Source organism: Acartia tonsa, chromosome 7 (genome assembly GCF_053477335.1).
Source record: "Acartia tonsa isolate MP-2025a chromosome 7, ASM5347733v1, whole genome shotgun sequence".
Lineage (NCBI taxonomy): Eukaryota > Metazoa > Arthropoda > Copepoda > Calanoida > Acartiidae > Acartia > Acartia tonsa.
This window is the reverse complement of record NC_137266.1, coordinates 50,733,387-50,877,565: the sequence shown is the minus strand read 5'-3', so window position 1 is coordinate 50,877,565 and position 144,179 is coordinate 50,733,387. Positions and strand designations below refer to the sequence as shown.

General features: G+C 33.8%; 1 protein-coding gene across 1 annotated transcript; it reads left to right on the top strand.

Moving 5' to 3' along the window:
• Positions 1 to 40,180: 40,180 nt before the first annotated feature.
• LOC145323943 (lachesin-like) lies at positions 40,181 to 133,387 on the top strand. Its single transcript, XM_080166555.1, has 16 exons — positions 40,181 to 40,314; positions 43,157 to 43,202; positions 51,098 to 51,194; positions 57,909 to 57,979; positions 61,703 to 61,784; positions 62,736 to 62,813; positions 66,633 to 66,681; positions 84,739 to 84,824; positions 85,293 to 85,334; positions 87,625 to 87,683; positions 90,725 to 90,816; positions 91,240 to 91,322; positions 93,386 to 93,462; positions 100,080 to 100,119; positions 103,702 to 103,774; positions 133,245 to 133,387. The coding sequence occupies exons 1-16, from the start codon at positions 40,275 to 40,277 to the stop codon at positions 133,253 to 133,255; spliced, it is 1,026 nt and encodes a 341-aa protein (XP_080022681.1). The 5' UTR covers positions 40,181 to 40,274; the 3' UTR covers positions 133,256 to 133,387.
• The last annotated feature ends 10,792 nt before the right edge of the window (positions 133,388 to 144,179 follow it).

Sequence of the window (144,179 nt, the reverse complement as noted above, 5' to 3'; positions counted from 1 at the left end):
TCTAATAACTCGGACCCTAAGGCGGCCTCAGGCCGCTTTGTCACTTGTACATTTATAACAGAGTTAAACAATTCAGACATGCACCACTAACTATTCCAATTAAAGGCAAACTTAGAAACTTACAAACAAAGACCTCTCTCAGTTTGAATGTCTGTTTCCATATTAAGCAGGGATCTAAAGGGATAAGACAATGGCCAATAAATTTATTTACATACCAAATGATGATAAACAAAATTACCCCTTCTGTAGATGAAATTAGTTGATTAAACGATTGGACACTCCAATTTTAATTATTTGGAATAACTTGTTAACCAAAGTTATAAGACAATATGGATCATACATGGATGTACATCTTCAATGATGATACACAACATAACCCCTTTTATTGGTAGAACTTCAATACAAAAACAAATTAATCTTATTTATTTGGTTTGACTAGGGAATCAAAGGTATAAGACAATATGGACGATACATTGATTTACATACCTAATGGCGATAGACAAATAAATATTGGACTTTTCTAGTTGATTTCAATTTCAATACCCAATTTTATTTAGATAACTTTTTTACAAAATTTTGGGTACTAGTTTAATTTATAATCATTGCCCCTTCCCTCCACGATTATAAAACTTGTAAATTAGTCATTTTAGACATCTTGTCTTACTTAATAATACAAGTTAATCTATTTAACTTTACTTTAAACTATAAATGTTCAGGGAGGAAGGGTACATTTGGCTAGTCCCCAAAGATTTATAAAAAAAACTTTTCTTTTTGGTCAATTCATATGGTTGAGTGTCCAAACGTTTCAACCACTAATTGTTATCTAAAATAAGAAACTTTTGTATCACCATTGAGGATGTAAATAAATTTATCTGCCATTGTCTTATCCCTTTAGATCCCTGATAAATTTTATAACAAGTTATTAAATTTTGACTTATCCTGTGAGATATTAACATAACATAACAAGGATGACAACATCTATCAGTAGCAGTGACGGACGGACATGTTTTCATAATCCTATTTCCTAGCATGACTAAACAATGGGCCAAATAAATTGTTTACTCATTGTTATAGGGAAGGGGTCTAAAGGGATAAGACAAAGGCCGATAAATGGATGAAAAAATTACCCCCTCCGTAGATTAAAATTAGTGGTTGAAAGGTTTGAACGCTTGACTTAACGCGCCGACCAATCAAAATTCAATTAAGTCCCCAAAGTCAACGGATAAGAAAAGGTAATCATAAACTTTGGGGACTAGTGTAATAAACAGTCCATTGTTCCCCCTCTCTCTAGGTGTAGGGTATCTTTACAAAAAAAAATCTGCAGTCTACCATAAATACCAGCTGAAAAAATCACATATAACCCATAGGACTTACTGACGGACAAAGTTAATTATAGAGCTTCACTACTAAAAATACAAAATATATCCTTTAAAAAAGAAGATTATTAGTAACATTAAGGTTTTCACTGAAGCCCTAGTAATAGGAAAATTAAATAATATAGCAAATAATCTATTCTAAGAATTACAATTTATTGCGAAACAAGGACAATTATATTGTGGCAGGTGGCATACGAACAAGCCTTTCATAGAGTATGCTATGCTTGGCTTATCAAATCACAACCCAGCGCTAATCCTAGTTTATCACCATTCCACCCGGCCCCCCTTCTGGGCCTTGCCTACACCTCACAAGCAGCGGTCAAATTGGACACCTCTGATAGTGGGAGGGGCGCAGCCCCTCTCAACCCCAAGCCCCCAGTCACCTGCCTTGCTGGGAGATGTCTACCTTCCCCTTGCTGAAGCCTACCCCGCAATTATTCACTGGAATGGGGCTCCGCCCCCATCTCCCCGCACCCCTTTCTACCTAACCTATTTTATCATCTATTTGTGTATATAAAGTAGTAATCCTATTGTAAATGTATTCAGTTTAAAATATATCTCTTTAGTAGTAACTACTGTTAGTTATTCATTGATAGAATCTTTAAGGCTAGGGGCTCGTTTGAATCGAACTCGCGATTGTAGGGTTGAAACGCTTCACCCTACCACAATTTGGTGTCAGCGTGTTTCAATCGAGCCCTGCTAAAACTAGCCAATTCTATCTCTGATTGGACCCTTTTGCAAGTAAGGGGACAGTCAGCCGCCAACTAAGAAGCCAACTGACCCGAGAGACGGCCTTTTTAGGTCAATTTTCCATCATTTTGAACGCATTACGTAGGCATCTGGCCTACTGCAGGCAGATTTGGCCTGCTAGAAGCGCCAGTTAACAGTGTTTTCCGCACCGCTTGGGAGCTGCACTAGGTGCGCAACCACGGTGATCGGATAACTTAGCCCAGACGGCTACAGAACCGAGTCTAATTTGGCATGTGTAGCTGGGACAAGCCCCAGGACACCCAGGCCAAACCTACGAGACGGACAGCTGCGTAGCTGGTCTCCCAGAGAAGGCAATGTGTGGCTGCGAAGCTCCAGCACACAAGTAAGGCCTACCATCTGTGACGGATAGCAGAATTTGAACCCAAGGCGCTGCAGGACAGGTCATTCCCTGCCGCCACCTCTCTGGATTCGAACCCATGGCGCTGCAGGACGGGACATTCCCTGCCGCCACCCCTCCGGATTCGAACCCACGGCGCTGCAGGACGGGATATTCCCTGCCGCCACCACCCTGGATTCAAACCCGCGGCGCTGCAGGACGGGACATTCCCTGCCGCCACCACTCCAGATATGATCCAACGGCCCTAGCAGGACGAGTATTCCCTGCCGCCGCTGCTTCTAGAGCCAACCGTGTTGCTGGAACCAGCCCAGGACACAACCTACCGGCGCTTGCAGGACAAGCATTCCCTGCTGCCACCGCTTCCAGAATCAACTTCTAGAGCTCTGAGTGATAAATATATATAAGTGCTCCCAACTGTCAACCAAGTGATAAAGTATTAATTGTTGACATTGTGATTTAAAAAGCTCAAGTGATTTGAAGCTCAAGTGTAAACCACTCCCAGAGGTTTGCACTCACTATGGTAGGCGAGAGCACCATAGCTGCGGCCCGACCGCCGCCGAAGTTCCGCCCAACACCGGCGGAACAGGAGGCCCCCTTGTCCAATGGCCAGGACCTCCACTTCCCCTGCCATATCAGGGTGAGGTTCCCCACTCACGACCCTGCCCAGCACGTACAGGTTGATGCCATGGTTGATTCTGGCAACCGTGTACCAGGGTCTGCCGTTATTTCCAAATCCTGACCGCTAATGAGGAAGGGCAGCCCCTCCAGGTAATTGGTAAATTACATATATATGGCAGTTAGTCATACTCTCATACTTCACCTATACCACGTGACCGTGGTAAGGAATCTCTCGCATCCACTGAACTTAGTGGGGTACTTCTTGCGTGAATTTGGAACTAGGCTTTGTTTTGACATGCAAACCCCCTGTCTGTAAGTGCGTGGGGAGTTCATCCCCCTCCGCGGTGTCCCTGTGGAACGGGAGACCGCCGAAAGAGAGTTAAGCTACGAGGGGCCGCTGCCAGGCCCCCTGCCGGAGCAGCCGCGCGTAGTCGAGAGAGGGACACACTGGGTGGATACCGCTCTGAACGCCCGCAAGGGGACCAACCTGCTAGCCATGGGAGTGCCCCCAGTGCCCCTGGTGTCCCTGGAGAGCCTGCCAACGACGTTCCCCGAGATTTCCAGCCCTCCAGAGGCCATCTTCTCTGCCAATACGTTTGTCAACGGCCAGCCGTGTCCACCCGGCCCCATTTACCTGGGGCCCCAAGCGGCCAAGCCAGACAAGTTGCGGTCAGCTAAGTCCAAGACCAGGCCCGTCAAGTTGCGGCCGGATGCACTCAGAGCCGCGCTCGGTCTGCGGGATCCAGCCACCCCCGGGATCGAACCCGTCGCGTTGCGGTCAGCTAAGTCCGGGACCAGGCCCGTCAAGTCGTGGCCTGATGCACTCGGAGCCGCACCCGACCCACGTAATTCAGCCACTCCCGGCGCCGAGCCCGTCAAGTCGCGGCCGGACGCCCCCGGAGCCAAGGCTGGCCCCGCGCCAGCAACTACTGAATGCCGTCACTCCAGCCAATGGCCAACCACCCCAGCTTCGGACGGCCAAGCGGGTAGCCTTGCCTGGGCGCAGCATCATGGCTGTACCCGTTGAACTGGTGGGGCACCGCACTAAAGACGCCATTCAGCTGTCTGCCCTAGAACAGAGGTTCGGGGAGTACCTTGTCATCCCAGAAGGCCTGTACGCGCATCCGCCTGGCTCCGCCAACATGTTCCGAGTACTGGTGGTCAATGAGGGGGAGATGCCTCTCCTGCTGGACGCGGCCTCCCCGTGGCAGGGGAGCTGGTGAAGCCCGACATCCTGGAGGTCTCCGATGAACCTCCCCCTCGCCTACACTCCATTCAAGAACCTTCTGAACCCCCAGATATGCAGCAGTTGTGGGCAGACCTTGAGCTGGAGGAGAACAAGTTCCTACGCAAGGACCCCCTGCTCAAGAAGGAGGTTTGGACTATGATATCAAAGTACAGAGACGTATTCTCGAACTCTACCCCAGGCTGCACCGATGTAGTAGAGCTGCAACTCCGATTGAAGCCTGGAACCCAGCCGATCCGCCAGAAATTTCGCGATCTTAACCCCCGGCAGGAAGCTGAATTGGAAAGCCAGTTGGATACCTGGCTGAAGGAAGGAGTGATAGAGCCCTCTGACTCGGCCTGGAGCAGCCCCCTGGTGCCCATCAAGAAGAAAGACGGGAGCACCCGTTGGGCTGTCAACTACCGGGCCCTCAACAAGTGCCTAGAGTTAGACAGCTACCCCCTGCCCAAGATCCAACAACTGGTAGAGCGAGCCTGGGGACACCGCGTCTACAGTGCCTTAGACGCGGTGGCTGCGTATTATACCATCCGAGTGTCCGAGGATAGCCGGCCCTGTACGGCCTTCACCACACCTAGAGGCTTGTACCAGTGGAAAAGGATGCCCTTTGGCCTAGCCACCGCCCCTTCCGTCTACTCCAGGTTCATCGCCGGGGTCCTCAACCCACTGGGCACGGCCAACCTCCAGTCCTACCTGGACGATGTCCTGTCCTTCCACAACGATACCTGGGCCCACCTGGCTAGACTCCGAGAGGTCTTGGAAGCCCACCGTCGGGGAGGAATCTGCCTCAAGCCCTCCAAGACCAAGCTGTTCCGAGCCAAGGTCGATTATCTGGGCCACACCCTCAGCCGCAAAGGCATAGCCATGCAGGAGGACTATAGCGACCGCATCCTAGACTGGCCAGCCCCCAGCACCCCCAAGGACCTGCTGGCGCTCCTGGGGTTCTTTGGGTACTACCGGCTGTTCATCCTGGAGTACGCCGACCTCACCTACGAGATGAATCAGCAGAAGACGGCCAAGGCCTTGACATGGACGGCTGAGATGGATGCCCAGCTGGTACAGCTCAAGGACAAGTTTCGCCAAGCCCCGATCCGAGCGCCACCCAGGTTTGACCTACCAGCCGTGTTCCAGCTCACCACTGACTACAGCAGCCGGGCCATCTCCGCCATCTTCAGCCAGTGTCAGGACGGCAAGGAGAGGCTCATTGCCGCCGTGGGGCGCAAGACTACTGACCCCGAGACCCGGTATCCATCATGGAAGGGAGAGATGGCCGCCATCATGTATGGGATCCGGAAATTCCACGGGATCCTGTCCTAATGTAGCTTCCAGATCAACACCGATTCCTCTGCCTTGCTGCAAATGAAGTCACTCAACGCATCCACAGGGATGGTAGCCCGCTGGCAGGAGGAACTGGCAGCCCTGGACTTCACCGTCTGCCATCGTCCCGGCGCCCAGAACACCAATGCCGACGCCCTCAGCCGCCAGGAGGATGACAACATGCCTGCCCCGTCCGCCGAGGAATTAGCCGAGCAGGCTGAGTATCTCCACCACCTCTGCCAGCTAGGGAAGCCCGCGCCGAGCAGACCCTCAGCAGTACGCCTGGATCCGGAACGAGTCCTGGAAGCCCAGACCCAAGATCCTCTCCTGCTCCGTGTCCGCCAGTGAGTGGCTGACGGGAAGCCCCCAACCAAGGCTGAGCTCCGGGGCAAGTCTGGAGATGAACAACAGTACGCCAGCCGGTTTTCAGCACTCGGACTCAACGAGCACGGCTGCCTTACCATCACTGCCAAGACCCTGACAGGGGAGAGGACTCGTTACCTGCTGCCCCCGGCCCTCCATCAGGACTCGTACTTCCTGGCCAATGGAGCCCCCATGGCTGGACACCATGGGATGGAAGCCACTGTAGCTCGCGTCGCCATGCACTTCTGGTGGCCTACCGTGCACCGCGACATCCGCCTGATGGTCCAGACCTGCCCTGAGTGTGTACAGAAGATCACCAAGGAGTGGTTGAAAGCCAGGATACACGTGCCCTCCCGGCAGGGGTATCCACAGCAAGTCCTGTTCATTGACCTTGTGGGGCCCCTACCTGAGACGCCAGCCGGGAACCGCTACATCCTCACCTGTCAAGATGGATTCAGCTGGTTTGTCAGCCTCTACGCCATCCCCAACAAGCGCACGATCACTGTGGCCGAGGCCTTACTGCACCGCCACATCGCCACGTTCGGATGCCCCCTGAAGATCCACTCCAACAATGGGATGGAGTTCACCAGCCAGGTATTCAAGGAACTGGCTGCCCAGCTCGAGATTGGCCTGACACATCTGCCGCCCTACAACCCGCAGTCCAACCGGGTTGAGAGGTTCCACCGGACGCTCAACACAGGCATGCGGCTGTTCCTAGACAGAGACGACAACAACTGGGAGCCGCACTTGCCTGCCATTGCCTTAGCCTACAATACGAAGACCTGCAAAACCACAGGCGTGACCCCCTTCCTGGCCTACTTTGGGAGAGAGGCCAAGCTTCCAGTGGACCTTGTGCTCCGGCTGCCTGACACTGAGTATGCCTCGGTCCCAGCCAATGTCCAGGCCATCCTGCAGCGATACCACGCAGTGTTTGACGCAATCCAGCAGCGGGAAGACGGGACCATCCGACGGAGCGCGGCGGCCTACAAGGGAACGGCCAAGTACGAGGTTGGAGACCTGGTCTGGTATCTGGCCCTCTGCCTGGTGCTGGGGAAAGCAGCCAAGATTACCAAGAGGTGGACCGGCCCCTGGAAGATAGTGCGCAAGGCGACGGACGTCCACTACGTCATCAGCCCAGCCTCTCCAACAGCCAAGATCTCGGAAATTACCGCGCATATTGGTCGGCTGCGCAAATACACTGGAGATGTCACCGCCCAGCAGATCCCAACTGACATTCAGGACGATTTGGACGGCAACGAAGACGCCACCGAGCTGCTGGTCGGAGCCGCAGATGTGCCATCCAGTGGACCAGGTCATCTCCCAGTGTACCAGCCAGCTGCCACGGCCACAGAAGCATCACTGCCCAGCCACCAGGATCGTGACCCTGTGGAAGAGAACCTACAGAACCAGCCCAGCGAGCAACGGCCAGCGCCGCCGGTCCCAGAACCACCCACTGATGCAGTATGGAATCCAGACGCAGACATGGAGCCCCTACCTGCCAGCAGCGAGCCCCCAGGACAAGAAGTTGCCACCGAGATGGAAGTAGCGGCCCCCGAGGACAAAGCGGAAGCGATGTGCCCCCTCCAGATGACAGCTATCCCCATCCGGGTAGGAGCCAAGAGGCCGAGCAACCTGGACAAGACAGGCGCCCCCATGGAGTTCTACGCGCCTACTACCATCGTTGTCCCTCCTCTAGGAGCCTCTAGAGTGAGCCTGGGTCTCCGTGTCCAGCTGCCAGCCGAGACAGAGATAGTTCTCCAGACAAGGCCTAACTTCCAGCGCCGAGGCCTGACCGTCGCCAACCCTCAGCTGGGAGCCAACTGCGAGTTGACCATGCTGATCTCCAACCACAGTCAGACCGAGCAACGAGTTTCCCGAGGGGCCTGTGTGGCCCGAGCTGTCCTACACCGCGCTGTGCCCCAGGGAGAGTCTGCCGCCCCCCATGGTTCAAGGCCTGATGTCCCGGTGGTCCCGCAGCCCTTGAAGGGGAGGTTGTGGTAGGTGGCATACGAACAAGCCTTTCGTAGAGTATGCTATGCTTCGGCTTATCAAATCACAACCCAGCGCTAATCCTAGTTTATCACCATTCCACCCGGCCCCCCTTCTGGGCCTTGCCTACACCTCACAAGCAGCGGTCAAATTGGACACCTCTGATTGTGGGAGGGGCGCGGCCCCTCTCAACCCCAAGCCCCCAGTCACCTGCCTTGCCGGGAGATATCTACCTTCCCCTTGCTGAAGCCTACCCCGCAACTATTCACCAGAATGGGGCTCCGCCCCCATCTCCCCGCACCCCTTTCTACCTAACCTATTTTATCATCTATTTGTGTATATAAAGTAGTAATCCTATTGTAAATGTATTCAGTTTAAAATATATCTCTTTAGTAGTAACTACTGTTAGTTATTCATTGATAGAATCTTTAAGGCTAGGGGCTCGTTTGAATCGAACTTGCGATTGTAGGGTTGAAACGCTTCACCCTACCACAATATGTTAGTGAGTAGCAAAAAAGTAACAAATGTTACAAAAAAATGAAATAATTTGCAGTATGATGAAACAATTAATATCCGCTGGATTAGAATCGGTTCTTAGCCACACTAAAACATAATGTATAGTAAATAAACAATTTACTACGAATACCAAAAGAAAATTATAAAAATAAAACCAGTTTTGATAATCCCAAGGGGCCGAAGGCTGTCTATAATGCGATAAGTAACAATAAATCAGGGATCGGCAGCCGCGCGTTAGATGCGTGAAAGCCTCAGTGAAATCGGCATTTCATCACTATAAAATTCAGCTGGATGTATAAAACTGCTCTTTAGCAGACAATCCTTCTTTTAGAAATTTCTTTTTCTGCTCACAAGCAGGTTTTAAACTGAGGCTTATTCGCGGCTGAGGCGCGACTGCCAAACGCTGCAATAATTAACAATTATATGCCATTATTTTATATTTACAAAAAAAGAAAAATATACAGCCTGCTTTAAATAGGTGCACGCTTAACCCTTAACAGTCGGGCCCCTTGCCGCACCTTAATCAGTCGGGGGGGGGGGGGGGGGGGGCGTTTTTGTGCATGTCCCCTGTTTGGTATTGAATTTCCGACCTATAGTAATTCAAAGTATATTTTCGCTTCCTTCCCCCTTTTATTTAAGAACCTTTGCTTTTAGGTCCTTTTTTACTTAACAATTTCAAACGGCTGTAATTTTTTTATTTTTGAAGCTAGAAGAAAATTTTTTTGCAAAAAATGTTTATCTTTATGTAAATTTTATGTTAGAAATATCAAAACATAAATTTTAGCGGCCGCAGCTGTACTTGGCAGTCGGCAGTCGGCGGTCGGCGGTAAACGGCGGCGGATCTTTATGAAATTTTAATACGTTATGTAGACATGTAAGAAAAGCTTATGTTTAAAATTTGAAGTATCTAAGTCAAAAATTGCGGCCACATGAGCCTTTTAAAGATTTCTGGACCTGCAGGATCATACCTGGATCCTGAAATTGACTTGAACACCTGTATTTCGTATGAGGATATTCTACTAAAGGATATTTTAGTATTTTGATAGGATAAAATGCTTTGTTTAAGTCAAAAAAATATCTTCTCTCTTTACCTGGATGACCCTGCCAGGTTTGCTGGCATCCTGTGCCCGCCAGGATGGAGATATTCAAAAATTTTGGCTCTTTATCTTTCACACACAGAAAATGAGATAGAAAAAACCGGAGGGGGGGCGTTCAACGCTCCCCTCCACCCCCCCCCCCCCCGACCGTTAAGGGCTAAAATCAGTAGGTAAAATCTAAAATAAAAGAGCTTTGCTTTCAAAAACTCGTTTATAAGAAACTATAGCGATTCAAAGGGTTATTGTTATTTACTGTGCTTTAAAAGATTACTCGTTGCTTCTCCTCCCTGTCTTTGTGGATGGGCGGGAGAGGGCAGAAAAACCACCAAAGACCTATGTAAAGATTCCCCCAAAAAAACTATTATTTAGCTTCAGACAAAAATTTGTACTACTTTACATTATAAGATAGCTTTTTCCTTCTTCATTGAATCTAAATAATCATTGTATATATATCCTGTATATTTTACTTTTTTGTTGTTAAACTGTTTTTAACCTATTTTTAAAACATATATCAAAAATATACTATGACACCAGTAGAATTAAACTGCAGAGCCTAAATTTGAATTAAGTCCCCAACAAACTTTTTTGAGGGGATTTAAAAATTAATTTTACTGTTGCTGTGGTCTTTTTTGATCAGAGCAAAAGGTCTTTTTTTATTTGGGTAAAATTCGTAGCTTTTAGAGTGTTTTGCTTCATATATATAGTATTCTGGTATAGAGTAAAATTAGGCCTTTTGATTTCATCTAAATTAATTCATTAAAAACTTAATTCTTTACAATATATCAATGAATTAACTTTATCGTGCTTGTTTTCCATCACTTATTTAAAACACAAAAAATTGGCTGTAAAGGGTTAAATAGTGAAAGATGACAACAAACGTTTACGCAATACAACAATTTTTTTTTGTCACATATACAAATATGATAAAATATAAGATTATTCAAACTTATTTTTTTAAATATTTTTAAAAAGCATGTATCTTTTATGTGTATAGTTTTCATTCTTTTCATTTTAATTAAATAAAAATTATTTAACTACATTGGAAATAAGTCACTTTGTGAACACACTTTTTTTGAATTGTAAAAAACTGAAATGAAACAAGACTTTTAATTGGTTCAGACTTCAGAATAATATGTTTTATTTTAATGTTAAATTTCTTCTATATAAATTATTGTTTTAGAAAAAAAATTATTTCCATCGAACAGAGTAGAGTTTTTATTATTGTATTGATATAATCTGAATCACATCAAATTGTTCTGTAAGAAACAATTTAACCCCAAACTAAAAAATGCTTTTGCTTCCATCAAAATGATCACAGCAACATATAAAATTAATTTTTAAATCCCCCAAAAAAAGTTTATTGGGGACTTAATTCAAATTTGGGCTCTGCAATCTGATTCTACTGGTATCATAGTATATTTTTGATATATGATAAAAAAATAGGTTAAAAACAGTTTAAAAAATGATAATGAAAAAGGATTAGAATTTCATAATGAAAATATTAGATTTTGAAATATGCAATTTCTATTTTTAGATAAGGAACATTATAAATTTAGGGTATGTTCGTCTGTCAGTAACGGATAATTATGGTCGTTTATCAAGTAAGTATCATTTACATTTCTACTTGAAGATTTCTATAGAAATTGGGTATAATATGAAAACCAAGCTACATTATAATCATTACCAATAAGCCCCTACCGTATCGTGTCTCCATTAGATTAGTGGATTGATGATTCCTAGGACAATTAGAAATAATATTTTAATCATAGCATCTCTTTAATTACATCTCAAAATTTAAGTACGTCCTTTTACAAATGTTCCATTACTTTTATGGATGTTGTCATCCTTGTCTGATTAAAGTATTTTGTTTTTCTCCCCCTATAGCTGTATAGTATGTTATTGGTTGAAATAATGATTTTCATCGAATTTTAATTTTTTGCTTGGTTTACTCTAATCTTCCCGGCCCTGTGTCTGAGAGGAAAATTTATGGGATATTTACTTTTTAAAACTATAGATTATGAAAAATATTATATAAGTAACTCCCAGAGAGAAAGAGAGGGGACAATGAGCCTGTTTGTGAACTAGTCCCCAAAGTTATATAATAACTTTTTCTTATTCGTTGGCTTAACAACTTCAGGGACTTTGAAGTTGAGTGCTCAAAAGTTTCAACCAATAAATTTGTATAATTTTGTGTACATCAATTTGTTGGAACTTTGTCTTATCCCTTTAGATCCCTAAATAACTCCACAGAATACTAAGTAACAGAAATGAGAATGATTTGATTAATTTTGACCCATAGATAAGATTTAAACATGCGCCTAGCAAAGTACTATAGAGATTTACATAAGTAAAAAATTTTAAAAAAAGCCAAACTAGCAAAAATACACTTTAATAATATGACAAAAAGCAAAAAAAAGTAAAGTTTAATTTTCTGTAATAAATACATTTTTAGATACGTTTTCTTTATAGAAGTTATAGCATAATAAATCTGTCAAAAGTAAGAAGTAAAGATTGCATAAACTTATTTTGTAAGTTCTCTTAAAAGTTAATAACACACTTTATATATTACCTACACAGTTTTATTAAAATGGAAGCTTAGATAAATAAATCTTTGATTAGCTAAAACTTGGTTTATTGTACGTAAGACCTTTACATTCAATTTTGATTTTAAAAAGTAAAGTTGGTCTGTCTTGGAAGGGTCAATTTACTATCCCCCTTTATATAATACTTATATTTGCGACAACTTTTGTTTCATACAATCTTTCAATTTTTAACATTTACAAAACGGCTTCAAGATCCATGTCAGATCTATATAGGAAATAAATGTCTATAAATGAGCTTAAGTTTTCCAGTACAATTGTTTAAAACTCGTAGTTATATATACTTCCCTACACCTATGCGAAGCTTTTCTGTAAAGGATAAACATATACGTTCAGTATGGGATCCTCCGTTATTCATAGAGAGACAGATAAACATCATATTACTTTTAAATAGGGTACATTTTGTTTGCTTCAAGTAAAAATTTACGGTATATGTAGAAAAAACTCATGGATCTAAAGGGATAAGACTATGGCCGATAAATTGATGTATATTCCCTATGATGATACACAAAATTACTCCTTCTGTAAATTACATTTAGTAGTTAAAACGTTTGGGCACTCAACTTAATGAACTAACCTATCCAAATTAAATTAAAGTCCCCAAAGTTATTGTGCCAACAAATAAGAAAACGCTATGATAAGACTTTCGGGACTAGTGTAATAAACAGCTCAATGCAAAAACTGCATCTTACTGATACCTGTGCATTACTCTTGATTTCCAATGTAGCTGTCAGGCAGACAATCACACATCCTGTTACTTTGGTTCCACTGAAAATAAACTGTGTTTGTAAAAAAACTGCATCTTACTGTTACCTGTCCATTACTCTTAGTTTACAATGTAGCTGTCAGAACCAGACAGTTTCCTACAAATTAAAACACAGGGTCACTCAATTTTTTGTAACTGGACAAAGTGTCTAAAAAATCAGCCATGTGACGTTATAAAAATTAGGGAGATGAGCGGGGAAGTGGGAAGAAAACCACTAAAAAAAGATGGATAATCCCTAATATTTATTATATAACATGGTCGATTTTTGAGACACTTTGACCAGTTACAATTTTTTCATACACACTTATCTTAGTGAAAAGGGGTGGATAAAGGCGATTATTATCTTAGCCAGCTACGAGTTGTACTCATTAGAACTTACGTAACAATCTGTTGTAAGATCCAAGTAATAATAAATCCATTGCGATGATATTATAGTTTCACAATTTGCTATGTATAAATTTTATTGTAATTTGATTGGTTGGTTCATTAAGTTCAATGTCAAAGTAGAACGATGTCTGTCTGTCCGTCTGTCTGTCTGTCTGTCCCTTAAGATCTCGGTAACCACTGAACCGATCGGATTCTACTCTTCAGGGTATATACCTATTGGTCCTGTGGTGGTTTTAAGCTATTTTCTTGGGGGGTGGGACACCCCCAACCCCCCAAAAACAAAAAAATCCCCCCCATTTTTTTTCGCTTAAGATTTCCTTGGTCCTTTAACGAATTTTGCCTTAATTTCTTTTATCACCTCTTGGGGCAAAGCCCCTAGAGGTTAGGGGCGAAGCCGCTAGTAGTAATATACAGAAGGAATAATTTTTAGAGTTATCATATGGGATATACATCAATTTATCGGCTCTTGTCTTATCCCTTTAGATAACTGATAATGTAGCCCAAAGTTTTAATGAACTATCGTATTGTAATAAACCATAAATGATTTTTAGTTTAAATGATAAAAAATAAGTTTAACAAGGATGACAACATCCATAAAATCAAAGCTCTTAAATGAAAGGACAAACGAACATTAACACTTGTAGAGTGTCAGAACTGAATAATTAGAATATAAATGTATAAAAGTTGAACGAAACAAAATTGTAAGTAAATCTGGTGAAAAACTGCTCAAATACAGGACATACTTACATTTTTAAGACTTGACTATAGAGATGCTTTGCTTCTAACAATGTACTTTTTTTCCCTAGGAATTAGTATTCTAAAAATCAGACCAATCGAAAAATATAATCACATAAAAATTTCTTGTTTAAAAAGTTAAAAAGTAACATGTTTAGAATGGACGTATGGACTTTCTGATAACGATTATAGAATTGCTTCGCTTTCTAACTCGTACCTAACTTCTATATTAATCATCATGCAAAGTTTGAAATCGATAGGACCATTCTAACATGTCTAAATTAACGAAAAAAGCAATCGGTTACAGACGAACGGAAGGACCCTAACTATAGAAAAGCTTCGCTTTTGTAAATGTGGCAATTTTTGTGATGCACTTTGTATAGAAACACAAGGTTCAAGAGTATGTAGGGATAAGAACATTACAATAGGTTTTTGTTAAAAAGTTACATAAGACAATTGGCGATAACTTGTTATACACCCAAAATTACTAAAACACTTATTTCATTGGAGTTATTGGTTGAAAACCTTTGACACTGAAGGTTTGTACAGAATTTTTAGAAGCCACAAAATTTTTAAGCCAACGAAGGAGAGCTCATGTTTGTAAAAGAAATAATGTGAAGGGTCGAATTCAATCCCCCCTATCCTCTACCTCTAGCGCCAATAGAGGCCTCTAGGGGGCGTAGCCGCTAGTTAGTATATATTTTGACTCTTTGAGTACATTCTATGGCAAAATATGATGGGCCTATCAATAAAAACACAACACATTTATATAATAGCTACTGCTGTTTTTCTATTCTTTACAAATATTAGACAAAATATTTCTAAACATAATTAAAATACTATTAAAACTAGCGTCTTACCCCCGAGAGGCCTCTAGGGGCACGTACAATGTCTTTATTTAAATCTATGGTAAAATCAGCTGTTTTGCGTTTTCTCTTGGGAGGCCAATTGTATCTTCCCTTAAAATAGCTATAAACCTTACCAGGTCCTATGAGAAGCTGCAATATATAGAAGAACCAAACGGGTTCGACGGTTAGCGAGATCCTTCAGTACAGACAAACAGACAGACAGCGATCCTGATACTTTTATATAAGGATTGAGGCTTGAATTTTTTTGTTGGTAGGTTCCAGGCTATTTTATTCAAGGAAAATTGTATTGAAAACTTTGATTATAAAAGGAAGGATTTGGCTAAGATTTAACCACTAGTAGCTCGTTATTAAACAAGGATGACAACATTCATTAAAGCGAAGCTCAAAACTGGTATTACACTTATGAATAGTAAGCAGAACATTTAAGTCTAGACAAAATTTCATGTTTGTTGCGAAATTGCATAAATACAGGATACAGTAAAATGACAAATTTTTTATTTACATTATTCATTTTTAGAATTGATTACAGAGGAATCATTATTTCAAGAATGGATAATCATATCTTACAAAAAGTTTGACTTGGTAATGATGATAGAGTTGCTACGCTTCCTAATGGAGAGGACAATTTTAATTGTTATGGACGGACGGATCGACCCTAATTATAGAAAAGCTTCGCTTTAAAAGTGTATGAATTTATCTCCTTTTTTGTTTGTTTTATAACTCTCTAAATGTAACTCTTTTCCCTACTACACTCACAACATCCTACTCTCTCTCTGAACTTCAAAGACTGAAAAATAGCTCAATCAGCAAGGTCTATTGGGAACGGAGTTTCTGCCTTCCAACCCAACTTTTGGATTAGACTTGCATTGTTATTTATAATTAATAGTCCTGCCAGTATGGCTTAAAATTACTTTTCGCTGGATTAAGGTCTTTTATTGCCTTATATGCCAGGGTAGGAGGGGACATTGTGCTGTTTATTACACCAGTGCCCAAAGTTTTATAAATACGTTTGCTTATTCGTTGGTTTAATAACTTTGGGGACTTTTTTAGATTTTTATTGATTGGTTCATTTTCATTAAGTTGAATGTCCCAAGGTTTCAACCACTAATTACAGTCTACAGATAGGGTAATTTTGTGTACATCAATTTATTGGCAATTATCTTATCCAATACAATTGATGGACATTAGAGTGAAACAATAGAGGGTGAAGGTGTTAAATAACTGTATATCCCCACCCCATGAACCCTCTGTCGACTTTCAAATGGGTCTTTGAATAGTAACCAATAGCATCGTAAATATTAACACAGTTACTGTAAATAGCAGACGAAAAATGTCTTTAACAGAGGGATCAAGGTAGTTGTCTGGGTTATACATCTATACTTATTACATTTACTTGACGGACATAGTAGCTATTCTAAATTGTAGTTTTAATGTAAGAACACCGGACTATAGGGAACCTGTATAAACTTTCACAGAAGCATTTGTAAAACAATAGGAATAGTGTTAGGATCAGGGATCTAAAGGGATAAGACAATGGCCGATAATTTAATGTACATTCTCAATGATGATGAAATTATCCCTTTTGTAGATTACAATTAGTGGTGGAAGCGTTTAGGCATTCAACTAAATAATCCAACCAATCGAATTCAAAAAGTTTCATAAGCCAAACAATAAGAATACGTAATAATAAGACTTTGGGGACTAGTGCAATAAACAGCCCAATGTCTTCTAATGGATACCTGTTTGAATAAATAGATACTAGATATTTAGATAGATAGACGGATAGATATTTAGACATTTAGGAATAGTATATGGATACATGTTTGAATATATAGATAATTAAACAGCTAGATTGTTGAATAGTTAGATACAATTAATGGTTGAATCGTTTGGACACTCAACTTAATGAAACAACCAATGAAAATTCAATAAAAGTCCCTAAAGTAGGTAAGCCAACAAATAATAAAACATTATTATTGTACGTTGGGTACTATTGTAATTAAAAGCCAAATGCCCTCTTCTTTCCTTAGAGAGAGTGAGATTGAATATACAATACAGAGAGTGGGGGAAGGAGATAGATAAGAGAGAGAGAGAGAGAGAGAGACAGAGAAAGAAAGTGTTTAAGAGAGAGAGAGAGAGAAAGAGAGAGAAAGAGAGAGAGAGAGAGAGAGAGACAGAGACAGAGAAATAAAGTGTTTAAGAGAGAGAGAGAGAGAAAGAGAGAGAAAGAGAGAGAGAGAGAGAGAGAGAGAGAGAGATAGAGAGAGAGAGAGAGAGAGAGAGAGAGAGAGAGAGAGAGAGAGAGAGAGAGAGAGAGAGAGAGAGGGAGAGAGAGACAGAGAAATAGAGTATTTAAGAGAGAGAAAGAGACAGAGAGAGAGAGTGAGAGAGATAAGGAGACGGGGAAACCGAGAGAGAGAAATGATTTCATGTAGTAAGTAAATCTCTCGGAAGAAAATTAGTCGGAGAATATCCATGGAGCCGGCAGGGCCTACTCAGTAACCAAAATATTAAACTCAAAAAGTGACTTTTGTGTTTATGAAAAAAAAATATGATTTCAAATATTATAATTTATTTATTTAAAAAGCAGATATTTATTTATTGAATTAAAAATATTTATACTATTTCTTTAACAGGCTTTTTATCCTGTATGGTTTCGAAACAACTAATATCCGCTGGATTATAAACAGTTCTCAGCTATGCTAAAAAAATAATGTTTAACATCGTATTACAGTGCTAGGCAATTTTCTGCGACCTGTAAAAAATATTAATAGCCGGTAGGGACTACACAGTACCAAGCTGTTTTTTTTTATTTCTTGAACTCAAAAAGTGACTGTTTGTATTTTACTAAAAAACCCAGACCTTTAAATTTATTATTTTTATTATGACAAATATTTTGAATGTATGAAGATATGTATAAACTACTTCTATTAGAATAATCTTCAAAAATTGTATTTTTAAACCGTCTCGTAAAACATCATCATTTTAGATTATTAAGTAAACTATTTTCAAAAGGAAAATTTTGATTTTTAGGTAAGCTGCTTTTCAGTTGTTTCAAGGAAGAGTAGCCACCCCCCTCCCCCCCCCCCCCCTCCCCCCAATGACTTCTCAGTACCAAGCTGTTGCTTAATTTAAAAAGTTATTTTATGTGCTTAATAACTTCATTATATCACTAAAACAACATTTATTGATTTAAAAATGTTTAATTTATTTCTAACGGCAGACTTTTTAAATTGCAATTTTAATGAAAATTCGTGATTTTATATATAATAGTTGATAAACTATATGTTCTACGTCCATTAACCCTTAACGGTCGGGGGGGGGGGGGCGTTGAACGCCCCCCCCTCCGGTTTTTTCTATCTCATTTTCTGTGTGTGAAAGATGAAGAGCCCAAACTGCTTGACTTTTTAAGTATGGGTATTACACATAACTGAGAGTTGGAATTTTTTGAATATCTCCATCCTGGCGGGCACAGGATGCCAGCAAACCTGGCAGAGTCATCCAGGTAAAGAGCAAAAATATTTTTTTTGACTAAAACAAAGCATTTTATCATACCAAAATACTAAAAAATCTTCTAGTAGTACATCCTTATATAAAATACAGGTGTTCAAGTCACTTTCAGGTTCCAGGTATGATCCTGCAGGTCCTGATTTTCCAGGTCTCCAGAAATCTTTAAAAGGCTCCTGTGGCCGCAATTTCTGACGTAGAGACTTCAAATTTTAAACTTAAGCTTTTCTTACATGTCTACATAACGTATTAAAATTTCATGAAGATCCGCCGCCGTTTTCCCGCCGACCGCCGACTGCGGCGGCTGGCAGCTGCCAAGTACAGCTGCGGCCGCTGAAATTTATATTTGATATTTCTAATGTAAAATTTACATAAAGATAAACATTTTCTGGAAAAAAATTTTACTTCTAGCTTCAAAAATAAGAAAATTACAGCCGTTTGAAATTTTTAAGTAAAAAAGGACCTAAAAACAAAGGTTGTTAAATAAAAGGGTGAAGGAAGCGAAAATTGACTTAGACTTATAAAAGGTCGGAAATTCATTATCAAACAGGGGACTTGCACAAAAAAAATTAGCCCTCTAGCTCTAATAGGAACTGAGATAATAAGGGGGGGCGTTGAACGCCCCCCCCCCCCCGACTGATTAAGGTGCGGCAAGGGGCCCGACTGTAAAGGGTTAAAAAAAGCTTCTAAATGTTAGAACTTGTTCAATGTATTATATATTTAAGGGCAAGTCTGTCAATTAGTTTGTCTGTAACAGATTGCTCTTTTCGTTAATTTAGGCATATTAGAATTTTTCTATCGATTTCAAACTTGGCATGGTGAGGTAATTAAAAAAATTAAATACTACTGGTGCTGCTAAGAAAATAGTTTAAGACCACCACAGGACCAATAGGCATATATCCTGAAGAGTATAATCCAATCGGTTCAGTGGTTACCGAGGTTTTAAGCTTCAGACAGACATAATTCTATTTTGTATTATAGATGTATGATTTAACCTATTTTATATGATGTTTGATATATTGATATCTAGGACAAAAAAGTATAATGTTGTATGCAAAGCATCTATAAAACTGTCTTGAAAGACAACAGATTAAAATCATCCGTAATTTTTTTAAATTGACTTTTTAGTGAAGCTGCGTTTGTTTCTAGGATGAGTTATTTCCTATTAATACCACAGATTTATAAACTTTAATATAATTTCTTTTTAAAGTTAATTTTTAAAGATTTAAATTTAAAAAAAGTTTAATAGTGAAGCTGCCAGTTCGGAGAGATATTCTCAAATGAAAACAAGGATGACAGCATCCATAAGTAGATGATAAAAAATATCTCTAGGGAAAATGATTTACTTTTTAATTGTAAGGGGTAAGATTTTCTATCTTCCTCAAAATAAATCCCGACCCCAAATAATTTTTTGAGTACAAAATGTTAACAATGTAAATTCTCCCAAAAGGACTGTAGAGGAATATTAATTTGATTTATCAGAATATTTGTTCAAATCCCAGAGTTTAACTTGAACTTGACAGGGAGGGAGGGGACATTGGGCTGTTTATTACATTAGTCTCCAATGTTTTATTATAATGTGTTGTATTCGTCGGCTTAGCAACTTAAGTTACTACATTAAATTTTGATTGGTTGGTCATTCAGTTGAGTGTCCAAACGTTTCAACTTCTTATTGTAATCTACAGAAATGGTTTTTTTTGTATATAATCATTGGATTGTGCTTTAATTTATCGGCCATTGTCTCATCCCTTTAGATCACTGTGAACTTGCACTGCTGTGTTGTAGAGCAAATAACAGTTTTAGAAAATCTTTGATGTTCTAAAAATCCTTGTAAAATCTTCCTTGAAGCAAAGAAAAGTAAAGGTTTTGTAAATTTAAAAAGTTTTTTTTTTAAATTAAGAGATTAATCAATTTTTACTTTTTATACACTAGAAAAATGTCTGTTTTTCTTAATAAAATCAATTATGTTATAATTTTTAAACAGAAATTCTTCAGATTTTTTCTACAGAATACATCTCCATGTCTTACAACACAGGGATCTAAAGGGATAAGACAATGGCCAATAAATTTATATACATCCCATATGATGATACACAACATTACCCCTTTTGTAGATTAAGATTAGTGGTTAAAACGTTTGAACACTCGACTTGATGAATCAAACAATAAAAATTCACAAAATTTCCAAAAGTTGTTAAGCCAAAAAATAAGGAAATGCTATCATAAACTTTGAGGACTAGTGTAATAAACAGCCCATTATCCCCTCTCTTTCTGGTTGTAACATATAACATCTTAAAATTAATCTCATATAATTATTCGTTTCTAATGCTAGGAACAGGATGTTTACCTGGAAAGCTTCACAATAGTCCTAAAAAGGTTTTAAGCTATTTTTTTTTGTGGGGAGTAAGATACGTTTTAAAATCCACCCCTTATTTTTCTTCAAATGTCTAAAGTCTAAAATTGAATAGTGGTTGTTATATCAAATACTAAAAAATACAAGTTTTTTTTTTCTTACAATATATTAACACTAGCGGCTTCGCCCCTAGCCTCTAGGGGCTTTGCCCCAAGAGATGTTAAAAAAAGTGTATGGTGAAATTTGTAAGGACCAAGGAAATCTTGTACAAAGGAAATATTCCACAAAGGAAATCTTCTACAACGGATCTTCCACAAAGGAAATCTTCTACAAAGGACCAAGGATATTTCTTACAAAAAAAAAAAAAAAAAAAAAAAATGGGGGGGATTTTTTTTGTTTTTTGGGGGTTGGGGGTGTCCCACCCTCCAAGAATATAGCTTAAAACCACCACAGGACCAATAGGTATATACCCTGAAGAGTAGAATCCGATCGGTTCAGTGGTTACCGAGATCTTAAGGGACAGACGGACAGACAGACGGACAGACGGACAGACATCAAGCTACTTTGTATTATAGATAGATGTATTGTACCTAAATGTTTTGTTTGGAAAGTAAAAAGAACTTTTATATAATCAATCATTTTTGTATTTATGCATATAAATATAATCTTTACCTTAAAAGATGCAAAGTATAAAAGAAAAATTAATTACAAATATTACCTGGTATTTTTTTGTATTTTTTCCTATTTAATTATTTGTAGTATTCTTTTTTTATGGTTTTTCCTATTACCTTTTTGTGTTAAAAAGGAAGAGGTATATATTTTTAAAAGCGAAGCTTTTCTATAATTAGGGTCGGTCCGTCCGTCCGTACGTCGGTCCGTCCGTCCGTACGTCCGTCCGAGATAGATAGCTTTTATTCGTTAATTTAGGCATGTTAGAATTGTCCTATCGATTCCAAACTTTGCATGATGATTCCTGTAGTAGTTGGGTACGATTTAGAAAGCGTAGCAACTCTATAATCATTATCAGAATGTCCGTACGTCCATTTTAAACATGTTGATTTTTCAACTTTTTTAACAACAAATTTTCAAGTGTTCTAATTATCCGTTTGATCTGATTTTTGGTATATTGATTCCTGGGATAACAAAGAACAATATTATAAGCGAAGCAACTCTATAATCAAGTCAAAAAATGTAAGTATGTCCATAAACATTATCCTGCTTCAAGCAGTTTTTCAACAAATTTATTATTCAGTTCAGATACTATACAAGTGTTTATGTCCGTTTGTCCTACCGTTTCAGTGCTTCGCTTTTATGGATGTTGTCATCCTTGTTTATTAAAGCTTTGAGAGAGATGAAACTCAAAACAACTAAAATAACTTTGACTGGTGAAATAGACATTTTACTCTAAGTTGCATGCAGACCTAACTTAAAATTTTAGAAAACTGCCCAATGTTAACTATATTCATGACAAAGAAGCATTAATACTAAACCTAAGGCGTTTTGATTTTGCTAGGTTTGTGCTAGGGTTCGAACCCTCGACACAACTATGCTATATTTATGTGAGACACTCTGTATTGGTTGATTAAAAACTTTTCTATAAATTGTATGATGAATGAGACAATGAAACTTTCAGTTGGGTTCATGGTTATATAAAAAGGGTAAATCACAATTGATTCTTAGTCTAGACAGGCCTTTAATTATGCTGTGACTTTCAATTAATGATTGTTTATGGAAATCACTTTTACCAGAATAAAAAACCTTTCGCCCAGATTTGGTGCAAAATTGTTTGCGAATTTCTTGTGCAAAAATTACATCACACTCACTCACACATGCCAAAGACAGGTAAAGATATTCAGGGATCTAAAGGGATAAGCCAAAAATTACATCACACTCAGACACACACACACACACCCCAAAGACAAGTATGGATATTATAGGTTGATATTTAAAAAAAAATTAGACACATTTTAGAATAATAAGTCAAACCTTTAAAGGTTAATAATTAATTTATAATTTAAGTTTTTGTTGAATCTTGCTTATTCATTATGCTAAGTTATCCTTTTAAAACAAATACATTATTTCTGGGTGTGAAAATAGCTCACTAGCTGCTAAACTGATACGGTTTTCCTTTACAGTAAAGTTTCTAATATTTTCTTTATCTTCTTTGGGGGGTCGACTTACAGTTAAAAATTATGGCTTCCAGGCTAAGAAAAGTCCGGACTACTGTGAGAATTTTTAGTATTTCAATCATAGTTATCATCATAAATATGAAGCTGGAGCCGCCGGAACAGAGCCACCCATAAAAGGCTGCTCCATAACTCTTGTAATCAAGCTTCAACTGAAAATTGTCTGTATATTGATTTGAAGATTGCTTATCACATTCTATGAAACCATACGCCACCTGATGAAAACAGATCAGGGATGTTGTTGGATAAATTGTTCCGAAAAATTAATTTTTCCTTGGTCAATAATAACAAATATAAAATAAAAAAGAGGCAATACAATAACATTTTCTTATTCGTTAGCTCAACACCTTTGGGGATATCGGTAAATTTTTATTGGTTGGTTCACTAAATTTTCATCTAAATAAGGAGTAATTTTTTGTATGATAACTAGGGATGTAAATCAATTTCAATTTATTGGTCATTATCTTATTCCATTAGATCCTTGACAAAATTAATAACAAGTATTTATCATAATTTGTATTCGTTAATACCAATTTCTACATCCCTGTAATGGAAGCAATTATTCCCTGCCGCTAGCTTGATTGATTCTGGATTTACCTGGATTAAGGGACACGTTAACATGTCTTTAATAATCTTCCCGAGGATTTGTCAATAAAAAATGTTTTGTTTATATGAAGTCAGGGATCTAAAGGGATAAGACAATGGCCGATAATGTTGATACATAAAATTACCCCTTCTGAAGATTACAATTAGTGGTTGAAACCTTTGAAAACTCAAATAAAAGAACCAACAAATCTAAACTCAATAAAAGTCCCCAAAGTTGTTAAGCGAACGAATAAGAAAACATTATAATAAAACTTTGGACACTAGTGTAATAAATAGCCCAATGTCCCCTTTCTTTGGTTAACGGGTCTTTAAAACGAACAAAGATGACAACATCCTGAAAAGCGAAGCTCTAAAATCAGTAAGGACAAATTAATAACTTATGTAGAGTGTTAGAACTTAATAAGCTATTAATAATTTAATACTTTACCTTGTCCTAAGAATCATTGAAAGCAGATGAATACGATAATCATATCATACAAACATAATGTTGACAAAATGTAAAAAAAAATAGTTTAAATGGACGCACGGACTTTCTGGTACACTATTATCTCACATTTTTATCTTTTGTGAATTAGAACCTATTTTGTTGTAAACTATATAAATATCTACAGGGAGGTAAGGGACATTGGGCTTCTTATTTCACAATTCCCCAAAGTTTTTAATTAATGTTTTCTTATTAATAGGCTTAGCAACTTTGTGATATATACTTTTGTGAATTTTGATTGGTTGGTTCCTTAAGTTGAGTGTCCACTTATTGTATTCTCATAATTAATGATTTTATGTGTCATCATTGGGGATGTACATCAATTTATCTGCCATTGTCTTATCCCTTCAGATCCCTGGCAAGAGCCCCTTTTGTTGTATACTTTATGAACATCTATCTAAAATGATAAAAATATTGTTAAGATGAAAAGTTTTTGTATGAGAGAGAATAGATGGGAAGTTTGTATTAAAAAAATGTTTTATCTAATGAAATGCAAAGTTTTAAGTGGAGTGCATGTTCATATACATTATCACACAACAATCAGGGCGGGAGGGGAAATTGGGCTGTATAATACACTAGTCCCCAAAGTTTTATGATAACGTTTTCTTATTTGTTGACTTAATAACTTTGGGGACTTTAATTGAATTTTGATTGGTTTGTTCTAAAAGTCGAATGTTCATACGTTTCAACCACTATTTGTAATCTAGGGTAATTTTGTATTTAATAATTGGGGATGTACATCAATTTATCGGCAATTGTCTTATCCCTTTAGATCCTTGCACAACACTACAAAACATTTTTATTAACTGATGCTTTTAAAAAGCAAAGCTTTACTAAAATTAGGGTTTCGTCCGTCCGTCCTTAGCGTTTTCCTCTTTTCGTTTATTAAGACATTTTAGTATTGTCTTATCGATTGCAAATTTTGCATGATGATTCCTATAATCGTTACCAGAATGTCCGTATGTCCATTTAAAACATGATTATTTTTATCAAATGAAATGCAAAGTTTTAAGTGGAGTGCATGTTCATTGTTTTATATACATTATCACACAAAACTCAGGGATCTAAAGGGATAAGACAATGGCCGATTAATGGATTACATCCTTAATGATGCTACACAAAATTACCCCTTTCTGTAGATTAAAATTATTGGTAGAAACATTTGACCACTCAACTTAATGAACCAACCAATCAAAATTCGCTAAAGTCCTCAATGATAAGAAAACGCTGCTATAAAACTTTGGGTACTAATGTCCAATGTCCCATTCCTCCCAGCAACACTACAAAACATTTTTATAAACTGGTGCTTTTTTTGCAGCATAGCTACTTTTTTACTTACCACTGTCTGTTAAACTCTAAGCTTCTCTAGAACTTTTTGCTATGTAAAATGATTATTTTTTATAATACTGTAATATGGTATTTTTATAATACTGTAATATGGAATTTGTTATAATACTGTAATATGAAATTTGTTATAATACTGTAATATAGAATTTGTTATAATACTGTAATATGGAATTTGTTATAATACTGTAATATAGAATTTGTTATAATACTGTAATATGGAATTTGTTATAATACTGTAATATGGAATTTGTTATAATACTGTAATATAGAATTTGTTATAATACTGTAATATGGAATTTGTTATAATACTGTAATGTGGAATTTGTTATAATACTGTAATATGGTATTTGTTATAATACTGTAATATGGAATTTGTTATAACACTGTAATATGGAATTTGTTATAATACTGTAATATAGAATTTGTTATAATACTGTAATATGGAATTTGTTATAATACTGTAATATAGAATTTGTTATAATACTGTAATATGGAATTTGTTATAATACTGTAATATGGAATTTGTTATAATACTGTAATATAGAATTTGTTATAATACTGTAATATGGAATTTGTTATAATACTGTAATATGGAATTTGTTATAATACTGTAATATGGAATTTGTTATAATACTGTAATATGGAATTTGTTATAATACTGTAATATTGAATTTGTTATAATACTGTAATATGGAATTTGTTATAATACTGTAATATGGAATTTGTTATAATACTGTAATATGGAATTTGTTATAATACTGTAATATGGAATTTGTTATAATACTGTAATATAGAATTTGTTATAATACTGTAATATAGAATTTGTTATAATACTGTAATATGGAATTTGTTATAATACTGTAATATGGAATTTGTTTGATTACATGGTTTGGATACAATACCTATCAAAAGCTGATCTTTAATTTTACCAAAAATAATATATCTTTAATGTTTAGCCGTTATTTGCCGCCGAAGGCGTGATTTTTGGCGATTTTTGCCGTTTCCGAGGTTTTAATGGACATTTAGGAGGGGAAAGAGTTGTCCAATCAAGTTGATGATGAAGTACATTTTTGTAGGCAATTGCATTGGCTAAATTTCATGTGAAGTAAAATTTTTGTACCTCCAACCGGTTTTGCTCCAGCTAAATCGATTTACAGATACCCCTTAAAAACCGGAAAAAACCGGTTTTTCATAAAATTCACGGCCGGTTTTGGCCGGATCCGGCTCAAATTTTGCATGGAGTCATCCTTTGATATTCCCAACAGTTGATACTTGACTCAGCAAGATCCCAGAAAAGTGTGGTATATCTAGGGGTATTATAAGATAGCATAAAACCGACTCAACACTTTTTAAAAATTTATGAATCTTCACTAAATTATAAAACTTAATTGGTTCAGTTGTTTGCGAAATCTTAATGGACCAAAAACAACACTGTAAAGGATTGTCTATATTATTATTTTAACATGTACTTTTAATTTTCTTGAGAATGGGAGATGAGAAAAGAAGGGTTAAATCCTTTTCATATTTTCTTCTTGGAAATAACCGATGAAACATATTGTATACATATAAAGTTTATATCAAGTGTTGCCTTGAAAGGTGAATATGCAGACCAACAAAATAAATTTTAACATTAATTTAGGGATCTAAAGGGATAAGACATTGGCCGATACCTCCCCAATAATTATACACCAAATTACCACATATGTAGATTACAGTTAGCGGTTGAAACGTTTGGACATTCAACTAAATGAACCACCCATTAAAAATTTATCAAAGTCCCAAAAGTTGTTAATCCAACATTATAAAACTTTAGAGACCAGTGTAATAAACAGCCCATTGTCCCCTCTCTATCTGCATTGATTAGTGAAACATTCATGAGTAATTTAATTCTAAAGCTAGCCCTAGTATTTATATGATATTAAAAACTTAAAATATTCTATTATATTTATGTTACAATGTATGAATGCTTTCTTGCATCAGGCCCAAGAAATAATTTGCAATTTAGATAAGAAATAATGCCAAGAGTTTACACAATGTCGCCAAATTTAAATATAAAAGAGTGTCATTTTTTTCATTAAAGTTTGGTTTTGGGTTGCAGTCAAATGCGCTTTTTATTCTTAATCATCGACTATCTTATTAATATACATTTGGTTATAATTAAGAACACTTTGACTTAATAAGAGCATTTGACTACATCCCAACAACCATCTTTACTAAGCTATAAAAATTAAAAAGAATTTTAATGAATATAATAGATTTGAAATCTGCATAACATATTTAGGATTTTTTAAAAAAATTAGTTTTTTATATAATTCATTATTTAAAAGCGCAAATCCAATTTAAGTTAATAAATTTTGACCAATAGGTGGATTGGAAACTACCTGCTACTAAGTTGGAAACATTAACATTGGTTGAATGATGTACGTCACTTAAGCTTCTCCAATCAGGGCGCAGATAGTTTTCAATCCACCAATCACAGATGTCAAAATTATTTAACTTAATTTGTATTTGCGCTTATAGATAAAGAATTATACAAAAAACGAATTTTATAAAAATTCCTTAAAATTTTATTTAGATTTCAAATCTATTATATTCATTAAAATTCTTCCCAATTTGCATAGCTTAATCTTTACGGAATAGCATGAAAAAAATGTTCATATAATATTCCAAAATATACTCTGCCTTTTAATTGCTATCAAAAGTTATGCAAATAGTTTACTCATGTCGCTAAATTAAAGTGAGAAATAAAGCAAAGAGTTTACACTATATCTATAATACAAAGTAGAATGATGTCTGTCCGTCCCTTAAGATCTCGGTAACCACTAAACCGATTGGATTCTATTCTTCAGGGAATATACCTATTGGTCCTGTGGTGGTTTTAGGCTATTTTCTAAAAATAAAAAAGATCCCCCCCTCAATTTTTTTTTTCTTTTTTTAAAATTAATTAAAATTAGTGGTGGAGTGGGGGCTTCTCATCAGGTACTTAATTTTTTTTAAAATTATTTAAAATTTGTGGGGGCATCTCCAGAGGTAATTATTTTTTTTTCTTTAAATACCTCTTGGGGCATAGCCCCTACATTCTGGGGTCGTAGCCGTTAGTTGCTAAATAAAGACAAGAATTTTTGCAAAGAGTTCTCACTATAGTGTCAATATGAAAGTGAGAAGAGTTTACACTATGTTGGAAAATTAAGCTAAGAAATTTGCAAAGAGTTTACACTATGTTGATAAATCATATGAGATATAGGACATTATTAGGAAACAAAAGCCTACTTTTTGACAAAAAAATTTAACCAATTTTATAATTAAGAGAGGAATGGATAAGGATCGTTATTTTAGTCAGCAACAAGTTATAATTAGAGTACATGATAATCTGGTGTAAGATCTGATAAGATCTTTAAGTCCATTTATGCAGTGTTACTTTAATATCCAGCATAAATTTTTTTATAGCTAATTTAAACTAATTTTATTTTGTAATTTGTATGAACACTAAATTTAGAAGATTGAGTACATACTCTGTTTTAATGTACACCATATAGAAACAATAAAAAGAATATCAAGTCTTGAAATGCTCATTTACTCAGAGAGAGAGGGGACAACGGGCTGCTTATTACACTAGTCTCCAAAGTTTTAATGACAATTTCTTATTTGTTGGCTTTAAAACTTGAGGGACTTTAGTGAATTTTTTTTTGGTTGATTCATTAAGTTGAGTGTCCAAACATTTCTACCAATAATAATAATCTACAGAAGGGGTAATTTTGTGCATCAGCATTGGATATGTACATGGCAGTACATGTACAGTTTTTTGGCCAATGTATTATCCCTTTAGATTACTGATATCAAATCCTGGAAATTTAAGTTCAAAGATTTTTTTTCATTGTAAAAATTAAATTTTTAAAAGAATTTTTTTAAAAATCTTCTAACAAAAAAAAATTATCATAATCCAAGATGGCGTCAATAAATGTAAAATAATATTTTCAAAACAAAAAATTAAAACTTGAATATCTTTTTTCACAGATTGAATTTTTAAAATCGGTCTGACAGTTTTTCCAAAGTCAGTAAGATCTATCAGATGGAAAAGGTTTGAAACCGATAGAACATTTCTTTTTACTAAAACATATTTTTTCTCATGTTTTTTCCCATGCTCAGGAAAAAAAATTATACCGGGGAAAAAAATGATACCAGGGAAAAAAATGACTACCTCGGGGAGAAAAAAAGAATTTTTACATCCACTATTTAAGGGGTCGTTTATGTGAGAATGGGGTATTCCTGTCCAGTTTTTTGTTTAGGAATGAATATGATGATGTGAATAAATGATGACCTATCGGTCCATCATTTATTCCCTCGGGTAAGAAATATTCATTCCTAAACAAAAAACTGGACAGGAATATCATTCTCATTTAAACAAAAAACTCATTTTTTATGCTAAAATGTGGTTTAATTTTGGTTTTTAAATTTCATTTGTTTCCCTGGTATAATTTTTCTTTCTTTTAGTAATTAACTAGAGTTGGCTCGATATAACTATCTCGCTATTGGCTAGGTTTATTCAATGATTTATTTACTTTTTATGGATTTACAATATAAAATACGCTCTATATTTCTATAAAATCTTTTCATGGCATTCTTTTACTAAAAACCCACCTTGTATTGGGATAGTTTAATAACCAATTCAAAATTAATCTAATAACCTTTACAGACTGACATTTTAATTCATACATTTTATTTCACAAATTCACTCTCTTTAGATTTTTTTTGAAAAAGACGACATTGAATATGTTTTTGAAAACATGTTGTGTTCATCACAACATGTTGTAACATACACAGGGGTGGGTTTTTATAAAAAGAATGATGCGTTATTTTTTTTTATCTTTCCTTTGTCATGAAATCTATGTACTTTTCTCTGTCTCTCTTTCTCTCCCCCCTCTCTGTCTCTTTCTCTCTCTCTCTCTGTCAACAATATTTTCTGAAACAATATTTTTCAATTTTATATACTTTAGCATGTAAACTAAGGCTGTAAAATTGTAATCTTTATCCAATGCTGATGTGGCTCATTTGGTTAAGGCGTCAGGTTTGAGATGTTAAGTTTCAAGATGAGTGGTTCAAGACTCACCACTGAAACATTATTTTTTCAATCTTATATACTTTGGCATGTAAATTAAGGCTGTAAAACTATAATCTTTATCCAATGCTTATATGGCTCTTTTGGATAAGGCGTCAGGTTTGAGATGTCAAGTTTCAAGGTGGGTGGTTCAAGACTCACCACTGAAACATTATTTTTCTTTCAATTTTATATACTTTGGCATGTAAACTAAGGCTGTAAAACATTAGTTATTGTCTCAAGTGATTTAGCTCTTTTGGTTAAGACGTCAGGTTTGAGATGTCAAGTTTCAAGGTGGGTGGTTCAAGACTCACCACTGAAACATTATTTTTTTTAAATCTTATTTATTTTGGTACATAAACAAAGGCTGTAAAACAATAGTGATTGTCTCTTGCTAAATCAGCTCTTTTGATTAAGGTGTCAGATTGAAGATGTCAAGTTTCAAGGTGGGTTGTTCAAGACTCACCACTGAAACATTATTTTTTTAAAAAATCTTATATACTTTGGCATGTAAATTAAGGCTGTAAAACTATAATAGTTGTCTCATACTGATTGAGCTGTTTTGGTTAAGGCGTCAGGTTTGAGATGTCAAGTTTTAAGGTGAGTGGTTCAAGACTCACCACTGAAACATTATTTTTCTTTCAATTTTATATACTTTGGCATGTACACTAAGGCTGTAAAACATCAGTCATTGTCCCAAGTGATTTAGCTCTTTTGGTTAAGACATCAGTTTTGAGATGTCAAGTTTCAAGGTGGGTGGTTCAAGACTCACCACTGAAACATTATTTTTTTTAAATCTTATTTATTTTGGTACATATCCTAAGGCTGTAAAACAATAGTGATTGTCTCTTGCTGAATCAGCTCTTTTGATTAAGGTGTCAGATTGAAGATGTCAAGTTTCAAGGTGGGTTGTTCAAGACTCACCACTAAAACATTATTTTTTTAAAAATCTTATATACTTTGGCATGTAAATTAAGGCTGTAAAATTATAATAATTGTCTCATACTGATTTAGCTCTTTTGGTTAAGGCGTCAGGTTTGAGATGTCAAGTTTCAAGGTGGGTGGTTCAAGACTCACCACTGAAACATTATTTTTTTCAATCTTATTTACTTTGGCATGTAAACAAAGGCTGTAAAACAATAATAATCATCTCATGATAATTTAGCTCTTTTGGTAAAGGTGTCAGGTTTGAGATGTCAAGTTTCAAGGTGGATGGTTCCAGACTCACCACTGAAACATTATTTTTCTTTCAATCTTATATACTTTGGAATGTTTACTAAGGCTGTAAAACTATAATATATGTCTCATGCTGATTTAGCTCTTTTGGTTAAGACGTCAGTTTTGAGATGTCAAGTTTCAAGGTGGGTGGTTCAAGACTCACCACTGAAACATTATTAAATTTCAATCTTAATTACTTTGGCATGTAAATTAAGGCTGTAAAACTATAAAAATTGTCTCATACTGATTTAGCTCTTTTGGTTAAGGTGTCAGGTTTGAGATGTCAAATTTCAAGTTGGGTGGTTCAAGGCTCACCACTGAAACATTATTTTTTTCAATCTTATTTACTTTGGCATGTAAACTAAGGCTGTAAAACAATAATAATTTTCTCATGATAATATAGCTCTTTTGGTAAAGGCGTCAGGTTTGAGATGTCAAGTTTTAAGGTGGATGGTTCCAGACTCACCACTGAAACATTATTTTTCTTTCAATCTTACATACTTTGGAATGTTTATTAAGGCTGTAAAACTATAATAATTGTCTCATGCTGATTTAGCTCTTTTGGTTAAGACATCAGGTTTGAGATGTCAAGTTTCAAGGTGGGTGGTTCAAGACTCACCACTGAAACATTATTTTTTTCAATCTTTTTTACTTTGGCATGTAAACTAAGGCTGTAAAATAATAATAATAATCTCATGCTAAATTAGCTCTTTTGGTTAAGGCGTCAGGTTTGAGATGTAAAGTTTCAAGGTGGGTGGTTCAAGACTCACCACTGAAACAATATTTTTTTAATCTTATATACTTTGGCATGTAATAGCTTTTTGATATTTTAAGTGACTGTTAGTATAAGGTAAATGTTTAAAAATATTTTTTTACTTTTACCAAATATTAATTATTATCTCAGAGAGTGAAAATGATAATTAGTGTTAAGGGTAGATTTGAACCATCTGACCTAAACTGGAACCTCATCTCTACCCCTGAGCTACAATGACAGACATGAAAGAGAATAAAATTTTAAATTATACTATAAGAATTATGTTTTTGTCTATCTTGTCTTTTTTCACCACTGATAATTGGTCTCCGTCATAGCTCATTTATAGAATGTCGGTTACCTTATCCGTATGATGCGGGTTCGAGGCTCTCCGAGAGGGGCGGGGTTTTTGTAGTTGTTAAAAATTGGAAGAATTTATAAAACAAAAGTTGTCACAAATATAGGTATTAAATAAAAATTATAAAATCTTCCAAAAAAAATTAAAAATCTTCTAAAATCATACCATTTACTACAATTTGGATATAGAATGACTAGAATATAGCCCCAAATAATCGCGTAATATAATAATACGATGATAATATAATCTAAAGTGAAGACAAATTCCCCTGTCATAATATCTATGTATATATATCCATTTTTACCTTGTTTTTTTTCTATATTTAATAGGCTTCAAATACAGTTTCAAAGCATGCTAAGAATAAAGCAAACCTAACCTTTTTAAAACCATCTTATAGGTATATAAGATTATAATCATTAACCCTTAACGGTCGGGGGGGGGGGGGGCGTTGAACGCCCCCCCATCCGGTTTTTTCTATCTCATTTTCTGTGTGTGAAAGATAAAGAGCCCAAACTGCTTGACTTTTTAAGTATGGGTGTGACACATAACTGAGAGTTGGAATTTTTTGAATATCTCCATCCTGGCGGGCACAGAATGCCAGGAAACCTGGCAGGGTCATCCAGGTAAAGAGCAAAAATATTTTTTTTGACTAAAACAAAGCATTTTATCATACCAAAATACTAAAAAATCCTCTAGTAGTACATCCTAATATAAAATACAGGTGTTCAAGTCACTTTCAGGTTCCAGGTATGATCCTGCAGGTCCTGATCCTCCAGGTCTCCAGAAATCTTTAAAAGGCTCCTGTGGCCGCAATTTTTGACTTAGAGACTTCAAATTTTAAACTTAAGCTGTTCTTACATGTCTACATAACGTATAAAAATTTCATGAAGATCCGCCGCCGTTTTCCCGCCGACCGCCGACTGCGGCAGCTGGCAGCTGCCAAGTACAGCTGCGGCCGCTGAAATTTATATTTTGATATTTCTAATGTAAAATTTACATAAAGATAAACATTTTCTAAAAAAAAATTTTCTTCTAGCTTCAAAAATAAGAAAATTACAGCCGTTTGAAATTTTTAAGTAAAAAAAGACCTAAAAACAAAGGTTGTTAAATAAAAGGGTGAAGGAAGCGAAAATTGACTTAGACTTATAAAAGGTCGGAAATTCATTATCAAACAGGGGACTTGCACAAAAAAATTTAGCCCTCTAGCTCTAATAGGAACTGAGATAATAAGGGGGGGCGTTGAACGCCCCCCCCTCCCGACCGATTAAGGTGCGGCAAGGGGTCCGACTGTAAAGGGTTAAAATAGATAGAAAGCACTATTTTTTATATTTGAGTTTAGCAAAAGGCATGGATCTATATAGATAAGATATGGGATGATAAATTAATGTACATCTCCAATAATTAAACACAAAATAACCCTTTTTGTAGATTTAAATTAGTGGTTGAAACTTTAGGAGAATTGAACTTATCTAACCAACCCTTCAAAATTTAGTAAAAGTCCCAAAAGTTAGTTAGCCAACGAATAAAAAATGAATTTGTAAAACTTTTGGGGGACTAGTGTAATAAACAGCCCATTGTCCCCTCTCTCTCTTAGTAAAGGGACTTCTACAATTGGACTCAATCGTTCATAGATTTAAATATTCAAATTTATTCATTTTTTTGTTTAAAACTTTATGTGAAACCTTTGCAATATCTGTATCAATATTAAATTATAATTGGAAATAGACATCCATTGCAAAGGTGCTTAAAACCAGAGATAGAAGGGACAATGGGCTCTTTATTACACTAGTTTTATTACAATGTATTCTTATTCGTTGGCTTAACGACTTGGGGGACTTTTATTGAATTTTGATTGGTTGGTTCAGTTAATTGAGTTAAATGTTTCAACCACAAATTTCAGTCTACAGAAGGGGTAATTTTTTTGTATCATCATTGGGTAAGTACATCAATTTATTTACCATTGTCTTATCCCTTTATATCCCTGTTTAAAACAGTAAACTCATAGAAAAAAAAATATTTTTGAAATGGTAAACCAAAAATAAAAACAATATGAAACTAATCTTTTAAAATTATAGTATATTTGTAATTTACTCTTTGCATTGTCCCTCTATTATTCTATAACTTTATTTCCATATTCTTCTATATATTATACATTTTAATATTTGCTCTAATAATACTACAGGCCAAAGGAGATCAAATAAAGTTTTTTTTAAAATACTTTTATTACATACTTTTGTTGAAAAACTAAAACATTAATTGAGGTTTGGGGGAAGGTTAGGTTTGTCTTTATGACATATGTCTGTTTGGGGCCCTTACCCTGGACTCGAAAAAAAAAATCTGATCTAAAAAGATTATTATGGAGTTCAACTATTTATAAGTTACTCATTAGTTGGATAAATTGAAAAATAGCTGCCTTTTGAACCAAAAATTGTACACTTTCTTATCAATAATGTTGTCAGATTGTTCCTACACTGTGCTCCTATTGGTCAAATAAAGGAATTGATCATCTAGAATTTCTGTATTTATTACATTAGAGTAAAACAATAGAGGGAGGAGGGGTTAAATGAATGTATGCAGGGCGACCACTCCAAAACATAAAAAATATAGTATTTTTATAGTATATTTTTAAAATCCATATAGTATATATAGTATATTTTTTTGAACACATATAGTATGATGTAGTATCGGACTTAGAATTATTTAGTAATACATAGTATATACATCATTAATAACTCAAAGCAAAGCTGTAATCAAAGCAATTTTACAAATAAGGGGCTTACTCTGTGATTATTAGGTTAGGTATTTATGTGAGACTATAGGTTATTTAGGATAAAAGTTTACTTTTGGTTAGTATTTCACATATATTTAATCATTTTTTGGATAGGTCTCAGGTTCAGGTGCTACAGGCTAGCTGGAAGGTGGTTTTTGGACAAATAAAAAAAATTACTGTTTGAAGAGTTAGAGATAAACTTATAAAACAAAATATGCATCTTTTTGGATGTTATTAACGTAAATGAAGAAAAAATTAAAACAGGCCTCCAAGTTTTCGTCTTACAGGCCTCCAGGTCCACTCTGGACAGGTTATAGATAATTTTTTTAGTTGAAGAGTTAGAAGCCAACTTTTAAAACAGAATATGCATCTTTTTGAATGCAATTTACATATTTGAAGAAATCTAAAATCGGCCTCCAAGTTCTGGTCCTGTAGGCCTCCAGGTCCAATCTGTGGAAGGGTAAAAAATTCAAATTTCTTTTTTAAAGAGCTAGAAGTCAGATATGTTAATAATCCAAAAAAATACATATCATAAGTTGACCTCAAAAAATAAGAAATTTGATTTTTTACCTGTCCAGAGAGGACCTGGAGGCCTGCAGGGCTTGACCCTGGTTGCTAATTTTCAATTTTTTTCAGATATGTTAATAAAATTCAAAAAGATGCATATTCTGTTTTATAGGTTGACCTCTAACTCTTCAAACAAAAAATTTGAATTTTTACCTGTCCAAAGTGGACCTGGTGGCCTGTAGGACCAAGAATTGGAAACCAATTTTAAATTTTCTTCAGATAAGTTTATAACATCCTAAAAGATGCATATTCTGTTTAATAAGTTGTTCTCTAAATTTAACAATTTTTCTACCTGTCCAGAAACCACCTTTTAGCCTGCAGCACCTGAACCTGGAAACTTATCCAAAAAAATATTAAATATAAGAGAACTACTACCCAAAAGTAAACTTTCATCCCAAATAACCTATAGTCTCACATTAATACCTAGCCTAATAATCACAGAGTAAGCGAAAGTGGCAAAACTCCCCCCTCACCCTTAATTTAATTCTATGAAAAATAACTGATATTTAAATCATAATCACAAACAAAAATATATTTTAAAGGATTTTCTTCATCTCTTTCTTACTGTAGAGCTTTATGCATTTTTGTCGTATCACAGTATATTTTAAGCCCCCCGCAGGGGCTAGAAATAGGAGAAAACCTACTGTGAAAATTAGACAAAACAAAGAGAAATTGTCGAAAAACTGACAATATTCGTTTTTTGTTATATAAATGTAATATTATATAGTATATATAGTAAATTTTGTTCAAATAAAGGTAATAATATATAGTATATATAGTAAATTTTTGTCATATAGTATCCAAATTCATCCTATATAGTATAAATAGTATATATAGTATGCAGTGGTCGCCCTGTGTATGGCCCCCTCCCGGGAACCCTGTGCCGACTGCCAATTGGGTCATATAGCGTCGGAAATATTAACACAGCCAATTCACTACAAAACAGCAGAACGAAATTTGCTAGCAGACGATAAAGTTCCCTCATAGGGATTCAGGTAGTTGTCTGGTTATACCTCTATACTTACAGATTGATTTTTATTACTCTGATAGACGTGCTTTGTCCGTCTGTAGTCGACCCAGAAAACTGCAGCCTGTCAGAAACATACCATTGATTCAGGGATCAATGTGTATCCCCAATGATAATACACAAAATTACTTAAGACTAGTGGTTAAAAAGTTTGAGCACTCGACTTAATAAACCAACCAATCAAAATTTACTCAAGTCCATAAAGATGTTAAGCCAACGAATAAGAAAACGTTTCATTTTTTTGCGTATTTCCTAAAGATAGTCAAATGCTTTTATTAAAAAAATATTTTGAGGGCAGGAAGGATTGGGATGTACCTCCCCCCAACCCAATTTTTTATTTAAGTTTTAAAAATGTAACAATTTTGTTTAGGGGGGATAGCTCTTCGGAGGTTGGTGGTACCTTCCTTAAAATAGTTATAAACCGTCCTGGTACCTATGAAAAGCTACCATGTTATAGCGAAGGATCTCGTTCAGCGGTAAGCGAGATCCTTCCCTACAAACAAACAAACAAACAGACATTCTAACACTATAATGATAGTGTAACTGATACAAGAATGATTAATATTATTGATATCTTTTGCCAGAATTGTTTTTTTCTAAATTGATCACCTATCACTCACTAGTTTCCAGGGAGGAAAGAGACAATGGGCTGTTTATTAAACTGGTACCCAAAGTTTTATAATTAAGTTATTTTATCATTGTTTGAAACCTTGGGTACTTTTAATAAATTTGGTTAGTTCAAAATTATTAATTAACGTTTTAACCAATAATTTTAACTACAAAAGGGGTAATCTTGTTTATCCTCCATGGGGATGAATATTAATTTATCCTCCATAGTCTTATCCCTGCCAGTGTCGTATATGAAATAACAATGACGCTTTTGTCCATAATATTTAGATTTACAATAAGGTTGATAACATCTATTAAAGATAAATCCTAAAGTAACAGGATGTTTGTGTGTCTGTGTGTTTATTTGTACCGAAGGATCTCGCTAACCGCTGAACCGATCGGGTTTCCTTAACAGGGTAGCTTCTCATAGGTCGCAGGAAGGTTTATAACTATTTTCTTGGGGGGTGGGATTTAAAATCTAAAATAAGAAATTGGGTTAATAAATTCTACTCTCTACTCCTCAAGTGTCCCTAGAGGCCGCTAGGGGCGTAGCCGCTAGTTTATGTTAAAGTAGCTATGCATGCTAAAATATGGATGTTCTGACGTTATAATAACTCTTTACAGATGCTTCTACCTACGTTGAAGAAACAAAGGTTTGGAATCGATCGAATGAATCTAATATATGTACTTGATTCATATTTACTTAGAATTGCACAGGAGTTAGTTATGGACAATTTTATATTTGTTTTACTTTTCTTTGCTGTTACCATATGCGGTACTATAGATAAGAAAAAAAGTTTGGCAAAATTGAATAAAATTTACATAATTTAGAACCAAGTAAGATTCACCAGGAAGGAAGGGGACAATCGTTTTTTTATTACACTAGTCCCCAAAGTTTTATCATAACGTTTTCCTATTAGTTGGTTTGATAACTTTGGGGACTTTATAGAATTTTGATTAGTTGGTTTATCAAGTTGGGTGTCCAAACGTTTTAACCACTGATTGTAATCTACAGAAAGTGTATCATCATTGGAGATAAAATTCAATTTATGGGCCGTTGTCTTATCCCTTTAGATTCCTGAAGATTTAGTACTTTATTTTTCCTGATTTTTTGCGAGTCTGCTAGTTTTATTTGCTTTCATTAGGCAAATCAATTTGGTTGTACTGGTGTATAACTAACAAAGATAAAACAAGGATGCTTACATTTAATAGTATTAAGCAGTTTGAATATAGAATCAATATAAAAAAAAAGAGGAAAATAAAGAGAATACTGAAATATTACTACAAAAATATATGAATAGGATAATTATATTATACAAAAAGTTGTTGTCAAAAAGTTAAATATTTTAAATGGACATATTGACTTTCAGTAAGGATTATATATTTGCTATTGTACCCAACTCTTATATCATAAATTATCATCCAAAAATTGTTACGGACGAACCAACGAAAGGACCGACCCTAATTGTAGAAAAGCCTCGCCTTCCTCCCTTCTATAATGGTTTGGCTGCAATTGCGTCCGAATATAGAGTGGGCTGTTTTATTACACTAGTCCTCACAGTTATATAAAAAGGATTCTTTTATGATTGACTTAACAACTTTGTGGACTTGTATTGAAGTTTAATTGGTTGGTTCATAAAGTTGAGTGTCCAAACCACTAATTTAAATCTAAAGTAGGTGAAATTTTGTGTATCATTATTGGGGATGTACATCAATTTATCGGCCATTGTCTTATTCCTTCAGATCCCCGGTCCGTATTTAAACAATTCACCTACTGTTCTGATATAAAATTAAGTGTAAGAGGGGAATAGGCTACTTTGAAAGTTAGACAATTTAATTTTGTTTGATTGATTACCTTCTAACTCAATTTGTTCGTCTTTCTTACATAATATATGATATTTACTTGGCTTCTGTATTAGATAGGCTCAATAACCAATTTTGTATTGCCACTTATAAATGTTGTCATCCTTGTTAACTCTAAGTTGAATTGATACACACACACTATCTGCAATAGTTTAAAAAGAAAAGTGAATAAACTATTTCATGATAAAGGAAATACAAGAGAAGCTGAAGTAGAGAGACGACCAAAAAACAAAGTAATTTGTTGTATGTCTAGATCGTTTAATATCTGCTTCTTTTACTAGAACCATAGTGGTTTTAAGCTATTTTTATAGCAGGGATTGGAGCGCCGCCCGGTTTCATAATTAGAGATGTGGGTGATTCCATATAAATGAAAATTGTTTAAAATCTAAAGTTGAAAAATGTGCCAAATTTTTTTTTTTTAATTCTCCAAAAGTATTCAAATCCTCACCCCCCCTTGTTGAACATAATAATGCGTCTATTGGATTCAATTCGTTTCTTTTTCAGAAGAATGTAAAAGTTTTGATGTGTTAGTGTGCTGAGTGCTGAGAAATGACCAAAATGGTTTCAGCGTTCATTGTTATTTTAGCAGGTTTGTTTTGGACATATAGCTACTCTATAACTCTTTTTTCACATGTGATTTCTTCCACCTAGCCCTAGCAACCGATGGTCAGGGAAGAATACATCTGTATACCTACACTTTTATGTTATTTTAAAAGAATTTTACTAAATTTAATGGATTGAAATACTCTCTAATTGTAATTATAGGTTCATTGTCCGCTTTTCAGATAATTATCTAGCATTAATAACGCAGCTATTATAAAATTCTTGTGCCAAATGACATTTTTTGACAGGTAATTTGAATGGCGAAGATTTTTCATAATTGTGATATGCTTTTAAGTTTTATTGTTTTTAAAGTAGATAACTCGTGTTATACCTACCAGAGATCTAAAGGGATAAAAATTGATAAATTGATGTACATTCCCAATGATTATACACAATATTACATCTTCCGTAGTTTACATTTAGTGATTGAAACATTTGGACACTCAACTTAATAAACCAAACTATCAATTCCACTAAAGTCCCTAAAGTTGTTAAACCATCGACTTATAAACAGGTATAATAAAACTTTGGATAATAGTGCAATAAACATCTCATTGTCCTCTTTCTTCCTGGTAAACTTATAGTAAAAGTCTTTTTAAACATAACATTACTTTTAAAGAGTTTTTATTTAAAAGTCCATAGTGTTTGACTTTATTCAACCAAATTTAATGGTTTTCTATTTATCTTTTTCATTCTTTTCATGTTTTAAAGAAAGAAAACATTTCCATGGAATTTCATAAAGAACAAGGATGACAACATCCATAAAAGCAAAGCTCTGATACGATAGGATAAACGAACATAAATACTTGTAGGTTGTCAGAACTGAATAATCAGAGTACAAATAAATAAAAAAAAATCTAAGGAAAATTGTAAGTAAATTTGTTTATAAATTGTTAGATAGAATATACTGTTTTACGACATACTTACATTTTAAGGAATTATAATAGAGATGATTCGTTTATAACATTGTACCTTGTAATAGAAATCAGTATTAAAAAAAACAGATTGATAAAGAAATATAACTCATAACAATTGTTGTTAAAAAGGTTAAAAATCAACATGTTTTAAATTGACGCACGGACATTCTGGTAACGGTTATAGAGTTGATGCGCTTTCTTAATTATTATAATCTAAAATTATTATAGGAATTGTCATGCAAAGTTTGAAAGCGATAGGACAATTAAAATACTCTATAATTACAAAAAAACTGCTAACCGTTACGTATAGAAGGACTGACGGACGGGCCGACCAGAACTATAGAAATTTTCGCTCTTAAAAATATACCAACATTTAACTTAGTAGATTTAATAGATAGATAAGATTATAGAATAAACAAGGATGATACTATGAATTGTAATAGCATTTGAAAATTAATAGATTCATAGATAAATAGAGTATGCGCGTTAATATTTAGGAAAAGGTGAAAAGAAATCTAAAAATCGACATTTATTAAACAACCAACGGACTGTCAAAGAAACTGACTGACCAGTAGAAGAGAAAAACTTAGGAGAAAAACTAATAGGAAATAAATGTGAAATACATTTACACCCAACTACAAAGGTTGAATGGGATAAAATCAGTGGGATATGTGTGTAATAGAAAAAGATTTTTTTCTTTTCACAATTTTTAAAAGCAAAACTTTTCTATAAAAAGGGTTCGTCAACACTTTTCGTTGATTTAGACATGTTAAAATTGTCCTCTCGATTTCAAACTTTGCATGATGATTCATATAATAGTTATGTACGATTTAGGAAGCGTAGCAACTCTACAATTGTTACCAGAAAGTCTGTTCGTTCATTTAATACATTTAGCTTTCTATCAACAATTTTATATGTGATATAGTTATCCTATTAATCTGATTTTGGAACACTGATTAGTATTACAACAGGACACAATGTTATAAGCGAAGACACCCTATTATCAAGTCCTAAAAATGAGACCATATCCTTATGGATGTTATCACCCTTGTTATATTGAAAGTAAGAAATGAAAATATAGAGTCTGTGCTTGCTTATTGAGTCACAGTAGGACAAAAACAAAATAAGTTAAAGGAATAACATTAAAAAAATTAAATCTGCTTTCTTTTGCGATAGCTTTTGTTTAATTTATATATAAATGATAATGGCATTCTGTAAAATTTGGCCTTACAAAAGTAGATTTTTTTTTACAAATCTTACGTATTACTTTTTTTGAAGCACATCGTGGATTATTTTATTTCTCTCAACTTTTTTTAGCGATATAAATCATAGTGTAAAGTAATATAAATCAGCTCATACCAATAACGAAATTAATTCGGAAGAAAATCACGAAATCTATACGTGTTTTTCAGCTGTCGTTGGGGGGCAACACATCGTAAAATTGACGACCTCTCCATTTGCCCCCCAAATATTATTTTAGATTTATTTTGCTTGTTGGTTATACCTTATTCCTGAATATAAATGTATTGTAAATGTAAAAACAAAATACTTTTCTTTTTAAATCAAAAGAATAATAAGGAATAATGTAAAGAGTATCTGCCATAGGTCACAGGAATCTTATAATAATGGTTTAGTCATCTTGTATCAATAGCTTAGTATCTTAGCTTAACGGAGAACGTTGGTTATAGTGTTGCTATACAAAAAAAAGGAAAATCCTTATGTGAAAGTAACCAATATGGTTCTCCTTTACAGTGTAGCTTTCCATTGGGTCCTGGGAATAGTCTATTTTAGGGTTGAGTAACACCTGACCCTTCTTGGTCGACTTCCCTCCCCACTTCGGTTGCACCTAGAGACACTAGGGGTGTAACCGATAGTAGTTAATAAAGCTTAATGATATTTATTTTATTTTAGTTGCTCACTTGGCGGTTTCTGGAAAGATTTCAAAACATGACTATGGGTAAGTATTTTTTTGACGGTAATAAAGCTACTTTCAAGTCTGGCTGAAAAATATTGTATATCATCGAATTACAGACAATTTTCCACGAGTATTTTTTATCAGTACATGTCAGCCAGGACCTTAATCTCCTTGGGCCTAACAAAACTTGTTTTGATATTTAAATTTTTCATTTTAATATTCACGGAAAATGTAGGTAATACGATTAAAAATTATCATTTTTTGCCTGATGGACTGTAATTTCCATGGAAACTTTGTTTAAACGAATTGTAGGTTGAACAACGACGCTGATTCTTAGCCGACAAGCAAAAATGAAAAATAAGCCAAATCCTATAAAAATTTTCCAAAATTGACTTATTATATTTTAAGCTTTGTTGCCCAATGCCCAAGGAAAGCAAATTTTTTTTAGAGTTTTGCTTAATTTAATATCTGCACGTAACGAATAACAAGCTTTACTGAAATTTTTGAAAACTACACAAGTTAATAAAACACACATATATGCAGCTACTATAATTCTTACAATAGGCTGCACCACCAACCTCTAACCAGTATTTGACCAGTACTATCCGAGGTCTTTAGCTTCAGACAAAAAAACCTTACCACTTTCCATTATAGGGTATTTTTGGAAGATAAGCTATAATCTTATTTAAATTGAATGTTTACAAAAATAACAAACTTTGTATTTTAGAAAACGGAAAACCTTTACATAGAGTTTACTTAGATTGATTCCCTTTTAATCCTTATAATATTTTTCAAAAGAATTAAAAAACGAATGCGATAATTATCAACACTTATTTAAAGCTTTACTAGTGTATTCCTACAAAGTGCCTTAATAACCACTAAACATTCCCCCATTATTTTCGAAATACATTAAAAAAAAGGGGCAGGTTAGCTAAGGTTAGGATGTGACACCGCAGGGTTGGTGCCTCTAGTTTTTTTGTTTTTGAATATAGGGGAGGTGGGGGGTGTAACAGTGGCCAAAAGGCATTTTGTGAGAAATTTACAAATTTACAGTAATGTTATTTTAAAAATAGAATTTAATGTTTTAAAACACTTTTGAATTTTAAGATGCAACTATACGACAAAATCTTTATTTACGCAAATTAATATGCCATACATACAGGCGGACATGCTTGAGGTTTAGAGAACGAAATTTAAATTGTCATAAAAAGTATTATAATTGAAGAGGTTTTAATATTTTTTTAATGCTAAACTCAGTCTATAATTACAAAGTCTAGTATCCGGCCCCAACCATAAAAAGCGAAAAATGTTGCAATTTAAAATTCTCAAAATTGGCGGCGGAATCAAATTATCGCTGCCAAAATTGAATATAAATATTTTTCTTCCATCAAAAAGTGTTAAGACGAGATGGGAAAATTCAGAGAAATGCTTTTTAAACACGTAAAATGTTTTGTATAGAGCTTAGTTTTCAATTTTAGGTCTGTATAAATTTTTTTATGTTATGAGTGTAATTTTTTTGTAGCGAAACTATTCTATATGTGATTGTGTCTTTCAGTCTATCCTTTGTAATTCCCCAGGGATCTGAAGGGAAAGGACAATGGCCGATAAAATTGATGTATTGTCCATCCCCAACGATGATACACAAAATTACCCTTTTGTAGATTAGAATTAGTGGTTGAAGCGTTTGAACACTCAATGTATTAAATCAACCAATCAAAATTCAGTAAAAGTTGTTAAGCCAACGAATAAGAAAACGTTATTTAAAACTTTGGAACCAGTTTAATAAACAGCTCATTGCCCCCTTACTCTGGAAACTACTCTAAAAGTGAGTGTGCCCTACAGTCTATCCTTCTGTCTTCAGGGAGGGAGGGAACATTGGGATGTTTATTACACTAGTACCTAAAGTTTTATAATAACTTTTTCTTAATCGTTGGTTTAACAACTTTTGGGGGGTTTTATTTAATTTTGTTTGTTTGATTTATTAAGTTTCGACTACTAATTGTAATCTTCTGAATTAGGGGTAATTTTGTTGAGCATTAATCATTGGGTATATACATTAATTTATCGGTGATTGTCTTATCCCTTTAATTACCTAATTTAAACATTTTTAAAACACACTGGTACTTGTTATTTATGTTTTTTTTTATAAAATTGAATTTTAGAGGCCACCCTAGGTAAACATTTTATAATTTTATGACATTCATATATTTTGCTCGAAATGCCATATAAAAGAAAATATAGTTTAAAAATAAGCCATATTTATAAATTTTATTTCATCATAATAAAATTAATGGCTTCTTTTCAAACGTTAAAATAAAAATGTATAAAAATATAATTCTTAACTATGAACTGAAATGACCAAAAAGAATTATTCGTTTAAACTTTAAAAGGAATAATACTTTACTTTAAAATTTTGTTGTTTTGACAAATAAGCTCAAAATTTTAAAGCGAAACTACTTAACAAATTTATCAGTTGTATAGTTTTATTTTAAAAAGCAGTCTAAACTTTTTATTTATTTTACATTATATTTATTTAGGGATATTAAATTTTTTAAACATCAAAGTAAAGAAGTTAAAGTGAGATAAATTAAACACTAAATTATTTTTTAGCTCAAACTTTTTACTTAACTTTTGTAACAATTCTACTCTATATTGTACTAGCGGCTACGCCCCTAAAGGCCTCTAGTGGCATTTAAATGTTTTTTTTTATTTTATATATCTAATTTGAGAGATAATTTGTCTATGTTATCAGCTGTTAAACTCATCCTTCTACGCAGCGCGACTATGCTCGCGAGACTACGCTAGCAACATTATGCGGCGGAAATATTTATTTTTTTTTCGATTTTATTGTAATTTCTCTTGGGAGGGTGGTGATACCCTCCCCCAAAATAGTTAAAAACCTTCCCGGGACATAAGAGAATCTACCCTGTTATGGAGAACCCAATCGGTTCAGCTGTTAGCGAGATCCTTCGGTACAGACACACAAACAAACATCCTGTTACTTTAGTATAAGGATAATAGCCAATGCAAATATATCATACTAGCGGCTAGGCCCCTAGAGGCCTCTAGAGGCACTTGAGGAGGGGGTAGTCGAATTTGATAACCAAATTTCTTATTTTAGATTTTAAAAGAAAAATTTTAAAAAATATTTGGGGGGTGGAAATTTTTTTTTGGAGGGGGGGTGCTCCCCCCCCCCATTATTTTTAATTTAAGTTAAAAAACGTAAATTTTTTTTTTTTTTTTGGGGGGGGGGTATTTTTCATTTTTAGGGGAATTGGGGGTGTCCCACCCCCCAAGAAAATAGTTATTAACCTTCCCGGGACTTATGAGAAGCTACCCTGTTAAGGAGAACCCGATCGGTTCAGCAGTTAGCGAGATCCTTCGGTACAGACACACAGACAAACATCCTGTTACTTTAGTATAAGGATATATCTATGATAAAAAGTAGTCTGTCCGTCCGTCTAAAGCTTAAGATCTCGGTAACCACTGAACCCATTGGATTCTGCTCTTCAGGGAATATGTCCACTGGTCCTGAGGTGATTTTAGGCTATTTTCTTGGGGGGTGGGACACGAAAATTGGTGACCCATTCGGCTGGGATAATAGAAGATGTAATGATTCCCATACTCACATCATGTTTTTTTTAGACACGTACCTAATTTTTTAAAATTACCTTCTGATGCAAAGCCCCAAAGGCCAGGGGTGAAGCCGCTAGTTCTGTTATAGAGTGGTGTGTAGAGTTAATTACGTTGTTACTTTTTTCCGTGATACCCCCTTTGGCTGTATTCGGGAAGCGTAGTAGACCCTTTTTTCGTGGGGAGTGGGGGGGTTGCTAGATATCAAGGGGGGAGATAACCCCCTTCTGCACGACTCTGCTTTAAAGAAAGTTAGTCATAGAGTATATATGTACTCCTAACTAGTATGAAAATATCCATTAAAATAAATCACACAAAAATATGCTTGCTAAAAAATGTCTAATATGTGAAATGGAAGTTTTAGCTGCTGCATTCTAGATTTATAAAAATTTTGAAATCATCAACCAAGTTCTTACAATATAATTGTTGGAAATAAAAAAAAATAGTACCAATTTAAGACAAGTTTTTATAAGGATCATACAACTCTTTTATTCCCCTAGAATTTTTGTAAAAAGAAGCTTTTCTATAATTTTCTTTAGCTCTTTTCATTACTTTAGACATGTTAGAATTGTCCTAACAATTTCAAACTTTGCATGACGATTCCTATAACAGATGGGTACGATAACATTCTTTAATAATTATCCTATATTTTGCAACAAGCTTACTTACAATTTTGTTTTAACTTGCAAATTTATGTTCCGCTTAATCTATGGATTAATGTTCGTTTGTCCTACAGTTTCAGAGCTATGCTTTTATGAATGTTGTCATCCTTGTTATCTTCTTATTTATATTTCTCTTTATTCGTGGCACAGTATATTTATTAATATGGTATGTAATTACATTTCATGGAAAATTAATGATGTGTTTAGTAAAACATATTAATATTATTAGAGAATGTATTTATATGCAATTATTCATCTGACAAAAAAACTTTTTTCGGGTAAATTCTTTTATTTTCTTAGTCATCATTATCATTGCATTTTAGTTTAAATTAGAACATAGGCCACGCACAATGGTTCTCCAATCTTTCTGGGATTGGGCACGATTTTGGTATACCTACTTTTTTCTTAGCCTAGGGATCCACGTCAAGGCTTGATTGGTTAGCACTTTTAAGAGTTATAAATCTATCTCATTTAAAAATTACTGCTGCTTCATAACGAAATATATTTCAAAGTAAAAAATCTACATTATCAATCGCTTCTGTAATAGAAAACAACAACATAAATAAATCAATTTGTTAAAATATATCATAAAAGAAAAAGTTAACAGCTACTGAATAGATCTTTACTCCAAACAAAAAATAAGGAGAAGCGGCCAAACTAGCTCATTGGTTAGATCACCATTTCCTTTTCTTAGAGTGTGCCCCAACCATCTTCATTCTTTTCTAATTTTGTTAGTAGAGCTGCTCATTACTAGTTGTGTTCTGTAGAGGGGGGTGAATTCACCCTCCAAGGGACAATTTAGGGTATAAATTTAGGGAGTAAATGGGGGAGGTTGAGCTAGGGGCAATCACACCTGAATAATTTTAGGTGGGGTAGAGGGCTCATTACCTGATTACCTGATATGTAAAATTAAGGGCTTTGAACTATGGCGCTCTAAACTCCTAATTTTTTTTTAGTATTAACCCTTCTTATGGTGATACATATATATTTCTTATCTATAATATTAAATCAATTATTATATGCTTGAAAAATAAATATTTATATTATATTAATACTTGCATCATTAATAATTTGGGATAATATTCACAAAAAAATGGATATATAATCTAGTATCTAAAGGTATGTGTAAAATGGCCTAAAACCATCAATAAGTGAAAACAATTGGTTCAATAGTAATTGGAATCTTATGCTACTTACAAAAAAAAACTTACGCTTATATGTTTTACAAGCGGCTACGCCCCTAGAGGCATCTAGATGCACTTTTGGTGGAGAGGTTGGTGGTACCCTCACAAAAACAGAGAAAAAAATAGATAGTGATATCCTTCGGTACATACAGACAAATAGACATCCTGTTACTTTTTATAAGGATTATAGGGTAGATATGTATGATGTTGAGACAGTTATGAATACAGCCCCCTTTTTCTGTCAATATGTTATACATATCATTTATTAAGAAACAAATACATTATTATTAAATAAATATTACCTGTTTTTGCAATCATACTAATCTAAAAGTTTCTTTAAGTAGTTGACTATTAATGATTTCATTTGTCATTCAATGACATATTTGCGCTGAAATCTATTTAGGCAGCATATTGTGCCTATAAAAAGATGACGTCATTCAATACAAATGACCAATAATAAGCAAGTATACGTTTTAATTCACCAATGGTAAAATGTATACTAACCTATCATTGGTCATTTGTATTGTATAATGTCATTTTTATTAGGCACTATAAGCTGCTTCAAATCTGTCTCCAAATATAAGAATCTACAAAAGGCATATCTATTAAGCATATACAGGGTGCGCCACATAAAACCGGACTTTTTTAAAACGGCCATAGCGTCAAAACTACTTGACCAATCAGGATGTTTGACCCCACTATAAAAAGCTTAGGTAATGACCTTTTAGCACAAAAAAATCTTTGGACGAAGATGGGCTCGTACTCCAAGCTGGCCACGCTTATGTTCAACAAGGCAGATTTGAAATGCGCTGGTGGTATAATATTGATTCTCGACTAGGGCCCACTCAATCGGACCTCAGCCTATTTGTAGATGAGGTAGAGTTATGTAACTTGCTGGGGATACTGTTAGATACATAAGTAAGACACTAGAAAAGACTAGAGCTCTCTATCTAAAATAGCTTGGCTGTAGTACTCCAGCAAAGTGAAACGTGGCAGATTTAGAGAAGATAAAAACGTCAAAAATCGTAAAAATTTCTCGATTCTCGACGTTAGAGACCCATATGGAACTTAAAAACTCATATTAGACTATAAATTGCGCTGACAACCCTAGCTGAATCTTCATGCCATTTCGAAAAAGGTATAGAACGTCGTTCTAGCTCAACTGTGGCCCAAATGAGAGCCGCCGTGTTGAAGTGCAGCTTGAAAGTTGGGTGAATTTGGATCCTGCGGTTACTCACTTTCCTAAGGAAATGGGGCCTCCCAGCAGCCCGATCTTTATTCAATGGACTTTTGGGCCTGGAGCTACTTTGAAGTATGTACCAATAGACATGCCCATACAACAAAGACCTCTCTTATTGTCACTATCAAGGAGAACTTCGCCAATTTGGACAGGTTCATTTTGACCTGGGCCTGCCGGCGGTTGAGGGGGCGGGTGGAGGCGGTGATTGATCCTGGCGGCGATTTTATTGAATGATTTTATAGCTATATACCTAGTTAGCTTCCCAGTTTTTAAAATTCAATAAAATCTTTAAAATCAACGATTTTATGTTCATTTGTTCAAAAATTAGAAAAAGTCCGGTTTTATGTGGCGCACCCTGTATTTTCAATTTCTTCTTATTTTTGATTATTTTGAAATTTGAATATATGACCAATAAATCTTTAAATATATAAGATGTATAACCCAGAAAACTACCTGGGTGCAGCGTTAGGGACCTTTCATGTCTGCTAGGAAATTACTTTCTGCTCTTTTGAAGCGACTTGGCTGTGTTAATATTTGCGACGCTATTGGCTGTTATTTAGAGACCCAATTGAAAGTTGGCAACGGGACCACGTGATGGGGACAAAAAGTTATTTAAACCCTACCCCTTCTAATGTTTACTGTAATATATGAACACCTGATATTTAATATAACAGCTATGTATTATTGATATTGATAAATGTTTGATACTCTTTTGTTTACAATCATTAATTCAGGCCATAAGTCAATACAGATTAATAATCCAAGGATGATAACATCATCAAAAGCGAGGCTATACAAAATACCAAAAAAATACCAAAATAATATAACATTAAATAATTTTTTTTTTTTGGAAAAGTCAGAATAAACTCGATGTCATTTCTTTCATTTATAATTTGCAGTCAGTTTTTGTTTGTTTAAAGCAAATGATCTCTGAAATTAGTGGTTTGTTTTTCTTTGTACTTTTAATCCTTATAATGGTTCAAGGCTTTTTATGGCCATGTATCCCTTTACCAAACAATTATTCCCTTTGAGGCTAGAATTCTAGCTAAGCTTATTACAATTTTTCATTATGGGACTTGGTAACATAATTCAAATAAAATTAAGTCAGTTTAAGAATTTTATAATATAAAAAGATTCAGCTCAAATGCAGCAAGAATAACTTTTAAGATGTGTCTGTTTCAAAGATTCAAGAATGAAATTTATGAACAATATTTTTAGGTATGATTATTTTGACGAGGAATTCTATGGTTATGAAGAAATGCCAGTTGAAGAGGAGCTCACTCCACAATTTCAAACAAGTCCGTCCAAATTAAAGGTAAGGGATTGCCTCGACACCAACCAGGCGCGTTGTTTCATAAATATTAAGATTACCTAAGATTGCCTATTAAAAAATGACGTCATACAATACAAATGACCAAAAATATATGACCAGTATATATTTAAATTGACTAATGTTAGGCCAGTATGACATCATTTTTTCTAGGCACTATGAAAAACTTCAGTTTTTTTGGTAGACGTAGCTATTAAAGTATGTCATTACGTTCTTTCAAATTAGTATGGAGATGATTTTGTTAACACTATAATACAAAGTAGAATGATGTATCTCCGTCCATCCCTTAAGATCTCGGTAACCACAAAACCGATCGGATTCTACTCTTCAGAATATATACCTATTGGTCCTGTGGTGGTTTTAAGCTATTTTCTTGTGGGGTGGGAAACCCCGAAACCCCCAAAAAATGAAAATCCCCCACCCCAAAAAAATATTGTTTTTAGGCAGATAAATGGCAGCACCAGAAATTCTTATTTTTTTTAAATTACCTCTTGGGGCAAAGCCCCTAGAGGCTAGGGACGAAGCCGCTAGTTTCGTATAGAGGGAAACAGTAGGTGTTAAATTTACTTAACATCTTCATTTATTAACATAAAACAGAAAAAAATGAATGTCAGTTTGACCAATTGACAGTTTACAATCAGTTTCGGAGCCATAATGGAATAGTTATTTTTAGCATCGTATTATAGACAGCTTTCTTTGGTTGAAGGCCTAGTCCTACAAAACTTGTATTGATCTCAATTTTAATATGGAAAATTGTTTGTTATTCGATTATATTCATGTTTTTCATTATGGCTGAGAACCGGTTCTAATCCAGCTGATATTAATCGGTTTCGAATCCATACTGGAAAAGTGATTCTTGTTTAAAACAGATATTAAGTTAACTGTTTTCTATTAGAACGATCTATAATACAAAGTAGAACGATGTTTGTCTGTTTGTTTGTTTGTAGCGAAGGATCTTGCTAACCTGCTGAACCGATCGGGTTCTCCTTTACAGGGTAGCTTCTCATAGGTCCCGGTAAGGTTTATAAATATTTTCTTGGGGGGTGGGACACCCCTAACCCCCCCTTAAAAATGAAAATAACCCCCACCCAAAAAAAAAATTCTTTTTAAAACTGAAATTAAAATAGTTGGGTCGACTACCCCCCCCCCCCCATAAAGAATTTTTTTAAAATTTTTCTTTTAAATCTAAAATACGAAAAATTGGTTTGATCAAACCTCTTGGGGCAAAGCCCCTAGGGGCTAGGGGCGAAGCCGCTAGTATTTGCAAAAACGGTAATGACAAAAATAATGTCAGTTTGACCATTTTATCGTATTTGACGTTTTCAAAAAGAATATTATATGTTTTCTTGCTGATTTGTATGGTATCGTTAAAATTTCATCAATTTTGTGGTCTGTGGTCATTTTATGCCAAATGCGAAAAGTACATAGAACATTTCAGCGTTCTAATTCTGTTTAAAGTAAGCAAATTTCAAACATGATTAGGAAAGGGATTCGTATCCATATTATCATCTCTATAATTTATAAGGTCTTGCCTAATGACACAACTTGGCCGGAACTTGGTTATAAAATCATTTTTGCAAATTCATTTGTCTTCAGAAAACAATCTAAAATTTTACCAAGAAAAAAATGTTTTAAATTGTAAAATGAGAAAAGTTTGTAGTGATTATAATGAAACCTTCAATTTCAACAAACTCGAGAAATTGAAATATTGGTGTGTATACAAAATTACAAAAGTTTACACAAAATGAAATATGGATTAATACATCCTTAGGGGGCAAAAAGGACATACAATCATTGATAGAAACATACAAAATAAACTGTTAAATAAAAAATCAACTCTAAATCATATAGTAAAAAAACCTTTGCCTGGAAGTCCTTGCTGTGCCTTGTAATGATTTGCGAATTTTTTGCCTGGAAGGCATTTCCCCTGAGCTGATTCTTTAAATGTGTAGCTGTTGCCGTTGCCGCTGCTGTAGCCTTGGCTGTAGCTGTTGCTGTAGTCGTATATTTTTATTATAAATTTATTTTAAATTATCCCCTACAAGGTTAGGCAGGCAACATACTTAATACCACCGTGACGTTAGTTTTTTTTGTCTTTATCCTGTGCCTGTGAACCAATTTATACATTTTAGTACAAAACTAATAAGAATCCATTTATTATTATTTATAAAAAAAACCCTCAATTTCAATGGTTTTACAATAAAAATATCAAAAATAGCTGTCTTAGTGGCTATGCATAGCCAATTTGATTTAAAGATTACTATTAGGTTAGTGGCTGTACATCTGGCAACGGCAATGGCAATGGCTAAACATTAAAAGATCCAGCTCTGCTCTTGCTCTTATTTTTACGTCATGTATAAGCTTTTTGAACGTCAGAAGTTAAAACACTTTTTTAGATAGAGATTCAAACATTTTGACTCCCTGACAAAGAGCAAATGCGCGACGTGTTATGCCACAGTTGTGTGTAATTTTCTAAGATGTACTACACAGTAAACAAGGCTTAAAAATGTTTGAATTCACTTTGAATTAAAAAAAACAATTTAAAATTAAAAGATGTAATTAACATTTGTTTAAACATAAACAATCTTTAGGAAAGTCACAAGTAATGAAACTAAAAGTACATATTTTTATTTGCAGATTTATAAAAACACCATTTTGATATATACTCACTAAAAGTTTTTTTTTATTTCCTGGATGATTTTAAAAATTGAGCTGAAAAGTTAAATTAAATTTGAGAATTTTGTTTGTTGTAGGAGGGAACGAACAATGCACATAGAATGAGAATAGATATTAGTGGAGCAACTGTTCTTTATTTAAAGACAAATAACTACTTTATTGCATGATCTTTGGAGCAAAGTAGTCTAAAGTGTCCTAAATAAAACATGTAGCAGGAACGACAGCGTTAAATAGAAGAGAATTTTTTTTAATCATTAGGTCAAATTGGGAGAGAGAGAAAAGAAAAGAGAGGTTATAGATATTTAGATAGAAATATAAAAAGAGAGACAGACGGACAAGGACAGACAAACAGATAAAAAGACAAAATAAAAGCAAATCTTAAATTTAAGAGGCGGTTGTTGAAAACACATCCCTCTTATCTATAATACAAAGTAGCTTGATGTCTGTCCGTCCGTCCGTCTGAAGCTTAAGATCTCGGTAACCACTTTTTTTGTAGGAGATATCTTTATTTTAGATATTCTTATTTTTTTATCATCTCTGGTTGCAAAGCCCCTAGAGGCTAGGGGCGAAGCCGCTAGTTTTCTATATTACACCAAAGAAGATAAAGTATAGAATAGAATCCAGGTAGAAGATTCTGCCTGGCTAGCCTGAAGTAAAATTGGAACATTTGAAAGACCAAAACGGCTACAAGGCTGTTAGTAAATAACATGATTTAAGTAATTATTCAGAAAAAACATTCAAAATAAATTTCTTTTCCAATAACTTACTAAAAGCCATGTAGCCAAGAATCCAGCTTTCCTTCCCTATTCACAATGGATTAAAAATGAATTTAATGTGCATATTTAGCCTTAAAAAAAAATAATTATGTAAGAAAATTTACAAAAAATATTGGTCTAATATTTATATTATAAAACTAGGTTGCGCTCTTGTGTTTGTTTTTAAACAGCTGATTTATACATGATAGCAACTACAGCCATACATTAACTTGTGGAAGGGGGGGAGGTGGGAGGAAGGGGCTGTACACATTTAGCTGACTCTTAAAATTACAAATGTGGTCAATTGAACTTACCAAAATTAAAACAACATAATGTACAAGTGACCCATCATTTTTGACTAAACTGACAAAGCAGGAAATGCTGTCTCCACTTCAATAAGAGGTGTGTATTAGAGGACTGTCTCAGTCAATCATTTATTAACAAAGGGATAAATATTACCTTCCGATTAGATTTTTACAAGAACTGTATAAATGCAAGTGCGTTACACCACTTCACAAAATTTTAAAGCATGAAGTTTTAACAAATATCTAACAGTATAAAATAGATTTTGATACAAATTAAACTCTTCTAATTTTGTCCAACTAGTCATTGTGATTAGTACTTTAGCATTATTGTTTTTACTGCGCAGGTCATAGATTCCTTCAAATTTCCCAGAAATATTTAGGGTTTTCATTTCTATTCCTCCTTATTCTATGTATTACACCTCCATACATCCTCTCGTTTTTGGTTTAATTTGAGTTTAAAAAGCGTGAAGGGGCTTGGAAACACCCGCTACATCCTGGTTTGGAAACAACCTAATTAATATTCAAATTCCAAAAGTATTAAGCCAACACATTAGAAATCATGTATTTTTAAATCTTTGTGTATCAGAATAATTCCAGTCCAATTGTCCAATTCTGATCTAACTTGATTTTTAACTTAATTGTAATGTGGTGCAAGTCAAATGACAGAAGTCAAATATAGAACAGCGACACTTTACTAAATCTAATTTTAACTTATAGGACTAATGGTATTTTTGGTAGACGTGTGTGCTTTTAGTGGATATATTTTATAGGGATAAAACATAAGTTTCACGTCATTTCTATTAATTCAGCCGATTAAAAAACAAAAATGTTCCTTTCAAATACCCTCCCTTATTTTCAAATAAATTAAAAATTGGGGTGAGGGGGAGTATTGAAAAATACAACCTTTTCAAAATTAAGGAAGGTTGGGGGAGGGGGAAGATTTTTGTGCTTGTTTGCCGGTCATACCACATATTTTCATAGGTTTATGGATTTTATCTTTCATCTTTATTGTTTTTACACCTAAAATCTGCTCTAAAATTCACTTTGTCAATTGGTGAAGATGACTAAAGTCCCTCCACAGATTATGACGTCATACGATAGTATAGCCAATGTAAGGCCTGTTTTCACTGTAATTGACCAATGGTAAAATTTATGCTATCCTCTCATTGGTTATTCTATCGTATGACGCCATAATCTGTGCAGGGACTTTAATCATCTTTGTCCACTTTGTTACTTGCTAATAAATGTCAGTTATGAGCCTGAGATTAAATCTTAGTAACTCAGTATCCTTTTACTTATTATATATATTATTAGTTTGCATTCTAAATGTGCATTTGTCAATACAACTTTTTCTGCAATACATTCTATTGTTGGCGGGCCTTCACTTCCCCACAAGTATCATCATAACATTAAAGTAAAAAATATATGTAACTCTGCCCAAAGGGTGGGGACCCTGTCCCGATTTTGTATTGGGTCTTTATTTATTAAATCAGCTAGTAGCGTAAAAATAAACACAGCCGGGTCCCTGCGAAAGAATAAAAAGTAATTTGCTGGAAGACGAAGAGGGTCTTCAAACTTGGGGAACGTAGTCTGGATTATACATCTATAATATACATTTATTATTGAAACTTTATAAAATCAACAGCGGCTATGCCCCTAGAGGGCCACTTGAGGAAAGGAAAGATGGACGGAAGACATCCCAATACTTTGATTTTAGATTTAGATAGGAAAAGTTCTAAAATAATTTATTTGCTCTTCTGTATTTTTACGATTATAAAACACTTTGCTGATGTTATGATATGTGGGTGTGGATGTACACCCTCCTTTGTCCAGTTAAAAAGTAACACATAAAGACATAAGGATTAAAAAGAAGGACAATTTTAAAATAATTTTATCAATTGGATAAAGTTTTTATATAGATCTATATTTATATTTTTTAGCAAGTTTAAAAGTTCTTGACATTTCTTATTCATAATTTATTACCATCATACAATCCCCCTTTTTCAAATTTAGCCTCTATTATTGCGTCTAGAATTTAATTAAACTAGCCTAAAAAGCATCTGAAAACTTTTGTATCCCTACAAATACGTCGTTTTATACTATTTACTTAACCCAAAAGATTTATTCTGAAAGTAAAATTTTTAGATAAAAATTACTTACAAGCCCAATCCGTGTTCTTGGTAAATAAAACCTTTTAAAGATTTGGGTCAAACAATCAAGGATAGAGACTTATTTCAAAACCAAGTTCAATGGTTAATGTTGGTTTTACTTAGTTTCATACATATTGACTTAACTTTTAATTTTATTTTGTCCATTAAGATCTCAAAAAACCACTGAACCGATAGACCTATCACAAATCATATTGTTAGTGCATATTTTATGTTAGAGGATATAAATGTTAGAAAAAAGCCCTTCATACTAGTTTTCTTTCTAAAATAAAATTTTTTCTACATTTTTATTAGGTTGTCCGTAATGGTTAGCTCATACTGTTAATTTTGAAATGTTACAATTCTACTTTCGATATTAAACTTAGCACAAACCATCTAATTTGATGAGCTACGCTTTCATGGATGTTTTCATCCTTGTTTCTTTTTCTTTTAAGTCATCATCCCTCACTCTTTCATTTGGTTAGTCAACTTGTAACACATATCAGACCATAAAGGCCTTGAATACTCTCACTTTAGAGGCGCCTATTTATTATAAATATAGAGTCTCCATGGGCCAAGATCCAGAGGTACCCTAGCTCAAGTGTCCTCTAACTCTCTGCGCTTGCATTTTTGAGATAGGCGCTTACCAAGCTAGTATATTTTAATCAGATATCTTAATTAGAGGGTAGTCAAGACTAGAATTCGCAATCTCAATCCTAGCTCCCATGATGGCACTCTAAAGTCAAATCGAAGATAGGGTGCAGTGATATCAAACCAACTATAGCCATGAGTCTTAATTCTTTAAAATTTGTTTAGGTGAGCCTTGGAGGTACAGCAAGATTGGTCTGTGAAGTTAAAGATTTGGGACCTAACACTATTTCTTGGAGGTAAGTCAATATGGTTATAATGGTTAGGTAGGTTATAAATAAAGCCTTGCCAGGTGTTATGCAATAAGACTTGGGGTAAATCAACCTTTTACAAATATAGAAACATGAACCTTATCTAAATATCGTAATCTCTCTTTTCAAATCCTTTAAACGGGAATTAATTTGAGCCCTTGTGATAAGTTTTAAAAAAAACAGCAAAAACTGAATATGCCACCTGGATACGAATGTTTTAGGAAGTTTTTGTTATAAATCTGTTTAAAACCAATTATTTTAATTTCAATACCTCTGTTTATAGTGAAATTGTCGTGTCAATTGATAATTCTAATGGTTTATGTCAACAATATGTAAGGAGGGTGGGGACATTGGTATGTAAAATATGTATTCCTATTCTAAGGCTTAAAATCTTTGAGGGCTATTGTAAGCTCTTGTTTGGGTTATAATACAAATTATCAGTGTCAAAACTTTTTCCCATATGATCTTAATATAAAAAGGGAAAATTTTGTTTATCATACTTGAGGGTTTACATCAATTTATACATACTTACAATGCTATTCTTATTTTGACACAACTATAGTTTTATCCCTATTACAAAGTATAATTACCTCTGTCTGTTTTTACTGAAGGATCTCGCTAATCACTGGAACAATATTGTTATCCTTTTTTTGTAGCTTCTCATAGGTCCTGGGAATGTTTGTTTATAGCTATTTTACTCTCTATTTTGATTTGATTTGATTGTTGAAGAAAATGTAAAAGTGCATTTTTATATAATGTATTTTTATTATAAAGTAAAGTAAAGGTCCGGTACATTGTACATGCAGAGTTAAAAGATTGATATATATCCCGGATAAAACTAATCCTTTTAGAGACTGGGCTAAAAACAAGGATGGCAACATTCATAATAGCCAAGCTCTAAAATCAAAAGGTAGCACGGACGTACATTAACACTTGTAGAGTGTCAAAATAATAATATAAATTCAAAGGTATAAACATAATAGTGTATAAACTTGTTGCAAAATTGAGAAAATACTTAATTATACCGTGTTGTACTTGGAATTATTGATAATAGATTTTATTGTTATTAGGATAATAATGTCATACAAAAGAAAGCTAAAAATGACCAAGTTTTAAATGGACGTAAGCACTTTCCGATTACTAGTATAGAGTTGATACGGTAAATCGTACCCGACTGTTATATGAATCATCATCCAAATCTTTGCTTTTTAAAAGACAAGTACTCCCACATTCAAAGTAAAAATAAACAATTCAAATTTATTGACTCAAAGAAACTGATTACAAATTTAATTAATCTATTCTTTCTAATAAAACTGAGTAAAAAACTATCATAAATTAAAACATAAACTTAGTTTTAAAATAATTTCATCTTTAGCTAAAGCTTTATAGAACAAGACTTGCAGGTTTTAAAATTTGATGTTTACAAAATATTTACTTGCTTCAAAAAGAGGATTTATAAAAATGATGAATCTAAAAATATTTATCAAAACATGAAATTTGGATAAACAACTAAAATTTTGATAAAGGATTAAATAAAAATATTATAAATTTAATATTTTTGAAAAAAGGATTTGAATTGAAAAGAAAAAAAACAAGGATGACAATATCCATAATTAGCAAAGCAGAATAATTTGATGGTGGGACAAACGGACAAAGTGAATTATAGAGTGTATGTTCTATAGCAATAAAGAAAGGTAGGGAAAAAAGAGGAATACAAAATAAAATCATAAAACTTGTACTTATCTTATTCAGAAGGTTTTTGTAGCATTACCGATAGACTGACATACCAAGTAAGTTGTTTAGTGGCTCCCTTTTTGGTAATAGCTAAAAAATCGTTGTCTCTCTTAAATAGCATTAAATGAAATCATATCACCCCCTTAGCGTTACGGTCTGAATGAGTTATATAAAAACTTCGTTAAAAAAAATATGTTAAGAATGGTTTATGAAGAAACCTGGGGGTATAGTTCCTTTCGTGACAACGCCTCTTAAGGCGCGTTTCATCGTATTTTCACAGTAACTTTTCCCCTATTTCTAGCCCCTGCGGGGGGCTCCAACCCTGCGGGCAATCAACTAACCTAACTTAACCTTACCTAACCTAAAATAACCTTTCAAAAGCTATTCTGATAATACGATGAAACGCCTTAAGAGGCGTTGTCACGATAGGACTATACCCAAAACGGGATATAATATAACAGAGAGAGAGGGAGAGAAAGAAAGAAAAAGAAGAAAATTAAGAAACAAAGAGATTAGCACGAATGTTTTGGACCAAAATAAGGGTTAAAATAAAATGAAGGGCAAATTGCAAAATTCAGGTGTTGATTTTCTCAAATGTGCAGTTTCAAAACAACAAATAAACAAATGCTTTTTAATTCACCTTTTCATCATTTACTGGATTTTTATATGAACCCTTTTGAAATACATATTTTCTAATATAAGGTATTAAGGTTCTCTGTCTGAAGCTAAAGATCTCAGTTATAGCTGGTCTAATTAAGTTGTGCTTTTCTGAGAACCTTTATAAAATTATTTGGGTGGTTTTAGGCTATTTTATTGACCTTCTATACAGTCCTCTAGAAGCTATTATAATATAATAAGAGTGTCTACCTTTTAGAAGCACTATATATAGTCTTTTTCTATCTCCAACAAATATTTGGTAGTATTTAAAACACGCTGTTTTCCCTAGGTTACAATTTTGCCCAACCTAGAGGTATATTACACCTAATACTATAGATCACGGATAAAGGATAGGGCCAACATAATAAGAATCATCAGTCTTATGTTTTTTGGTTCAATTAATATATAACTTTACTAGCTGGGACTTTGTAATACTTTTTTTATAATTGATTAGTTAAAATACATCCCCAAAGATAATATAAAAAATTACCCCTTCAGAAGATTAAATTATTTGTTGAAAATTTCTAACACTGCTAGTTTGAACAAACCAATCCAACAATTGCCCAAAGTTTTTAAAGTCAAAACCTGAAACTAGGTATCGACCTTCGCCTCTAGAGGTTTTGTCTCAGGACAATCTAGGTTAGAACTGGTTCTCCTCAGCAATGCTAAAATATCATGTACAGCATCGCATACATACAATTTTTCACGATTGTTAAAATAAAAGTCATGAAATTAATATCTGTTATGTTAGACCGGGATTTCGGCCTCTCAGGGCTTACCAAACTGGTATGATTTTTAATTTTTACATCCGCGATTATATGCTTTTAATACGATGCGATACATAACTATTACATTCTCTTAATTCCTGGCTTTAATCCTACTCTGTCCTTGAAATAAACTAATTTGCATTACTAGTTCTATAAGGAGCAAAGTTCATAGACAAATAAAGCATTATGTGCATTTATTAACATTTTTTAAGCATTAAGAAAGTAGAACATTTCTTATGAGCAAAGCTTTTAATGTTTTAAGGGTTTATCACTCGCATCTGAAGAGATAATACAATGACCAATAAGCTGATGTACATTCCCAATGATGATACACAAAAATACCTTTTCTGTAGACAACTATTAGTGGTTGAAACATTTGGACGCTCAAATTAATGAACCAATCAATATAAGTTCAATAAAAGTCTCGAACGTTTTTAAGCCAACGATTAAGAAGACGTTATTATAAAACTTTAGGGAATAGTGTAATAAACAGTCCAAGATCCCCTACCTCCCTGATATGTAACACTATTCTAATAATACATTGTTTCCCCAGGAAAGTTGATGGCAATGAGTCAAGTGAATCAGTTTTTGTGGCTGTTGGCCCTACTCTACTTACTACAGATCCTAGGTTTCAGGTAGTAAAGAAGATCACAGGATAGATAGATAGCTCAGCCTTTGGATAATTTGATATAGATAGATAGATACTCAATGATATACAAATGGAAGATAGCAATTTGATCAGTATTTGAGGTCGTCTGACCCAATACTACTTTCTACATATCCTAGGTTCCAGGCATTAAAGATAGATAATTAGATAGATATATAAATGGATAGATATATAGCTTGATATATAGATGGATAGATAATGTTACAGCATAGCAATTGAAAAGTTTTTTTGTAACTGTTGGACCACTCTACTTACTACAAATCCTAGGTTTCAGGTAGTAAAGGTAGATAATTAGATAGATATATATACAGCGTATGAAACATACAGCAATAAATGGATTAAATGATAAAAATTTGATTAGTTTTTGTGGCGAACCCCACTACAGATCCTAAGGTTAAGGTAGTAAAGGTAGATAAAATTATAATTATTTGTAATTTCAATTCTTTAAAAAATTCCACAAATTTTTTTTTGGAAAAAATCTGCAAATGCTATTGTTATGTCAGCATTAAACGATAATTGTAACTGAAGATAAACATATCTAAATTTATATTGATAGATGGATTGATATAATGATACAAGATAGTAATTTAATCAGTTTTTGTGGCTGTTGGCCCCTAACTTCTTACTACAGATCCTGGGTTTCAGGTAGTAAAGATAGATAATAGGATATATAGATAAACAGCATTTGGATGTCTTGAAATATAGATTGATAGATAGTCTTTAAGCTATCAGATTACACAATAAATTGAGGGGATTGTAAGGTGATGTAAGCTTTAGGGAGGAGTAATAAAAGGAGGATTAAAACATTTTCTTGGGGTGTTAACATAGGGTATAAAATATACATTCTGTGGGGTGTAAAACAGAAATGCCTATGCGCTAAGAAAATAAATAGTTTTCAGAGATTTACAATATAATTTAGGTTAGCCTGAGTGACCACGGATCTACTCTACAAATAATTCTTGTCCAACAGAAAGACGAAGGAGATTACCAATGTCAGGTTAGTCCATAGTTTGATAGATAGAAATATAGATAGATGGATGGATAGACATATAGATAGATGGATAGATAGATAGGTTAAGCTGTTAAAAATGATTAAATATAAACAGGCATAAGGATGAATTAATGGTAAAATAGATGGATAAATAGTCAGGGAGGAGGGACATTGACTGTTTATAAAACATATCCCTAAGTTAATAATAAAGATGTAGTATTCGTTGGACTAAATATTTTGGGACTTTTATTGAGTTTTGATTGGTTGGTTCATTAAGCTATGTGTTCAAACGTTTCAAACAATAATTCTGGTCTACAAAAGGAATAATTTTGTGTATCATCATTAGATAGGTGAATTGATAGATTAATATACAAATTGATAAATAGAACACTTATTAAATACAGTAAGAGAAGTATACTTGTAAAAAGTGTACAGACACACAGTTAGATAGTAGAGTAGTTTTGCTACAAAATCTCAATGCCAACTACTAAATAGCCCTTTAATTTTGATACTTTTATTTTATGAAAAATGAATTGAATTTGATGGTCCATGTTTCCTTTTCTCAAATTATGAAACATTACTGAGAGCTTTATGAGTGTAATTTTGCAATAGAAATTAAATTATTTCAACAATTTTTCAACTTTTATTGTTTTTATCATTCGTAAGTAATTTTCTCAGAGAGAGGGGACAATAGGCTATTTATTACACTAGTCCCAAAAGTTTTGTATTTAAATTTTCTTATTCGATGGCTTTGGGGACTTTCAATGGATTTTGATTGTTTGGTTTATTAAGTTAAGCGTCCAAACGTTTCAACAAATAATTATAATCTACAGAAGAAATAATTTTGTGTATTACCATTTGGGATGTACATAAATTTATCGGCCATTGTCTTATCCATTTAGATCCCTGACCTTAAAGCGCATCTATTCTTAAATTTAATGTATAACTCTTGTTCATTTAAGACAGGTTTATTTAAGATAAAATGAATATATATGTGTGCGTTTGTCAGCTAACCACCTGGACCAATTGAGTTTTATGTTTAGAGAAGCTTTACAAAAGTGTTTATAACTTTAAAAAGAGGCTAGTTTAAACCGAAAAAATATAAATCTCTCCATTTGTTTGTCTTTTATTATTGCAGCCTCTATAGTAAGATATAAGTTAGATAATAATATATTTTGAAATCGTATTGTACAATTTGTGATATGCATTTATTATTCAAGAACAAGGATCAAAACATCCATGAAACAAAGGTCGATAAATTGGTGTACAATTACATCCCCAACAATAATCACTAAATATCCCATCTTTAGATTACCATTAATGGTTGAAACTCAACTTGTTAATCTACCAATCAATTTGAATAAAAGTACCTAAAGTTGATGAGCCAACGCGTAATAAAACATTATTATAAAACTTTGGGAACTAGTGTAATAAACAGCCCAATGTCCCCTCCCTCCCTGATAAAATGTAGGGTCATAATCAGGGAGTACTATGTAAGATTTTAATGTAAGATTAAATGTAGAAAGAGACGTGTAGACATGCTGGTTATGCTACGCTTTTAAGTTAATTTCTAATTGTTACAGGCATCACCACACAATATAATAACATCCCTAAAATTTAGATAAAAGTAGGGTTCTATTCAGAGAGTAGGTTTGCATTAAACAATTGAGAAATAATCAGGGTGGGAGAAGACATTGGGCTGTTTATTACACTAGCCCCAAATTTTAAAAATTAGATTTTCTTATTCGTGCCTTAACAACTTTGGGACTCTTGCAATTTTGATTAGTTAGTTCATTAAGTTGAGTGTCTTAATGTTCCAACCCCTAAATGTAATCTATCAAAGAGGTAATTTTGTGTATCATCATTGGGGATGTACATCAATTTATCGGCCATTTTCTTATCCCTGGAATTACTAATATACCAAGTTAATTATCAATTATTGTTGAACTTGATTGTTGAAAACCAACTTTACATATGTGTATAATGTATATGAAGATATTTTAATTAGTAGTGCTTCTTAAGGGATAAGACAATGGACCCAGCTCATACCAATAACGAAATTAATTCGGAAAAAAATCACGAAACCTATTAGTGTTTTTCAGCTGTCGTTGGGGGGCAACACATCGTAAAATTGACGACCTCTCCATTTGCCCCCCCAAATATTATTTTAGATTTAATTAACCCTTGTTGGTTATACCTTATTCCTGCAATGGACCATAAAATGATGTAAAACCCCAAAGATGATATATGATTCATGAAATTTCCATTTTTGTAAATTAAAAACTATTGGAAAAAAACATTCGGACTCTTAACTTAATGAAACACACAATAAAAATTAAATAAAAGTCCTTAAAGTTGTTAAGCCAACGAATAAGAAAATGTTTTTATATTTAAACTTTGGGGACTAGTGTAATATTCAGCCCCTACCCCCTGATAATTAGTGCTTACAGGGAAAAGGGAATGATATTCTGACAAACAATTCTAAAGGAAAATTTCCCAACAACCCCCTTCCCCTTTTCCTCCCCTTCTTACCCACCCTTCTTCAGTTACATAAAAAAACAAAATATTCCCCCACCATACTTTCAAAGGTTTCGTGATTTTTTGTAGAATTGATTGTTAGAATAGCTAGGCCTGACACAATGGGGTATTTATCAGAAATCTTAAACAATAAACAATAAACGATGAATAGATTAATCCCCAATTAATCAGCTTTACAATAATCTAATGTCAAAATGCTTAGATATCTATAAAGAAGAATGATGTCTGTTCATCTGTCGGTATATTGTTGGTTGGGTTTGTGCTTTTTAGGAAATAATTGTAATAGGGATGTCAATTTCTACGCACCCCCCCCCCCCCCCCACCTCATTTTTTTAAAGCGAAGACTCAAAACAAAAGACATTCTAATTTATAAAAGCTACGAACAATAATAAAAATATAATTGAATTTTTTGGGGGGAGAGACATTAAAATAAAAATATTGAAATTAAAATGTATGTTTTCTTTACATTGAAATGCAGCCTTCAATTTAAATTAACATTATTGGTTGGATTTTCACAAAGAATTTTTCATAAATTTTAGTTTGATCTTAGATGTAGTTTTTATGCTTCGTTTTTAATGTTGCTATGTGTTTTTAATGGTCTAAACTTCGTGATATGATGACAATATCTCCAAAATATATTACCTTACTTATTACTTTCATGAATAATACCTACTTTTTTTAGAAAATATCTATTTTCACTGTATAACTTGTTAATGTATTACAAAATATTGTTAGATCTTCCTGCTACTCTTATTTACATGTGCGTAGAATATATGTAGCTGTGCGTTAAGATTTCGAGTAATGTTTTTTAGTCAATTCTTCTGATCCCTAGCCACTTTTCTAGATTTAGATGCTAGGGGAGAACCCACGAATCCTATTCTATAAAGTAGTAAGGTTTTGTGTCTGAGGCTTAAAATTTAACTTTTTTAGGGAAGTTTCTTAATGGTCCCGGGATAGTATTAGACTATTTTTTTTTAAGGTTTAAGCATTTGGGTGGTTTTAGGTTATTTTTCTTCCTCCTTCTCACCCCCTTTATAGTACATATATTCTAGAAGCTTGGGGCAAAACAAAATTGATTAATTCCGTCCAGATATTCCATGGATCTTATACTACAGAGCTGGATCTTTAAATCATTTTAGTGGTGAGCCAGATCGGGGTGAGCCGAATTTCAGCCAATCACAGCGTGGAAAGTTGGCTCACCCCGATCTGGCTCACCACTAAAATGATTTAAAGATCCAGCTCAGATAAACAATATAGAATATTTTCTTTAACATTATTTAATTTCAGGTGTTTTCTCATCCTCCTGTGTACCTCACCCATTCTCTTTCAATTAAAAGTAAGTTCCAGTTTTTTTCTATACATGTAAGAATTGTCCGATCATTTTGAAACTTTATGTAAAAAGCTACTTTATGTTTAATTATATAGAAACGCACTTTTATGATATTTAAACACGTTGAAAACTCAGATTTATAGTTTAGATTTGATTTATATTCTATTATCTAAAATAATACGACTTTTTTGTTGTGTAGCGAAGGATCTCGCTAACCGCGTCCATGGAAGGTTATTAACTCTTTTTGAGGTGAATACAATCACCCTTCGTAGAAAATATCTTCTAAAAAATTACCCCCCCCCCCAAAAAAAAATTTTGACTTTTTTAAATATTGAAAATGGGGAGCGATGTCCATTTCTTCTCCCCGCACTTTAAGCGCCTCTAGAGGCTTCTAGGGGCGTATCCATTAGTATAATTAGTATAATTATATATTGCATAATGGATTTTCCCATTCAAAATCAACAAATAAAACTCAATATAAATATAACACAATAGTCAAAAAATTTACAAATAAAAACTTTAATTTCAAATTATTATCCTTGTTTAAATTTAGCTATTTTTTTTTCTAAAATGAGGTCAACTACCCGTCATTAAACTAATCGAGGCTTTATCATATTCTTTAGACTTTATGAATTTAATGATCGATATTGGCTACTAATTATTCGAACAGGTTTTTTACCTTGCTTTCCTTTAAAGCTGCTTGCAGCCAAATAGTAAAAAAACTTGAATATTCATATTGGGCGTGAGTGGCAAAAATATTAAAGTCTTATTGGTTAGTTCTGGTTTATCGCTGATAAAGTGGGGACAAATGGCTTTTTATTATACTAGTCCCCAAAGTTTTATAATAACAATTTCTTATTCGTTGGCTTAACAACTTTGGGGACTTTAGTTAATTATGATTTGTTGGCTCCCTAAGTTGAGTGTTCCAATAATTCAACCACAAGTTTTAGTCTGCAGAATGGGTAATTTCGTGTATCATCACTGTGGATGTACATCAATTTATACGCCATTTTCTTATCCCTTTAAATCCCTGCTTGATAAGCCTTTAGTCTATCAGTTTTTCCTCATTTTAAACCCAATTTCAAATGTTTATTGCCCAATATTGATCATGAAAATTTTTGAAGCAGTCTGTTGAAAGTTTTAATTACCATCATCAACTCATACTTTACCAACTAATTACAACTATTTAAAACTGAACAACTTTATAGTTGAACTAGTGTGGAACTGCGCCCGTAGCCTCAAGAGTTTTTTTTGCGCCAAAAAGTGGTACCCCCCATAATATATATCATGTGTATTTTTTTTCTTGACAATAAAATCATTAATTTGTTTTGGCATTTAGTTATTTCCATCAAAGTGCCTACTGACCTTCACTCCTTTTATGTATATTAAAGATAAGCTTTTTCTCTAGATTAAATCCCTCTGGGCATAAGTCGATAAGGTTACAAAGTTCCCAATATAAAACTTACCTAATCTGACCTAAACTAATAAACAAACGCCCCCTGCAGGGGCTAGAAATGGTGGAAAAGTTACTGTGAAAATACTACGAAACACCTCTTAAGAGGCGTTGCTACGAAAGAGACTATACTCCATTTTTTTGTTCTTCTTAATCAAAAATTACATAAGAGCAAAGTAAACCTTTGTTTGAAAGAGGTATGCAGTAAAGACGAAGTCAACGAGAAGGAAGAAGCACCATACTTCTATAAGTTGACTTCCATACAATAAAGTGTCTCAAAAATCAGCCATGTGACGTCATAAAAATGAGGGATTACCCATCCCTTTTTTAAGGGGATTTCTTACCCACTTCTCCTATCATTTCCCTCATTTTTATGACGTCAAATGGCTGATTTTGAGTCACTTTTAAAAAGCTCCTTTTTATGATTAATAATTTAAGGGTAAATATTAACATGATTGAATCCCTTGGAAAACGGAATTATTTAAATAGATTCAGTATGCATTAAAAATTTATAAGACATTTACCTTCATTGTTTCAAGTGGCACGACTTACTCCTATGGCTGACAGTAAAAACTTCAATAGAAGGGTCGTGTAATCAAAGGATTGGTTGACCGTAACATAGCGTCTTGGTTTAAATACACCAAAATATAGCATTTTCTTACCTACGTAAAGATAGAATATAAAACGAAATATTGGCTATTTTAATCAAACAAATATAAGTTGTTTTATAGAACCACCTTCTAAGTCAACATATTTGAAAACTTTGCCTGCAATTTTAATATAAAATAAATTGATTCTCTAGTATTATACATCTGAGTTTTATATTAAAATATTCATCCATAGATACTTTATATTGATTCTTAGATATTGGGAAAAAAACTTTTTAAAATAAATGCAGTTTGCTTGAATACCAAATTTTATTAGAAGCTTGTTGCATGGAATTTTTCAATATATTTTTGACAGCGAAGCTTTCCTTTAATTAGGGTCCTTCTGTCCGTCAGTAAGGAATATCTTTTGTCAGTAATTAGGGCATATTAGAATTGATTTCAAAGTTTGCATAATGATTCCTATTACAGTTATGTACAAATTAAGAAGTGTTAATCTGATTTCTGGAATACTGATTCCTATGACAACAAAGTACAATGTATATAAGCGAAGAATCTCTATAATCCTTCAACAGTATCCTTTAGTTAAGCTTTTTTTTCAACTAATGCACTTACAATTTTTTTAAAGACTTTTTATAGTCTGCTTCTTCCGTTATGACACTCAAACAATTTTTAATGTGCGTTTGTCCTTTGTCATTTAATAGCTTTGCTTTTATGTATGTATGTGGTTATCTTTGTTTTTACATATTTCTGTAACAAGAATGGCAATACTTGGGGGAGCTAAGTCTTAACCTATAAATATGAACAAATATTTATTTTCATATAAAATAAGAATAGTTAAAATAAAATTAGGATTTTGATAATATGTATTTTAAATATATTTTAGTAATTTGGTAAGATAAAATGCTTTGTTTAAGTCAAAAAAATATTTTTGCTCTTTACCTGGATGACCCTTCCAAGTTTCCTGGCATCCTGTGCCTGCCAGGATGGAGATATTCGAAATTTCAACTCTCATTTATATGTCATACCCATACTTAAAAAGTCACGCAGTTTTTGGCTCATTATCTTTCACACACAGAAAATGAGATAGTGTGGTATTCGGCAACCGTGAGCCATGCCTATGGCACCCCTGACCGGGGTTCGGTGGAGGGTCAATGGCCCTCCCCCGAGTCCTGGGGAAGGGGTCTGTCGACCCCCTCCCTATGCCTAAAATTAATGATTGAATCTGCCAAGTTTTATTATGGTTAACTGTATTGTTAATTCCCCCCACCCTTTCCAGGGATGGGGGATCATTATTGCCCAAACTGACTATTGTATATGTATTATAATGCTTTTATGTTATGATTATTTATTCCTATCTGTGTAGTTATTGTTTGTTGTATATAGCTTTAGTACCCTTTAGACCTGCAATAAAGTGACAACTGAAATAGATGTTGATTATTATTTAGTGAATGCTAGAGAAGCGTAGCTTCTCTATAGTAAGGTGTCCACGTCTGTCACACTGCCGTAATCTAATTGAACTCCGGTGTCTGCCATTTATCCTCGGCGGATACCACAACTTTTGGTGACAGCTGTGTGAGATTACGGCAAACCACAAGTGTAGAGCAGACGCGCAGCTGAGGCTAAGGTACTCCCAGCAGTGAAACTGGCAAAACTGACACAAGCAACCTGAATTACCCACCCTGGATAGCAAGGTCTAACTCTGCATCCGGCAGTTGTGGAAGTGAAACAGCGAAACTTGACGAAGAACCGCGAGAAGCGCCGACATCTAACGGAGAATTGAGCGCTCAAAGGGCTGAAACAGGCCTGCGGACCGGCTGAAACAAGCCAAATAAGTGTAAACGGCTGAAAATAGGCCAATTTTACTGCAAGAGATAGCAGGATCCGAACCAGTGGCGCTAGCAGGACGGGACATTCCCTGCCGCCATCAGCCGGATTTGGATCAGCGGCGCTAGCAGGACGGGACATTCCCTGCCGCCGATAGGCTGAAACACGCCACATAGCTGCGAGCTGCGAGCCAACATACGAGTGTAGTGCACCAAAGCAGAGAAAACTACGTCAACTCCAAGTATCCTGAGAGGCTACAACGCAGCCACCCATCTAGAAAAACAGATATTATATCACATTGCAGGGATTACCACCCTGGTGTGATGGCTAAACAATAGATTTATGAGCAAAGATTGGCAAACAATTTGTTGTGTTGTGATAAAACTAAAAATAGAACAGGCTTGGATTTATTGTGTATTGTGATAACAACTAAAAATAGAACAGGGTTGGTAAACAAATCTGTTATGTAATTGTGATAAGGACAAAAATAGAAGCTAGATGTAATATAACAAATGCCCTGATACACAATCTAATCACCTCAAGCCTACAGCACAACAACAATACACCCCTTATCTCAGAGGAAAGGGAGGGGCCCACTCTCCACTGAAGGAAATACAATCAAGGTGACATAACAGATAAGCCTAGGATTAAGGAGAAAGGGCACCATTACTTCATCACACAGTTACCTCAAACCCACAGCACTCCCCCCTTCCTCACAGGGGGAACGGACGGATTTACCCCCGTCCCCTCACGCGCTTCCCCCCTCCTACCCACACTAGACTAAGTCCGCCCACGGTGTGGAGCTAGTGGCCGGGAACACAGAGCGCCATTTACGGGTAGCGCAACGGAGTGCGGAAATATCATAAAATTCAACGGACAAAGCGGACCAATGAGAGAGCGAGTTGAGGGATAAGTGCGCGTTTTACCTGTGTGCGCGGATTTGACGGTGCGTAAGCGCGTTGCAAGGACAGGAGATTTCACGCACATACACACACACCAGAGCGGAGCTACTCCATAGCATCTAACAGAGGTATTTTTAGAAAATAAAGAATTACAAGCTTCCTCCTCCTATCTGTAGTGTGATAAAGGAAAACCAAATCAGTTCCTGACAGCAGTTCAGACCCTCAACACCTATCTACCCCTACCAGCCTACTCTACAACCTCAGAATTCAACTAGTGATAAGTACAGCTAAGTTATATCTTTGTAACTAAACTACCAACCTATTGATAAAAACAGTGTTGGCTGTTAGGCTAAGAAGCCTCAAGTGACAAACCTTATTACCCTATTGCTTTATAACTTTGTGTCCCGCCGTTGAACCGTTGACCCGATGGAACAGCCACAAGCGCCAGGAGGCGACCAGGCCCCAGGATGGCTCCAGGATGACCCTCAGCCGGCTCCAGCCGAGTACCGCAAGCTGATGCTGAGTAACCTGCCAGAGTATAGAGGACCGCCCAAGCAATCCTGGAGTTCACATATCCGCAGACTCGAGATGTCATGGGCGGCTTACCGCGTGCCACCCCATGACTCCCTCAACCGCCGCAATGCCCTCTTACTGTCACTGGTAGGGCAAGCGGCGGAAATGGCTTCTCATCTGTTTGGCGAGGCAGGCCAAGCCTTGACCTACGAACAGGTCAAGGCCGAGTGTGAAATGTTATTTCGTCCTGCTTTTGAATCCCAAACGCTTAAACAAGCGTTTAGGGATTACAAGCAACACTCGACAGAACCTATACAAGCATACATATCAACCAAGTGTGCCTTGTATAGGGACGCCTACAGCCATGAGGATCTCGAGTTGTTAGTGGACGAATTAAATCGTGGCATTCGTAACGCTAATGTGAAACGCGAGATGATGAGTCATGAGATCACGAGTGTACCTGAGTACACTCGTAGAGCCATGTTCACCGTCACCATGATTACCAAGCAGCTGAAGGAGGGTGTGTGCCTAGTGGACTCTACCGACGGGCTCACTGGATCGGCCAGCATCCAGTTGCCCCAATATGACGAGTCGGAGCCAATGGAGATTGGCGCCTTGGCTCCGGGTCTCCACCAGATGGGGAAGGTCGCTCCAGATGACAAGGTTCCAGGGCGCTGTTTCCGCTGCCAGGGGAGAGGTCACCGAGCTCGAGACTGCCCGACGCCTATGGAAGTTAGCCTAGAGGAGAGACGCACCCAGCCACGCCGTGACCGTTCTGCCAAGTGCGAGCGTTGCCACTATGACGGTCACACGGCGGCCGAGTGCAGAGCTGACTGGGCCCAGGTAGCCAGCCGCAGGCGCACCGCCGATAAGGGTGCCCCTCCAGGGAAGCCCAGCAGAGTGGCCCATATGGAAGGGAGCGCGCCCCCAGCACCACCGCAGCAAGCAGCCGCCCCCAAAGCCGCGGACCGAGCCGACGGGATGCCGCAGTTTGGGACCGTTCCAGCTAGGATCAACGTACTGGGCGGCGCGGCTGAACCCAACCAGGTTGGCCTGGGCTTCAGTCTCAACCACCTGGGGCCGGAGTTGGTGCAACCCTACAACATCGCCGAGCCAGAAGTTCTGAGGCCCCAGCCGTTTAGCCTCAACATGATGGAGCCTGCTCGACCGAGCCTACCCAGCAAAAGTGGAGGGGCGCTACCCAGCAAAAGTGGAGGGGCGCTACCCAGCGTCACTGAGACGGTGTACGGGGAGGCCCTGGCGGCCGCTGAACGAGAGAGGCAGGAGGCGCTAGCCAGCGCATCAACATCGATGTATGGGGCGCCACCCGGCGCCGCCACCTGTGATGACTGGGGGGGTGCTATCCAGCGCCTCCCATCTGGAGCCTGGGGCGACAACCGTCGCCGCCACCGAGATACCTGGATCCTGGAACGAGCCAACCTCCAACCTGGTGCCTGGGGCGACAACCGTCGCCGCAACCGAGAGACCTGGATCCTGGAATGAGCCAGCAGTCCCAGAGGAAGGGGTGACACCCGTCACCCCCAGCCAGCCAGCGCCACCAGCCTGCAGGGAGAGCCCAACTATATGCCATCCAGCGCCCCCTGCCATCCGAAGGAACCCAGCTGCCCAGCACTCCCAGTCGAGCCAGGATAAGTTAAATTTGACAAATGTGTTCACTGTGGGCTAGAATTGAATCAAGACAAAAGTAAGTGCCGAGCCCTGGGACCTATGTATGGTGAAAATAGACATAAAACCATGATGATTCCAGGTAAAACCAAAATATTTCAGCGGGGGCTTTTTGAGAAAATTAGATTTAAAAATTTCAAGTTCAATTTTCACCCCCTAGAAGTTGCCGCAAAATAATGACAAGAAAAGCAAATATTATCTATTTTAAATAATGAACAACTTTGCTTTTATGAAGTCCTTCTTAAAACCTCTATATATATGATTTATTTTAGGCTGAATTTTCGTGACCTTTGCAAAGCAAGTGATAAAAATGGCCATTTATTAACTCCCTTCAGGAGTGGTTTTATGAAGAACTTTATAAAAGCAAAGTTGTTCAAAATTTAAAATAAATAATATTTGCTTTTCTTGTCATGATTATGCGGCAACTCCTAGGTGGTGAAAATTGAACTTGAAATTTTCAAATCTAATTTTCTCAAAAAGCCCCCGCTGAAATATTTTGGTTTTACCTGGAATCATCATGGTTTTATGTCTATTTTCACCATACATAGGTCCCAGGGCTCGGCACTTACTTTTGTCTTGATTCAATTCTAGCCCACAGTGTGTTGTATCCAGACCATTGTAAAACCCCAGCCTTGCCTGTGCCCCCTGCACCAGAGGCTGGGGAGATTGAAATTTGGGGATATAAGGACTTGCCTGTGCCACATGCACCTGAGTTCCTAGGGCAGGGGAGGGACGTGAGTCAGGGCGAGCCTGTGCCACACGCACTTCAGCCCCATGCCACTGGGCATGCCATGGACAAGGGAAGGGACCACTTGGGGCTAGGGGAGCCGACACCCAGGCAAGCGCCAGTCGCCTGCCAGTCTGTCATTGGGGAGGGTATCGGGGTGCCCCGGCCACACAAAGATAACGCTCAATGGAAACTTGTATCTAGCCAGGAGCAGCCCAGCCGTGTCCAGCCCAGAGAAGCAGCCGTGACCCGAGCCGAAGATCCCCAGCCGCGTGTGCGAGGTAGATGGCTGCCTGGAAGCTTCTCACACTGGTGGATGGTCCTGTGGGGACTACTGCTGGCAGCCGTGTGGCCTACAACCAGCTACGTCCTGGTGGGAGTACACGTCCTGCAGCAAGTCAAGGTGAGGGAAACAACAGGATACAGTTGTCAGCTCACTGTGTCCCAGTGGACATTCAGGTGTGGGGTATGGGGTCACCTCAAGGTGACCTCGGTCCCCACCCTCATGAGGCCAACCAAGATAGATCCAGAAACGTGCCGAGACCTGGCCAGGAACCGAGTCTACACGCTGCCAGGCAAGACCCAGCCACTGACGTTCCAGCTGAACCATCCCCTGTTCTTCACCCTCGATATGGTGGGCGCCCTCGTCAACAGCCCCGAGGGGGTGGGTTGTGAAGGGGAGGACGTCCACTTCGAGGGCCAGCTGTACCGCAATGAATTAGTGCTCCAGGAGCGACGGCTGCTGGTCAAGGAAGAGACCTACGTAGTAGAGGATGGACGGGTGGAGTCCCAATCTGACCACCTGACCTTGGAATGTCCCCATTCAGAGCTGTCTTGCATCACTGGGGAAGCAACCTACGTGTGGGACCACCTGGGGAGAGATTGCCCCTTGAGGCTGATCCGCAGCCTCCAGCCTAGCCTAGTGATGGATGCGTTCCTGGTTGACCATCAAGCACAGTTTTTCATCAACATGACCAACCCCACCTCAATAGTGAACTGCGACTTTGAGGCCCATGCTACCAACCACCCAGCATTGTTCGTGGCAGCTGACCCAGCCGCGGCAGCGCTGCCCAGAATATCGGCCAGGGATGTTGATGTCCCCCTGCAGGCCCAGATACATGCAGGTTATATTGGATTTACTCTGGAGACACGCATGAAAAGCACAGCAGCAGAAGAAGTAGCGGCCAACTGCTGGAAGCTCCAGCAACTAGACCCGGCCCACCCGGTGCGTGTCCAGGGGAGCACGTTCTCGGTGCTAAGGGGAGATGTCCTGCTCCAGCTTACCTGCCAACGCAACAAATATGTTGTCCGTGAACACAAGGAGTGTTGGGACAAAGTGCCAGTAGAGCCCACAGGGTTTGTAGACGCCGTGACACGAGTGTATAGCGGCCACGCCACCAAGATTCCTTGCTCCTCCACCTACCCCCTGACTGTGCACGCGGAGGAAGGCTGGATAGAGTTAACCCCCGCTCCTAAGAAGAGGCCACCCCCGCTGGATACGCCTAAGCAGCTGCTGACAGAACCCTTGGATGACTTCAGTTCAGGGGGCTTGTATTCGCAGGCTGAGTTGAACGACTGGCAGCAACTGCTGGCGTTCCCAGCATATAAAAGCGCCATGCTGACCGGCCTGTCCTATGGCTCATGCGTTCAGCAAGGTAGCTGTTCGGCCACAGGTGACCATGGGATAGTGTCCTACAACATCGACCGACTGGCGGAGGAAGGAGAGGCCGCCCTGGATGTCTGGGCTGGGTTCAGACAAGCTATTCACGAGTGGGGAGATGGCGCAGCCATACTGTGCTTGCTGTTGCTAATCCTCAAACTGCTGGGGGATCTGACCATCATTTCTCTGGCAGCAGCACAAGGAGGTGTACGGGCAGCCATGAATGCGATGTCACAAGTGTTCCTGTACCATCCAACTTTGTACAGGAAGGCCTTGGCCAGAGCCTGGCTCACCCATGCCAAGTCCCGGGACTTTTCAGTAGACTGGGATGCCATCCCCATCGGCCGGGAAGCAGCCGAGGAAATGGTGTCCATGCAATCAGCCGATAGCGGGCATGACCGCCCAGGCAGGCCAGGACCGCCCTCTGGAAGACCCCGCGGCCCCTCGGGAGGTCAGGCTGCCGCCCAGACGGTCAACTTGGCAGCCAGTGCCCCAGCCGCTGCCAACAACAACCAACATGCTCCACTGCTGACTGTCCCAGCAACAACTGTGCCACCCGCCAACCTGACACCTGCCGGCGCTGAACTACGTGTCCAACCAAAGCCAGCCTCTGCCTTCTATCCCACGTTGGGACCCCATCAACCCTGAGAAACACTCACCACTAGGATTCCATTGAATCATTATCGTTTGTATATATCTTAGCCCTAAGGAGCGGACCGAAGGCCTCAACCACTGTCGGAAGTCTGGTAGGGAAACCCTCTCCCAGCCTTCCGAGGGGAGAGTTGTGGTATTCGGCAACCGTGAGCCATGCCTATGGCACCCCTGACCGGGGTTCAGTGGAGGGTCAATGGCCCTCCCCCGAGTCCTGGGGAAGGGGTCTGTCGACCCCCTCCCTATGCCTAAAATTAATGATTGAATCTGCCAAGTTTTATTATGGTTAACTGTATTGTTAATTCCCCCCACCCTTTCCAGGGATGGGGGATCATTATTGCCCAAACTGACTATTGTATATGTATTATAATGCTTTTATGTTATGATTATTTATTCCTATCTGTGTAGTTATTGTTTGTTGTATATAGCTTTAGTACCCTTTAGACCTGCAATAAAGTGACAACTGAAATAGATGTTGATTATTATTTAGTGAATGCTAGAGAAGCGTAGCTTCTCTATAGTAAGGTGTCCACGTCTGTCACACTGCCGTAATCTAATTGAACTCCGGTGTCTGCCATTTATCCTCGGCGGATACCACAATAGAATAAACCTCCGACCTTTAAGGGTTAAGTAGTCTAAACTCGATATGTTAAAGTTAAGATATTAAGATTTTAAAAGTTTCAACACAGATGGTTTCAATTGCCAGTTATTAGTTACTATCTTATATTTCAAATTTTCCAATATTATCAAAGGAAACTTCTCATGTAAAAATGTACAACATAAGTATATCTCAAATATTGATGACGGGTCCAAGCTGCGTCATAGAAAATAACATGACTAGACAAAATGCCTTGTGCAAAAAAAACAATTTATCTCAATAATAAGGTCCCTCCCTAAATCAAGGGCAGTGCAATTATAGTGTTGCTATTCAATGGTTGATAAATACCTATAACCTACAGTTAACTCTTGGTAGTGCAGTGTCGCTTCGGAAGTCCTCTCAACGCACCTTTAATCATAGTCCGTGGATTGTATAGTAATTGGTTGCGCCTCTTTAATGGTAAAGGAATTCCCCTTGATCATACCTCTGATGTCGGACGCCTGACATAGCAGCAATAGGTACCATTTTTATTATATCTTTGATTATGTGAAATTGTCAAGTCTAGAACCTTTCTACTAGACAGAAAGCTTAGACTTTACCAATTCCGGGTTTGTTCCTTAGACTATACCCTGAACCCCTGAAAATTTAATTTGCTACGCTGAAGTTATGTGGAAAAATATTATTTTCTAGACAAATCTTTATTATTCTAAGTATCACTTCTTTCAGTATTATGTATTTTCAACGGTTTAATTTTCCTTTTTAGCCCACTAAGTAAGTTCTTCCAAAAGCAATCGTTTTTTTGTATTAAACCTACTTGATGTAGGAGGGCCGGAAGGGGGATTAAATGATTTCATTATATAGGCGATTTTAAAGATGTTCTTTATCAAAATCCAAGAAGAATGAAATTGATTAATGCTCTTTATAGGACCTATAAAAAAATAATGTCATACAATAAAAATGACCAATGATAGGCCAATACACATATTAAATTGCCCATGAAAGGTCTGTATACAACTTTATTGACCAATGGCAGGCCAGTATGATGTCATTTTTTATAGGCTCTATAAATAGATTTAATATTACCGCTGTGGCAATTTAAAAAAAATAATCTATAGGTTATTAAAATAAGCTTCTATAATAATGTTTAATAATGAAATTTATTAACCATAAAACATCTTATAATTATTTCTATTATTATAATGATGTCAGTTTGAACTCAGCAAAGCGTTTGATAACATTATCAAAATAGAAAATTATTTTAATAATATATTAAATTTTTTAAAATTTATTTGATTTTAGCTTTTCAAATCAAAGAATCGGGAAGAATTTTTTGTAATTCACCTACCCTACTCTCTATAACTATGTATGTCGATCAAATTAGAGGAAAATGTAGTATTTGGGTCTAGAAATTATGTTTATTCTTAGACATACATACAAACATATAAATTGTATATAGGGCATGTCAAGTTAGTATTTAAGTATGTAAATATTTACACCCTGACATTAGACAAAATTGTATATACATTAGACTAATCCTCTTACATTTTTTTAAAGAAGTAAAACCTACTTTGTTTGGAACGTTGTTGGGTCAGTATCCTGAATGACGTCATATTAGGATAATTCATTACTCTAATATGACGTCATTCTTGAACCTTTGGCCGAAAGTTTCTTAAATTTATTTTTATAGGCACTATAAAGAGCTTCAGTGGTGTGCAGAGGGTTATGTCATGGGGTTATATATTTTATGGTTGAAAAAATGGAAGGCAGGCCTTTCTAATTTTAATTTTAAGGGTGATTAAAAACCCCTCTACACCCGTCTTCTATGGTATATATATACTAACTCTGTAATAACTCTTCTTTATAAAAGTTAATGTCTCTTTTCCTTGTTGCTTGAATATTTGCTAGATTTTAGTTGATTTACTCAGGGAGAGAGGGGACATTGGACTGTTTATTAAACTAGATCCCAAGGTTTGCCTTAACAACTGACTCTTAATGAAATCTGATTGGTTAGTTCATTTTAAGTTTAATGTTCACACGTTTCAAACACTAATTGTAATCTATAGAAGGGATAATTTTGTGTATCATCATTAGGAATGTACATCAATTTATCGGTCATTGTCTTATCCCTTTATATCCCTGTGATTTACTCCATTCCTTCAAATTTCATACCTATAGATGTGTTTGAAGATAATCTCATAGGTAAATGGCAGGTAGCTATTTAATTTTTACTATCGTCTTCATTTCAGAAGAAATTGGGGAGTTCAACATGGCACCTTAATCTTGACTTTTTATGTACAAAAAGTTTTTTTGAGGAAGTTATTTTTAGAGGCCTATTTCTCTTTGGTGATACTAGATTTTTTGCTACAAATATCATTTTTCAAAGACAGACAGAACAAGATTTTTTTTTGAGGATTAGGGGTCTTAACCCCTAGAAAATAGCATTAAACCACCGCAGGACCGGTATCTTTATTCCCCTAGGAGTACATACCAATCGGTTCGGCAGATACCGTGATCTTATGCTTTAAACATTACTATAAAACAATTTAATTTTGATGAAAGGTTAATTATTCTGTTATTCTAAATATTGATGTTCTTTGTAAATGTCTGATTATGAAAGAGATTTCTGGTAAATGTGAGTTTGTAAGTTGGGTTTTATGTTCATTGAGAAACATCTCTGTAAATCTTTGACTACAGCTGTCTGTTGTCGTTGATAAAATGGATATAGGATATACGCGGATATATTGACAGGGGAAAATTTATCGTCAATTTAGCTTGCTAATATTGACCTCATTAATTAGTCAGTTCCTTCAACATGCACAGTTATGGAACCCGACGACAAAGATTTTTTTATCCAATCTTGACAAGTGAGGTATTTTTGGAAAGAGGAATATTTATAGAAAACGCCTATGAAAATTAGAAAATCCGCAGAAATCATATTTGCAAGTTATTTGCAAAAATCTGCAATGTTAATTTGCAAAATTAATTTCATGCCTTAAATGACTTTTTTTAAAAGAAATCTTTTTATGAAATGTGTTTATCTATAAGTTTAGAACATACTTAAGGCAAAAAAAATTTCTTTAGTGTTACTTTTTTCACCTTATATATGAAAAAAGCAGTTTCTCACATTTTATGATATAAAAAGGTATAGGAACAAAAAATATGTTTTTTCTTGTTGTAAACACAATAATTGGCATAAAATCTATCATCCTAAATGTAAAAATCCGATATAGAATCCTTTTTAGAGCAAAAATAGTGCAAAAAGTAACCAAGACATTTTTGCAAAGTATGAAAATCTGAAGAAAATAGTTCTTTTTGCTTTTGATATACATATCAGATAAATGTATATAAAATTAGTAATCAAAAACTATAAAACAAGTTATAACTTTTTCAACCCTATCATTGATTAAAATGCACTTTTAGGTTTACTTATTACCAAAGTAGCACATAAAAACTCTTTTTATTAAGTTATTAAACAAAATAAATTCAAATCAACAATTAGGCGTTTTTTATAATGCAGTAGACCATTTTGTAGTTGGTTTTTTGGCATTTATTTTTTTTTAATTACATCATAAAAAGGGTTTTTATGCACTACTTCGGTAATTCTTAAACCTAACAGTGCAATTTAATCAATGACAGTGTTGAAAAAACTTATAACATGTTTTATAGTTTTTAATCACTAATTTTATATACATTTATCTGATATGTATATCAAAAGCAAAAAGAACTATTTTCTTCAGATTTTCATACTTTGCAAAAATGTCTTGGTTACTTTTTGCACTATATTAGCTCTAAAAAAGGATTCTATATCTGATTTTTACATTTAGGATGATAGATTTTATGCCAATTATTGTGTTTACATCAAGAAAAATCATATTTTTTGTTTCTATACCTTTTTTTAATATAAAATGTGAGAAACTGCTTTTTTCATATATAAGGTGAAAAAAGTAACACTAAAGAAATTTTTTTTGCCCTAAGTATGTTCTAAACTTATAAATAAACACATTTCATAAAAAGATTTTTTCTAAACAAGTCATTTAAGGCATGAAATTAATTTTGCAAATTAGCATTGCAGATTTTTGCAAATAACTTGCAATTATAATTTCTGCGGATTTTCTAATTTTCATAGGCGTTTTCTATATATATTCCTCTTTCCAATAATACCTCACTTGTCAAGATTGGATAAAAAAATCTTTGTCGTTGAGATTCCATAACTGTGCATGTAGAGGAGGGGATGGGTAAAAAGGTATATGTAATACTTACAATGTATATTGTAATCCTTGTTTTTATGTGTCAATTTATCACTAAAATTTTCCGTTCAAGCATAAAATAGAGAAGTCTGAAAAAGATGTTTGAACAAAGAAGCTAAAATTTAAAAGAATTTTAAAAAAATATCTTATATTAGGGACTATTTTTAAGACTTTATAATATTTTTTTATATTAACCAACTTGTAATTCATATTAACTGTTTTTTTTTCATTTCAAGAAAAATCTTTATGCCTCTAACTTTTCCATAAAAATATCAACATAGTCATATAAGACAGAATGTATTATTTGCTGGATATTATTATACAATATCATGTTGTAAGGAAATTCAAGTACTTTTACTTTTTCCCAGAAAATGAAAGAAATAAAAAAATGTGTATAAAAAACACTATTCGTTTTTAGAGACACAATTTTTTAACCTACACTCTTCCTATTACTTTATAGACAGGATATTTCAATATTTATAAATTCAAATATACAATATTTGGTGTTATTTATCACAAAATTTAAAATGTGAAGATGCAGTGATAAAAGGATAAGTTTTTCTCGTATTCATTCGAATACGGTGGATAGGAACCGAAAAAACTATGTCTAGCATCGTATTATATCCAGCTTTCTACGAATATAAAAATGTACAATCATAAGATTAAAACTTGTTTTTTAGCCCCGGAAAGCCGTTTATAATACGATGCGAGAAATAGCTATTCTCGTATTTATTCGAATCCGGTGGTTAGGAACCAGTTCTCATCCATACGAAAAAAACTATGTCTAGCATCGTATTATATCCAGCTTTCTACGATTATAAAAATGTACAATCACAAGATTAAAACTTATTTTTTTAGCCCGTGCCTTCGGTACCTCGGGGCTAAAAAATCTGGTTTTAATCTCATAATTGTACATTCTATAGCTACGGAAAGCTGTTTATAATACGATGAAAGAAATAACTAATATGACTATTGTTTTTGTAAATAGCAAGAAGGGAGAAGACATAGGGCTAGGAATTTCACAAGTATCAAGAGGAGTAAACACGGTTTAGCAGTATCCAAACTTTTCAAACTATATTTGTAATCTATTAAAGTGATGAATTTACATTCCATTGTATTATCCCTTGAAATCTTTGATATACAGTTTTAAATTATTTGATCTGTTTGTCCATTAAATCTAAATCATCATAGTAAACGTTAACAATTGCCTACCAATGAATAGCAAAATTATTACCTACTAAATATCAATAGCCAAAGTTATGATACTATTTAAAGAACCAATTTCGTACGGATAACTCACATCTATGAAATAAGAATTCTCTAGTGTTTTCTTATTTTATTATTCATATATTTTCAAACAATTTTAAAATTTACAAGAATCCATTTATGTTAAATTTTCAATATGAAAGCTGTTTGGTCTTATTTTCAGTGTATTTTCTTATACCTTTATCACTGAAATTTAGAAAAATAAAATTCGCAACTTTTTCTCTCTCTCTTTCTAACTTACAATAAACAAAATATAGTTCTTTTTTTTATTTCTCCACAATAAAAAGTAAATAAACATGAGGATTTATTGTTTTAGATTTATAATCAGGAAGGAAGGGGACAATAGGTTTTTTATTACAAGTCCCCAAAGTTTTATAATAACGTTTTCTTAGCTTTTAAAAGATTATGAGTGGTTGGTTCATTAAGCTGAGTGTTAAAACGTCTCAACCACTAATTGTAATCTACATGAGGTGTAGTTTTGTTGAGTATAATCATTGGGGATATACTTAAATTTATTGGCCATTGTCTTATCCCTTTAGATCCGTGTTTATAATAGAACTGTAATAGACTGGTTTAATTTAAAAGAAGGATTTTATGGTTTAAAGGCTAAAATTTACCAAATAATGTAACCTTTATTTTAAGTTAACATTTCTTTTTTTCTGAAGCTAAAGATCTCGAAAAATGCTTGCACGAGTTGATTGTGTTTTTTTAGGAAAGCTTTATATAGGTCTAAGGGTGGTTGTAGGCTATTTTCTTGACTTTCCCCGTTCTTGTTTAGATTCAAGGGGAGGAGCAACTAGTTATAATTAAAGAAGTAAGGTTTTAAGTTTTAAAAAAGATTTATGAAATTGCAGGTCTAATTGTATTATAATTTACATAGAAGCCTTACATGTGTATTTTGTGGGCTTTAAGCTAGTTTATGTAACCATATTTTAAGGCCAAAGCCGAAACCACTAATATAGTATTATTTAAAGAATAGATGTATAACCGAGACAACTACCTTGCCAAATGGTGGGGCACTTTTGCTCTTTTATAGCGGCTTGGCTGTGTGTATATTTCTGACGCTATTGGCTGACATTCAAAGACCCAAACGAAAGTCTGCACAGGGTCCTCACTACGCCGGCAGAGTTACATATAACTCGTATCCCCTCTATTCTTTTACTTTAATATCAAAAGGACGATTTTGTCGAATCCAATTATTTAGTATGTCCTTACACTTTTTTCTGACATATTAAAGAAGCTTTACTGCAAAAGAAATATAAATGGTTTTCATAAATTTTCATAATCTGTTAAATACCAAAATAATTTGTCTAGCTATTTATTCACAACTCCATATACCATAATGGATGTAATATTACTTGGATCTTACACCAGATATCGTGTTATCTAAGAAAGTGAAACAAGCACCGGGCTCTAATAACGAATCCCCATACACGTGTCTAGTGGGGACAGAGTACCCCTGTCCTTATTTTTTATCCAATATAACCTCCCCCTTATTATTAACTCATTTAAAAATAAGCACATGGGGTTTCTCTGATCAACTAGGCCCTTTAAGGGAAACCGTGAAACCTACAAATGTCCTATCTCTACACTTCTTAGCTTTAAGATTTTCATTTCAATCCAGCAGCGTTGCAATATAATTTTTAATCAAATATTTAGTATTTTTGATACAAGATTTTATAAAAGAAAATATTTTTGAAGGATTTAAAAAATAAGTGTTCTATGATATAATATTTGGTTGTGATTATATTTGCGACCAAAGATGTATTTGTGATTATATTAGACACTGTATGGTTTCAAGGGTCAAATAAAAAAAGAAGTTACTTAATAAAAAAAAAATTTCACAAAAAAAAATTATTTGTGTGTCTTAATTTTAATTATTAATATGCATTTTTTTTCGATTTTATGGATGCAAACTATTTTTTTAGAGTCGCCAAATGTGACAATTTTGGGACGACCAGAGTCTGGCGTTTTATCTCTTATGGAGGGAGAAGAATTGGCGTTAATATGTCAGGTATACAAATATATAGGTAGAAAAGGGGGCAGATAGATAGAAAGATGGATATATGGATGACAGTCAGTTCTTTAGGTTAATTTAGTTATATTTTAGTGTTAAGTAAATGCAGTGCAAACAGCGAAATGTTGAGCCCTAATACCCATTTTCTTATTTTACTATGCCAAAGCCATTTGTTTATACACATTATCCAGTATAACCATTCCAAACCTAACTTAAAGTAATAAACAAACAAACGAACGGTCAACATCAATTCCTATTTAAAATATTTTTATTAATAAGAGGGGGATTGTTAAATAAGTAATATGTGCGAAAGAACCGATAGATACTTATTTATAAATAATTTCAAAGCTTAAATAATTGCAAACCATAATAACTTTACTCAATAGATGTTTGTATGATTTTAGGCATACTTTATAAATTAAGTAGTACTACAGCAAAAAATAAAAAAATATTTTTATGTTTCAGGGAGAAGGAGATCCAGAGCCTCGAATGTTCTGGCACAGAAAGGTAACAACTATTCATTACATTCTAAATTTGGGAGTATCCCTTCAGAAATAAATAGTCCTTTTTGGCTTGGAAATAAAGAGTATTAGTGAGATAAAGTTTATATATACTTTATGACTCAATAGCTTCTTCGCCCCTAGCCTCTAGGGGCTTTTTTCCTAAAGGTTCGGGAGAGAATTTTCAAATAAGATTTTACTTTTTATAACTCTTTATAACTCTTCATATTTATTATTATTGATTTGTATCTTTTAAAATTTACAATTTTTTTCTTTTTTTTAATGTTTAAAAAAATTTCTTTCCCATAAGCCTTTTTGGGGCTTCGCAATCTTTTTAAGTTAGATAAAACATAGTTTGAAAGAAGAAAAGAAGTTTGAAAAGAAGAAATAAACTTTAAAATATAAAAATTGATAAAATATATATAAACTAAAAAACATTAAAATTAGAAAAAATAAGAATTTTTTTTGGGGTGGGGATTTTAATTTTTCGGGGGTTGGGGGTGTCCCAACCCCCAAGAAAATAGCTTAAAACCACCACAGGACCAATAGGTAAATACCCTGAACAGTAGAATCCAATCGGTTCAGTGGTTACCGAGATCTTAAGCTTCAGACAGACATCATTCTACTTTGTATTATAGATAATTTATAAAGGTTAATGTTTGTCTATCCATTTGATTTGATTTTATTACTTATTGATTTAAGGCTTTCAAATATGCACGTTAGGATGGATTTATTTATTATGAAGAAAAGGTACCTCAACTATTGTCACTTTGAAAAAAAAACTAATAATGACCCTAAGAGTTTCTCTTAAAATTGTCTCTATAAGAAATAATATCTTGCTGCGAGGCTAGTGGGAAAGTCACTTGTAATCAAAAATGTTTAATAAAACACAAACTTACCTCTACTTGATATTGGTAATAATTGTACATATTGAGAATGTTGATTAGCACATTGTAAATATGTGCATATCTATTGCTAATTATGAGTACACCTACAGCAGATCTAATTTATATGGATAAAACATCCCATAATAAAGTCTCAATAAACATGACAGATAATATATACTCTTTCACTATTTAACTAAATATGCTGTATTTTTAAAAGTTAGCTCTTTTCATTAATTCTAACAGGTTAAAATTGTCCTATCGATTTAAAACTTTGCACGCTGATTCCTACAACAGTTAGGTACGACTTTAAAAGCGCAGCAACTCTATAATCGTTACCAGAAAGTCCATTAAAAACAAGCTGCTTTTTTACTTTTTTGACAACAAATTTTTGAATGTTCAAATAAATTTATTCATCTGATTTTTTTAATACTGATTCCTTTTACAAGATATAGTGTTATAAGCGAAGCATCTCTATAATCAAGTCCTAAATACGTCAGTATGTCTTTAAACAGTAACATGTATTGAATCAGTTTTGAATCAAATTCACTAACAATTTTGTAAAGACATATGAATTAATATTTAATTTATTCAGTTCTTACACCCTACAAGTGTTAGTGTTCGTTTGTCCTTCCATTTCAGAGCTTCGCTTTTATGGATGTTGTCATCCTTGTTTTCCCAAATCTTAAAAAAAAATAAAAAATAATAATATATTGGAGTTGTTTCAGGATACGTTATTAACATTACAAATAAAAACTCCAATTTGTTTATTCGTAAGAAAGACTTAACTTTGTTCTTTTCAGGATATCTTTAGAAATGAAAATTAAACATTAAATTAAAATACTGTATCCATATGTAATTCGTATTATTTTGTACATCTGTTGATTAAGAATGTTGTGTTTATGACATGTTGTGTTGTTTTTACTTCTTCAGTATTAACAAGGTGTAACTAATTAGTTTCATTATATATTTCCATAACTTTTTTGGTGTACTTCCAAGCTTTTTACTTTGAGAGGGGTAAAATAAATGGTTTCAAACTTTGAGGGGGGTAAAATGAGGGGTTTTGAAGGTATGAGGGGGGTAAACATCCCATTTCCCCTACGCCCCTGGTACATTTATTTAAAGGAAAATAATAACGATGGTCTAGGGGCTCTATATTCTGAGTGATAAGGAAGGTCACAAAGAACAGCATAAAACCATACCCAGACTTATTTATAATAATATTATACCCTAGTATAAAGATTCTTTTTAGAAATACCTAAGAGGATAACACGGCCATTTTACTTAAAGAGTACAGCCCAATATGTTTAGCGGTTATTGAGATCTTAAGATTCAGACACACATACATCGTTCTACTTTGTATTCTAGATTATAACTAGTTGATACATCTATTGTTAATTTGTTTATATTTAGAATCAAAGACTGGCAGATGGAAATAGACAAATAGAAGGAGATCAGTTGATATATACCAGGTACACAGATAGATACAGGGTGAGTCAGAAAAAACTGAGTTTTTCGATTTTTAGAAAAAACCAGAAGGAGTACAGAAAAAATTATTATATATCCTTGTTCTCTGTACAAAAGCACATCAAACTTGTCAAAGGTGTTTTTCATTATCTCTAAAAATGCGGCCTCTATGATAGGTGTATGGTGTCAAAAAATGCCTTGTGTGAAAAATGTTGATCAAGAAAAATTAAAATAACTCATCTATTTTGTATAAAAAAATCTTAAAATTTCAATATTTATTTAGAAAAAGGTCTAAGAAAAGTACTTTAATGAGTTGTAAAGGTGAAATGCTTTTGGCGCCTCACAAAAGCATTTTTAGAATACTGCAATTTGTCATTTTTTCATATTTCTTGATTGTGATGCATGTGGTTTAAAAGAATCTTCTATAATAACGTAGCTTATAGTAAAAAGAAAAAAAAACCTTTTTATTTGACAAAAAAATCTCTTAAGATAAAAAAGTTATCAAGGTTTGAATTTTTAAAATGAAAATGCCTTTTAGAAACCCTACCCTATTTAAATGAAGTTATTATTATGGATTATCCCACACAAGTATAATTTGTCAAAAGGGGGCGGAGATTTTGGAGATTAAAATCCAGTCTTGCACCAAATATAGAGGAAATTCAGGGGGAGGGGGTAGGAATTTAGGTAACAAGATGAAATATTTCGGGTCATGAGCTGGTTTTCCGGTCATGGAGCATTAAATCTTCACAATAGATTACAACAAAACGTTTGATTTATAATGTGATAATTTAATTTAAATAAATTGTATTTTTAAGATGTTAAATATTTACAATATGTTGAATACAAATTTTAATAATCAAAAAATTTGTTTGTTTACCTTTTTAGAATGGTAGACATTTTTTATTATTCATAAATCTACCTAAAAAGTACAAAATAATGGCCGAAAAAGTCATCACACACACTTTTTGAAATCTTTATGCTCTAAAAAGCGCCGTTGTTTTCAGAGATATTCAAAAACACCTTTTCTAAGTTTAATGTATATTTTTATAGAGAACAAGAACCAATAATTGTTTTTTTCATATTCCTACTGGTTGTATCAGAAAATCGGAAAACTCAGTTTTTTCTGACTCACCCTTTATATAGATAGATAGGAGATTAGTTAATATACACTAGGTAAACTGGTAGCAAAGCAACTATATATATCTCTCTGTCCGTACAAACTCAGGTATCTATAGATCTAAAGACAATGGCCGATAAATTGCTGTACATCCCCAACGATTGTACACGAAACAACCTCTTCTGTAGATTAAAATTAATGGTTGAACAATCCAAAGAAAGTCCCCAAAGTTTTTAAGCCAACGAATAAGACAACGTTATTATAAGACTTTGGAAATTAGTGTTATAAAAAGCCCAATATCAACTCTCTCTTCTGAATGCTCTGTCCGTACCAACGACAAGGTAGATTACGTAAATAGTATTAAAGCTTTTTAAAATTGAAAATTGACAGACAGACAAAACTTATTGAGTGTGGCTTTGATAATAAAAATATCACTTTATTTAGTTGTTAAAGTATTATAATTATGGAAATATTTTAACAAAGATAATACAGCCCGTAAAGTGAATCTAAAAAATTTTTTTTTTATATTGAATGCTGAATTTTTTAATTTTTTAATTGACGTACTCTTATACTTTTTAAAAGAGATATTGTGCCTATCCTATCTTATTAAAAAAATAATAAATAAACATTAATAAGATAGACTTACTGGACTTTAATAATATATTTGAAAAAAGAAGACAATTTTAACCTCCATGAAAGTATTATTGACGTACGGTCGTACAAACCCCGATTGTAAGAAAAGCTTATTAATAAAACCCAAGCAAAATGCCTTTTTTTGCTAAAAAAATAATCTTTTTAAAAAAAGATTATGTTGAATTATTAACTTTCTTACAAAACTTTTTAATGCTTTTGCTTATGTGGTATTCGGCACCCCTAGGCCATGGTTTTATGGCAACCCTGCTCCCAACTTGTGGGAGGTCTGAGGGACCTCCCCTGAGTAAGGGGGTGGGTACATTTGAACCCCCCCCCCCATGTATTAAAAGTATTTATAGTTTAACAATCCTATTATGTTTAATCTGATTTGCTTGTTTCACCCACCCCTTCCAGGGATGGGGGATAATTATTGCCTATTGTGTTTATTGTATGTATATAACTTTAACCTCCGATTTTGGTAGTAATTATTCCAATCTATGCATTGACCATTTTGTTGTATTATAAATCAGTATCCTGTAAGCTCTGAATAAAGTAACACCCAATTAAATTCTGTTTGTTATTTGGTGATACATAGAGAATCCCAGCTTCTCTATAATTATACTTGTCCACGTCTGTTCACACTGCCGTAATACCCGTACTTGGGAAGCGGCTGACAAACTGCGGCCGCTACCACACTTACATTATTTATGGCTGTGGGGGAAGAAATATTGTTTTTACTAAATTGTATAAATTTGCTTACAAAATGAGTTTAAAAACCATTTATTATTTCTTTTACAGTTTTTAATTTTGAATACAACCCGTTAAAGTTAAAATATTTTAAATAGTTGTTTGAGTTTTAAATGTTGTTTCTTGTTTTCTTTTTCCGGAATTATTCCATATTATCTAAAACAAATTAAAGTTTTTATACAATATTGCATAAAATTGTTAATGTAAATGTAAAGTGTAAATGTAAAGACAGTAATATTTGTAGATTGCTTTAAATAAATACTTAAAAACAGCTTTAACCGGCCATTGACATTTATCTGAGTGTAGTTCTAAAATAGGGTGTACAAAAATTATGTTGGTTATATGTCATAAAAGTATTTGTTTTTGGGAACCCATCTAAGGCAGTGATGTTAAAAAACATTCTAGTGAATATGTTTTATTTACAGGGTGTCCAGAAAACATTCTGGTGAATATATTCTTTATTTATAGGGGGTCCAAAAAACATTCTAGTGTATATGTTTTTATTTACATGGTGTCCAGAAAACCCAGTGTCAATATTTTTTTTTGTAGGGTGTCCAGAAAACATTCTGGCGAATATGTTTGCACCGGAGACAATGGTTTTGGGGCTCCTGCAGAGGCATCCATCATTGTTCAGGTTCAATGTAAGTAGGTTTTTATCTTCCAGTATGGCTTCGTAACCGATTGATATCCGGTGGATTACAACCGGTTATCAGCCATACTGAAAATAGATGTATTTCATTCATTTTTCTACGAATATAAAATTTTTTAATCTTATAATTGACATTTAATAATTGTATCTTAAAATATGTAAATAAAAGTCAAGAAGATGCATATTTTATTTAATTTGAAATCTAAATCTAATTCTTAAATAAAAATTGTCTAGAGACCACCTGGAGGCGCGCAGCAAATGAACTTGGAGGCCAAAATCCAAAATAACCTATATTTTAACTCCTAGGACAAATTATATACTCCCTGTTTACGCCAAAAGTGTCAGAACCCCCCCCCCCCACTCTCTTTATTTTATGCAGCTTCTCTGATTAATGACGTAATTTTACTTATTTTAGACACTCCTTGTGTAAGTCTGGAAGCCAATTATATCCATCATCTTCATACAAATACTCAGCTTGAGCTCATCTGTTATGCCCTGGTAATATAATTATAACATACCCAGTTAGGACAATGAAGGATTAGTTAATTATCGCATCGTATTATAGACAGCTTTCCACGGATAGTAAAAAGAAAAATTAAAACAAGTTTTGTCAGGTCTAAGGGGCCAATGTGTATGACTATCAAAAGTGGTGAGTTGTATTATAATTTTCGTGAAAATGTGTCTGTAATACGATGCTATATGGCTTAGAACCTTTTCTAATCCAGCAGATATTAATCGATTTCGGAGCCATACTGGAAGTATTCTTTTTACACATCAAGCAATAGACAGGGTAGCAAAAAGATTATTGAAATTTTCTTTAATTTGCCTCTCACTCATAATTTGTTTTAAATCATACTTTTTTTTATTATTTTTTAGCAAAGCCCGTCTGTAGACCAACTCATATTATATGTCAAAAAGTGTATATTATTTATGGCAATGAAAACTGCTCAATATTTTTTTGTGTTCCGATATTTTTTTGATTTTGTCATCCTTGTTGCGAATTTATACTGTTATACGGATGTTAATGCCCATCTATACAAGGGGGGGGGGGTCATTGAGCTGTATAATACACTTATTTTTTTATTCGTTGGCTTTAGAACTTTAGGGAATTTCATTGAATTTAGATAGATTGATTGGTTTATTAAGTTTAGTGTTCAACTGTTTCAACTAGGAATTTAAATTTACAAAAGGAACCTAGTAATAGTGTCTAACTTTTTATCTTTGTGACGTAACAAAAATCGAAGGAAAAGAGGGGAGGTGGGAAAGGAAACCCCTAAAAAAGAGATGGATTTTTGTTACGTCACAAAGATAAAAAGTTAGACACTATTACTAGGTTCTTACAAAAGAGGTGATTTTTTTCGTATCATCATTTGGGATGTACATTAATTTATCAGTCATTGTCTTATCCCTTTAGATACCTTGTGTTGTTGTGTTATTTTTACTCTATGATAATTAAGTTATCTTGAAGAAACAATCTATACTCTGTAATTCCAGAACTAACTTAGAATAGGAATAGATAATCAGATGTTTATTTGAAGTAAAAACTAAAAACGAAAAAGAAATTATATTCAACTTACTAACAATATTAAAGACAAAAAATCAAGAGATCTTAAGGGGTTAGACAATAGCCGAAAATGGGATACTGATGATACATAATATTACCCCTTTTTTATATTACAATTAGTGTTTGAAATGTTTGAAAAATCAACTTAATGAGCCAACCAATCAAAGTTCAATAAAATCTCCAACGTTGTGAATCTAACGAAAAAAAGACATTAATATAAAACTTTGGGGACTAATGTAATAAACAGCTTAATGCTCCCACCCTCCTTGCAAAAAAATCATTATGTAGTTTTTGATGAATCCTTTTAAGAAATTTCAGGATCCTGTCGTTACCAAGTATATAAAATTTCCCTATTTAGCCAAATTAAAATATGGAGTAGAAGTTATATCAAATAGCAACTATGATGGTTATGATATTCTTAATAAAATTGTTTTTTTTCTATCATAAAGTAATAGACCAATTCTCAATAGAGAATATTCATCATAGTAGTCTTCACAATAAATTGTCAACTGTCTATCGCAAATAGTAGCCAAGAAAATCACTTTCCCCTATAAGTTTCTTGAGGTTGTAACAAATGTTTTTACTATTATTTGTATATTATCTGAGAATGCTATTCATGAAATAGGAAAAGCAGCTAGATTAAGCTAATTTTGTAATTGTATTAGAATATATATATTTACTATTTTTAGATTAGAAAAGAAAAGAGTTATATTTACTCAAAAGATAAAGTTTAATTTTGTATATAATATTTCAATCATACACATTTTGGTAAGATAGACAGTTTTGTTTTTTAAATTTTATTCTTAAAATAAGCCATATATATATTTTTATTGAGATAAAAATTGAAAAATTATATCCATAACCTTTATTGGATTAAATTAAATGTTACAAAATACAAACAAAGGTCTTTTTCTGCAAGAAAGTTGGAATGATTGTTGTATCTGATTGACCATTTAGTTTAATATATCTATTATATAAATATATTTTCCTATTTCAGGGATTCCCAACACCACTGATCCAATGGGAGGGTTTGGATGGAGTACCCAGAGCATCTAATCTACATTTTAATATCAGGAAAATACATCTACACTAAAAGCTAAACATATCAAGATTCAAGATCTTTAATTGTAGGACGTCACAAAAATTAAAGAAAAATTTTTTTTTAGCAATTTTTAATCTGAGGTAAAAAATCAACCTAAATTATTGGGTACCAGATATTATATAAAAACAATGGAGCCTAGATTTAAAAATACTGACCTATAAACTAGTAATGATTTCTGTTTGATTGTTAGTTAAGATCTTCCTATCTAGTGAATCGAACAAATTCTACATTTATTAGAAGCTTCTAATATGTCCATGGATTATTTTAGGATCTTGGGATGATTTCAGGCTATTCTCTGCCATATACATTTTCCTTCGAATACAAAGTCCTTATGTGCTAAGAGCGCAGCTATTCATTAAATGACTACATGATTTCAGGTTTTAGTAAATGCATTTATCATGAAATTCTTTGTGGTTTAAAATATGATATGAGCAATGTATTAAAATTTTCTTATTTATTTTTAAATTTTCTTTATTTTTAAATTACCTTCCTAGATTATTTTTGTTTTAAATTATTATGTGGAGATTGTACATATTTGTTTTTAAGAATGGTATAAAAATGAAGAATGTGCTAACATAAATAGTGTATAAAATGTTAAAGTAGGAACAAAGTTTAGTATATATTGCTGCATAAATATGCACTAGTGAAACATCACAAGTTCCAATAGGCTTGGACCATTTTTTAGTCAATATTATCAATCAATACATTTTGGTGAATTTAACCAATGTACCTTGTTGGGGTGACAACCCCCAACCCCCTATTAATATATAATTCTATCATACTTTTAAATTTGATATATAAAGCATTCATATGTGGACATAATGTTTACTCTATTAATTAAACCCCCTCCATTAATAATAAAAGTGGAGAAGATGAATTTGTTCGTTTGCTTATTACTTAGTGTCAGGTTAGGGGATAGTTAGGTTAGAATCGGTACTGGGTAACTCTTCAGGGGTTAGTCATAGGAAAAAAATACACTCTCCCACTAATTTTCAATTCCCTTTAAAATAAGAAAGAAGGGGGTTACCAGTGCTTAGTAAAAGAGCCTACTTTTTATAATATCAAAAGAAAAATGAGTGGTGATTAATGTAGATTTCTCGTAATGTAATATTCAAGAAGCAACCTAGAAGAAAATTGACATTAATATGTAAAACTTGGTTGCCAAAAAAAAAACATTTTAAGTACTTTTTAACATAACTTTTGACAATTTTTTTTTATGTTTTTGACTTAATTACAATTAGACTTCCTGATATATAAAAAATCTTTCTAGGATTGTTTTAAACTTAATAGATAAAGCTTATTATGATAGAAAGAATGTTCCCTTATGAATAAAAAAAACTTTTAGTCAGAATAATTAGATATATTTTCACCTTTTTATTTTTGAAAACTGTGAAGTATATAAATTGTTTAAAACCATGAAAAGCCTAACATTAAATCTGTTTTCCTGCAAAGTAACTTTTCATCGTTCAACAAACATCCCAGAGAGAGAGAGGGGACATTGTGCTGTTTATTACACTGGTCCCTAAAGTTTTATAATAATGTTTCGTTGCTTAACAACTTTAGGGACTTTAGTGATTTTTGTTTGAATGATTCAATGAGTTGAGTATTCAATCGTTTCAACCAATAATTTTAATCTACAGAACGGGTAATTTTGTGTATTACCATTGGTTATGTACATCAATTTTTCGGCCATTGTCTTATCCCTTTAGATCCCTGGAAACATCCAGTGTAGTCTTCTAAACCAGAAAACTTACACACACAAACTTTTACTATGAAATAATTATTGTTTTCTACATTTTCCTGGAAACATATTTAAGAATTATTAAGAAGATATGTATAAATACATTTTAGAAGATATATAAAAAACAAAAATAAGAACTATTCAGTATTTACATTCAATTAAAATCTGGATGTTTATTTGAAGGGATAGACATGACTGTGGAAAAAAACAATTCTAATTTCTAAAAATATTTAAAAATACTATTGAAAAGAAATAATTTTGATAAGTTTAATCACTATCTATCATTCTACATACCTAAGGGATCTTGGGGGATAAAAAATCGATGATAAATTGAGGTACATCCCAAACGATGATCAAGAAAATTACACCTCCTGGACACTACAGTGCAGTGGTTGGTGGAAAACTTGGAACAATTATAATTTTGAACCAATCAATCAAAATTTAATAGAAGTACCCAAAGTTTATAAGCCAACCAATAAGATTATGTGTTATTAAAACTTTAGGTACCGGTATTATTTGCAGTCCAGTAAACCATTCCTCATTGAATATTTCTAAGTGTTCATGACATGAAGACCTAAAGCAATCAAAAATTAATGAATTCTAAAATAAAAATTCTGATATAATTTAGAATTCAATCATATATGTTACAAAATTGTGTGTAAAAGCAGGGATCTAAAGGGATAAGCAAATAGCCAATAAATTTATGTACATCCCCAATGATGATACACATAATTACGCCTTCTGTAGATTGCAATTAGTAATTGAAACGTTTGGACACTCAACTTGATGAATCAACAAATCAAAATTCAATAAAAGTCCCCAAAATTGTTAAGCCAACAAATAAGAAGACGTTAAATTAAAACTTTGGTGACTACAGCATTAAACAGCCCAATGTTCCCTCCCTCCCTGGTATGAACGGCTGCATGGTATAGGTAGATAAAGGATTGTGGATCAAAGTGGAAAATTAAATTACATTGAACAAGTGTTGACCTCAGAATCTGGGGAGAAAGATTTTCAATTATAAAGACTATCAATCATAGCTCTAACATTTTGATAATTTTTCTCTTAAAATTCTGAGAATTATTTAAATTCTTACATGCTTGGGAATAGACCTTTATATTAAGGAACTAAATATATTATTACATCAATGTGTCAAATAAGAGACAGTTAAAATATTACTTAATTCTGCCAAAAAAAGCTTATGATATAAATAATAGAAGTATAGTAAACAGTTAACACCTTGACCTTTAAATAGGTGTAAATTTCATCTTATGCAAATTTAGAATTTCAGACCAAGGTTGAGCAATCAAAGAATTGATTATCTTAGCTACTACTCTAGTTGGTTTCTACAGATAATATTACAGCTTAACTCTCAAGTGGCAATGTTAAGAAACACTAAGATTAAAAAAAAGATTTTGAAAGTTCTTGAGTCTAATATTTTCAAATTTACCAAATCATTGTTGGAACACTATTACTTTGCTTACCTTGTTATTTCTAAGCAACAAAACATGTTTAACTCTCTTCTGATAATCCAATTACAACTTTAGAAAAATCCTTTTTGCAAAATGTTATCTCCAAAGCTTAAATGTTGAGAAGAGTGTGTTTGCTGTCAGGAATGGAGGGGACAGTGGGCTTTTTATTTCACTAGTCCCAAAGTTTTATTTTAACCTTTTCTTATTGGTTGGCTTAACAACTTTGGGGAGTTTACTGAATTTTGATTGGTTGGATTATCAAGTTGAGCATTCAAATGTTATAAACGATAATTTTATTCTACAGAAGAAGAAATTTTGTGTATCATCATTGAGGACATACATCAATTTATTGGCCATTGTCTTGTCCCTTTAGATCCCTGGTGTTTGGTATGAACCTGGGTTTAACAAGAATATATCAGTCAGGATAGGTGAGGTACTAGTCTAGAATAGTACTATTCTCTTGATTCTTTATTTTTCTTATTTAAATACTTTTTAGATACATTCTTCTTAATCTATTTTGATTTTCTAATATGGATTCTTATTAAATAAATAAAAAAACTTATCAATTGATGTAAAAAGAATATATCCTAGTTATAAAAATGTCTATCTTCAAAAATAAGACATTACTTTTACAAAGCACAATCTAAAATAATCAATTGCTTATAATGTGTTCATTTTCATTTTATTTTTAAAGAATTTAAATTTAACATGTGTTTAAAATATGAATTTGTCATTCTACCAAATTTCTTGTAACTGTATATTTAAGATTCCAATATATTTGTGTCACTTAGAAATACATTATTACATCATACAAGTTACCTATCATCATGAATGTATTAACTATATTTTATTTCAAATATACTTCTTTCAAAGATACCAGAAAATAGAAAAAAATTAAATCCATAAGAACACACAACTCAAATTGATATTTAAAAAGATCTAAGAAATAAAAAATGTCAAAAATCTCTGAAGACAACTCATTTTCATTACAAAATAGAAAATCAAACCAATAATCTATGACAAGATGTAAGTTTTTTTGTCAGTAACGAAGGATCTTGCTAACCGCTCAACCAATAGGGTTTTCCTTAGTGAAGGTTATGGGAAGGTTTATTTTATATATATTTTGGGTAAGGGAATCTTCACCCTCACAAGGGATTCGCCCTTAGAAAAATACCCCCCCCCCAGAATTTATTCCCCTTTTACCTTTTAAAACTAAAATTAAAGTGGTTGACCTTATACACCCACTTTTCCCTCATGTGTCCCTAGAGGCTTCTAGGTGGCGTAGCCGCTGGTTATACAATATTTTAGTGGCAAATTAGTCAACTAACTTTAAATTTAAAATAAAATGTTTGCAAGTACAAAGCAATGCAGTTCCATTAATTAAAAGTTGTATAATTACAGAATAAACAGTTCAAGATTACAATTATTTGCAGAGAGAGAAAGGACAATGGGCTGTTTATTACACTAGTCCCCAAAGTTTTAATATAATATTTCCTTATTCGTTGGCTTGACAATTTATAGGACTTCAGTAAATTTTTATTGGTTAATTCATCAAGTTTAGTGTCCAACCTTACTTATCATCTACAGAAGATGCAATTTTGTCATCATCATTGAGGATGTACATCAATTTATTGACTATTGTCTTATCCCTTAAGATCCCTGATTCTTTGCCTAGAACTTGATAAATTGTAAAGTTTAAGAGAAATGTGCAACTATAATACTAAGCAGGGACATAGGGGTTGGACAATGGGTAAGAAATCCTAGAAATATAACTAGAATTTAGCATCAACTTACTAGGTACTTGTGTGTTAATGTTAGGAAATAAAATCTTAATTTTTACTAGAATATCTGTATTCAAACTTATTATCTTAATTATAATTAATTTAGAATATTTTCATGTAGAAAAATATACTTGTATATAAAACCTAAAAATCATATTTTATCCTTTTAAATTTATTGGCTTGCTTATAGTAAAATGGTTATTTATTATTATCTTGATCTTCTAAAATAGAAGAACATAACAGTATTCAATAGTTGTTGTATCTTGCAAAAAAGCTTTAAAAACTCATACCAAATAAGTTTTATTGGTTCTTAAATTTAAAGAAAAATATGTTGTCCTATTGTGTTATCCCTGACTACTAAGAGTGCAACTAAGTTTAGTATGTAAAATACATTGAGGCTGGATATAACAATATATTTATGTCCTATTGTCCTATCCCTGAATACTAAGAGTGCAACTAAGGCTTAGTATGTAAAATACATTGAGGCTGGATATAACAATATATTTATGGCTCAATTCAATTTAAGCACTTTGAATATGCTCACATTTTTATGTATATAAAAAGTTTTTAGATAATTTACAAAATGCAATTCATATAACATTACTTTAATTCTTATTTGGTGCTTAAATTTAGTTGATAATTATAGAAAAAAATGAAGAATTTAAGAGTAAGAATGTAAAGAATGCTACCGGCCAAAATGTTGACCTTATAGATCATGCTCGCACAAAACCTAAAAATAATCTGGAACAGTCATTAATCAAATTTTTTTTTATAAATAAATACGCGAAAAGACTTTCACCTTTTATATTGAATGAAGCTTTCCCTGTGCATCATATTAAATCTTGGCTATTCCAGATTATCCGCTTAACACGGCGTGAGGGCATGCCATGTAGGTTCAGCCGTTTGAAAAGGTTTAACCTATTCGGTTTAGTGGTTACGGTCATAGAGATTTTAAGAGACAGACGGTCATTTAGATAATTTTTTTTCTGCCATTTCATACAAGAATTTTAAAATTAGGGTCGGTCCGCCCGTCCGTCCGTAATGGATAGCTGTTTTCGTTAATTTAGGCATGTTAGAATTGTCCTATAATCAAACTTTGCATGATAATTCCTGTAGCAATTAGGTACTATTTAGAAAGCGTAGCAACTCTATAATCATAACCAGAATGTCCGTAGGTCAATTTAAAACATGTTGGTTTATAACTTTTTTAACAGAAATTGTTTATGTGATATAATCATACGATTGATCTTATTTTTAAAGTACTGATTCCTATTACAATAAGTTACAATATCATAAGCGAAGCATCCCTATAGTCAAGTCCTAAAAATGTCAGTGTGTCCTTAAACAGAATTCTGTATTTAAGAAGTTTTGCAACAAATTTACATTTAATTTTGTCAAAGCTTATATACTTATATTCTTATATTCAGTAATGTCACTCTTCACGATTTAATGTTCGTCTGTCATTCCATATTAGAGCTTCGCTTTTATGGATGTTGTCATTCTTGTTTTTATATATTTTCATATTAAACATTACGCTTGTTATTTTATCATTATTTTGTTGTAAGCTTTTGTGTATGATGGATTTGTTAACGCAGAAAGGGAAAAGAAATTCTTTTGATAAATGATATTTCCACGGTAAGCACATTTTTCATTTTTTTATTCTCATAAAATCAATGCAATCCGCATCATAACAAAGATTTTAATAATTTACATTCTCTTATTAGTAAGATAAGGGGGTAATGCCAAAAAAGTAGGAATTACTATTCATAGTAAAGACTTTCTTTCAAAGATCATACAATCAAAGTGTTGGTTGTCTGTAAGATTCGGGATGGACTACAAAAAAAGTCATTCATAGGAGAAAGTCAAATGTAAAATTTTGATAAGCAAGGTTAATTGAAAAGTTATTGCTCATCATGGATAGAAACAAAACACTTGGATGTATTATAGATTATATCTAGTACAATTGCATTATGAATTTATATATAATCAAATCTAAGGCAAAAAATGAAGCTTTTTTTTTACAAAGAATCGAGTACTAATATCATCCCCTTTTCAAAATCAATTTAGGAGGTGGGTTAGTTATTTCCAATATATAGCCCCTACGGGGAGTCTTACCCTGCGGGACTATTTGTTACTCAATTTAACCTAACCCTACCTAAAGTAATAAACAATCAAAAAACTACCCCGTCCAAAATTTTCAATTTAATTTTAAAATAAAAGGGTTTTGTGCTCCAAACGAATTAGGGCTTAACACTTTGCAGAACACGGTATGTGTGTTAAAAATGATTAAAAGTAAACAAAGAAGATAAATATAAGGAATATATTGAAAAAGGGTTCTCCGAATATTTTGATATGTTGAATGTATTGAGGCATAAATAATAAAACTAGAATGGATGGACCTTTACATTATTTGCTTCTATTGATTCTTTTCATATGCATAAAAGTCAGGGAAAGAGGGGACAATGGACTATAAATTATATTGTATCCCAGAGTTTATAACTTTATTACTAGCGGCTACGCCCCTAGAGGCCTCTAGTGGCACTTTAAATGTTTTTGTTTGTTAAAGTTAATTTTTTATGTACGATACCACCTTATTTGACGCTGAAGTCTCCTAGATTTTAAGAAAATTTTCAATTTTTTTGTCATTTCTTTTGGGAGGGTGGTAGTACCCTCCCCCAAAATAGTTAAAAACCTTCCCAGGACATATGAGAATCTACCCTGTTAAGGAGAACCCGATCGGTTTAGCGGTTAGCGAGATCCTTCAGTACACACAGACAGACAGACAGACAAACATCCTGTTACTTTAGTATAAGGATTAGGTTTTTAGCTTAAGAACTTTGGTAGCCATGTTGAATCTTGATTTAGTTGTCTAAACTTTTAAAACCGATAGTTTTAATCTACAAAAGGGGTAATTTTGTTTTTCATTATTGGGTTAAGAAGAACTTTCTAGGAAGGAAGGGGACAATGGGCTGTTTAATAAACTAGTCCCCTGGGTTTAATCAAAATGTTTTCTTATTCGTTTGCCTAATAACTTTGAGGACTATTATTGAATTTGATTAGTTTGGTTCATTAAGTTAAGTGTCCATACGTTTCAACAACTAACTGTAATCTACAGAAGGGGTAACTTTGCATGTCATCAATTGGTATGTACATCAATTTATCTTCCATTGACGCATCCTTAAGATTCCTGATATGTAAGAGGAACTTTCATTTCTGTTTTTTCAACCTAACAAAAATATTCGGCATATTTTTATTGGTTGCAAGCAGGGATCTACAGGGATAAGACAACAGCCGCCGATAAATTAATGTACATCCCCAATAATATTACATAAAATTACCCCTTCTGTAGATTAAAATAGTAGTTGAATCATTTATACACTCATCTTCATGAACTAGCCAATCAAAATTCATTAAAAGTCCACAAAATTGTTAATAAGACGAACAAGAAAACGTTATTAAAAACTTTGGGGACTAGTGTAATAAACAGCCCAATGTTTTTTGTTTGTGTAGCCCTTCCTTCTCAGCCTGGATGATCATCAGTTTTTGCCAGGTTTAAGAACCTGGCAGCTTCCAGGGGCTTGGACCAAAGGTCTCGTACTGTCAATGTTGTAGGATTACTCGGACAGCTGAACAGGTGTTTGGTGGTGTGTGATTCTGCATTGCACAGGGGACAGAGATCTGTTACTGGGGCAGCTTGATTCTGGCTTAGTCGGGCCTTATAACTATTTAGTATTTAGGTAGTTACTATAGCCAGATCTCAGTTGGGCGAGAGTAGATCTAGTTGCTCTGGGGAGGACCTTCTCAGAGTCAGAGATTTTGGGGGGGGGGGGTGGCATTCAGGACCTTAACAGCCCAATGTCCCCTCCCTCCCTGATTTATATTAGCAGCAAAGCTTCTCTACAACTCTATGCGTTGGTTTATCTATTCTTGAAATTAAACAAGTTTCCAAATTTACAATTTAACCTTCTTTGATGACTTTCATGATATTTTAGATATTTTCAAAAATTCACTACTATCTTATTCTTCTACTAGCGGCTACGCCCCTAGAGGCCTCTAGTAGCATTTAAATGTTTTTTTTATTTTAAATATCTGATTTAAGAAATAATTTGTCTATGGTCAATCAGCTGTTAAATTCATGTATCTACGCAGCGCAACTATGCTACGTAGAGACATTCATACACTAGCGACACTATGCAGCAGGAATATTTCATTTTTTTTTCGATTTTATTGTGATTTCTCTTGGAAGGTGGTGGAACCCTCCCCCAAAATAGTTATAAACCTTCCCAGGACCTATGAGAATCTACCCTGTTAAGGAGAACCCGATCATTAAATTTGGGCCCAGGTCAACTTTAGATTATTCTGTAGGGAGGGGAGACGAGTGGGGGTCATCCCTCTTGAAGAATTTGCTATATTTTACCATTTACCCCCCCCCCCCCCCCACATAAAAATAACTAAATATACAAAACCAAAACATTTTTGTGGTCTTGTATGAAATATTTTCCATTTGTATGAAAATTCCCCGCATGTTAAAAGGATTGTAAGTAAGGAAAATGCAGTTTAATGCATGCAGAAACCATGAGGAAGAATAAAAAAAGATATTGATTTATGCAAATGCCCTTTATAAAACCACTATCCATTTATCCATTCATCCATCTATAAACTTTTCTATCTATCTACCATCTACCATTGTAAAACAAAAACAATCGCTCACAATTTAAAATGTATTAGGTATTTAAAATCTTGGAGATTTAGACCTCATAATGTAAGAAGTTTTTGATGCACCATATAAAGACCTTTCTATAGACACCTTAACCATGTTTCTAACTCATTCCTAGACGATTTGGCATAAAAAAGACAGACCCATCAAACATTAAGACATGACGGCTCTGTCTTTTTTATGCAAATTTGGCTAAGATCGAGTTTAGAACTCTGGTAAAGGTGTCTGTAGAAAGGTATTTACTAGTCCCATTAAAAACAAAAATACTTCTCAAGTACTTAAAACTGTTTAGTCTTTTCTTGAAAAAGACAAACCCGTCTTAATTTATAATAAGTCTCCACAAGTGCTAGGTCTGGAGATGTGAGTAGATTTAAAATTTGATATTGTTTTCTTATTGTCATTGTTTGTAAGGATTATAATACAAATTCTAAGTGATTATTTTTTTGCTTTACACCCTTTATCTATCTACCTCTCTTTATCTATCTAACTAACTAATTAAGGTTGTAAACCGAACAATAAGCTGTGCAGCGAGTAATACTCTTGGAAAGTCACAGGAATCTTTCACAACTAAAGGTAAATAAGATCAATGCACCAAGAGAGAGAGAGGACAATTTGGATTGGTTGATTTGTTAAGTTAAGAGTTCAAACGTTTCAACCACTAATGTTTTTCTATAGAAGGGTTATTTTTGTACATCATTATTGGGGATATACATAAATATCAGTCATTGTGTTATCCCTTTATATCCTTGTCAACAGACACTTTTAGAGTAAGTTTGTTCTAAAAGAATAAATTTCAAATATATACTTAAGTAATATATTTAAACATGAGGTTCCTATTTAAAATAATCTGTTTCAATTAAAAAAAACAAGGGTGACAACATCCTTAAAAGCAAAGCTCTGAAACGGTAGGACGGACGTACATCAACATTTGTAGAGTGTCAGAACGGAATATGCAGAATATAAATGTATAAGTCGAAAGAAAATTGCATGCAAATTTGTTGAAAAACGGCGTAAATACAGATTAATGTTCAAGGACATACTTATATTTTTAGAACTTAATTATAAAGGTAAACGAGACCCAACAGACAGACAGCCACTTTTGTGACTTGTTCTAAAATAATAAATTCCAAAGTAATAAAATTAATAATATGTTTAAAGATTTAAGGTTCCTACTTAAAATGATCTGTTTTTATACCAAAAACAAGGTTGACAACAGATGCTGTACGTATTGGTGCAAAAAATGGGGACAATTTTTAAATTGATTTGACGGGGCTGTTTATTTACGTCACAAAAGAGGGGAAAGAAAAGGGAAGGAGGAAAGAAACCCCTAGAAAAGAGATGGGGGTATGACGTCACACGCCAAAACAATTTGAAATTTGTCCCCATTTTTTGCACCAATACGTACAGCATCTTGACAACATCCAAAAAAGCAAAGCATTGAAACGGTATGGCATACTTGCTTCAAAACTTGTAGAGTTTCAGAACTAAATAAGCAGAATATAAATGTATTAGTCGAAACAAAATTGTAAATATTTTTTTTGTAAACTGAATAAAAACAGGATACTTTTAGAGAAGGTTGGTTATTTAAATCTTTTTGGCCAAATAAGGATTAATAAATCCATAAAACCTAAAGCTTATAAATTAGATATAGAGGGACAAACGAGCAGTAATAATGGCTGGGTGAAAGCACAGAATGTCTAATATGGTCATTATTATATACTGTCACGTAATGATAGAGACACTACGCTTATGAAATTATTTATAGTCATCCTAAGATTGGCAATTATAAAGATAAATAAGTCAATAAATTAAACATATTTAGACTTATGACCTATAGGTTAGAACTAGATAGAGCTAATCTAACAGAGAAAGAATCACATTAAAAATACTTTTAAATTAAATTTGTTATCCTTGAACCTTTTTAAAAGTTTAATCAAATCAATTAAATTAAAACTATTCAAAACAAAAATTTATATACATATGTATAAATAAAATAAGGAAAGGACAGAGGTAGATAAACAGAGAAATAAAAAATTACTTTGAAAACTTATTCATTACAATTAATTTTCGTAAAACACGGACGACAACATTTATAAAAGTGAAGCCCTGAAACAGTAATACTAATGAAAAAACTGCAAATTACAGGATAACGTTTAAAGACATGCTTACATTTTTAGGAATTGATAATAGAGATGCCGTCTTTAATATTGTAATTTGTTGTCCTTGGAATCAGCATTCCAAAAATCAGATCAATCAGATAATTATTTCAATTAAACTTTGTTGTTAAAAAAAAAGACGCACGGACTTTCTCGTAACAGTTATTGAGTTGTTAAGCTTTCTAAATCGTACTTAACTATTATAGGAATCATCATTCAAAGTTTGAAATAGATAGGACAATTCTAACACGTCTGAATTAACGAATAGAGCAAACCGTTCCGGACGAACGGACCCTAATCATAGAAAACATTTAATTAAATTTGTCTCTTTCTATGTATGTATATAAATAAACCTCCCCAGCTCAAGTTAGTATAAATATATTCAAACAAACCTTTTAGCCAAAACTTTCTTCCAAACTTTTACGACTTTTCCATTCGATATCACTTTAGGAAATCCAATTATTTACCTCCCCAGGGAAATAGGGATAGGTTGAGTATGTATACAAAAGTTTGTTTTGAAAATTGTTTTAAATTTATATTTTATAAAAGCAATAGAAGCACTTAAAAGTGTCTATAAAAAGGAAATTATATAATACAAATAACCAATGATAGGCCAATACACAGTCTAAATTACCAATGACAGGCCAGTAGAATGTCATTTCTTATAAGCACTATAAAAAGCTTCAGATAAAACAGCATTCATTCAGATGTAAAAATCCACTAAAATAGAAAATAAATATATTACTTTATCTCTTTAAAGAATTTTCTCTGTTTCAACTATCAATTATTTTGGTGTGGTCACAGACAAAAGAAGGAGAGATTTCATTTTATGTAAATATAAATATGTTTATAGCATGATGTATAACCAGACAACTACCTTGATCCCCCTGGTAAGGACCTTTTCGTCTGCTAGCAATTTCCTTTCTGCTCTTTTTTAGCGACTTGGCTGTGTAATATTCCAACCGCTATTCATTGATTTTAAAAAATCCAATTGAAAGTCGGCACAGGGTCCTCTGCAGCAACCTACATTTATTTAACCCCTTCTTCCTCTATTGTTTTACTCTAATGAAATACTAAAGAAAATAGGGATGAAAATAGTATGGACATAGTATTATCAGGGGCTGCTAGCTATTTAGCCAATTAATTCCATTAAACTAATTATATCAAATTATTGTTAAATTAAAATTGCAACTATATTACATTACTACTAAAATAATTACTAACTTCTTTTTTTTGAGGGGGGGGGGGTCTTTTTCTATGGGCGACTTCTCTTGGGGAGAAGGGGTTACCCTAAAATAGCTATAAGCCTTTCCAGGACCTATGAGAAGCTACCCTGTAAAGAAGAACCAAATGGGTTCAGTCGTTAGCGAGATTCTTTGGTACACGCAGACTCAGATCCAGTTACTTTATAACAAGGATTCTGTAAAATCTACTTTATTCTATAGTATCTATTCTATGAAATCATTTGAGAATAATAAAGATTTATTGGGAAAATGTTTGGGAAAATTTATTAAATTCTTTGTCTCTAACAAAATCTACTTGAAAATTTTTTTTTTAAGTTTACTCAAATAGATTGAATACTCTTATAGTGGAACATTAAATTAAATTCTTATAAGTTGCAAGCTCAATAAAATCCTTTGCTTTTTAAATATTTTTTTTAGAACCTAACAAAGTTGATTTTTGGGGGTTTTAGAGCTGTTTTATATTTTTTGTATAATCCTTTAAATGATTGTTTAGCCCTTCGGGAATATTTAAACCTAAAGGGTTTTTCTAACCCTTACCTAAAGATGATCTTACTTAAATTATTTAAAGTTTGTTTGTTATTCACTTTCAAATAAAACGACAAATTAGAATTCAAAAGAAATGAAACTAAAAAAAACAGCTAAATTAAAAATAGAAAGATTTTAAAAGTAAAAATATCAAATGCTTTTTTTAAGTCTCACTAACACAAATTCTCTCACATTATTTTGTGACTAATTATGACAAATTAGACATGTTGTCTAATTATTTTTGAATATTTTTTTAATTCAAGGAATATTGAAACGCTTCATTAAAACATTGTACTATACTTCTTACAAAAATACATTTTTTGAAGATTGTTAAATTTTTTTTGGAGGATTTGTACAAAAATAATTTCGGTGACTTTTCTTCACAGGCCAATTTAAACATACTTTTTTTTACATACTTACGTATTTCAGGTTTTATCATACTAAGTAAATGCCTCAATGATTACATAAACATTTATCTTTGATCACATAACCAATGTGTCCTTGAATGCTATATATGTAATAGTAAATACCATAGTCAACCGTTTCAAATTTTAAGTTGTTTATATCTATCTATCTATACATCAAACAAAGTAGTTAAATGTTTTTTATTTTAAATAAAAGGCTGATTTAGTAAGAATTAAACTTAAAGTAAAATATTAAAATCTTGGTGTGGTATTAAGGAGAAATTTATAACGAAGGGGGGAGGGATTTAAATCTAATTTTAGGCTGTTAAGACAGATAAAAACACAAAACTTTTACTAATTTTTAAATTTTTTATCTTTATTTCTGTCCATATAATCTTTTTTTTTGTTTGTTTTATTTTAAATCTGCTTCTTGTGTGTTAGGTAATCTCGCTGTATAAGTAAATAAAATTTGCTTTGCCTAATAACTAATCGACAGTAACAAAAAATCAAGAAACCTGGCAATACAGAAAAAAAAATATTATTTTTAAATCACAATTTTGCTGCAATTCAACACCTATTTTCCCTCTGTTTTGTATGGATGTCAAATTCAATAAATTCCCATCTGATCAAAGGAATTCTTATTCAAAGTGATCGTTGTCGCATGTTGTCTAATCTTGCCAAACAAATATTTGTCTAATTCTCTAAGTTTGACATTATAGTAAAACAATAGAGAATGAGGGGGGGTAAATAACCGAAGGTCCCCTTTCCAAGGACTCTGTGCTGAATTTTTTGGGTTTCTAAAATGACCAATAGCGTCGGGAATATTAACACAGTCAAGTAGCTACAAAAGAGCAAAAACCAATTTGTTAGCAGACCAAAAAGGTATCCAATAGGGGGATCTATGTAGTTGTCTGGTTATACGTCTAGGATATAAAAGGGATAAGATAATAGCCGATAAATTGATGAATATCCCCAATGATGATACAAAAATTACAAAATTATTAAAAACTTTAGGGACTTGTGTAATAACAGCCCAATGTCTCCTTCCTGGTTGAATTAAACACAAGTAAACATTGCAAAAATATCATATCAGCTAGTATGAATTAGCAAGAAGGAGATTTCATAACCTTAAGTTCCTATTAGACTTTGAAACCTAACAAAACATTTATTAGGAAGCTATATTGAAATTAATTTCGAAAATCAGTGGCGTGCAACGCAATTCAAAAGGGGGTAGAAAAATTAAAAATGTTTATTTATAAAGGCCTTTATTTATAATAAATTCAGCTTATTGATCCTGTTACTATAAAGCTATTTTGAGATCTTAAAGAACTTACAAAAAGTTGCACTCAATGTTATTCGATTTAATTAGATTTAGAAGTTACATAGTAATGAATTAAAACATCTATACTGTTAAATTTAGTCGTTTTCCTTTTTCTGTGAAATAAATTCGTTCATGTAAATTAATAAAATTATAAAACTTGAAATTTTCTCGCAAGTAAAAAATGCACGAACAAAAATTCTGAAAATGTCGCAATTTCAAAACTTTTTCAGGGGTTCGATGTTTAAGAATTTAAACGCCTAAACACGTAATATAATTACAAATGCATCCTCTTTTTAGTAGCAAAGCTACTCTATAATTCACAATGTCCGTCCGTCCGTCCGTCCGTCTGTCCGTCCGTAATTAATGAATTGGGGGAAACATGATTTTCTCGGCTCCTATAAAAGATAGAGAGCTGAAATTTTTTGACAACATTCCCATCATTAAGGAGCACAATTAACTATAAAACATCAATGGCGGTCGGACTGCTTTTTAGCAAGTTTTAGGCTATTTTTTATATTTTCCAAATTTTCCCCATATCTTTGGTGTTTATGGTCTGATTTTCAAAATTTTTTCAGTTAAAGATATCAAAATTAAATTTCCCGTCATTTGAAGAAAACAACAATGACGGTCAGACTGCCTTTTTGCAGGTTTTTGGCTATTTTTATATTTTTCACATTTTTCCCCATATCTTTGGTGTTTATGGTCCGATTTTCGAAATTTTTTCAGTTAAAGATATCAAAATTAAATTTCCTGTCATTTGAAGAAAACAACAATGACTGTCAGACTGCCTTTTTGCAGGTTTTTGGCTATTTTTGTATTTATCACATTTATACCCACATCTTTGGTGTTTATAGTCCAATTTTCAAAAATTTTTCAGTTAAAGATATTAACATTAAATTTCTGGTGTTTTAAGAAAAGAAACAATGGCGGCCAAACTGCCTTTTAGCAGGTTTTTGGCTATTTTTATATGTTTGACATATTTCACCATATCTTTGGTATTTTTGGTCCAATTTTAAAACTTTTTTGCATTAACAGTTTCAAATTTTTTTCCCCCATTGTTATGTGCATCTAGTATGTAATTTACTTTAACCGTCTTCATCATACAAAATAAAACAAGGTTTCGTGTTTATTTTCTCCAATAAATCTATTCTTGATTTTGATAAATACACTTTAAATCTACTTCTACGTATTCCCATCCACAATTTTTGTGCTTCGCTACTTATGGATGTTGTCATCCTTGTTATATAGAAAATTTTGATATTTCTTACATATTTCTAAAAGGATTATAGTATATAATAGTCTAGCAAATTTAGCTTTTTAAATACTTAAATTCCATATATTATTCATAGGCCATTTTTATATATTATATGAAACACCCTAATTACAATGTAGATGCCCTTGAACAAAAAAAACAGCTGTAGAAAATACTTAGCAGAATATATTTTCATGTCTTCGTTTTTTAAGAATCGGACTTTGAAGTATTTGTGAAATTAGATAAGAGAAAATAAGATTGTGAAACTTTATTTAAGAAAAGAGCTTGGTTGTTTGATAGAAAAAGGAATAATGCTATTGGCTAATCTTTAAGGCATGATTTTAATATACATTTAATTACATAATTGACTTTTGATTTTAGTTTATTGGATTCATAAATCATTGGTCATTAATAACAAACATTTATATTTTTGAAGATGTGTAGCATCTCTATAAGTTTTTGTTTAAGACAATGGGCTACTTATTACACTGGTCCCCAAAATTTTAAATAATGTTTTCTTATTAGTTGACTAATAAACGTTGGGGACTTTTAATAAATTTGTAAGATTTCAGTATTGTTAAGAACAAGTTCTTATCCAGTGGATATTAATTGGTTTCGAAGCCATACTGTAAAACAATTTCCTCTTCCTTTGTACCTGCAATGTTGGATATTCGTGAAATTAGTTAAAAGAAAATAAGATTAATTCTATTCTTTTTTCTTCCAAGAACACTGGAGGATTTCATTCAAATTTTCAAAACAATAAAATTAAATTTATGTAATAGGCAGACAGACAAAATGATATTTAAAAAAAAACTATATGAAGCTTTTTATAGTGCCTATAAACAATGACGTTATACTGGCCTACCATTAGTAAATCAAATGTAAAATAGCCTGACTTTGGGACGAAGACCAAACTGCATTACTTTTGTGTCACTTCTGATTCCTGTGACGTCATAAAATGGGGAAGATGAGAGGAGAAGTGGGAAAAAAATCCCCTAAAAAAGATATGGAGAATATGACGTCAAAAGTGCTGCAAAATTAATGCAGTTTGGTCTTTGTCTGACTTACCATACCATGTATTGGCCTATCATTGGTCTTTTGTATTGTATGACGTCATTTTGCATTGGCACTATAAAGAGCTTTGGATTGTTTTTTTAAAGCATGTTTTTATAAGGTTTTGCTTATACATAGATCATTTTCATGCTTGTAAAATCTTATTCTTTAAAGTAGTAAGGGTTTTTAACTGTATCTTAAGATTTCGATAACTACTGAACTGATTGTTTTCTTTATTTGACAATTTGACTCTTTATTTAAGAGGATCTAGATTCTAGGGGTGAGCTATTTATATAAAACTGTTTTAAAGCTTGTTTTTTTTGGTTATGTATTAAAGCCCGTAATATTAAATTAGTAAAAAAGACTTTTGGGGTATACTCCTTTTCACGACATCCCTCCATATGGAGCGATGATTTTCTATAGCTCCTTCAAGGAGCTATAGCATAGCCTCTCATCATATGGAGCGATGTGAAAGCCCCTTTTAAGGAGCGTTCATATCGCCCCTTATGATAAGAGGCTATGCTATAGCTCCTTCATGGCCTCTTAATAGCTCCTTTAAAGGGGCGTTCATATCGCCTCTTATGATAAGAGGCTATGCTATAGCCCCATGATGGCTCCTTTATAGCCTCTCCATCGCCCCTCCGTAGTCCCTTACCTTAATTTATATAACAACCCACTTGATGGCCCCTACATCGCTCCTCCATCGCCCCTTCTCCAAATTTATATTTGTGTTCTAGTTCTCAAGCAAGCAACACATAATTTGTTTGACCGCTATAATCCTATTCATGTGAATTACAGTTAAACTAGTAGGGTGACACAAAATTTTTATTTCTAAAAAAATGGCCAAGAAAGTTGATGTCGAGGTAGTGAAAGATGTATTGAAGAAAATAGGAAGAGAAAAGTGTGAAGTCGATGTTAATAACAACAAAGCACTTTTAAACTACCTATTTATTGTTTGCCAGCACATAATTTCCACTAGTGGATCAGAGTGGAAAACTGTTGGCAAAGATGGCAAATGCACAAATCTGAAGGATGATGTAAAGACTGCTAAGGCTGAGGCTAAAGAAGCGTTGAATACGGCAGATTACTCATTGCAACGTAATCTTAAGGGCAACTTTATACTTACTAGCCCTCCTAATGTTGAAAAAGGATGGAAAAGTCTCTTTGAACCCCATGATGAACAGGACACAAGAACTCTGACAGAAAGGACATTAGATCTTGTCCAGGAGTGCTACGGAGTCAGAATTCCTGAATCTGACATAACAGCAGTACATGAACTAAAAAACAACTCAGTCCTGCTAAAAATTTGGAACAGAAAAAATGGGTCACCCTATTTTGATTTGGTTTCCGCTGTCAAAAGAGGAGGAGTAAAGAAGTCAGATATACCGAAAAATGGAGGCGGGGATATGCGTGGGGAGGGGGTCAAGAATGAGGGGTATGGGGACCAGAAGGAGGGGGAGGATATGACCAAGAAATGTGACTCTTCACATCCTGGACCGAAGGTAAAGTCTTACATTCCCAGACAAAGGTTCTTCATAAACTTCCAACTAACTAAAAATCGTTATAAGATTTTAGGTCATATCAAATTTCTAAAGAAAAAAGGATCCATTCACAAATTTGATACAAACCAAAATGGAGACATTAACATGACTGTCAAAGAAGGCGAAAAACCCGTTTGGCTAACTTACTATCCCAAAAGTGAAAATTCATTTACTTACACCATAAGTGATATCGACAGCTATCTGCCTCAACATGTTGGTGTTAAATCTGATATAAAGCCAAAATATGTGAAAAAGAATTAAATTGATTCTAAATTCAAAAATCATTCTCTGATATCAAATCTAATATATGTCTAAACTAACGTCACCACTCTACACTTTATCTCTATTGTATGTCACTAATCTCTTACTATATGATAATCAAGTTTACTATTTTGGGGTTTAATAGTATAACTTATAAAATAAATTTTCCAAATTGGCACTTTTTAATTGTAAAATTTAAACTTATCTGTTATTATAGGGCTTTGATGATGATATAGATTTAATTTCAAGTAATGGTCAGAATGAGCTTATATTGAATAGTGATTTTGGGCATAGTTGTAAGTATGTTGATCAAAATGAATTTAAATCGCTAGTTAGTAATAAAAGTGAACAATTTTCCGTTTTAAGCTTAAATATTCGCAGTATTTCAAATAAATCAAATGATCTTAGAGACTTGATAGATGAAACCAAAAACAAAGACTTTAATTTTTCTTGTTTATGTGTCCAAGAGACGTGGGGAATCAAAAATCAAGATTTAGTCTGTCTAAATAATTATAATCTAATCTCAAAAGATAGGGAAGTAAAGAGGGGCGGGGGTTTGGCTATTTATTTATCTAACTTAAAAAACTATGAAATTATCAAAGAATTCTCGTGCTTTAATGACAATTTTGAATCTCTAATAATTAAAGTTTACATTTCAAGAAATAAGTTTAAGATAATCGCAAATATTTATAGAATACCTAATAGCAATATACAATTTTTTTCTGATTGGCTTAACACAACTCTAACTTCTCTCAAAATGATGAATGCAGAAGAAATAATTCTTTGCTCTGACTTAAATATTAATCTGCTTAAATATAATGAACATTCTCCAACCAACGACTTTTTAAATATGTTAATCTCTCATTCTTTTTTACCAGTTATTACATTACCTAGCAGAATTACACCAACAAGTGCCACTTTGATTGATAACATTTTTACAAATAAAAGGATGGATAATTACAATGCTGGACTTATTTACTCAAGTCTATCTGACCATCTCCCAATATTTTACTTAAATGTTAGTAATCCTAAGCAAAACAAAGATTCTTTTTTACAAAAAAGAAATATGTCTAATGAAAATACTGAAATATTTAAGCAATCCTTATCCTCTTTTGATTGGTCTGACATAACTACAGATTGTAATCCAGAGAGTGCTTTTGAAAACTTTTCTAATGTTATCAACGAAAACTTTGAAAAATGTTTCCCTTTTAAAACTATAAAACCCAACAAAAGAGTTATCCCCAAAAATCCCTGGACGTCACCAGCTTTACTAAACCTAAGAAAGAAAAAAGAAATGTTATTAAGACAAAAATTTAAGGATAAAACCGTTGATAGCAACAGAAAATTTGTCATTGCAAATAATATTTATAAATCTGCAGTTAGGAAAGCCAAAAAAGAGTACTATTTTTCTAAATTCAATGAATTTTCATCTAACATGAAAAAAACTTGGTCTACAATTAATCAACTTATTAACAAGAATAAAAAAACGCATTCTATCCCAAATCTTTTTACTGATGATAACAGATCTTATGAAAACTTTCAAGATATTTGTGAGGGTTTTAACAATTTTTTTATTAATGTTGGTCCCAGCCTAGCAGATGAAATTCCATTTTGCGAAAATGATTTTAATGACTACCTTGGGGTTCCAATAAATGAAAATTTTGTCTTTCAAAAAATCACCCCTCAAATAATTTTTTCTACTCTCAATAAGTTAAAACCTAAACTAAGTTGTGGACCTGACAATATTTCTACTAAACTTTTAAAAGAAATTATGCCAAGTATTATAGATCCTGTTGTTCACCTATTTAATCTTTCATTTAAACATGGCTTTGTTCCAAACAATTATAAATGCGCTAAAATTTTGCCAATCTTTAAATCAGGAAGGAATAATTCATTTGATAACTATAGACCTATTAGTATATTAAATGCCTTTTCTAAACTACTGGAAAAAATAGTTGCCTGTCAAATGTTTAAATACTTAAATAAGTTCAATATTCTTTATAAACATCAGTATGGATTTAGACCCAAGCACAACACAACACAGCCCTTAATTCAATTATTGAATAAAATATACCAAGGTCTTGATTCTCAAACACCAGAATACACACTGGGGTGCTTCATTGACTTAAAAAAGGCATTTGATACTTGCAATGTCCAAATTCTTTTAACCAAGCTAAACCATTATGGTTTTAAAGGTTTATCAAATAAATGGTTTCATTCTTATTTAAATAATCGTTCTCAATATGTAGAAATTAATGGTGTCAAATCATCTATTCAAAACATAACCCATGGAGTCCCACAGGGTAGTGTTCTGGGTCCTATACTGTTTTTATTATATATAAATGACTTGCCAAATGCAATTGATATATTTTCTTCACTTTTTGCTGATGACACAATTTTTGCACACAGTGATAGCAATTTAAAAAGATTAGAGGAGAGAGTTAACATTGAACTAGAAAAGGCTAAACTTTGGTTTCAAGCAAATAAACTTTCACTTAATGTTGCCAAAACTAAGTTTATGGTTTTTAGAACCAAACAAATGCAGTGTGTCCAAGATTCTCTAGTCATAAAAATTGGTGGTGAAAAGATTGAAAGAATTGGGAATGATTGTAATATTAAATCTTTTAAATTTGTAGGTGTTCATCTAGATGAGTTTATAACGTGGGAACACCATATAAACTCAGTTATTAACAAAGTATCTAGTGCTAATTTTGTATTAAATCAATTGAAAAAGTTTGCACCAACTAAAATTCGTAAATCTATATATAATTCCCTTGTAAAATCGCACTTGGAATTTTCTATTATAACATGGGGTAATGCTAAATGTGAGGGAATGAATAGATTATTATTAAAACAAAAGCAATCTGTGAGATATGTCGCTAATGCAAAGTACAATGCTCATGTAGATCCATTACTTGAAAAACTTGATTTACTTAAACTTGAAGATATTATGACTGTTAATATAGGTAGCTTTGTAAAAAGTTTCCTTGCAGGACAAATGCCAGACTCATTCAATAATATTCTTGAACCAATGTTATCCAACAGAGTAATGAAATTAAAAGTACCTTTACCTAAACATAAAGCTCTAGAAACTTTTCCTAATGTTTGCTTTGTTAAAATATGGAACAACCTAGACACTGCTATAAGGTGTGCTGAAACTAAAAATTCCACTAAAAATCTCATCAAAAAGAAAGCTTTAGATAAATATAAGAGTTTTAATTGTAATAAGCAAAAATGTTTTGTCTGTAAAAATAATTAAAATTTGCCTTAATTTACTATAAAAATTTTAATTTCTCTAACCCCATTGTATCATAGTGTAAATAGCATCATTAATACCTTACTATTTATTTATACTATTTAAACCTATTTATATGTTATATGTATATATCCAATTTAATTATCTGATTAAAATTTCTATGTAGCTAGAAACATTAAAAAATCATTTGAATATGTTTGTCTTAAATCGGTACTTTCAGCTTTTGCAACGGCCAACCCAGGTTATGAAAGTACCAAACTATGCATAAAATTTTGTAAATATGTGTAAGAAATATTATTATCATTTTGTATGCTTATGTTGAAATACATCTATCTATATTACATTGTACTTTGATGGCCCCTACATCGCTCCTACATCGCCCCTTCATCGCTCCTACATCGCTCCTTCATCGCTCCTTCATCGCTCCTTCTCCAAATTTATATTTAATTGTACTGTGATGGCCCCTACATCGCTCCTACATCGCTCCTTCATCGCTCCTACATCGCCCCTCCATCGCTCCTTCATCACTCCTTCTCCAAATTTATATTAAATTGTACTGTGATGGCCCCTACATCGCTCCTACATCGCTCCTTCATCGCTCCTACATCACCCCTTCATCGCTCCTTCTCCAAATTTATATTACATTGCAACTTGATGGCCCCTACATCGCTGCTACATCGCTCCTTCATCGCTCCTACATCGCCCCTCCATCGCTCCTACATCGCTCCTTCTCCAAATTTACATTAAATTTACATTAAATTGCTACATCGCTCCTTCATCGCTCCTACATCGCCCCTTCATCGCTCCTTCTCCAAATTTATATTAAATTGTACTGTGATGGCCCCTACATCGCTCCTACATCGCTCCTTCATCGCTCCTACATCGCCCCTTCATCGCTCCTTCTCCAAATTTATATTACATTGCAACTTGATGGCCCCTACATCGCTCCTACATCGCTCCTCCATCGCTCCTTCATCGCTCCTACATCGCCCCTTCATCGCTCCTTCTCCAAATTTATATTACATTGTAACTTGATGGCCCCTACATCGCTCCTCCATCGCCCCTTAATAGCCCCTTACCTTAATTTATATAACAAAGCTCCTATATGGCCTCTCTATCGCCCCTTAATAGCCACTTGATTTAATTATATAACATTGCCCCTACATAGCCTCTCCATCGCCCCTTAATAGCCCCTTACCTAAATTTATAAAACAAAGCTCCTATATAGCCTCTCCATCGCCCCTTAATAGCCCCTTACCTTAATTTATATAACATAGCCCCTACATAGCCTCCCAATCGCCCCTTAATAGCCTCTTACCTTAATTTATATAACATAGCCCCTATATAGCCTCTCCATCGCCCCTTAATAGCCCCTTACCCTAATCTATATAACATAGCCCCTACAAAGCCTCTCCATCGCCCCTTAATAGCCCCTTACCTTAATCTTTATAACAAAGCTCCTACATAGCCTCTTCATCGCCCCATAATAGCCTCTTACCTTAATTTATATAACATAGCCCTTAAATAGCCTCTCCATCGCCCCTTAATAGCCCCTAAACTTAATTTATATAAAATAGCCCCTACATAGCCTCTCCATCGCCCCTTAATAGTCCTTTACCCTAATTTATATAAAATAGCCCCTATATAGCCTCTCCATCGCCCCTTAATAGCCAATTTATATAACATAGCCGCTACATAGCCTCTCCATCGCCCCTTAATAGCTCCTTACCTTAATTTATATAACATAGCCTCTCCATCGCCCCTTAATAGCCCTCCATCGCCACTTAAAAGCCCCTTACCTTAATTTATATAACATAGCCTCTACATAGCCTCTACATCGCCCCTTAATAGCCCCTTATATCCTCCTTCAAAACAGTTATACACCTTCCCAGGATCTATTGGAAGCTACCCTATAAAGGAGAACCATATCGGTTCTGCAGTTAGCGATCTTCTTTGATACATACAGACAATGATCCTGTTACTTTATTATAAGGATTAAAATAAAATAGTTATTAACCTCCCCAGGACCTATGAGAAGCTACCCTATTAAGGAGAACGATCTCAGGACCTATAGGAATCTTCACTGTAAAGGAGAACCATATTGGTTCAGCGGTTAGCAAGATCCTTCGGTACAGACAGACATTCATACATACAGACAAAGATTCTGTTAATTTATTTTAAGAAATACAGATAAAATTGTTATAAACCTTTCCAGGCCTAAAACCATCTCAGGACCTAATTTCTGCCGTTGACAACTCGAGTTAAGTTACTATATTATTTTTACAATGTTTAACTTATCTGTTATTATTGGCTGACGAAAAGTTTGGGCAAAAAAAAAGATTTATTCTTCAATGAAATATCTCTCCAGTATAATTTTGGCAAGTGCTAATTTATTAAGAATAAAGTTTGCCACAAATTTACCAAAAAATCTCATTGTCATTTCGCCAGGGAGGATTGGGATAGTTCCCAAAGTGTTATAAGTTGGCTTATCCAAGAGTGCTGTCTAGTCTCCAAAGTTTTATAATACCGTTTTCTTATTCGTTAGATTAACAACCTTGGGGACTTTTTATTGTTTTGTGATTGTTTAGTTCATTAAGTTGAGTGTCTAAATGTTTCAACCACTAATTCTAAACTAAAGAAGGGGTAATTTTGTGAATCATCAATGGGAATAATTAATATATAAACATACATATATATACAGTGTTTTTTTTATGAGAACATTTTTGAAAGCAATTTTACCCTACTTATAGTTATCAGAATTTAATGATTAATGGCTTATTCTCTTCGTTTTTTATAACCATTAACAGAAAAGCAAAAAAATATTTCAGTTTTTATTTAAAAAGTACAGTAAATTCAAAATTTCAAAACATGGGTGTCAACATCTAAAATAGTTATTTCTCGCATCGTATTGTAAACGGCTTTCCGCGGATATAGAAAGTACAATTATGAGATTAAAACTAGTTTTTTTTAGCCCCGAGGTGCCGAAGGCACCGGCTAAAAAAACTGGGTTTAATCTTATAATTGTACATATCTATATTCGTAGAAAGCTGGATATAATACGATGCTAGACATAGTTTTTTCGTATGGATGAGAACCGGTTCCTATCCACCGGATTCAAATGAATACGAGAAATGGTTTTAGCGCATTTTTCTTATGCTCAAATCTTCTACCCTTTCCAAGAATGGAGGGAGTACATTGGGGGGCCAGTATTCCCTCCCTGGTTGAGATATGGCCTTCAAATTTCAAAATGTTCTAGTACATGTCACAAATAGTATCTATATAAATTTTTAGCTCTATATCTCAACTTTGAAGCGTTTTGCAGCCATTCTTGCAAAGGTAGATTATAAGAAAAATGCACTAAAACCATTTTTAGATGTTGACACCTAAGTTTTAAATTTTTTAATTTACTGTACTTTTTGAATAAAAACTGAAATATTTTTTGCTTTTCTATTAAAGGTTATAAAAAAAGAAGAGAATAAGCCATTATTCATTAAATTCTGATAACTATAAGTAAGGTAAAATTGCTTTCAAAAAAGTTCTCATAAAAAAACACACTGTATATATGTATATATATCATTTTATCGACAATCGTCTTATCCCTGTAGATCTCTGATTATCAGAGCATTTTTGAAATATTTGCTGCTTATTTTTTGGCTGCCTTTGGCAAAATAATTTTTTTTCATAAAATATGTATACAAAATTATCGTATTAATTTGGTAAATATATCATTGCACTTGAATTATTTTTAAGTCACTAATGGCTAATCCCATAGATGACCCTAGGAGTACTTTAATGAATAGATGTGGTGGAGAGGGGGGGGGGAGGGGGAAGGTTAAGAATTTAAGGGAAGTGATACCTTCGGGGGCTGAAAGTGTTGGTCCCCTCCCCAAAATGAAAACTTTTCCTGCGAGTAAAATAAGCTTCAATGTAAAGGAGAAGCATATCGGTTCAGTTGATACTGATAAACATCCTGTTACTTTAATGTAAATATTAGTTTAAGGATAGTCTGTATAATCTCAGGGAGAAAGGAAACATTAGGCAATTTTTACAATAGTCTCCAAAGTTTTATAATGAAGTTTTCTTATTCGTTGGCTCAAAACTTTGGGGACTTTTGTCATATTTTGGTTGTAGTGTTGCAATTTTGTGTATCGTTATTAGGGATGGATAAAAATTTATCGGCCATTGTCTTATTCCTTTAGATCCTTGGTATAATCAACTGAATAACAGTTCCAACAACAAAAATTAAGATATTGCTTCGCTTTTTATGGACAAATATCCTGTTATTTTATTATAAGGAAAAAAAATAAACTATCTTAAAATCATCTCAGGACTCAGTGGTTAGCAAGATCCTACGGTATAGACAGACAGACATACATCATATCGGTTTAGCAGCAAACGAGATCCTTTGCTACAGACAAAAAAAAACTTTGTATATCGACTAGCGGCTACGCCCCCAGCATCTATTGGCTCTGTATTCAAAGGGGAATGAATAAAAGCCTAAAACCTTCCCAGGACTTAAAATAGAATAGCCTAAAACCATCCCTCGACTTAAAATAAAATAGCCTAAAGCCATTACAAGACAAATATTAAGCTTACCTGAAATAGAAAGCCCAATCTGTTTAGTAGTTATTGAGTTTCAGAACAGAAAGCCTTACTAACGTGGACAAACGCAGGATATTTCGGACAAATGTCGGAGTGGACATTATATAAGTAAAACTCAGAAGTGTTTATAATATCTTAAAAATTAGGTTTCAACAACATTTGTTTAGTTATTTCTACACAGGTTAGGTTAGGTTAAGATATAAATATACAAATAAGCCCCCTGCAGGGGTTAGGCATATAAAAAAAACATATTTTGACAGTTGTAAACAATGTGAGAAAAAAATATGTTTTAGTTTAATGAAATGTTCTATCTGTTTCAAACCTTTGCCTTTCGATAGAACTTACCTACTTTGGAAAACTGTCAGACTGATTTTAAAATTTCAGTCTGTGAGAAAAGATATTCAAGATTTTTTTTTTGTTTTGAAAGATTTTTATCTTATAAATAAAATAAAAGACACTCCTGCGTTTTACATAAGCAATGTCCACTCCGACGATTGTCCCATTCCTAGGTTTGTCCACTCCAACGTTTGTTTATGTTTTACTACTTTATATAATAGGATAATATGTATTCTCCTTTTTTATTCCTCTTTTCTTATTCACTTGCAGCTGCGCTCTTTTTAATGTAAGGAGGCAGAAAAATAGCCTAAACCAATTAGGGGCTTAAATCTGAAAATGAAAAAGCAAAAAACCATCCCATGACCTATGTGAAGCTTCCCTTAAATGGAGAATTTAGTCAGTTTATGAAATTTTTAAGCTTCAGACCAAAAAAAATACTTTTTTTGTTAAAAGAGAAACTTTTCTACAATTAGGGTTAGTCCTTTCGTCATTGCTCTTCTCATTAAGTTAAGCATGTGGTTTTCTCTGCTATTGTTAAAGATAGACTGTTGAGATTTTTAGTGAATATTCCCATGACATATGTATATCCAGTCTATAAATTATTTTGTCTGTCTCTCAATTATGCTTCAAAAGACTTAGGTTTCGTGATAATCTTTGAGTAATAGCATATTCTCTTAAAGTCTGCTCTATAACTTACTTTGTCTGTTTTTCCATTATATGATCCTTATTCAATATTCTATTTAACTAAAAAATTTCATTCTCTTAGTTTATTTTTTTTTTCTTTATTTCATTATGTTATTATATTATTTATATTTATTTTATTAATTCATTATATTTTCATTATAATTTTCCTTTTTAAATGCGAAACTTTTCTATAGTAAGGATTGGTTTGTCCGTACGTCCAAACGGTTAGACGACATTTTCTTTAATTTAGACATGTTATAAATATCCTATCAATTTCAAACTTTGCAGAATGATTTCTATAACAGTTGGGTACAATAATATATTCATTACTAGAAAGTATGTACGTCCATTTTTTTGTATAATATCATTGTCCCATTCATCTGGGTTTTGGAGTAATGTTTCTTAGGACAACAAGGTTTAGTATTATAATCAAATACTAAAAATAAAATTATGCCCTTTTACTATATTCTATACTAGCAGATTCGCCCCTAGCCTCTAGGGGCTTTGCCCCAAGAGGTGATAAAAAATTTTTTGGCGAAATTCGTAAAAGGACCAAGAAAATCTTCAGCAAAAAAAAAAAATGGGGGGGGATTTTTTTGTTTTTGGGGGGGTTGGGGGTATCCCACCCCCCAAGAAAATAGCCTAAAACCACCACAGGACCAGTAGGTATATTCCCTGAATAGTAGAATATAATCGGTTCAGTGGTTACCGAGATCTTAAGGGACTGACAGACGGACAGACAGACGGACAGACAGACAGACGGATGGACAGACATCATTCTACTTTGTATTATAGATTTACGCTAATTTTAACAAAATTTATGTTTGACCTCCTGATTTTAGAGCTTTGCTTTTGTGAATGTTGTTATCCTTGTTATCTTGCTTTTTTTCCTTTTTCATAACCTATTATATAAAGTAGTAATTTTTTTTTGTCTCAAATTCAAATTCAAATTCAAATATTTATTGGGACAAAACAACATATACATTTAATATTCAACATTCATAAATGGTAATTACATTGCATTAAGAATTTATTAATAAACTATTTTTATAAACAATGAATACTATAGGTTTAACACAATATAATACAAGTATCCAAGGACTGAAAAACGCCTGAGGGCGGTGTTGACAGCCTTTTAATTTTAGACTTCGATTTAAATGTTTTTTTTTAAGCGGTATTTTTATATAAGTAATATATGTACACTATATACAGCAATATGCAAGGAAGGATGTTTCGGAAAAGTAGGGGGGGGGGGGGGATAGGAAAGTGGAGAAAAAATAGGGTCTCTGTGCGATTATAAAAATGTATATATTTTAGGCAATCAAAAGGTAAACTACAGGTTGACTTGTACAATCATAGATTAATGTTAAGGTCACAGGAGGGACACAATAGCCTGTCACAGGCAACTACAATACTGTCTAAAAGCTTTCTTTTCAATTTTTTATAAAATTTAAATCTAGAAGTTGCCTGTTCCACTATAAAGCTATTGTTAATGAAAAACGCATTCCAGGTGGCTGGAAGAGTACAAAGTGGAAGATTGTTAACCAAGGTTAATCTGGCAAATGGGATGCTATAATCTTCTTGGTTTCTAAGTCTAATATTACCCTGGGACATATGTCCTCGTGTTTTCCACATGTTAAAAAATGAGCAAGGGGCTATGTTAAGTTTAAATTCATACATGAATTTAATTCTAAAGTATTGCACTAACAATTCAAATGGTAGAATTTTCATTGTTTTAAATAGTGGACCAGTATGGGCTATATAATGAGAGTCTGTAATTGCTCTGATTGCCATCTTTTGCTTGATTTCAATAGATTTTAAGTTACTTTCATACGAGCTTGAATAAATCAAAATTCCATAGATTAAATGACAATGAAATATAGAATAGTATAAGGTTTTAAGTGCGCTCCTAGTTAGAATTTTTTTACATTGTCTCAATATAAAGAGAGCTCTTGAGAGCTTTTCATTTAATTTCTGTATATGATACTTAAAATTAAGGTTAGGGTCAAAGTAAACACCTAGAAATTTTATGGCTGGAATTTCAGATGCATTGTTGACATAAGCAATGGGTTTGATAAGGTCAGGATTAGGATTCCTTGCACTAGAATTATTCTCATTGATATATAAATGAATATCATCCCATTGTATTGATCCTAAGTTAGAATAGAACACTGTAAATTTAGTTTTATCAGGATGTAGAGAGAGCTGATTTGATCTAAACCATGTAGAAATTTTTTGCAATTCATCATTTACAAAATTAGCAAGTTGATTCAAATTAGACCCTGAAGCTAGTAATGTGGTGTCATCACAAAACAGCAGACTTTTAAGTAAAGTACAGTTTGGAAGATCATTAAAAAATATCAAAAATAAAATCGGGCCAAGTACTGATCCCTGGGGGACGCCCCAGGTTATATCCAATTTAGAGGATTCAGCATTTCCTACCTTAACAAACTGTTTGCGCTCTGATAGATAAGATTCGAACCATTGCAACAAATTTCCATGAATACCTATCTTTTTCAGTTTCATTAGGAGAATATGTTTAGGAACACAATCAAATGCCTTTTTAATGTCCAAAAATATACCAATAGTGTATTCATTTCTGTTTATTGCCTTGGCCACATGATCAAGTAAATGAATCATAGGGTGAAAAGTTGAGTTAAGGTTTTGAAAGCCAAATTGAAGACTATCAATGATATTGTTTGAAGCTAAATATTGTTTCAGAGCTGTGGCTATAATCTTTTCAAGAATTTTGGAGAAGATACATAGCAATGAAATGGGTCTGTAGTCATTCACACAATGCATGTCACCCCCTGTCTTGAAGACTGGCGTTATTTTGGCTATTTTCAGTTGTATTGGCACTTTCCCTGTTTTTATGGAAAGATTAAATATATGACAGAGAGGATTTTTTACAGAATCAATAATCTTTTTAAGTAAAAAGGGGGACAGACCATTAAAATCAGAGCTTCTTTTATTTTGCCATTCTAAGACCACCTCAACTATTTGAGCAGGGGTAATTTCAGGTATTGAAAAGATGTGTTCTGATTCTTCAAGGTAAGAATCAGGTGGTCTATCAGATGGTTCGATCCTTTCATTTATTTTGCTTGCTATTGAGGTAAAATGTTGATTAAAGGTATTACAGATATCTATTCCACCTGTGACCTCATTATCATTAATAAGTAATTTATCTGTGACAGACTTATCCTTAGTATTAGAAAGCCCAGCAGCCTCTTTAGTAATTTCCCAACATTTTTTAGTATCACCATGATTTGATGTTAAAAGTTCAGAATAATATTCTTTTTTTCTATTTCTAATAAGTCTATTGTAATGATTTTTAAAAGCATTAAAACGCTGCCTGTTATATGCTGTTGGATTCCTAGACAACACTTCATAGAGTTCCATTTTTTTATTTCTTGCCACTAAAATTTCAGGAGTCATCCATTTTTGGATACTATGCTTACTCCTGTCAAATCTAACCTCTACTTCACTAAAGTAACGGTTAAAATAGCTATAAAATATTGAATTAAAATAATCAAAGCTTTCCTGTACATTTTCCATTTCATACATTCTACTAAAATCAACATTTTCTAAATCATTTCTAAAAGAGTTTATATTATTTTCTGAGAAATTTCTAATTTTAATATACTTAGAACTTACTGGTGGTTTTTTGTCATTTATTATGTAAAAAGTGGAGAAATGATCACTGAAGTAAGTAGTTATAATCCCACTTGTGAAAGATTCTTTAATTTCATTTACCCAAATATGATCTATTAATGAAGAAGTAGAATAATTTATATTTTGGGCCACCCTAGTTGGGTGTTTAATAATTTCGAGGAAACCTGATGCAAACATATTCTCTATGAAATTTGCAACATGTGGGTCCTGATAACAAGACAAAATATCATAATTAAAATCACCAGCTAAGATACATTTTTTGTTATGGCTATTTATATTATCCAGTAATCCCAACAGTGTATTAGAAAAATATTGGTGCTGCTGGTTTACAGAAAAGTTTTGGTTGTTTCTACAGGGAGGTCTATATATATTTGATATAAGAAATTTCTTATCTTTTGTGAATTCAACTTCCAAAGTAAGGCTTTCAAATATCATTTCTTCAAAGATTGAAAGATTGTTAATAATTGAGAATTTATAGTTGGCCTTAACAAATATACCTATTCCCCCTCTTAAATGTTTAGTTCTTTGCTTAAATATGATTGGATGATATCCAGGTATGATAAATAAGGACTTTTCAACAATTTGACCTATTTCTTGGACACAAATAATATCAAAGAAAAAGTTTTTTTCACTAAAAAATAATATTAAATCTAAGAGGCCCTGAAAATTTGCCTTAATCGAATTTATATTAATATTAAGTAAAGAAAGATCTTTTGAGTTTTGAAAAGATTGGATAAAACTTTCAGGACTATAATATTTGCTGTCTATTATAATGCTTTCATAAGGTGAAAAATTTTCATCTTGTTCATTATTATTTAAAACATGGACAAAGTCAAATTTTTTGTCAACCTGTAGATTATAAATGTTAAGTAAATTCATTAATTTCCATGTAGAAATACATTTTTATAAAGCACAGAGAAAAAGGATTGGGAAGGGGGAATGGGTTAATGTAAAAATGTGTAAGAAAGGTTAGCAAACAAAACGAATAAAATAATAGATGCATAACAGCACCAAAGTTATGTGCGATTAAAATACTATCCGTATAAAAGAGGCGGGTTGCGGACAAATTTAAGAAGTCAATTTCAGCAGAGAAAAATAAAGTAGAAAATATTTTAAGTAATTTTAAGTTGATGAAGTCATAAAATAAAGTAAAACATTTTACGATGCTATCATTTTGTAAGAATACAGGAAATACTTTGCAATATAATTTTTCAAAGACTTTAAAAGAACAAGAGATATATACAAGTTATTAAAAAACAAACTTATTTTTTATGCATTGTTATAGAATTTTGTATCTTATTCAGAGCACTTCATTCATATAATTTTGGATTCGAAGAATGTGGGAGAATAGTTACTTTTACAAATAAAAAAGGGGGAGGGAAAGATATTATGTGTGAGAAGAGGGGATTATAATTTTTAATTCCTAGCTTCTCATAGAAAGTGTAAAGTAGAATAACAATGGGCGGAGCTAGTTTAAGAAGGTATTATGAAAATAAGTAAAGATTAAGTCTAGGTTCCGAAATTTTGGGGATTAAAGGCTTAACGGCTTATGTGTGGACTTTAAACAATGGAATTTCATAATCATATATTAAAGTAGCTAATGCTATTTTAAGTTACTTTGAATTATATGTATAATTATGTTTTCATTGTGTGAAAAAATAGAACAGTCATAGATTTTAGAATAGATGACAAAGTATTATGTTATTCTATATTAAATTTTTCCAAGCAGTATTAGATGAAGCAAACTAATTATTAATAAATCATACTTGTAGCAAAAAAAATTAAACCTGAACTGTTTTAAATAAATTCAACCTGTATCTACTTATATTTTCCAAGAGAAGGTATGTTTTCTTCAGAATATAAAGAAATATATGGTTAGCTTAGTTTCATTCTAGTGATAACTAACAAATGATAAAGAGAGAAGTATGAAAATATTTTTAGAACTTTTGCTGAGAAATGATAATTAAAGCTGAAAATTGACTAAATAAAATTTTTAGGCTTATAATATTTAATTAAAATTTTTCTCTTGGAAAAGAGTCCTTTTGAGGTCATTGTCCGTTGGTAATTGATGTAGTTGGATATTGTTCAGGAGATCTGTTGTCAGGTTGATGACGTCATTATGGCTCTCGCTTAAGGACTCTTGTGCTGTGTTCAACTTCTGCTTCTTCTTATTTTTCTTAGCTGATTTTCTGGTGCCAGCCTTGAAGACACACTTCTGAGGCTGGGTTGAGGCACGAGTTTTTGGTCTGGCACCCATCTGTGAAAAGGATGGTGTAGGTGTGGGTGTAGGTGTTGATATGCCGACGGAAGTTGTAGGTGTTGGTGGGACAGGATCCTGCTGTCTGGAGAGGGCACTTCTAATCACTTCTTGCACAGGTGTGCTGGTGTTCTTAATGAAGTGTTTTGTGTTGGGATGAGACTTCAGTATGAACACAAACTTAGAGTCCAGTGTCCAGGCTGATTTTACCTCTGGATCTGACTTCAACTTGAGGAGATATTCATGATTCATCTTGGTCAGGTCAGGGGTAACATAATAATTTTCAATTTTTAAGACTTCTTTTTCTTGGTCTGTGGGAGAGGGGATGTGGTCTCTTTTGTGCTCCAGAAACAGGTTTCTCCAGTAGCGGGAACGGAATCGGACAATAATAGTTCTGGGCAGTAAAACATTACTCTCCTTGCACCTTTTGGCCTTTCCAAGGAAATGAGCATTTTCAAGTAGCTGGTGGAGGGGGGGTACTGTGACAGGTCCCCATTCAGGATCTTGAACATCAGGAATGGCCCTTTTCAGCACAGGTAGAATAATGCGCTTGTATGCTTCCAGCATACAAGCCCCAACTGTTTTGTACCTTTTAACATTTTCCCTGGGCACAGTAAGGTTATTGATCCTTACTGACCAGTTACGAACATACTGCTCTCGCTGGTTTAAAGAAGCTAGAAAAGCTAACCGCTGAACCTATATGGTTCTCCTTTACAGTGAAGCTTCTTTTAAGTTCATAGAGGGTTTATAATTATTTCGAGGGAGGGTATCTCCACCCTCCCAGAAAATTCACCCCAAGAAAAATATTACCCCATCCCCTCAAAAAATCTTTTTAACTTTTTAAAAGCAAAGCTTTTCTATATTAAGGATCAGTCCGTACGTCCGTAACGGTTAGCTATTTTCGTTAATTTAGGCATGTGATTCCTGTAGTAGAAAGGTACGATTTAGAAAGTCTATAATCATTATCAGAATATCCGTACATCCATTTTAAGCATACTAATTATTAACTTACAACAAATTTTTATGAATCAAAATTATCCGATTAATCTGATTTCTGGGATACTGATTCCTAGGACAACAAAATAGAATGATATAATCGAATCATATCTATAATCAAGTCAAAAAATGTGAGTACGTCCTTAAGCATTTTCCTGCATGTAAGCAATTTCTCAATAAATTTACTTACAATTTTGTTTCGAATTTTAAATTTATGTTCTGATTATTCAGTTCTGACACTCTACATTATTAATGTTCATTAAACTTTTTTCTACCGTTTCAGAGCTTTGCTTTTATAAATGTTGTCATCCTTGTCATCCTTTTAAAACTTAAATTTAAAACTGTAGAGGGTCACATTCCTTCCTTACCTTAATGCCCTACCTTCTGTAATGAAGGGGCAATACAATTACAGAGGCTGTACAGGAGCCATAAAGGGCCTATGTTATATAAATTAAGGTAAGGGGCGATGAAGAGGCTATGAAGGGGCTATGTTATATAAATTAAGGTAAGAGGCTATTAAGGGGCGATGGAGAGGCTATGTAGGGGCTATGTTATATAATTAAGGTAAGGGGCTATTAAGGGGCGATGGAGATGCTTTGTAGGGCCTATGTTATATAAATTAAGGTAAGAGGCTATTAAGGGGCGATGGAGAGGCTATGTAGGGGCTATGTTATATAAATTAGGGTAAGGGGCTATTTAGGGGCGATGGAGAGGCTATGTAGGGGCTATGTTATATATATTAAGGTAAGGATTATATAAATTAAGGTAAGAGGCTATTAAGGGGCGATGGAGAGGCTATGTAGGGGCTATGCTATATAAATTAAGGTAAGGGGCTATTAAGGGGCGATGAAGAGGCTATGAAGGGGCTATGTTATATAAATTAAGGTAAGAGGCTATTAAGGGGCGATGGAGAGGCTATGTAGGGGCTATGTTATATAATTAAGGTAAGGGGCTATTAAGGGGCGATAGAGATGCTTTGTAGGGCCTATGTTATATAAATTAAGGTAAGAGGCTATTAAGGGGCGATGGAGAGGCTATGTAGGGGCTATGTTATATAAATTAGGGTAAGGGGCTATTTAGGGGCGATGGAGAGGCTATGTAGGGGCTATGTTATATATATTAAGGTAAGGATTATATAAATTAAGGTAAGAGGCTATTAAGGGGCGATGGAGAGGCTATGTAGGGGCTATGCTATATAAATTAAGGTAAGGGGCTATTAAGGGGCGATGGAGAGGCTATGTAGGGCTATGTTATATAAATTAAGGTAAGGGGCTATTAAGGGGCGATGGAGAGGCTATGTAGAGGCTATGTTATATAAATTAAGGTAAGGGGCTATTAAGGGGCGATGGAGAGGCTATCTAGGGGCTATGAAATATAAATTAAGGTAAGGAGCTATTAAGGGGCGATGGAGAGGCTATGTAGGGGCTATGTTATATAAATTAAGGTAAGGGGCGATGGAGAGGCTATGTAGGGGCTATGTTATATAAATTAAGGTAATGGGCTTTTAAGGGCGATGGAGAGGCTATGTAGGGGCTATGTTATATAAATTAAGGTAAGGGACTATTAAGGGGCGATGGAGAGGCTATGTAGGGGCTATGTTATATAAATTAGGGTAAGGGGCTATTTAGGGGCGATGGAGAGGCTATGTAGGGGCTATGTTATATATATTAAGGTAAGGATTATATAAATTAAGGTAAGAGGCTATTAAGGGGCGATGGAGAGGCTATGTAGGGGCTATGCTATATAAATTAAGGTAAGGGGCTATTAAGGGGCGATGGAGAGGCTATGTAGGGCTATGTTATATAAATTAAGGTAAGGGGCTATTAAGGGGCGATGGAGAGGCTATGTAGAGGCTATGTTATATAAATTAAGGTAAGGGGCTATTAAGGGGCGATGGAGAGGCTATCTAGGGGCTATGAAATATAAATTAAGGTAAGGAGCTATTAAGGGGCGATGGAGAGGCTATGTAGGGGCTATGTTATATAAATTAAGGTAAGGGGCGATGGAGAGGCTATGTAGGGGCTATGTTATATAAATTAAGGTAATGGGCTTTTAAGGGCGATGGAGAGGCTATGTAGGGGCTATGTTATATAAATTAAGGTAAGGGACTATTAAGGGGCGATGGAGAGGCTATGTAGAAGCTTTGTTATATAAATAAAGGTAAGGGGCTATTAGGGGCGATGGAGAGGCTATGTAGGGGCTTTGTTATATAAATTAAGGTAAGGGGCTATATAGGGGCGATGGAGAGGCTATGTAGGGGCTATGTTATATAAATTAAGGTAAGGAGCTATTAAGGGGCGATGGAGAGGCTATGTAGGGGCTTTTTTATATAAATTAAGGTAAGGGGCTATTAAGGGGCGATGGGGCGATGGAGGAGCGATGGAGGAGAGATGTAGGGGCCATCAAAGTACAATGTAATATAAATTTGTGGAAGGAGCGATGAAGAGGCGATGTAGGAGCGATGGAGGAGCGATGTAGCAGCGATGTAGGGGCCATCAAGTTGCAATTTTATATAAATTTGGAGAAGGAGCGATGAAGGGGCGATGGAGGAGCGATGTAGGAGCGATGTAGGGGCCATCAAGTTGCAATGTAATATAAATTTGGAGAAGGAGCGATGAAGGGGCGATGGAGGAGCGATGTAGGAGCGATGTAGGAGCGATGTAGGAGCGATGTAGGAGCGATGTAGGGGCCATCAAGTTGCAATGTAATATAAATTTGGAGAAGGAGCGATGAAGGGGCGATGTAGGAGCGATGAAGGAGCGATGTAGGAGCGATGTAGGGGCCATCACAGTACAATTTAATATAAATTTGGAGAAGGAGCGATGAAGGGGCGATGTAGGAGCGATGAAGGAGCGATGTAGCAGCGATGTAGGGGCCATCAAGTTGCAATGTAATATAAATTTGTAGAAGGAGCGATGAAGGGGCGATGTAGGAGCGATGTAGGGGCGATGTAGGAGCGATGTAGGGGCCATCACAGTACAATTTAATATAAATTTGGAGAAGAAGCGATGAAGGAGCGATGTAGGAGCGATGAAGGAGCGATGTAGCAGCGATGTAGGGGCCATCAAGTTGCAATGTAATATAAATTTGGAGAAGGAGCGATGAAGGGGCGATGTAGGAGCGATGAAGGAGCGATGTAGGAGCAATGTAGGGGCCATCACAGTACAATGTAATATAAATTTGAAGAAGGAGTGATGAAGGGGCGATGTAGGAGCGTTGGAGGGGCGATGTAGGAGCGATGGAGGGGCGATGTAGGGGCCATCAAAGTACAATGTAATATAAATTTGAAGAAGGAGCGATGAAGGGGCGATGTAGGAGCAATGGAGGGGCGATGTAGGGGCCATCAAAGTACAATGTAATATAAATTTGGAGAAGGAGCGATGGAGGAGCGATGAAGGGGCGATGTAGGAGCGATGTAGAGGCCATCAAGGGACTAAGATATATATAATAGTGAAGGGGCCATGAAGAGGCGATATTTAATTAAATAGCCCCTTGGGATAAGAGGACTTATCATCTCCTCTTTAGAAGGGGCGATAAAGGAGCGATAAAGGATCATTTAATCGCCTCTTAGGGCAAGGGGCTATTAAATCGCTCCTTTCAAGGAGTCATAACATCGCCTCTTATTATATGGGGCTATTAAATCGCCCCTTTCAAGGAGCCATTACATCGCCCCATGTCATAAGAGGCGATCAATTAAAATCATCGCTCCATATGGAGGGATGTCGTGAAAAGGAGTATACCCGACTTTTGTATAAAAAAAAATAATACATGGACGACTACGTCAGATAGTAGCGAAGTTTAAAGGGATGGGGGAGTAAAGGGAAGAATCTGATAATAAATATAAACAACCCCTGCCCCTTCTTACATTACCGGCAGTCAGACAGACAGACATACAAAAAAACTAAAATTAATCTTTTAGTTTGTTTCTCAATTCTCTTGGCATGAATATCCTTGACCGAAAGACTGACAGACATCACTTGTAAAATAACATTTCTTCAATAATATACTTTTTTTAGTTCCATGAATTATATAATAAGATATCAAGTTACAACAAATTGCTAAAATCTCAACAATAAGGATGCCAGCATCCATATAAGCGACGGTCTGAATTTTTAGATCAATCAAACATTAACACGAGTGTCAGAACTAAATAAAAAGAAATTAAATATATATAATTTTTAACAAAATTGGAAGTAAATTTAATGATATACTTACATTTGTATTACTTGATTATATAACATTTGATTATTATTTATATAATTAAGAATATAACATTGCACGATGCAGCATATTTAAAATTATGGTAATGATAATAGAGTTGCTACGCTTTGTAAATTGTTATATGTATTATAATGCAAAGTTTGAAATCGATAAGACAACTGTAAAATGTCTACATTAACGAAAAGAGCTAACCGTTATGAACGGACGGACCTACCTTAATTATAGAAAAGTTTGGCTTTTAATAATAAATATTATATTTCAGGTAACGATTAAGAAGAATGAAACAAATATCCTACAAAATTTATTTGATATGCAATACGAAAAATTATGGAGAAAGAAAAGAAAATTTTTGTGAGAAATAAACACTTCAGAAAAAGTAATATAATAAATATGAAAATAAAAGTGCTTTGTAAGACGAAAAAGCTATGGTATAATTTTGTCATATTTTTATTTATTATTGTTATAAAACTTTTAAGCAAAAAAACTTAAATTCATTTTTAAAAGCAAAGATATTTATTCTATAAAATATTTTAAGAAGTAAGCAATATGATTTAAAGTAAAGCTCTAATATTGGAATATTTAAGAAACATCTTATAGGTCACATAAAAAATGACGTCATAAAATACAAATGACCGATGATGGGCCAGTATTTATTGTAATTTGCCAATCGTAAAATGTAAACTGTCTTATCATTGGTCATTTGTATTGTATGACGTCATTTTTTACTGGCACTGTCAGCTGCTTCAATTTTTAAACCATTTTGATAACCTTTCCAATTTCCCAACTTTTCCCTAAAATAACAATTACTGTTGGTTTTTTTTAATAATATAATTTGTTTAATTCTTAATAAATTCGCCAATTTTTTTTATGGGATCTATGTAGTGAGGAAAGGGACAATAGGCTGTTAATTACACTAGTCTTTATTTTTGCTTTAAAACTTTTTGTAATTTTGTGTATCATCATTTGGGATGTACATCAATTTATCGGCCATTGTCTTATCCCTTTAGATCCCTGATAGATTACAGTTAAAGATTCTGGCAAAACTAAAATTGGATTTAAGTTTGAAAATTTTATAATTATGTGTTTAATTTTACTATAGGTTTTTATTAAGTGCCAAAAAAGAGTGAGAATTTTTTTGAAAATGGATCATAACATTTTAATTTATAAATGTAAATATGAATATAATTATTATTATTGTAAATAATATCAATTTATAATAAATCCTAAATGTATTGTGGTTATTTTTAAAAGCAAAGCTATTCTATAATTAGGGTCGGTCCGTCCGTAATGGTTAGCTCTTTTCGTTAATTACCACATATTAAAATTGTCCTATCGATTTCAAACTGTACTTGATGATTTCTATAATAATTAGGTACGAGTTAGAAAGAATTTTTCTGTGATATAATTGTCCTAATCATCGCATCTTTTTGATACAGATTCATATTACAACAAGGTACAATGTTGTCAGCGAAGCAACTCTATAATTAAGTCCTAAAAAAAGTATGTCCTAAAACATTATCATCTATTTCAGCTTTTTAAAAACAAATTTACTTACAACTTTGTTTATATTATTAGATTGTTTACATTTATATTTCGCTTATTCAGTTCTGACACTCTACAAGTGTTAATGTTCATTTATCCTACGGTTTCAGAACAGCTTCGCCTTTATGGATGTTGTAATCCTTGATATATTTTTAATAATACAAGGATAATTAAGTCTATAAGTTTTCCTTGCTTATTTGACTAAATCAAAAGTTGGCATATTTCTATAAAGTGCCTAGTTGAGCATGAAACCCCGCTGACATGTTTTTAGATAATGGTATAGAGATGTTTTTTTTGTTTCTTTGTTTAATAATGAGATTATGACCTGCTGGTTAGGTTAGGTTATATTGGGTACTGGGATAGTCCCGCCGTACTTTGCCTCCACAACTTAAGGCCTCTGTAGGTTAAGGGCTCCTGTATGGGTTAGACATAGGGGAAATTCCTACCCACCTTATTTTTATTTTTTATCAAAAATAAGTGGGAAAGACACTTTAAATCTAAGAATCCGCAAATTGAATTGCTGAAAACTAAAAAGTTTTATTTCTTGATTTAAATTTATTAAAATCGCTGAAGATCAGTTCATGTTCCTAATGTTTGTGAGTCCATATTTGTGTATTGCAAGTTAGGTACAGGCAGGCAAATGGATATATCCTTAGTGGATATATTGACAAGGAAAAATTTGTCGTCAATTTAGCTTGGTAATAAGGACCCCATTTATTAGTCACTTCATTCATCCAGTAGGAGGTGATGAGGTTAGGAAGGTTGGGGTATCGTTTTTTTTATCCATCTGCTAGCATTACTTTAACATAAAAATTTGTTGCAACATCTAAGTAACAAACAATATATCGATTGGCATGGAGAGGATATAAGCAACTAAATTATTATACATCCACCTCCTTAATATTTGACATCCATCAAAGGCACATTATCAATTGGGGGGGGGGGGGGGAGAATTATTTCTTGACCATTGTCCTATTCTCGTATTCCTAATTGCAAGTACAGTTTGTCAGTGATCTAAAGGGATAAGACAATGACCGATAAATTAATGTTGATCCCCAATGATTATACACAAAATTACGCCTTTTGTAGATCACTTTTAGTGGTTGAAATGTTTGGCCACTTAACTTAATGAAGCAACCAATCAAAGTTTTGAAAAGTCCTTAAAGTTGTTAAGCCAAAAAATAAGAAAATATTATTATTAAACCTTGGGGACCTGTGTAATAAACAACCTTATATCCCCTTCCTCCCTGATAGATTGTAGAAATTCCTTCTTTTAATAGATTTTACCTTTTTCCTCCAGGGATAATGGATATACAAAATATAGATAAACAATCTGTGAAATGGACCAATAGGAACACAATCTGATCCCATTGGTTAGAAAGCGTACTCGTGAAAAGGTTTCTTTTTATCCAGTAATACGTCAGCTGTAAATAGTCCTATTAGTTAGGATACAACTTTGCTTGGAAAATCATGTAGTCTAAAGCTTTTTTCGCTCGTTTATTATTATTGAATCATATCCTATTTTTTTATTATCAAGCTTTTTTGGTCTGAAGCTTAGGATTTCCTTTTCCAACTATTGAGCTAATTTACTTCTTCTTTTTATAGAAGCTTCACAAAGGTCCCGAGATCGTTATAGGCTATTTTAATTTCAAATGTAATCCTTAGGATGGTTTTAGGCTATTTTTCTGTCAAATATCTACCTTTTGAATACAAACCAACCTAAATGCTAGGTGCACAGCCGCTAGTATAACTAAAAATAAACAAAAATCAGCTTCTGCTAGAATTTTTTTTAGATGGACGGATTATTGTATCTGATTGACTATCAAAGGTATTAAATCTATTCCTGCTTGCATTACATGCAATATTCTGCAGCATGGATATATATATTTACAAGCTTCATAGAAATATCTTAAATTCTCCAATTTAGGGAAGCTTCGCATAGCTTTTATATTAGCTTTTTTATATTATACCTACTTTATTTGTATGACCTCCAAAACATTGATCTCTCAAACGTTTGTCTGTGTGTTTGTTTCAGATCTTTGTTGATGTGCCCTGCTCGTGATCATGTTCATTACAAAAAGGCATAAGTTTTCATGAAAACTAATCTTGTCAATAATTTATTTTTTAGCATGGCTTCAAAACTGATTAATATCCGCTGGATTAGAACCGGTTCTCAGCCATACTGAAAAATTATGCAAAGCATCAATTCCAGACTATTTTCCACAAATAGTAAAATAAAAATCTTAAGATTAATACCAGTTTTGTCAGCCAAGGCCTCAAGGCTAACAAAACTGGTTTTAATCTTATGATTATCAATTTTACTATCCGAGGAAAGCTGTCTATAATACTATGCGATAAATAACTATTCTGTCATCTTGTCCCGGATAAAAATTACCAAGAATGAGTGTAAGTGGTTTCAACTAAACTTTTAAAGTTTTACGAAATTAAAATAGAATGTAGAGGAATTATTTTTAGATTAAACAAGAATCATAATATCTATTTTAAAAAGTTTAAAAAAAAATATTCAGTTAAAATATCAACTCCTGCGTTTGTCCACTCTGACGTGTGTCACTACTGCGTTTGTCCTATAACCAAATATAGAAAATAAACTAGGCTTCATCTTTAGCGTGTAGGGGATTTATTTGGAAAGGAAAATTGATTTTTCACTTCTGAAAAAACAGAGAGGGAGGGGACAGTGGGCTGTTTATTACACAAGTCTCCAAAGTTTTGTAATAACATTTTCTTATTCGTTGGCTCAACAACTTTGGTGACTTTTATTTTAATTTGATTGGCTTGTTCAATTAGATGAGTGTATAAATGTTTCTACCATTATTTGTAATCTGCAGAAGAGATAATTTGGTGTATAATCATTGGGGATGTACATTAATTATTAGCCATTGTCTTTTCCCTTTATATCCATGAAAACACAGTTAGTGATTGTTATATTTATCATCTTTTCTTCTTGCTATTTTATTTTATATTTGAAAACTAATTCATAGAATAGAACAAAATAATTCAAAAAGAAGCTTCGCTTTCAACAAGGTTCCTATAGCATTCCTTGAATTCTTCATTTGAAACTTGGATTTTCTCTAGAACATTTTGCATACATAGAGTAAAGGTACACAGGGATCTAAAGGGATAAAAATAATAGCCTATAAAATTATGTAACTACCCAATAATGATACACAAAATTTTCTCCTTATTATACAATTAGTGGTTGAAAGGTTTGGACACTCAACTTATCAAAACAACCAATCAAAATTCACTGGAAGTCCCTAAAGTTGTTAGGCCAACGAATAAAAAAACGTTACTTTGGGGACTAAATAATTTGTAATAAACATCCCAATGTCCCCTCCCTCCGTGAGAGGTACACAAAAATCTGTTAAAAATTTTATACTAGAAAAGGAAGGAATTTTAATCGTTTAGCTGTATAAAATAAATGTATATCTATCTCATTTTTTATAAAATTAAAAGTTGAGATAGGCTTTCGTCTACTGGACGCTACTGGCCCTAATTATTTAAAAGCTAATTTCAAATTCCATAAAAAGGAAGAAAAAAGTACATTTTTAAAATATATGTACAAAATTTATGATTAATATGTATATGATATTACCAAAGTTCAAGTGAAATATATTATTATTCAATGAAAGTTGCTTTTCTAACATTTTTCGAGAAAATTTTAGAAAGAGTTAGGGAGGTTGCAAGTGTAACGGTTAGCTTTTTTTGTGGAACGGTTAGCACTTTTTGTTAATCAAACATGATGGAATTGTCCTATCGATTTCAACTTTGAATGGTGATTCCTGTAGTAGTTAGGTACAATTTGGAAAGTGTAGCAACTCTATATTCGATACCAGAATGTCCGTAGGTCCAATATAAACATGTTGATTTTTATTTTTTTTAACAACAAATTTGTATGTGATGTTATTATCCTATATATCTGATTTTTGGAATACTGATTCCTATGACAACAAAGTACAATTTCATAAACGAAGCATCTCTTTAATCAAGTCCTAAAATTGTAAGTATGTCCTTAAACATTATCATGTATTACTTTTATACTTTCATCTAATGAATAATAAGTTCTGACACTCTACAAGTGTTAATGTTCGTTTGTCCTAACGTTCCAAAGCTTCGCTTTTATGGATGTTATCATCCTTGTTTTAAAGTAAAATAGCTTCGAAACCGATTAATATCCGGTGGATTGTTACAGGTTCTCAGCGATACTGAAGAATATTGTATAGCTTTAAATTAAAGACAATTTTTCACGAATATTAGAATAAAAATCTTAAAATTGATTACTCTGAAAAGTTAGTTCATTTAAAAAAATACAACATTTATACAATTGAAGAATCCTAAATCTAATTTACAGCATGGTAATTTTCTCTAAATTAATTACCTAAGGAAGATACTTTTTGTCCATTTGTAATTCTGACTAAATCAATGTTTTTCTAGGTCTACCAATTTCTAATCTTAACATGGCAAAGGAAAAAAGTAATTTAGCTCTAACCGTCAAAACTATTTGAAACCTTGTGTGAGGATTCCTATAACATTGCGTAAAATTTCTCAATCAAATCTATAGACAATATATTATATTTTAACACCGACGTTCAGCAAGAAAAAAGTTTATGTAAGCACTCAAACAAAAGGGTTGTATAATCATAGAGTTGGTTGTCAGACGGTTGTTACTTAAACAATACCCAAGATGTTATTTTTACATATATATACTCCAATGTTGATAGAGGCTAAATTTCTGCTGTTGATGCAATACAAAAACATAAGTATGACATAAAATATTGAGTTTAACTTATGGTTTTATTTTTTCTCTTTATATCTGATACTATACAAATACCATCCTTATACTAAAGTAACAGGATGTTTGTCTGTGTGTCTGTCTGTGTGTCTGTACCGAAGGCTCTCGCTAACCGCAAAACCCCAAAATATTTTTTAAAATTTTTCTTTTATAATCTAAAAAAAGAAATTGGGTTATCAAATTCGACTACCCCCTCCTCAAGTGCCCCTATAGGCCTCTAGGGGCGTAGCCGCTAGTGTATGTATATAGGAATTAGACAATCTTACATTAAACGAATCAGAAGTAACATAATAAAAACAGGATGACAACATCCATAAAAGCAAAGCTATGAAACGGTAGGAGAAACGAGCATTAACATTAACAGAATATAAATGTATAAAAGTTGAAACAAAATTGTAAGTACATTTGTTAGAATACTGCTTTAATACAGGATATTGTTTAAGGATCTACTTAAATTTTTAGGACTGGATTATAGAGATGCTTCGCTTTTGATATTGTACGTTGTTGTCCTAGGAATCAGTATTTTAAAAATCAGATCAGTCGGATAATTTTATCATATAGTTTTATGCTCAATCATAGACCATTAACAGAAGTGAAAGACAAGACAAACTTGATTTTAGATATTTTCTCAATCCCTTAATTATTTAAATTGAAGTAATTGTTTATTCTTCCACACCCATATCCCTGACACATACAGAAAAGGTCTAGAAGAAAAGATAAGAGAGTTATTGATGATAAATGACTGGTAAAGTAGAAATAGAAGCATTTTTATGTACAATATGCATGTTTTACTTAACAGAGACCTTTTAATATAGCTTTTTAATCTGGGGATGTTAGAATTTACCCATCGACTTTAAACTTCGTCTGATACTTCCTGTAACAGTTTGGTACAATTAGGAAATCTTAGCAAATTTATAATTATTGCCAGAAAATCCATTGATCTTTTTTTAAAATGTCTACAGATACACAATTTGAGTTTTAATCTCGTATTCTGTTTTAGATAAAACGACATAGTTTCTTTTACAACCCTGACGATTCAATATTTTGAGTTTATTGAGTGTTAATTATGTAGTTAAAGAATTACACCATATGAATTCAAAAATTAAACCGCGTGTATTTTGCGCAGTCATTTAAAAACTAAAAAATACTTGGAATTGTGAGACATTAATTTTAACTTTGAACATTTGGAAAACATAAGATATGATATGTATAATTTCATATTATGATTTGTTTAAGATTTTTTTCGTCTATTGGTTTTTCTTTTCCCTAGTATAAAAATTTGATATTATGTATCTAGAAGGACAATTTATATTTATCTATCTATTTTTCTCTCTCTAATTCTATCTTTTATCTAATAATCTATCTGTCTATTTTTCTCTCTATATTTCTCTTTTTCATCAATTAATCTAGCTATCGATTCTCTCTTTCTCTCTTTTCATCTACTAGTATCTATCTATCTATTTTCCCTGAATAATTTTGCATTAGTTTAGCGTATTGCAATGAAAAGAAATTATGACATTGCACAATCAAACAAGAATAAAAATGCCCAAACTTTTTAAAGAAAGAGGATTAAACTTCCAAAGATCTTAAGGGATAAGACTGTGGTCGATAAATTGATATACATCTCAAATGATGATCTGTAGAATACATTTAATGGTTGCATCGTTTATACACTCAAAAATAAGCATCCCAATGTCCTCTATCTCCCTGTTTATTACAATAGACCCCAAAGTTTTATAATAATGTTTTCGTATTATTTAGTTTGCTTAACAACTTTTAGGACGTTAAGTGGTTCATCAAGTCAAGTGTCCTAACGTTTCAAACCACACATTGTAATCTACAGAAGGGGTAATTCATTGTATCATTATTGGGAATGTACATCAATTTATCAGCCATTGTCTTATCCCTTTAGTTCCCTGTGAATACCGGATAACCCTATCTGCATCCTAACGGACAAAGTTAGTTATAAAGTAGTTCTTTTATGTTACGAAATGTGAATAAATTTCGTGCTACAGAATGATAAAACTACCAATACTATTGCTTAGCAGTGTTCTTACAAATGTAGAAAATATCTAATTTATAATATCGTCTGTCTGTTCGTTCGTAACGCAGGTGTGAATTTATCGGCTGCTAAAACTTATGATTTTTGTAGTAATAATAATTCTTTCAGTCGGTCATTATGCATATGAAGGTTTTGTGATTTGATCAATTATTTAAAACATATTTTTATTAATTCAAATTTTTAAAAAATGTTTTTACACAAAAAAGATTAATTAGAATATAATATAAAAAAATGACGTCATACAAAACAAATGACAAATGAAAGGCCAATACACAGACTAAATTACCAATGGTAGGCCAGTATACATTAAAATTTACCAACGGTAGGCCAGTATGACGTCATTTGTATAGGCACTATAAAAATCTTTTAAAATTAGTTGTTTTGTAAAATCACTGCCAATAAGAAGTAAGGCCACAATTAGAAATTTGCAATCAACATTTTCACAGAATAAATTGACTCTGTGACAGATTTTAGGGATAAAACAATGGCCGATAAATTGTACATTCCCAATGTTAATATATAAAATTATTAGTTTTGCAGATTACAATTAGTGGTTAAAATGTTTGGACACTCATATTTTTGAGCCAAAAAAACAGAATTCAATTAAGTCCCCAAAGTTGTTAAGCCAACGAATAAGTAAGCAATAATATAAGACTTTTGGGACTAGTGTAATAAGCATCCCAATGTCCCCTCCCTCCGTGATAAATTTACTTTTGTGACAGCGGTACTACTCACACACAAAGGATCCATTATCACTTGGATGTTACACCAGATTATTATGTAGTCTAATAAAGTGAAACTTATTATAAGTAAATGGTATCTGTCATAAAAAAAGATTATTACTAGTCTTTTAGGCATACAATTTTTACAAAAAAAATAGAAATGAAGAAAAAAAAAACTAAGATTAGCTAAAAAAAATACAAAATAGTAAATTCTTTTTTAATAGAATTTGGTAGCCTGTCTTGTCAGTCAGCTTATTATTGACGTTGCGTTTTATTTGTATAATTATAGATGAAATTATTAAGGAGATACCCAATAAGGTACACAATTTTGAGGGTTAGATTATGCATTTCAACCTTTTCACCTAAAACACAGAGAAAAACAAATTTTAAAATAAAAGATATTATTTTCACATTTTTCTTCTTTGTAACATAATAACCAATTAAATTCAAGCTTGGTTTTATATTTCAAAAAAATACACAGCCAGATTCTATTTCTTCCAAACTTTTTGTTTTAGTTATATACTATTTTTTAAAATAATCTATTCAAAAACCATGTTGATTTTAAAGGCATTGTGTTCTTGATATTTGTCAATGCTTTCTTAATAAAGATTGCATATATATATTTAGATTACAGGTGGATATTATGACAAGGGAAAAATATCGTCATTTAACTTGCTAATAAGGACATAATTTATTGATTAGTTCGTTTATCTAGTAGAAAGGGGGGGGGGGGATCTTATAAAGGGGGTGGATAGGAGGAGGATTGTTATTTTAGCCAGTTATAGGTTTATTTTATTAGAGTATATAATAATCTGATGAAAAGTTAACGTAATGATATAACCATTATTGAATGTTACTCTAAATGTTTAGTACGTACAGATGGACAAGATGCACTACCATATATTGATAATAAATGTATAAATGTAGATGTATAACCAAGACAAATACCTGGCCCAAGTAGTAGGGATATTTTTCGTCTGCATGCAAATTGCTTTCTGCTCTTTTGTATGACTGTGTTTATATCCGACGCAATTGGCCAAAATTTAAAAACCCAATCGAAAAAGGGCGGATAGTACATGGTCCGGATCTACTGCAGTTCACGGTAAAATATTGCTGGTAAGCAATATTTTCAAAAATCTATGAATTTTAAAGGCTGCTAGCTGCCAAACGGCTGAACGTACAGATCATACCCGCACACCATTTTAAGCGGCATAAGAAGGCCTACAAATAATCTTTAATAGCCAAGATCCAATGATGCACAGGGGAAGCTTCACAAAAGAAAAAATGCGTAAAATAGGTCTTTTTCGCGCATTTCTCTGCACGGCGAGATAATTATGCATTATTGATTTATGGCTATTCCAGATTATTTGTAGGACTACTTATGCCGCTTAAAACAGTGTGCGGGCATGATCTGTATGTTCAGCCGTTTGGCAACTAGCAGCCTTTAAAATTCATAGATTTTTGGAAATATTGCTTACCAGCAATATTTTACCGTGAACTGCAGTAGATCCCATGGTCCCCTACCCATGGGTATAGTTATATATAGCTTGTTCCCCTCTATTCTTTTTCTTTGATGCTCTGATTGTCCAAACAAATCAGCTTAATTTTACTTTATTTGCAAATCACTCCCTCTGATTTTTATTTACAGATCATTTGTGTTAATTAGATTCCATCCACATAATGAACAATCAGCATTCTCTTAGTCTCACAATAAGCTAACATCGATAGCATTCCTATTTGTAAAAGCCTAGCTTTTCTATTATTAGAGTAAGTCCAACTGTTCATAACGGATAGCAATTTTATTAAATTTAAGCATGTTATAATTGTCCCAAGGATTTCAACCTTTTTACGCTGGTTCCAATGATACGGTTAATGAAGCGAAGTAACTTAATAATCGTTACTATGCCGATTTTTAACTATTTTGGGATATTATTATCCTATAAAACTAAAATTTGGAATAATAATAACTAGGACAACAATGTACAATGTTTTAAGTGAATCATGTCTACAATCAAATTTTAGAAAAATAAAGTATGTTTATACAGTATCCTGTATTTACGC

Excerpts from the sequence above, each read along its gene's own strand:
- LOC145323943 (XM_080166555.1), top strand. The coding sequence starts at position 40,275 with ATGACCAAAATGGTTTCAGCGTTCATTGTTATTTTAGCAG. Across the intron at positions 57,980-61,702 it reads CCTAACACTATTTCTTGGAG|GAAAGTTGATGGCAATGAGT; the intron begins GTAAGTCAATAT and ends TTGTTTCCCCAG. Across the intron at positions 66,682-84,738 it reads CCATTCTCTTTCAATTAAAA|AGTCGCCAAATGTGACAATT; the intron begins GTAAGTTCCAGT and ends CTATTTTTTTAG.